This window comes from Ranitomeya imitator, chromosome 1 (genome assembly GCF_032444005.1).
Source record: "Ranitomeya imitator isolate aRanImi1 chromosome 1, aRanImi1.pri, whole genome shotgun sequence".
NCBI classification, from domain to species: domain Eukaryota; kingdom Metazoa; phylum Chordata; class Amphibia; order Anura; family Dendrobatidae; genus Ranitomeya; species Ranitomeya imitator.
In genome coordinates, this window is record NC_091282.1 from 586,477,800 (window position 1) to 586,621,978 (window position 144,179).

Sequence of the window (144,179 nt, forward strand, 5' to 3'; positions counted from 1 at the left end):
TACAGTCTATACCCTACACTCTACACTCTATACCCTACACTCTATACCCTACACTCTATACCCTACACTCTATACCCTACACTCTACACTCTATACCCTACACTCTATACCCTACACTCTATACCCTACACTCTACACTTTATACCATACACTCTATACCCTACACTCTACACTCTATACCCTACACTCTACACTCAATACCCTACACTCTATACCCTACACTCTATACCCTACACTGTATACCCTACACTCTAAACTCTATACCCTACACTCTATACCCTACACTCTACACTCTATACCCTACACTCTATACCCTACACTCTATACCCTAAAATCTATATCATATACTCTATACCATACACACTATACCATACACTCTACACTCTATACCCTACACTCTATACCCTACACTCTACACTCTATACCCTGCACTCTATACCCTACACTCTACACTCTATACTCTACACTCTACACTCTATACCCTACACTCTATACCCTACACTCTACACCCTACACTCTATACCCTACACTCTATACCCTACACTCTATACCCTACACTCTATACCCTACACTCTACACTCTATACCCTACACTCTATACCCTACACTCTACACCCTACACTCTACACTCTATACCCTACACTCTATACCCTACAATCTATACCATACACTCTATACCATACACTCTACACACTACACTCTATACCCTACACTCTATACCCTACACTCTATACCCTACACTCTATACCATACACTCTATACCCTACACTCTATACCTCACACTCTACACTCTATCCCCTGCACTCTATACCATACACTCTACACTCTATACCCTACACTCTACACTCTATACCCTACACTCTATACCCTACAATCTATACCATACACTCTATACCATACACTCTATACCCTACCCTCTATACCCTACACTCTACACTCTATACCCTACACTCTATACCCTACACTCTATACCCTACACTCTACACTCTATACCCTACAATCTACACTCTATACCCTACACTCTATTCCCTATAATCTATACCATACACTCTATACCATACACTCTATACCCTACACTCTATACCTCACACTCTACACTCTATCCCCTGCACTCTATACCATACACTCTACACTCTATACCCTACATTCTATACCCTACACTCTACACTCTATACCCTACACTCTACACTTTATACCCTACACTCTACACTCTATACCCTACACTCTATACCCTACAATCTATACCATACACTCCTTACCATACACTCTATACCCTACACTCTATACCTCACACTCTACACTCTATTCCCTACACTCTACACTCTATACCCTACACTCTATACCCTACAATCTATACCATACACTCTATACCATACACTCTATACCCTACCCTCTATACCCTACACTCTACACTCTATACCCTACACTCTATACCCTACACTCTATACCCTACACTCTATACCCTACACTCTACACTCTATACCCTACACTCTATACCCTACACTCTATACCCTACACTCTACACTTTATACCCTACACTCTATACCCTACACTCTACACTCTATACCCTACACTCTACACTCAATACCCTACACTCTATACCCTACACTCTATACCCTACACTGTATACCCTACACTCTAAACTCTATACCCTACACTCTATACCCTACACTCTACACTCTATACCCTACACTCTATACCCTACACTCTATACCCTACAATCTATATCATACACTCTATACCATACACACTATACCATACACTCTACACTCTATACCCTACACTCTATACCCTACACTCTACACCCTACACTCTATAACCTACACTCTACACTCTATACCCTACACTCTACACTCTGTACCCTACACTCTATACCCTACACTCTACACCCTACACTCTACACCCTACACTCTATACCCTACACTCTATACCCTACACTCTATACCCTACACTCTATACCCTACACTCTACACTCTATACCCTACACTCTATACCCTACACTCTACACCCTACACTCTACACTCTATACCCTACACTCTATACCCTACAATCTATACCATACACTCTATACCATACACTCTACACCCTACACTCTATACCCTACACTCTATACCCTACACTCTATACCATACACTCTATACCCTACACTCTATAACCTACACTCTATACCCTACACTCTATACCCTACACTCTATACCCTACACTCTATACCCTACAGTCTATACCCTACACTCTACACTCTATACCCTACACTCTATACCCTACACTCTATATCCTACACTCTATACCCTACACTCTACACTCTATACCCTACACTCTATACCCTACTCTCTATACCCTACACTCTACACTTTATACCCTACACTCTATACCCTACACTCTACACTCTATACCCTACACTCTACACTCAATACCCTACACTCTATACCCTACACTCTATACCCTACACTGTATACCCTACACTCTAAACTCTATACCCTACACTCTATACCCTACACTCTACACTCTATACCCTACACTCTATACCCTACACTCTATACCCTACAATCTATATCATACACTCTATACCATACACACTATACCATACACTCTACACTCTATACCCTACACTCTATACCCTACACTCTATACCCTACAATCTATACCATACACTCTATGCCATACACTCTACACACTACACTCTATACCCTACACTCTATACCCTACACTCTATACCCTACACTCTATACCATACACTCTATACCCTACACTCTATACCTCACACTCTACACTCTATCCCCTGCACTCTATACCATACACTCTACACTCTATACCCTACACTCTACACTCTATACCCTACACTCTATACCCTACAATCTATACCATACACTCTATACCATACACTCTATACCCTACCCTCTATACCCTACACTCTACACTCTATACCCTACACTCTATACCCTACACTCTATACCCTACACTCTACACTCTATACCCTACAATCTACACTCTATACCCTACACTCTATTCCCTATAATCTATACCATACACTCTATACCATACACTCTATACCCTACACTCTATACCTCACACTCTACACTCTATCCCCTGCACTCTATACCATACACTCTACACTCTATACCCTACATTCTATACCCTACACTCTACACTCTATACCCTACACTCTACACTTTATACCCTACACTCTACACTCTATACCCTACACTCTATACCCTACAATCTATACCATACACTCCTTACCATACACTCTATACCCTACACTCTATACCTCACACTCTACACTCTATTCCCTACACTCTACACTCTATACCCTACACTCTATACCCTACAATCTATACCATACACTCTATACCATACACTCTATACCCTACCCTTTATACCCTACACTCTACACTCTATACCCTACACTCTATACCCTACACTCTATACCCTACACTCTACACTCTATACCCTACACTCTATACCCTACACTCTATACCCTACACTCTACACTTTATACCCTACACTCTATACCCTACACTCTACACTCTATACCCTACACTCTACACTCAATACCCTACACTCTATACCTTACACTCTATACCCTACACTGTATACCCTACACTCTAAACTCTATACCCTACACTCTATACCCTACACTCTACACTCTATACCCTACACTCTATACCCTACACTCTATACCCTACAATCTATATCATACACTCTATACCATACACACTATACCATACACTCTACACTCTATACCCTACACTCTATACCCTACACTCTACAGTCTATACCCTACACTCTATACCCTACACTCTACACTCTATACCCTACACTCTACACTCTATACCCTACACTCTATACCCTACACTCTACACCCTACACTCTATACCCTACACTCTATACCCTACACTCTATACCCTACACTCTATACCCTACACTCTACACTCTATACCCTACACTCTATACCCTACACTCTACACCCTACACTCTACACTCTATACCCTACACTCTATACCCTACAATCTATACCATACACTCTATACCATACACTCTACACCCTACACTCTATACCCTACACTCTATACCCTACACTCTATACCATACACTCTATACCCTACACTCTATAACCTACACTCTATACCCTACACTCTATACCCTACACTCTATACCCTACACTCTATACCCTACAGTCTATACCCTACACTCTACACTCTATACCCTACACTCTATACCCTACACTCTATATCCTACACTCTATACCCTACACTCTACACTCTATACCCTACACTCTATACCCTACACTCTATACCCTACACTCTACACTTTATACCCTACACTCTATACCCTACACTCTACACTCTATACCCTACACTCTAAACTCAATACCCTACACTCTATACCCTACACTCTATACCCTACACTGTATACCCTACACTCTAAACTCTATACCCTACACTCTATACCCTACACTCTACACTCTATACCCTACACTCTATACCTTACACTCTATACCCTACAATCTATATCATACACTATATACCATACACACTATACCATACACTCTACACTCTATACCCTACACTCTATACCCTACACTCTACACTCTATACCCTACACTCTATACCCTACACTCTACACTCTATACCCTACACTCTACACTCTATACCCTACACTCTATACCCTACACTCTACACCCTACACTCTATACCCTACACTCTATACCCTACACTCTATACCCTACACTCTATACCCTACACTCTACACTCTATACCCTACACTCTATACCCTACACTCTACACCCTACACTCTACACTCTATACCCTACACTCTATACCCTACAATCTATACCATACACTCTATACCATACACTCTACACCCTACACTCTATACCCTACACTCTATACCCTACACTCTATACCATACACTCTATACCCTACACTCTATACCTCACACTCTACACTCTATCCCCTGCACTCTATACCATACACTCTACACTCTATACCCTACACTCTACACTCTATACCCTACACTCTATACCCTACAATCTATACCATACACTCTATACCATACACTCTATACCCTACCCTCTATACCCTACACTCTACACTCTATACCCTACACTCTATACCCTACACTCAGTACCCTACACTCTAAACTCTATACCCTACAATCTACACTCTATACCCTACACTCTATTCCCTATAATCTATACCATACACTCTATACCATACACTCTATACCCTACACTCTATACCTCACACTCTACACTCTATCCCCTGCACTCTATACCATACACTCTACACTCTATACCCTACATTCTATACCCTACACTCTACACTTTATACCCTACACTCTACACTCTATACCCTACACTCTATACCCTACAATCTATACCATACACTCCTTACCATACACTCTATACCCTACACTCGATACCTCACACTCTACACTCTATTCCCTACACTCTACACTCTATACCCTGCACTCTATACCCTACAATCTATACCATACACTCTATACCATACACTCTATACCCTACCCTCTATACCCTACACTCTACACTCTATACCCTACACTCTATAAACTACACTCTAAACCCTACACTCTACACTCTATACCCTACACTCTACAGTCTATACCCTACACTCTATACCCTACAATCTATACCATACACTCTACACCATACACTCTACACCCTACACTCTATACCCTACACTCTATACCCTACACTCTATACCATACACTCTATACCCTACACTCTATACCTCACACTCTACACTCTATCCCCTGCACTCTATACCATACACTCTACACTCTATACCCTACACTCTACACTCTATACCCTACACTCTATACCCTACAATCTATACCATACACTCTATACCATACACTCTATACCCTACCCTCTATACCCTACACTCTACACTCTATACCCTACACTCTATACCCTACACTCTATACCCTACACTCTAAACTCTATACCCTACAATCTACACTCTATACCCTACACTCTATTCCCTATAATCTATACCATACACTCTATACCATACACTCTATACCCTACACTCTATACCTCACAATCTACACTCTATCCCCTGCACTCTATACCATACACTCTACACTCTATACCCTACATTCTATACCCTACACTCTACACTTTATACCCTACACTCTACACTCTATACCCTACACTCTATACCCTACAATCTATACCATACACTCCTTACCATACACTCTATACCCTACACTCTATACCTCACACTCTACACTATATTCCCTACACTCTACACTCTATACCCTACACTCTATACCCTACAATCTATACCATACACTCTATACCATACACTCTATACCCTACCCTCTATACCCTACACTCTACACTCTATACCCTACACTCTATAAACTACACTCTAAACCCTACACTCTACACTCTATACCCTACACTCTACAGTCTATACCCTACACTCTATACCCTACAATCTATACCATACACTCTATACCATACACTCTATACCCTACACTCTATACCTCACACTCTACACTCTATCCCCTGCAATCTATACCATACACTCTACACTCTATACCCTACACTCAATACCCTACACTCTACACTCTATACCCTACACTCTACACTCTATACCCTACACTCTATACCCTACAATCTATACCATACACTCTATACCATACACTCTATACCCTACACTCTGCACTCTATACCCTACACTCTATACCCTACAATCTATACCATACACTCCATACCATACACTCTATACCCTACACTCTATACCTCACACTCTACACTCTATCCCCTGCACTCTATACCACACTCTCTACACTCTATACCCTACACTCTATACCCTACACTCTACACTCTATACCCTACACTCTATACCCTACACTCTACACTCTATACCCTACACTCTACACTCTATACCCTACACTCTATACCCTACAATCTATACCATACACTCTATACCATACACTCTACACCCTACACTCTATACCCTACACTCTACACTCTATACCCTACACTCTATAAACTACACTCTAAACCCTACACTCTACACTCTATACCCTACACTCTACAGTCTATACCCTACACTCTATACCCTACAATCTATACCATACACTCTATACCATACACTCTATACCCTACACTCTATACCTCACACTCTACACTCTATCCCCTGCACTCTATACCATACACTCTACACTCTATACCCTACACTCTATACCCTACACTCTACACTCTATACCCTACACTCTACACTCTATACCCTACACTCTATACCCTACAATCTATACCATACACTCTATACCATACACTCTATACCCTACACTCTGCACTCTATACCCTACACTCTATACCCTACAATCTATACCATACACTCCATACCATACACTCTATACCCTACACTCTATACCTCACACTCTACACTCTATCCCCTGCACTCTATACCACACTCTCTACACTCTATACCCTACACTCTATACCCTACACTCTACACTCTATACCCTACACTCTGTACCCTACACTCTACACTCTATACCCTACACTCTACACTCTATACCCTACACTCTATACCCTACAATCTATACCATACACTCTATACCCTACACTCTATACCCTACACTCTACACTCTATACCCTACACTCTATACCTCACACTATACACTATATCCCCTGCATTCTATACCATACACTCTACACTCTATTCCCTACACTCTATACCCTACACTCTACACTCTATACCCTACACTCTATACCCTACACTCTACACTCTATACCCTACACTCTACACTCTATACCCTACACTCTATACCCTACAATCTATACCATACACTCTATACCATACACTCTATACCCTACACTCTATACCCTACACTCTACACTCTATACCCTACACTCTATACCCTACACTCTATACCCTACACTCTACACCCTACACTCTACACTCTATACTCTACACTCTATACCCTACACTCTATACCCTACAATCTATACCATACACTCTATACCATACACTCTATACCCTACACTCTATACCTCACACTCTACACTCTATCCCCTGCACTTTATACCATACACTCTACACTCTATACCCTACACTCTATACCCTACACTCTACACTCTATACCCTACACTCTATACCCTACACTCTACACTCTATACCCTACACTCTATACCCTACAATCTATACCATACACTCTATACCATACACTCTATACCCTACACTCTATACCCTACACTCTATACCATACACTCTATACCCTACACTCTATATCATACACTCTATAGCCTACACTCTATTCCCTACACTCTATACCATACACTCTATACCCTACACTCTATACCCTACACTATACACTCTATACCCTACACTCTACACTCTATACCATACACTCTTTACCCTACACTCTATACCCTACACTCTATACCCTACACTCTACACTCTTTACCCTACACACTGTACCAAACACTCTATACCCTACACTCTATACCGTACACTCTATACCCTACACTCTACACTCTATACCCTACACTCTATAACATACACTTTATACCCTACACTCTATACCTTACACTCTATACCCTACACTCTACACCCTACAATCTACAATCTATACCCTACACTCTATAACCTACACTCTATGCCCTACACTCTACACCCTACTCTCTACACTTTATACCCTACACTCTACACTCTATACCCTACACTTTATACCATACACTCTATACTCTACACTCTATACCCAACTCTCTAAACACTACACTCTATACCCTACACTCTACACTCTATACCCTACACTCTATACCCTACACTCTACACTCTATACCCTACACTCTACACTCTATACCCTACTCTCTAAACCCTACACTCTATACCCTACACTCTACACTCTATACCCTACACTCTATACCCTACACTCTACACTCTATCCCCTGCACTCTATACCATACACTCTACACTCTATACTCTACACTCTATACCCTACACTCTACACTCTATACCCTACACTCTATACCCTACACTCTACACTCTATACCCTACACTCTACACTCTATACCCTACACTCTATACCCTACAATCTATACCATACACTCTATACCATACACTCTATACCCTACACTCTACACTCTATACCCTACACTCTACACTCTATACCCTACACTCTATACCCTACAATCTATACCATACACTCTATACCATACACTCTATACCCTACACTCTATACCTCACACTCTACACTCTATCCCCTGCACTCTATACCACACACTCTACACTCTATACCCTACACTCTATATCCTACACTCTACACTCTATACCCTACACTCTATACCCTACACTCTACACTCTATACCCTACACTCTATACCATACACTCTACACCCTACACTCTATACCCTACACTCTACACTCTATACACTACACTCTGTACCCTACACTCTATACCCTACACTTTATACCATACACTCTGTACCCTACACTCTATACCTCACACTCTACACTATATCCCCTGCACTCTATACCATACACTCTACACTCTATACCCTACACTCTATACCCTACACTCTACACTCTATACCCTACACTCTATACCCTACACTCTACACTCTATACCCTACACTCTACACTCTATACCCTACACTCTATACCATACAATCTATACCATACACTCTATACCATACACTCTATACCCTACACTCTATACCCTACACTCTACACTCTATACCCTACACTCTATACCCTACACTCTATACCCTACACTCTACACTCTATACCCTAGACTCTATACCATACACTCTATACCCTAGACTCTATACCATACACTCTATACCCTACACTCTATACCCTACACTCTAATCTCTATACCATACACTCTACACTCTATATCCTACACTCTATGCCCTACAATCTATACCATACACTCTATACCATACACTCTATACCCTACACTCTATACCTCACACTCTACACTCTATAACATACATTCTACACCCTACAATCTATACCATACACTCTATACCCTACACTCTACACTCTATACCATACACTCTATACCCTACACTCTACACTTTATACCCTACACTCTATACCCTACACTCTATAACCTACACTCTATATCCTACACTCTATACCCTACACTCTATACCCTACACTCTATACCCTACAGTCTATACCCTACACTCTACCATCTATACCCTACACTCTATACCCTACACTCTATACCCTACACTCTATACCCTACACTCTACACTCTATACCCTACACTCTATACCCTACACTCTATACCCTACACTCTTCACTTTATACCCTACACTCTATACCCTACACTCTACACTCTATACCCTACACTCTACACTCAATACCCTACACTCTATACCCTACACTCTATACCCTACACTGTATACCCTACACTCTAAACTCTATACCCTACACTCTATACCCTACACTCTACACTCTATACCCTACACTCTATACCCTACACTCTATACCCTACAATCTATATCATACACTCTATACCATACACACTATACCATACACTCTACACTCTATACCCTACACTCTATACCCTACACTCTACACTCTATACCCTACACTCTATACCCTACACTCTACACTCTATACCCTACACTCTACACTCTATACCCTACACTCTATACCCTACACTCTACACCCTACACTCTATACCCTACACTCTATACCCTACACTCTATACCCTACACTCTACACTCTATACCCTACACTCTATACCCTACACTCTACACCCTACACTCTACACTCTATACCCTACACTCTATATCCTACAATCTATACCATACACTCTATACCATACACTCTACACACTACACTCTATACCCCACACTCTATACCCTACACTCTATACCCTACACTCTATACCATACACTCTATACCCTACACTCTATACCTCACACTCTACACTCTATCCCCTGCACTCTATACCATACACTCTACACTCTATACCCTACACTCTACACTCTATACCCTACACTCTATACCCTACAATCTATACCATACACTCTATACCATACACTCTATACCCTACCCTCTATACCCTACACTCTACACTCTATACCCTACACTCTATACCCTACACTCTATACCCTACACTCTACACTCTATACCCTACAATCTACACTCTATACCCTACACTCTATTCCCTATAATCTATACCATACACTCTATACCATACACTCTATACCCTACACTCTATACCTCACACTCTACACTCTATCCCCTGCACTCTATACCATACACTCTACACTCTATACCCTACATTCTATACCCTACACTCTACACTCTATACCCTACACTCTACACTTTATACCCTACACTCTATACCCTACAATCTATACCATACACTCCTTACCATACACTCTATACCCTACACTCTATACCTCACACTCTACACTCTATTCCCTACACTCTACACTCTATACCCTACACTCTATACCCTACAATCTATACCATACACTCTATACCATACACTCTATACCCTACCCTCTATACCCTACACTCTACACTCTATACCCTACACTCTATAAACTACACTCTAAACCCTACACTCTACACTCTATACCCTACACTCTACAGTCTATACCCTACACTCTATACCCTACAATCTATACCATACACTCTATACCATACACTCTATACCCTACACTCTATACCTCACACTCTACACTCTATCCCCTGCACTCTATACCATACACTCTACACTCTATACCCTACACTCAATACCCTACACTCTACACTCTATACCCTACACTCTACACTCTATACCCTACACTCTATACCCTACAATCTATACCATACACTCTATACCATACACTCTATACCCTACACTCTGCACTCTATACCCTACACTCTATACCCTACAATCTATACCATACACTCCATACCATACACTCTATACCCTACACTCTATACCTCACACTCTACACTCTATCCCCTGCACTCTATACCACACTCTCTGCACTCTATTCCCTACACTCTATACCCTACACTCTACACTCTATACCCTACACTCTATACCCTACACTCTACACTCTATACCCTACACTCTACACTCTATACCCTACACTCTATACCCTACAATCTATACCATACACTCTATACCATACACTCTACACCCTACACTCTATACCCCTCACTCTACACTCTATACCCTACACTCTATAAACTACACTCTAAACCCTACACTCTACACTGTATACCCTACACTCTACAGTCTATACCCTACACTCTATACCCTACAATCTATACCATACACTCTATACCATACACTCTATACCCTACACTCTATACCTCACACTCTACACTCTATCCCCTGCACTCTATACAATACACTCTACACTCTATACCCTACACTCAATACCCTACACTCTACACTCTATACCCTACACTCTACACTCTATACCCTACACTCTATACCCTACAATCTATACCATACACTCTATACCATACACTCTATACCCTACACTCTGCACTCTATACCCTACACTCTATACCCTACAATCTATACCATACACTCCATACCATACACTCTATACCCTACACTCTATACCTCACACTCTACACTCTATCCCCTGCACTCTATACCACACTCTCTACACTCTATACCCTACACTCTATACCCTACACTCTACACTCTATACCCTACACTCTATACCCTACACTCTACACTCTATACCCTACACTCTATACCCTACAATCTATACCATACACTCTATACCATACACTCTACACCCTACACTCTATACCCTACACTCTACACTCTATACCCTACACTCTATAAACTACACTCTAAACCCTACACTCTACACTCTATACCCTACACTCTACAGTCTATACCCTACACTCTATACCCTACAATCTATACCATACACTCTATACCATACACTCTATACCCTACACTCTATACCTCACACTCTACACTCTATCCCCTGCACTCTATACCATACACTCTACACTCTATACCCTACACTCAATACCCTACACTCTACACTCTATACCCTACACTCTACTCTCTATACCCTACACTCTATACCCTACAATCTATACCATACACTCTATACCATACACTCTATACCCTACACTCTGCACTCTATACCCTACACTCTATACCCTACAATCTATACCATACACTCCATACCATACACTCTATACCCTACACTCTATTCCTCACACTCTACACTCTATCCCCTGCACTCTATACCACACTCTCTACACTCTATTCCCTACACTCTATACCCTACACTCTACACTCTATACCCTACACTCTATACCCTACACTTTACACTCTATACCCTACACTCTACACTCTATACCCTACACTCTATACCCTACAATCTATACCATACACTCTATACCATACACTCTACACCCTACACTCTATACCCTACACTCTACACTCTATACCCTACACTCTATAAACTACACTCTAAACCCTACACTCTACACTCTATACCCTACACTCTACAGTCTATACCCTACACTCTATACCATACAATCTATACCATACACTCTATACCATACACTCTATACCCTACACTCTATACCTCACACTCTACACTCTATCCCCTGCACTCTATACCATACACTCTACACTCTATACCCTACACTCAATACCCTACACTCTACACTCTATACCCTACACTCTACACTCTATACCCTACACTCTATACCCTACAATCTATACCATACACTCTATACCATACACTCTATACCCTACACTCTGCACTCTATATCCTACACTCTATACCCTACAATCTATACCATACACTCCATACCATACACTCTATACCCTACACTCTATACCTCACACTCTACACTCTATCCCCTGCACTCTATACCACACTCTCTACACTCTATACCCTACACTCTATACCCTACACTCTACACTCTATACCCTACACTCTATACCCTACACTCTACACTCTATACCCTACACTCTACACTCTATACCCTACACTCTATACCCTACAATCTATACCATACACTCTATACCATACACTCTACACCCTACACTCTATACCCTACACTCTACACTCTATACCCTACACTCTATAAACTACACTCTAAACCCTTCACTCTACACTCTATACCCTACACTCTACAGTCTATACCCTACACTCTATACCCTACAATCTATACCATACACTCTATACCATACACTCTATACCCTACACTCTATACCTCACACTCTACACTCTATCCCCTGCACTCTATACCATACACTCTACACTCTATACCCTACACTCTATGCCCTACACTCTACACTCTATACCCTACACTCTACACTCTATACCCTACACTCTATACCCTACAATCTATACCATACACTCTATACCATACACTCTATACCCTACACTCTGCACTCTATACCCTACACTCTATACCCTACAATCTATACCATACACTCCATACCATACACTCTATACCCTACACTCTATACCTCACACTCTACACTCTATCCCCTGCACTCTATACCACACTCTCTACACTCTATACCCTACACTCTATACCCTACACTCTACACTCTATACCCTACACTCTGTACCCTACACTCTACACTCTATACCCTACACTCTACACTCTATACCCTACACTCTATACCCTACAATCTATACCATACACTCTATACCATACACTCTACACCCTACACTCTATACCCTACACTCTACACTCTATACCCTAGACTCTATACCTCACACTATACACTATATCCCCTGCATTCTATACCATACACTCTACACTCTATTCCCTACACTCTATACCCTACACTCTACACTCTATACCCTACACTCTATACCCTACACTCTACACTCTATACCCTACACTCTACACTCTATACCCTACACTCTATACCCTACAATCTATACCATACACTCTATACCATACACTCTATACCCTACACTCTATACCCTACACTCTACACTCTATACCCTACACTCTATACCCTACACTCTATACCCTACACTCTACACTCTATACTCTACACTCTATACCCTACACTCTATACCCTACAATCTATACCATACACTCTATACCATACACTCTATACCCTACACTCTATACCTCACACTCTACACTCTATCCCCTGCACTTTATACCATACACTCTACACTCTATACCCTACACTCTATACCCTACACTCTACACTCTATACCCTACACTCTATACCCTACACTCTACACTCTATACCCTACACTCTATACCCTACAATCTATACCATACACTCTATACCATCCACTCTATACCCTACACTCTATACCCTACACTCTATACCATACACTCTATACCCTACACTCTATATCATACACTCTATAGCCTACACTCTATTCCCTACACTCTATACCATACACTCTATACCCTACACTCTATACCCTACACTATACACTCTATACCCTACACTCTACACTCTATACCATACACTCTTTACCCTACACTCTATACCCTACACTCTATACCCTACACTCTACACTCTTTACCCTACACACTGTACCAAACACTCTATACCCTACACTCTATACCGTACACTCTATACCCTACACTCTACACTCTATACCCTATACTCTATAACATACACTTTATACCCTACACTCTATACCTTACACTCTATACCCTACACTCTACACCCTACAATCTACAATCTATACCCTACACTCTATAACCTACACTCTATACCCTACACTCTACACCCTACTCTCTACACTTTATACCCTACACTCTACACTCTATACCCTACACTTTATACCATACACTCTATACTCTACACTCTATACCCAACTCTCTAAACACTACACTCTATACCCTACACTCTACACTCTATACCCTACACTCTATACCCTACACTCTACACTCTATACCCTACACTCTACACTCTATACCCTACTCTCTAAACCCTACACTCTATACCCTACACTCTACACTCTATACCCTACACTCTATACCCTACACTCTACACTCTATCCCCTGCACTCTATACCATACACTCTACACTCTATACTCTACACTCTATACCCTACACTCTACACTCTATACCCTACACTCTATACCCTACACTCTACACTCTATACCCTACACTCTACACTCTATACCCTACACTCTATACCCTACAATCTATACCATACACTCTATACCATACACTCTATACCCTACACTCTGCACTCTATACCCTACACTCTACACTCTATACCCTACACTCTATACCCTACAATCTATACCATACACTCTATACCATACACTCTATACCCTACACTCTATACCTCACACTCTACACTCTATCCCCTGCACTCTATACCACACACTCTACACTCTATACCCTACACTCTATATCCTACACTCTACACTCTATACCCTACACTCTATACCCTACACTCTACACTCTATACCCTACACTCTATACCATACACTCTACACCCTACACTCTATACCCTACACTCTACACTCTATACACTACACTCTGTACCCTACACTCTATACCCTACACTTTATACCATACACTCTGTACCCTACACTCTATACCTCACACTCTACACTATATCCCCTGCACTCTATACCATACACTCTACACTCTATACCCTACACTCTATACCCTACACTCTACACTCTATACCCTACACTCTATACCCTACACTCTACACTCTATACCCTACACTCTACACTCTATACCCTACACTCTATACCCTACACTCTACACCCTACACTCTATACCCTACACTCTATACCCTACACTCTATACCCTACACTCTACACTCTATACCCTACACTCTATACCCTACACTCTACACCCTACACTCTACACTCTATACCCTACACTCTATACCCTACAATCTATACCATACACTCTATACCATACACTCTACACACTACACTCTATACCCTACACTCTATACCCTACACTCTATACCCTACACTCTATACCATACACTCTATACCCTACACTCTATACCTCACACTCTACACTCTATCCCCTGCACTCTATACCATACACTCTACACTCTATACCCTACACTCTACACTCTATACCCTACACTCTATACCCTACAACCTATACCATACACTCTATACCATACACTCTATACCCTACCCTCTATACCCTACACTCTACACTCTATACCCTACACTCTATACCCTACACTCTATACCCTACACTCTACACTCTATACCCTACAATCTACACTCTATACCCTACACTCTATTCCCTATAATCTATACCATACACTCTATACCATACACTCTACACTCTATACCCTACATTCTATACCCTACACTCTACACTCTATACCCTACACTCTACACTTTATACCCTACACTCTACACTCTATACCCTACACTCTATACCCTACAATCTATACCATACACTCCTTACCATACACTCTATACCCTACACTCTATACCTCACACTCTACACTCTATTCCCTACACTCTATACCCTACAATCTATACCATACACTCTATACCATACACTCTATACCCTACCCTCTATACCCTACACTCTACACTCTATACCCTACACTCTATAAACTACACTATAAACCCTACACTCTACACTCTATACCCTACACTCTACAGTCTATACCCTACACTCTATACCCTACAATCTATACCATACACTCTATACCATACACTCTATACCCTACACTCTATACCTCACACTCTACACTCTATCCCCTGCACTCTATACCATACACTCTACACTCTATACCCTACACTCAATACCCTACACTCTATACCCTACACTCTACACTCTATACCCTACACTCTATACCCTACAATCTATACCATACACTCTATACCATACACTCTATACCCTACACTCTGCACTCTATACCCTACACTCTATACCCTACAATCTATACCATACACTCCATACCATACACTCTATACCCTACACTCTATACCTCACACTCTACACTCTATCCCCTGCACTCAATACCACACTCTCTACACTCTATTCCCTACACTCTATACCCTACACTCTACACTCTATACCCTACACTCTATACCCTACACTCTACACTCTATACCCTACACTCTACACTCTATACCCTACACTCTATACCCTACAATCTATACCATACACTCTATACCATACACTCTACACCCTACACTCTATACCCCTCACTCTACACTCTATACCCTACACTCTATAAACTACACTCTAAACCCTACACTCTACACTCTATACCCTACACTCTACAGTCTATACCCTACACTCTATACCCTACAATCTATACCATACACTCTATACCATACACTCTATACCCTACACTCTATACCTCACACTCTACACTCTATCCCCTGCACTCTATACCATACACTCTACACTCTATACCCTACACTCAATACCCTACACTCTACACTCTATACCCTACACTCTACACTCTATACCCTACACTCTATACCATACAATCTATACCATACACTCTATACCATACACTCTATACCCTACACTCTGCACTCTGTACCCTACACTCTATACCCTACAATCTATACCATACACTCCATACCATACACTCTATACCCTACACTCTATACCTCACACTCTACACTCTATCCCCTGCACTCTATACCACACTCTCTACACTCTATACCCTACACTCTATACCCTACACTCTACACTCTATACCCTACACTCTATACCCTACACTCTACACTCTATACCCTAAACTCTACACTCTATACCCTACACTCTATACCCTACAATCTATACCATACACTCTATACCATACACTCTACACCCTACACTCTATACCCTACACTCTACACTCTATACCCTACACTCTATAAACTACACTCTAAACCCTACACTCTACACTCTATACCCTACACTCTACAGTCTATACCCTACACTCTATACCCTACAATCTATACCATACACTCTATACCATACACTCTATACCCTACACTCTATACCTCACACTCTACACTCTATCCCCTGCACTCTATACCATACACTCTACACTCTATACCCTACACTCAATACCCTACACTCTACACTCTATACCCTACACTCTACACTCTATACCCTACACTCTATACCCTACAATCTATACCATACACTCTATACCATACACTCTATACCCTACACTCTGCAATCTATACCCTACACTCTATACCCTACAATCTATACCATACACTCCATACCATACACTCTATACCCTACACTCTATACCTCACACTCTACACTCTATCCCCTGCACTCTATACCACACTCTCTACACTCTATTCCCTACACTCTATACCCTACACTCTACACTCTATACCCTACACTCTATACCCTACACTTTACACTCTATACCCTACACTCTACACTCTATACCCTACACTCTATACCCTACAATCTATACCATACACTCTATACCATACACTCTACACCCTACACTCTATACCCTACACTCTACACTCTATACCCTACACTCTATAAACTACACTCTAAACCCTACACTCTACACTCTATACCCTACACTCTACAGTCTATACCCTACACTCTATACCCTACAATCTATACCATACACTCTATACCATACACTCTATACCCTACACTCTATACCATACACTCTATACCCTACACTCTATACCTCACACTCTACACTCTATCCCCTGCACTCTATACCATACACTCTACACTCTATACCCTACACTCAATACTCTACACTCTACACTCTATACCCTACACTCTACACTCTATACCCTACACTCTATACCCTACAATCTATACCATACACTCTATACCATACACTCTATACCCTACACTCTGCACTCTATACCCTACACTCTATACCCTACAATCTATACCATACACTCCATACCATACACTCTATACCCTACACTCTATACCTCACACTCTACACTCTATCCCCTGCACTCTATACCACACTCTCTACACTCTATACCCTACACTCTATACCCTACACTCTACACTCTATACCCTACACTCTATACCCTACACTCTACACTCTATACCCTACACTCTACACTCTATACCCTACACTCTATACCCTACAATCTATACCATACACTCTATACCATACACTCTACACCCTACACTCTATACCCTACACTCTACACTCTATACCCTACACTCTATACCCTACACTCTATACCCTACACTCTATACCCTACACTCTATACCTCACACTATACACTATATCCCCTGCATTCTATACCATACACTCTACACTCTATTCCCTACACTCTATACCCTACACTCTACACTCTATACCCTACACTCTATACCCTACACTCTACACTCTATACCCTACACTCTACACTCTATACCCTACACTTTATACCCTACAATCTATACCATACTCTCTATACCATACACTCTATACCCTACACTCTATACCCTACACTCTACACTCTATACCCTACACTCTATACCCTACACTCTATACCCTACACTCTACACTCTATACTCTACACTCTATACCCTACACTCTATACCCTACAATCTATACCATACACTCTATACCATACACTCTATACCCTACACTCTATACCTCACACTCTACACTCTATCCCCTGCACTTTATACCATACACTCTACACTCTATACCCTACACTCTATACCCTACACTCTACACTCTATACCCTACACTCTATACCCTACAATCTATACCATACACTCTATACCATACACTCTATACCCTACACTCTATACCCTACACTCTATACCATACACTCTATACCCTACACTCTATATCATACACTCTATAGCCTACACTCTATTCCCTACACTCTATACCATACACTCTATACCCTACACTCTATACCCTACACTATACACTCTATACCCTACACTATACACTCTATACCCTACACTCTACACTCTATACCATACACTCTTTACCCTACACTCTATACCCTACACTCTATAGCCTACACTCTACACTCTTTACCCTACACACTGTACCAAACACTCTATACGCTACACTCTATACCGTCCACTCTATACCCTACACTCTACACTCTATACCCTACACTCTAAAACATACACTTTATACCCTACACTCTATACCTTACACTCTATACCCTACACTCTACACCCTACAATCTACAATCTATACCCTACACTCTATAACCTACACTCTATACCCTACACTCTACACCCTACTCTCTACACTTTATACCCTACACTCTATACCCTACACTCTATACTCTACACTCAATACCCAACTCTCTAAACACTACACTCTATACCCTACACTCTACACTCTATACCCTACACTCTATACCCTACACTCTACACTCTATACCCTACTCTCTAAACCCTACACTCTATACCCTACACTCTATACCCTACACTCTACACTCTATCCCCTGCACTCTATACCATACACTCTACACTCTATACTCTACACTCTATACCCTACACTCTACACTCTATACCCTACACTCTATACCCTACACTCTACACCCTACACTCTACACTCTATACCCTACACTCTATACCCTACAATTTATACCATACACTCTATACCATACACTCTATACCCTACACTCTACACTCTATACCCTACACTCTACACTCTATACCCTACACTCTATACCCTACAATCTATACCATTCACTCTATACCATACACTCTATACCCTACACTCTATACCTCACACTCTACACTCTATCCCCTGCACTCTATACCACACACTCTACACTCTATACCCTACACTCTATATCCTACACTCTACACTCTATACCCTACACTCTATACCCTACACTCTACACTCTATACCCTACACTCTATACCATACACTCTACACCCTACACTCTATACCCTACACTCTACACTCTATACACTACACTCTGTACCCTACACTCTATACCCTACACTTTATTCCATACACTCTGTACCCTACACTCTATACCTCACACTCTACACTATATCCCCTGCACTCTATACCATACACTCTACACTCTATACCCTACACTCTATACCCTACACTCTACACTCTATACCCTACACTCTATACCCTACACTCTACACTCTATACCCTACACTCTATACCCTACAATCTATACCATACACTCTATACCATACACTCTATACCCTACACTCTATACCCTACACTCTACACTCTATACCCTACACTCTATACCCTACACTCTATACCCTACACTCTACACTCTATACCCAACACTCTATTCCATACACTCTATACCCTACACTCTATACTCTACACTCTACACTCTATACCCAACACTCTATTCCATACACTCTATACCCTACACTCTATACCCTACACTCTACACTCTATACCCTACACTCTATTCCATACACTCTATACACTACACTCTATACCCTACACCCTACGCTCTATACCCTACACTCTATACCCTACACTCTACACTCTATACCCTACACTCTACACTCTATACCCTTCACTCTATACCCTACATGCTATACCCTACACTCTATACCCTACACTCTATACCCTACACTCTATACCCTACACTCTACACCCTACACTCTATACCCTACACCCTATACCCTACACTCTATACCCTACACTCAACACCCTACACTCTATACCCTACACTCTATACCCTACACTCTATACCCTACACTCTACACTCGATATCCTACACTCTATACCCTACAATCTATACCATACACTCTATACCATACACTCTATACCATACACTCTATCCCCTACACTCTATACCATACACTCTACACTCTATACCCTACACTCTACACCCTACACTATATACCCTACACTCTACACTCTATACCCTACATTCTCTACCCTACACTCTATACCATACACTCTATACCATACACTCTATCCCCTACACTCTATACCATACACTTTACACTCTATACCCTACTTTCTATACCCTACGCTCTACACTCTATACCCTACACTCTATACCCTACACTCTACACTCTATACCCTACACTCTACACTCTATACCCTACACTCTACACCCTACACTCTATACCATACACTCTATACCCTACACTCTACACTCTATACCCTACACTCTATACCCTACACTCTATACCCTACACCTTACGCTCTATACCCTACACTCTATACCCTACACTCTACACTCTATACCCAACACTCTATTCCATACACTCTATACCCTACACTCTATACCCTACACTCTACACTCTATACCCTACACTCTACACTTTACACTCTATACCCTACACTCTATACTCTATACCCTACACTCTATACCGTACATTCTAAACTCTATACCCTACACTCTATACCCTACACTCTAATCCCTACACTCTACACTCTATACCCTACACTCTATACCCTACACTCTATACCCTACACTCTATACCCTACACTCTATACCCTACACTCTATACCCTACACTCTACACTCTATACCCTACACTCTATATCATACACTCTACACTCTATTCCCTACACTCTATACCATACACTCTATACCCTACACTCTATTCCCTACACTATACACTCTATACCCTACACTCTACACTCTATACCATACACTCTATACCCTACACTCTATACCCTACACTCTACACTCTATACCCTACAATCTATACCCTACACTGTATACCCTACACCCTACACTCTATACCCTAGAATCTACACTCTATACCCTACACTCTATACCATACACTCTATACCCTACACTCTATACCCTACACTCTATACCCTACACTCTACACTCTATACCCTACACTCTATAACATACACTTTATACCCTACACTCTATACCTTACACTCTATACCCTACACTCTACACCCTACACTCTACACTCTATACCCTACACTCTATAACCTACACTCTATACCCTACACTCTATACCCTACTCTCTACACTTTATACCCTACAATCTACGTTCTATAACCTACAATCTACACCCTACACTCCACACTCTATACCCTACACTCTATAACCTACACTCTATACCCTAAACTCTATACCCTACTCTCTACACTTTATACCCTACACTCTACACTCTATACCCTACACTCTATACCCTATACTCTACACCCTACACTCTACACTCTATACCCTACACTATATAACCTACACTCTATACCCTACTCTCTACACTTTATACCTTACACTCTACACTCTATAACCTACAATCTACACCCTACACTCCACACTCTATACCCTACACTCTATAACCTACACTCTATACCCTACACACTATACCCTATACTCTACACCCTACACTCTACACTCTATACCCTACACTATATAACCTACACTCTATACCCTACACTCTATACCCTACTCTCTACACTTTATACCCTACACTCTACACTCTATACCCTACACTCTATACCCTACACTCTACACTCTATACCCTACACTCTATACCCTACACTCTACACTCTATACCCTACACTCTACACTCTATACCCTACTCTTTAAACCCTACACTCTATACCCTACACTCTACACTCTATACCCTACACTCTATACCCTAAACTCTACACTATATACCCTACACTCTATACCCTACACTCTATACCCTACACTCTATACCCTACACTCTTCACCCTACACTTTATAGCTTACACTCTATACCCTACACTCTATACCATTCACTCTATACCCTACACTCTATACCCTACACTCTATACCCTACACTCTACACCATACACCATACACTCTATACCCTACCCTCTATACCTTACACTCTATACCCTACACTCTACACATTATACCCTACACTATATACCCTACACTCTACACTCTATACCCTACACTCTATACCATACACTCTATACCCTACACTCTATACCCTACACTCTACACTCTATACCCTACACTCTACACTCTACACCCTACACTCTACACTTTACACTCTATACTCTACACTCTATACCCTACACTCTATACCCTACACTCTACACTTTATCCCCTACACTCTATACCCTACACTCTATACCCTACACTATATACCCTACACGCTATACCCTACACTCTATACCCTACACTCTATACCCTACACTCTATACCCTACATTCTACACCGTACACTCCATACCCTACACCCTATACCCTACACTCTATACCCTACACTCTACACCCTACACTCTATACCCTACACTCTATACCCTATACTCTATACCCTACACTCTATACCCTACACTCTACACTCTATACCCTACTCTCTAAACCCTACACTCTATACCCTACACTCTACACTCTATACCCTACACTCTATACCCTACACTCTACACTCTATCCCCTGCACTCTATACCATACACTCTACACTCTATACTCTACACTCTATACCCTACACTCTACACTCTATACCCTACACTCTATACCCTACACTCTACACTCTATACCCTACACTCTACACTCTATACCCTACACTCTATACCCTACAATCTATACCATACACTCTATACCATACACTCTATACCCTACACTCTACACTCTATACCCTACACTTTACACTCTATACCCTACACTCTATACCCTACAATCTATACCATACACTCTATACCATACACTCTATACCCTACACTCTATACCTCACACTCTACACTCTATCCCCTGCACTCTATACCACACACTCTACACTCTATACCATACACTCTATATCCTACACTCTATACCCTACACTCTATACCCTACACTCTACACTCTATACCCTACACTCTATACCCTACACTCTACACTCTATACCCTACACTCTACACTCTATACCCTACACTCTATACCCTACAATCTATACCATACACTCTATACCATACCCTCTATACCCTACACTCTATACCCTACACTCTACACTCTATACCCTACACTCTATACCCTACACTCTATACCCTACACTCTACACTCTATACCCAACACTCTATTCCATACACTCTATACCCTACACTCTATAATCTACACTCTACACTCTATACCCAACACTCTATTCCATACACTCTATACCCTACACTCTACACGCTATACCCTACACTCTATAACATATACTTTATACCCTACACTCTATACCTTACACTCTATACCCTACACTCTACACCCTACAATCTACAATCTATACCCTACACTCTATAACCTACACTCTATACCCTACACTCTACACCCTACTCTCTACACTTTATACCCTACACTCTATACCCTACACTCTACACCCTACACTCTATACCCTACACTCTATACCCTACACTCTATACCCTACACTCTACACTCTATACCCTACACTCTATACCCTACACTCTACACCCTACACTCTACACTCTATACCCTACACTCTATACCCTACAATCTATACCATACACTCTATACCATACACTCTACACACTACACTCTATACCCTACACTCTATACCCTACACTCTATACCCTACACTCTATACCATACACTCTATACCCTACACTCTATACCCTACACTCTACACCCTACACTCTATACCCTACACTATATACCCTACACTCTACACTCTATACCCTACACTCTATACCATACACTCTATACCCTACCCTCTATACCCTACAATCTACACTCTATACCCTACAATCTATACCATACACTCTATACCATACACTCTATACCCTACCCTCTATACCCTACACTCTACACTCTATACCCTACACTCTACACTTTACACTCTATACCCTACACTCTATACTCTATACCCTACACTCTATACCGTACATTCTAAACTCTATACCCTACACTCTACACTCTATACCCTACACTCTATACCCTACACTCTATACTCTACACTCTATACCCTACACTCTACACTCTATACCCTACACTCTATACCCTACAATCTATACCATACACTCTATACCATACACTCTATACCCTACCCTCTATATCCTACACTCTACACTCTATACCCTACACTCTATACCCTACACTCTATACCCTACACTCTACACTCTATACCCTACAATCTACACTCTATACCCTACACTCTATTCCCTATAATCTATACCATACACTCTATACCATACACTCTACACTCTATACTCTACATTCTATACCCTACACTCTACACTCAATACCCTACACTCTACACTTTATACCCTACACTCTACACTCTATACCCTACACTCTATACCCTACAATCTATACCATACACTTCTTACCATACACTCTATACCCTACACTCTATACCTCACACTCTACACTCTATTCCCTACACTCTACACTCTATACCCTACACTCTATACCCTACAATCTATACCATACACTCTATACCATACACTCTATACCCTACCCTCTATACCCTACACTCTACACTCTATACCCTACACTCTATAAACTACACTCTAAACCCTACACTCTACACTCTATACCCTACACTCTACAGTCTATACCCTACACTCTATACCCTACAATCTATACCATACACTCTATACCATACACTCTATACCCTACACTCTATACCTCACACTCTACACTCTATCCCCTGCACTCTATACCATACACTCTACACTCTATACCCTACACTCAATACCCTACACTCTACACTCCATACCCTACACTCTACACTCTATACCCTACACTCTATACCCTACAATCTATACCATACAATCTATACCATACACTCTATACCCTACACTCTGCACTCTATACCCTACACTCTATACCCTACAATCTATACCATACACTCCATACCATACACTCTATACCCTACACTCTATACCTCACACTCTACACTCTATCCCCTGCACTCTATACCACACTCTCTACACTCTATACCCTACACTCTATACCCTACACTCTACACTCTATACCCTACACTCTATACCCTACACTCTACACTCTATACCCTACACTCTACACTCTATACCCTACACTCTATACCCTACAATCTATACCATACACTCTATACCATACACTCTACACCCTACACTCTATACCCTACACTCTACACTCTATACCCTACACTCTATAAACTACACTCTAAACCCTACACTCTACACTCTATACCCTACACTCTACAGTCTATACCCTACACTCTATACCCTACAATCTATACCATACACTCTATACCAAACACTCTATACCCTACACTCTATACCTCACACTCTACACTCTATCCCCTGCACTCTATACCATACACTCTACACTCTATACCCTACACTCAATACCCTACACTCTACACTCTATACCCTACACTCTACACTCTATACCCTACACTCTATACCCTACAATCTATACCATACACTCTATACCATACACTCTATACCCTACACTCTGCAATCTATACCCTACACTCTATACCCTACAATCTATACCATACACTCCATACCATACACTCTATACCCTACACTCTATACCTCACACTCTACACTCTATCCCCTGCACTCTATACCACACTCTCTACACTCTATTCCCTACACTCTATACCCTACACTCTACACTCTATACCCTACACTCTATACCCTACACTTTACACTCTATACCCTACACTCTACACTCTATACCCTACACTCTATACCCTACAATCTATACCATACACTCTATACCATACACTCTACACCCTACACTCTATACCCTACACTCTACACTCTATACCCTACACTCTATAAACTACACTCTAAACCCTACACTCTACACTCTATACCCTACACTCTACAGTCTATACCCTACACTCTATACCCTACAATCTATACCATACACTCTATACCATACACTCTATACCCTACACTCTATACCTCACACTCTACACTCTATCCCCTGCACTCTATACCATACACTCTACACTCTATACCCTACACTCAATACCCTACACTCTACACTCTATACCCTACACTCTACACTCTATACCCTACACTCTATACCCTACAATCTATACCATACACTCTATACCATACACTCTATACCCTACACTCTGCACTCTATACCCTACACTCTATACCCTACAATCTATACCATACACTCCATACCATACACTCTATACCCTACACTCTATACCTCACACTCTACACTCTATCCCCTGCACTCTATACCACACTCTCTACACTCTATACCCTACACTCTATACCCTACACTCTACACTCTATACCCTACACTCTATACCCTACACTCTACACTCTATACCCTACACTCTACACTCTATATCCTACACTCTATACCCTACAATCTATACCATACACTCTATACCATACACTCTACACCCTACACTCTATACCCTACACTCTACACTCTATACCCTACACTCTATAAACTACACTCTAAACCCTACACTCTACACTCTATACCCTACACTCTACAGTCTATACCCTACACTCTATACCCTACAATCTATACCATACACTCTATACCCTACACTCTGCACTCTATACCCTACACTCTATACCCTACAATCTATACCATACACTCCATACCATACACTCTATACCCTACACTCTATACCTCACACTCTACACTCTATCCCATGCACTCTATACCACACTCTCTACACTCTATACCCTACACTCTATACCCTACACTCTACACTCTATACCCTACACTCTATACCCTACACTCTACACTCTATACCCTACACTCTACACTCTATACCCTACACTCTATACCCTACAATCTATACCATACACTCTATACCATACACTCTACACCCTACACTCTATACCCTACACTCTACACTCTATACCCTACACTCTATACCCTACACTCTATACCCTACACTCTATACCCTACACTCCATACCTCACACTATACACTATATCCCCTGCATTCTATACCATACACTCTACACTCTATTCCCTACACTCTATACCCTACACTCTACACTCTATACCCTACACTCTATACCCTACACTCTACACTCTATACCCTACACTCTACACTCTATACCCTACACTTTATACCCTACAATCTATACCATACTCTCTATACCATACACTCTATACCCTACACTCTATACCCTACACTCTACACTCTATACCCTACACTCTATACCCTACACTCTATACCCTACACTCTACACTCTATACTCTACACTCTATACCCTACACTCTATACCCTACAATCTATACCATACACTCTATACCATACACTCTATACCCTACACTCTATACCTCACACTCTACACTCTATCCCCTGCACTTTATACCATACACTCTACACTCTATACCCTACACTCTATACCCTACACTCTACACTCTATACCCTACACTCTATACCCTACAATCTATACCATACACTCTATACCATACACTCTATACCCTACACTCTATACCCTACACTCTATACCATACACTCTATACCCTACACTCTATATCATACACTCTATAGCCTACACTCTATTCCCTACACTCTATACCATACACTCTATACCCTACACTCTATACCCTACACTATACACTCTATACCCTACACTATACACTCTATACCCTACACTCTACACTCTATACCATACACTCTTTACCCTACACTCTATACCCTACACTCTATAGCCTACACTCTACACTCTTTACCCTACACACTGTACCAAACACTCTATACGCTACACTCTATACCGTCCACTCTATACCCTACACTCTACACTCTATACCCTACACTCTAAAACATACACTTTATACCCTACACTCTATACCTTACACTCTATACCCTACACTCTACACCCTACAATCTACAATCTATACCCTACACTCTATAACCTACACTCTATACCCTACTCTCTACACCCTACTCTCTACACTTTATACCCTACACTCTATACCCTACACTCTATACTCTACACTCAATACCCAACTCTCTAAACACTACACTCTATACCCTACACTCTACACTCTATACCCTACACTCTATACCCTACACTCTACACTCTATACCCTACACTCTACACTCTATACCCTACTCTCTAAACCCTACACTCTATACCCTACACTCTACACTCTATCCCCTGCACTCTATACCATACACTCTACACTCTATACTCTACACTCTATACCCTACACTCTACACTCTATACCCTACACTCTATACCCTACACTCTACACTCTATACCCTACACTCTACACTCTATACCCTACACTCTATACCCTACAATTTATACCATACACTCTATACCATACACTCTATACCCTACACTCTACACTCTGTACCCTACACTCTACACTCTATACCCTACACTCTATACCCTACAATCTATACCATTCACTCTATACCATACACTCTATACCCTACACTCTATACCTCACACTCTACACTCTATCCCCTGCACTCTATACCACACACTCTACACTCTATACCCTACACTCTATATCCTACACTCTACACTCTATACCCTACACTCTATACCCTACACTCTACACTCTATACCCTACACTCTATACCATACACTCTACACCCTACACTCTATACCCTACACTCTACACTCTATACACTACACTCTGTACCCTACACTCTATACCCTACACTTTATTCCATACACTCTGTACCCTACACTCTATACCTCACACTCTACACTATATCCCCTGCACTCTATACCATACACTCTACACTCTATACCCTACACTCTATACCCTACACTCTACACTCTATACCCTACACTCTATACCCTACACTCTACACTCTATACCCTACACTCTACACTCTATACCCTACACTCTATACCCTACAATCTATACCATACACTCTATACCATACACTCTATACCCTACACTCTATACCCTACACTCTACACTCTATACCCTACACTCTATACCCTACACTCTATAACCTACACTCTACACTCTATACCCAACACTCTATTCCATACACTCTATACCCTACACTCTATACTCTACACTCTACACTCTATACCCAACACTCTATTCCATACACTCTATACCCTACACTCTATACCCTACACTCTACACTCTATACCCTACACTCTATTCCATACACTCTATACACTACACTCTATACCCTACACCCTACGCTCTATACCCTACACTCTATACCCTACACTCTACACTCTATACCCTACACTCTACACTCTATACCCTTCACTCTATACCCTACACGCTATACCCTACACTCTATACCCTACACTCTATACCCTACACTCTATACCCTACACTCTACACCCTACACTCTATACCCTACACCCTATACCCTACACTCTATACCCTACACTCAACACCCTACACTCTATACCCTACACTCTATACCCTACACTCTATACCCTACACTCTACACTCGATATCCTACACTCTATACCCTACAATCTATACCATACACTCTATACCATACACTCTATACCATACACTCTATCCCCTACAGTCTATACCATACACTCTACACTCTACACTATATACCCTACACTCTACACTCTATACCCTACATTCTCTACCCTACACTCTATACCATACACTCTACACCCTACACTATATACCCTACACTCTACACTCTATACCCTACATTCTCTACCCTACACTCTATACCATACACTCTATACCATACACTCTATCCCCTACACTCTATACCATACACTTTACACTCTATACCCTACTTTCTATACCCTACGCTCTACACTCTATACCCTACACTCTATACCCTACACTCTACACTCTATACCCTACACTCTACACTCTATACCCTACACTCTACACCCTACACTCTATACCATACACTCTATACCCTACACTCTACACTCTATACCCTACACTCTATACCCTACACTCTATACCCTACACCCTACGCTCTATACCCTACACTCTATACCCTACACTCTACACTCTATACCCAACACTCTATTCCATACACTCTATACCCTACACTCTATACCCTACACTCTACACTCTATACCCTACACTCTACACTTTACACTCTATACCCTACACTCTATACTCTATACCCTACACTCTATACCGTACATTCTAAACTCTATACCCTACACTCTATACCCTACACTCTAATCCCTACACTCTACACTCTATACCCTACACTCTATACCCTACACTCTATACCCTACACTCTACACTCTATACCCTACACTCTATACCCTACACTCTATACCCTACACTCTACACTCTATACCCTACACTCTATATCATACACTCTACACTCTATTCCCTACACTCTATACCATACACTCTATACCCTACACTCTATTCCCTACACTATACACTCTATACCCTACACTCTACACTCTATACCATACACTCTATACCCTACACTCTATACCCTACACTCTACACTCTATACCCTACAATCTATACCCTACACTGTATACCCTACACCCTACACTCTATACCCTACAATCTACACTCTATACCCTACACTCTATACCATACACTCTATACCCTACACTCTATACCCTACACTCTATACCCTACACTCTACACTCTATACCCTACACTCTATAACATACACTCTATACCCTACACTCTACACTCTATACCCTACACTCTATACCCTACACTCTATACCCTACACTCTACACTCTATACCCTACACTCTATATCATACACTCTACACTCTATTCCCTACACTCTATACCATACACTCTATACCCTACACTCTATTCCCTACACTATACACTCTATACCCTACACTCTACACTCTATACCATACACTCTATACCCTACACTCTATACCCTACACTCTACACTCTATACCCTACAATCTATACCCTACACTGTATTCCCTACACCCTACACTCTATACCCTACAATCTACACTCTATACCCTACACTCTATACCATACACTCTATACCCTACACTCTATACCCTACACTCAACACCCTACACTCTATACCCTACACTCTATACCCTACACTCTATACCCTACACTCTACACTCGATATCCTACACTCTATACCCTACAATCTATACCATACACTCTATACCATACACTCTATACCATACACTCTATCCCCTACACTCTATACCATACACTCTACACTCTACACTATATACCCTACACTCTACACTCTATACCCTACATTCTCTACCCTACACTCTATACCATACACTCTACACCCTACACTATATACCCTACACTCTACACTCTATACCCTACATTCTCTACCCTACACTCTATACCATACACTCTATACCATACACTCTATCCCCTACACTCTATACCATACACTTTACACTCTATACCCTACTTTCTATACCCTACGCTCTACACTCTATACCCTACACTCTATACCCTACACTCTACACTCTATACCCTACACTCTACACTCTATACCCTACACTCTACACCCTACACTCTATACCATACACTCTATACCCTACACTCTACACTCTATACCCTACACTCTATACCCTACACTCTATACCCTACACCCTACGCTCTATACCCTACACTCTATACCCTACACTCTACACTCTATACCCAACACTCTATTCCATACACTCTATACCCTACACTCTATACCCTACACTCTACACTCTATACCCTACACTCTACACTTTACACTCTATACCCTACACTCTATACTCTATACCCTACACTCTATACCGTACATTCTAAACTCTATACCCTACACTCTATACCCTACACTCTAATCCCTACACTCTACACTCTATACCCTACACTCTATACCCTACACTCTATACCCTACACTCTACACTCTATACCCTACACTCTATACCCTACACTCTATACCCTACACTCTACACTCTATACCCTACACTCTATATCATACACTCTACACTCTATTCCCTACACTCTATACCATACACTCTATACCCTACACTCTATTCCCTACACTATACACTCTATACCCTACACTCTACACTCTATACCATACACTCTATACCCTACACTCTATACCCTACACTCTACACTCTATACCCTACAATCTATACCCTACACTGTATACCCTACACCCTACACTCTATACCCTACAATCTACACTCTATACCCTACACTCTATACCATACACTCTATACCCTACACTCTATACCCTACACTCTATACCCTACACTCTACACTCTATACCCTACACTCTATAACATACACTTTATACCCTACACTCTATACCTTACACTCTATACCCTACACTCTACACCCTACACTCTACACTCTATACCCTACACTCTATAACCTACACTCTATACCCTACACTCTATACCCTACTCTCTACACTTTATACCCTACAATCTACGTTCTATAACCTACAATCTACACCCTACACGCCACACTCTATACCCTACACTCTATAACCTACACTCTATACCCTACACTCTATACCCTACTCTCTACACTTTATACCCTACACTCTACACTCTATACCCTACACTCTATACCCTATACTCTACACCCTACACTCTACACTCTATAACCTACACTATATAACCTACACTCTATACCCTACTCTCTACACTTTATACCTTACACTCTACTTTCTATAACCTACAATCTACACCCTACACTCCACACTCTATACCCTACACTCTATAACCTACACTCTATACCCTACACACTATACCCTATACTCTACACCCTACACTCTACACTCTATACCCTACACTATATAACCTACACTCTATACCCTCACTCTATACCCTACTCTCTACACTTTATACCCTACACTCTACACTCTATACCCTACACTCTATACCCTACACTCTACACTCTATACCCTACACTCTATACCCTACACTCTACACTCTATACCCTACACTCTACACTCTATACCCTACTCTTTAAACCCTACACTCTATACCCTACACTCTACACTCTATACCCTACACTCTATACCCTAAACTCTACACTATATACCCTACACTCTATACCCTACACTCTATACCCTACACTCTATACCCTACACTCTTCACCCTACACTTTATAGCTTACACTCTATACCCTACACTCTATACCATTCACTCTATACCCTACACTCTATACCCTACACTCTATACCCTACACTCTACACCATACACCATACACTCTATACCCTACCCTCTATACCTTACACTCTATACCCTACACTCTACACATTATACCCTACACTATATACCCTACACTCTACACTCTATACCCTACACTCTATACCATACACTCTATACCCTACACTCTATACCCTACACTCTACACTCTATACCCTACACTCTACACTCTACACCCTACACTCTACACTTTACACTCTATACTCTACACTCTATACCCTACACTCTATACCCTACACTCTACACTTTATCCCCTACACTCTATACCCTACACTCTATACCCTACACTATATACCCTACACGCTATACCCTACACTCTATACCCTACACTCTATACCCTACACTCTATACCCTACATTCTACACCGTACACTCCATACCCTACACCCTATACCCTACACTCTATACCCTACACTCTACACCCTACACTCTATACCCTACACTCTATACCCTATACTCTATACCCTACACTCTATACCCTACACTCTACACTCTATACCCTACTCTCTAAACCCTACACTCTATACCCTACACTCTACACTCTATACCCTACACTCTATACCCTACACTCTACACTCTATCCCCTGCACTCTATACCATACACTCTACACTCTATACTCTACACTCTATACCCTACACTCTACACTCTATACCCTACACTCTATACCCTACACTCTACACTCTATACCCTACACTCTACACTCTATACCCTACACTCTATACCCTACAATCTATACCATACACTCTATACCATACACTCTATACCCTACACTCTACACTCTATACCCTACACTTTACACTCTATACCCTACACTCTATACCCTACAATCTATACCATACACTCTATACCATACACTCTATACCCTACACTCTATACCTCACACTCTACACTCTATCCCCTGCACTCTATACCACACACTCTACACTCTATACCCTACACTCTATATCCTACACTCTATACCCTACACTCTATACCCTACACTCTACACTCAATACCCTACACTCTATACCCTACACTCTACACTCTATACCCTACACTCTACACTCTATACCCTACACTCTATACCCTACAATCTATACCATACACTCTATACCATACCCTCTATACCCTACACTCTATACCCTACACTCTACACTCTATACCCTACACTCTATACCCTACACTCTATACCCTACACTCTACACTCTATACCCAACACTCTATTCCATACACTCTATACCCTACACTCTATAATCTACACTCTACACTCTATACCCAACACTCTATTCCATACACTCTATACCCTACACTCTATACCCTACACTCTACACTCTATACCCTACACTCTATTCCATACACTCTATACCCTACACTCTATACCCTACACCCTACGCTCTATACCCTACACTCTATACCCTACACTCTACACTCTATACCCTACACTCTACACTCTATACCCTTCACTCTATACCATACACGCTATACCCTACACTCTATACCCTACACTCTATACCCTACACTCTATACCCTACACTCTACACCCTACACTTTATACCCTACACCCTATACCCTACACTCTATACCCTACACTCAACACCCTACACTCTATACCCTACACTCTATACCCTACACTCTATACCCTACACTATATACCCTACACTCTACACTCGATACCCTACACTCTATACCCTACAATCTATACCATACACTCTATACCATACACTCTTTACCATACACTCTATCCCCTACACTCTATACCATACACTCTACACTCTATACCCTACACTCTACACCCTACACTATATACCCTACACTCTACACTCTATACCCTACATTCTCTACCCTACACTCTATACCATACACTCTATACCATACACTCTATCCCCTACACTCTATACCATACACTTTACACTCTATACCCTACTTTCTATACCCTACACTCTACACTCTATACCCTACACTCTATACCCTACACTCTACACTCTATACCCTACACTCTACACTCTATACCCTACACTCTACACCCTACACTCTATACCATACACTCTATACCCTACACTCTACACTCTATACCCTACACTCTATACCCTACACTCTATACCCTACACCCTACGCTCTATACCCTACACTCTATACCCTACACTCTACACTCTATACCCAACACTCTATTCCATACACTCTATACCCTACACTCTATACCCTACACTCTACACTCTATACCCTACACTCTACACTTTACACTCTATACCCTACACTCTATACTCTATACCCTACACTCTATACCATACATTCTACACTCTATACCCTACACTTTATACCCTACACTCTAATCCCTACACTCTACACTCTATACCCTACACTCTATACCCTACATTCTATACCCTACATTCTACACTCTATACCCTACACTCTATACCCTACACTCTATACCCTACACTCTACACTCTATACCCTACACTCTATACCATACACTCTACACTCTATTCCCTACACTCTATACCATACACTCTATACCCTACACTCTATACCCTACACTATACACTCTATACCCTACACTCTACACTCTATACCATACACTCTATACCCTACACTCTATACCCTACACTCTACACTCTATACCCTACAATCTATACCCTACACTCTATACCCTACACCCTACACTCTATACCCTACAATCTACACTCTATACCCTACACTCTATACCATACACTCTATACCCTACACTCTATACCATACACTCTACACCATACACTCTATACCATACACTCTACACTCTATACCCTACACTCTACACCCTACACTATATACCCTACACTCTACACTCTATACCCTACTTTCTATACCCTACACTCTACACTCTATACCCTACACTCTATACCCTACACTCTACACTCTATACCCTACACTCTACACTCTATACCCTACACTCTACACCCTACACTCTATACCATACACTCTATACCCTACACTCTACACTCTATACCCTACACTCTATACCCTACACTCTATACCCTACACCCTACGCTCTATACCCTACACTCTATACCCTACACTCTACACTCTATACCCAACACTCTATTCCATACACTCTATACCCTACACTCTATACCCTACACTCTACACTCTATACCCTACACTCTACACTTTACACTCTATACCCTACACTCTATACTCTATACCCTACACTCTATACCATACATTCTACACTCTATACCCTACACTTTATACCCTACACTCTAATCCCTACACTCTACACTCTATACCCTACACTCTATACCCTACATTCTATACCCTACATTCTACACTCTATACCCTACACTCTATACCCTACACTCTATACCCTACACTCTACACTCTATACCCTACACTCTATACCATACACTCTACACTCTATTCCCTACACTCTATACCATACACTCTATGCCCTACACTCTATACCCTACACTATACACTCTATACCCTACACTCTACACTCTATACCATACACTCTATACCCTACACTCTATACCCTACACTCTACACTCTATACCCTACAATCTATACCCTACACTCTATACCCTACACCCTACACTCTATACCCTACAATCTACACTCTATACCCTACACTCTATACCATACACTCTATACCCTACACTCTATACCATACACTCTACACCATACACTCTATACCATACACTCTACACTCTATACCCTACACTCTACACCCTACACTATATACCCTACACTCTACACTCTATACCCTACATTCTCTACCCTACACTCTATACCATACACTCTATACCATACACTCTATCCCCTACACTCTATACCATACACTTTACACTCTATACCCTACTTTCTATACCCTACACTCTACACTCTATACCCTACACTCTATACCCTACACTCTACACTCTATACCCTACACTCTACACTCTATACCCTACACTCTACACCCTACACTCTATACCATACACTCTATACCCTACACTCTACACTCTATACCCTACACTCTATACCCTACACTCTATACCCTACACCCTACGCTCTATACCCTACACTCTATACCCTACACTCTACACTCTATACCCAACACTCTATTCCATACACTCTATACCCTACACTCTATACCCTACACTCTACACTCTATACCCTACACTCTACACTTTACACTCTATACCCTACACTCTATACTCTATACCCTACACTCTATACCGTACATTCTACACTCTATACCCTACACTTTATACCCTACACTCTAATCCCTACACTCTACACTCTATACCCTACACTCTATACCCTACACTCTATACCCTACACTCTACACTCTATACCCTACACTCTATACCCTACACTCTATACCCTACACTCTACACTCTATACCCTACACTCTATACCATACACTCTACACTCTATTCCCTACACTCTATACCATACACTCTATACCCTACACTCTATACCCTACACTATACACTCTATACCCTACTCTCTACACTCTATACCATACACTATATACCCTACACTCTATACCCTACACTCTACACTCTATACCCTACAATCTATACCCTACACTCTATACCCTACACCCTACACTCTATACCCTACAATCTACACTCTATACCCTACACTCTATACCATACACTCTATACCCTACACTCTATACCATACACTCTACACCATACACTCTATACCATACACTCTACACCCCACACTCTACACTCTATACCCTACACTCTATACCCTACACTCTATACTATACACTCTATACCCTACACTCTATACCCTACACTATACACTCTATACCCTACACTCTACACCATACACTCTATACCCTACACTCTATACTCTACACTATACATTCTATACCTTACAATCTATACCTTACACTCTTTACCCTACACTCTATACCCTACACTCTACACTCTATAACCTACACTCTATACCATACACTCTATATCCTAACCTCTATACCCTACACTCTATACCCTACACTCTACACTCTATACCCTACACTCTATACCATACACTCTATACCCTACACTCTATGCCCTACACTCTAATCTCCATACCATACACTCTATACCCTACACTCTATAACATACATTCTACACCCTACACTCTATACCATACACTCTATACCATACACTCTACACTCTATACCATACACTCTATACCCTACACTCTACACTTTATACCCTACACTCTATACCCTACAATCTATACCCTACACTCTATACCCTACACGCTATACCCTACACTCTATACCCTACACTCTATACCCTACACTCTACAATCTATACCCTACACTCTATACCATACACTCTATACCCTACACTCTACACTCTATACCCTACACTCTATACCATACACTCTATACCATACACTATATGCCCTACACTCTAATCTCCATACCATACACTCTATACCCTACACTCTATAACATACATTCTACACCCTACACTCTATACCATACACTCTATACCCTACACTCTACACTCTATACCATACACTCTATACCCTACACGCTACACTCTATACCCTAAACTCTACACCCTACACTCTATACCCTACACTCTATACCCTACACTCTATACCCTACACTCTATACCCTACACTCTACACTCTATACCCTACACTCTATACCCTACACTCTATACCATACACTCTATACCATACACTCTATCCCCTACACTCTATACCCTACACTCTACACTCTATACCCTACACTCTATACCCTACAATCTATACCATACACTCTATATCATACCCTCTATACCCTACACTCTATACCCTACACTCTACACTCTATACCCTACACTCTACACTCTATACCCTACACTCTATACATTACGATCTATACCATACACTCTATACCATACACTCTATACCCTACACACTATACCTCACACTCTACACTCTATCCCCTGCACTCTATACCATACACCCTACACTCTATACCATACACTCTGTACCCTACACTCTAAACTCTATACCCTACACTCTATACCCTACACCCTACGCTCTATACCCTACACTCTATACCCTACACTCAACACTCTATACCCTACACTCTATTCCATACACTCTATACCCTACACTCTATACCCTACACTCTACACTCTATACCATACACTCTACACTTTACACTCTATACCCTACACTCTATACCCTACACTCTATACTCTATACCCTACACTCTATACTCTATACCATACACTCTATACCGTACATTCTACACTCTATACCCTACACTCTATACCCTACACTCTAATCCCTACACTCTACACTCTATACCCTATACTCTATACCCTACACTCTATACCCTACACTCTAGACTCTATACCCTACAGTCTATACCATACACTCTATACCCTACACTCTACACTCTATTCCCTACACTCTATACCATACACTCTATACCCTACACTCTTTACCCTACACTATACACTCTATACCCTACACTCTACACTCTATACTATAGACTCTATGCCCTACAATCTACACTCTATACCCTACACTTTATACCCTACACTCTATACCCTACACTTTATACCCTACACTCTATACCCTACGCTCTACACTCTATAACCTACACTCTATAACATACACTTTACACCCTACACTCTATACCTTACACTCTATACCCTACACTCTACACCCTACACGCTACACTTTATACCCTACACTCTATAACCTACACTCTATACCCTACACTCTTTACCCTACTCTCTACACTTTATACCCTACACTCTACACTCTATACCCTACACTCTACACTCTATTCCCTACACTCTATACCATACTCTCTATACCCTACACTTTTTACCCTACAATATACACTCTATACCCTACACTCTACACTCTATACCATACACTCTATACCCTACACTCTATACCCTACACTCTACACTCTATACCCTACAATCTATACCCTACACTCCATACCCTACACTCTAAACCCTACACTCTATACCCTACACTCTACACTCTATACCCTACACTCTATACCATACACTCTATACCCTACACTCTATACCCTACACTCTATACCCTACACTCTACACTCTATACCCTACACTCTATAACATACACTTTATACCCTACACTCTATACCTTACACTCTATACCCTACACTCTACACCCTACACTCTACACTCTATACCCTACACTCTATAACCTACACTCTATACCCTACACTCTATACCCTACTCTCTACACTTCATACCCTACAATCTACACTCTATAACCTACAATCTACACCCTACACTCCACACTCTATACCCTACACTCTATAACCTACACTCTATACCCTACACTCTATACCCTACTCTCTACACTTTATACCCTACATTCTACACTCTATACCCTACACTCTATACCCTATACTCTACACCCTACACTCTACACTCTATACCCTACACTATATAACATACACTCTATACCCTACTCTCTACACTTTATACCCTACACTCTACACTCTATAACCTACAATCTACACCCTACACTCCACACTCTATACCCTACACTCTATAACCTACACTCTATACCCTACACTCTATACCCTACTCTCTACACTTTATACCCTACACTCTACACTCTATACCCTACACTCTATACCCTATACTCTACACCCTACACTCTACACTCTATACCCTACACTATATAACCTACACTCTATACCCTACACTCTATACCCTACTCTCTACACTTTATACCCTACACTCTACACTCTATACCCTACACTCTTTACCATACACTCTATACCGTACACTCTATACCCTACACTCTACACTCTATACCCTACACTCTATACCCTACACTCTATACCCTACAATCTATATCATACACTCTATACCATACACACTATACCATACACTCTACACTCTATACCCTACACTCTATACCCTACACTCTACACTCTATACCCTACACTCTATACCCTACACTCTACACTCTATACCCTACACTCTACACTCTATACCCTACACTCTATACCCTACACTCTACACCCTACACTCTATACCCTACACTCTATACCCTACACTCCATACCCTACACTCTACACTCTATACCCTACACTCTATACCCTACACTCTACACCCTACACTCTACACTCTATACCCTACACTCTATACCCTACAATCTATACCATACACTCTATACCATACACTCTACACACTACACTCTATACCCTACACTCTATACCCTACACTCTATACCCTACACTCTATACCATACACTCTATACCCTACACTCTATACCTCACACTCTACACTCTATCCCCTGCACTCTATACCATACACTCTACACTCTATACCCTACACTCTACACTCTATACCCTACACTCTATACCCTACAATCTATACCATACACTCTATACCATACACTCTATACCCTACCCTCTATACCCTACACTCTACACTCTATACCCTACACTCTATACCCTACACTCTATACCCTACACTCTACACTCTATACCCTACAATCTACACTCTATACCCTACACTCTATTCCCTATAATCTATACCATACACTCTATACCATACACTCTATACCCTACACTCTATACCTCACACTCTACACTCTATCCCCTGCACTCTATACCATACACTCTACACTCTATACCCTACATTCTATACCCTACACTCTACACTCTATACCCTACACTCTACACTTTATACCCTACACTCTACACTCTATACCCTACACTCTATACCCTACAATCTATACCATACACTCCTTACCATACACTCTATACCCTACACTCTATACCTCACACTCTACACTCTATTCCCTACACTCTACACTCTATACCCTACACTCTATACCCTACAATCTATACCATACACTCTATACCATACACTCTATACCCTACCCTCTATACCCTACACTCTACACTCTATACCCTACACTCTATAAACTACACTCTAAACCCTACACTCTACACTCTATACCCTACACTCTACAGTCTATACCCTACACTCTATACCCTACAATCTATACCATACACTCTATACCATACACTCTATACCCTACACTCTGCACTCTATACCCTACACTCTATACCCTACAATCTATACCATACACTCCATACCATACACTCTATACCCTACACTCTATACCTCACACTCTACACTCTATCCCCTGCACTCTATACCACACTCTCTACACTCTATACCCTACACTCTATACCCTACACTCTACACTCTATACCCTACACTATATACCCTACACTCTACACTCTATACCCTACACTCTACACTCTATACCCTACACTCTATACCCTACAATCTATACCATACACTCTATACCATACACTCTACACCCTACACTCTATACCCTACACTCTACACTCTATACCCTACACTCTATAAACTACACTCTAAACCCTACACTCTACACTCTATACGCTACACTCTACAGTCTATACCCTACACTCTATACCCTACAATCTATACCATACACTCTATACCATACACTCTATACCCTACACTCTATACCTCACACTCTACACTCTATCCCCTGCACTCTATACCATACACTCTACACTCTATACCCTACACTCAATACCCTACACTCTACACTCTATACCCTACACTCTACACTCTATACCCTACACTCTATACCCTACAATCTATACCATACACTCTATACCATACACTCTATACCCTACACTCTGCACTCTATACCCTACACTCTATACCCTACAATCTATACCATACACTCCATACCATACACTCTATACCCTACACTCTATACCTCACACTCTACACTCTATCCCCTGCACTCTATACCACACTCTCTACACTCTATACCCTACACTCTATACCCTACACTCTACACTCTATACCCTACACTCTATACCCTACACTCTACACTCTATACCCTACACTCTACACTCTATACCCTACACTCTATACCCTACAATCTATACCATACACTCTATACCATACACTCTACACCCTACACTCTATACCCTACACTCTACACTCTATACCCTACACTCTATAAACTACACTCTAAACCCTACACTCTACACTCTATACCCTACACTCTACAGTCTATACCCTACACTCTATACCCTACAATCTATACCATACACTCTTTACCATACACTCTATACCCTACACTCTGCACTCTATACCCTACACTCTATACCCTACAATCTATACCATACACTCCATACCATACACTCTATACCCTACACTCTGTACCTCACACTCTACACTCTATCCCATGCACTCTATACCACACTCTCTACACTCTATACCCTACACTCTATACCCTACACTCTACACTCTATACCCTACACTCTATACCCTACACTCTACACTCTATACCCTACACTCTACACTCTATACCCTACACTCTATACCCTACAATCTATACCATACACTCTATACCATACACTCTACACCCTACACTCTATACCCTACACTCTACACCCTACACTCTATACCCTACACTCTATACCCTACACTCTATACCCTACACTCTATACCTCACACTATACACTATATCCCCTGCATTCTATACCATACACTCTACACTCTATTCCCTACACTCTATACCCTACACTCTACACTCTATACCCTACACTCTATACCCTACACTCTACACTCTATACCCTACACTCTACACTCTATACCCTACACTTTATACCCTACAATCTATACCATACTCTCTATACCATACACTCTATACCCTACACTCTATACCCTACACTCTACACTCTATACCCTACACTCTATACCCTACACTCTATACCCTACACTCTACACTCTATACTCTACACTCTATACCCTACACTCTATACCCTACAATCTATACCATACACTCTATACCATACACTCTATACCCTACACTCTATACCTCACACTCTACACTCTATCCCCTGCACTTTATACCATACACTCTACACTCTATACCCTACACTCTATACCCTACACTCTGCACTCTATACCCTACACTCTATACCCTACAATCTATACCATACACTCTATACCATACACTCTATACCCTACACTCTATACCCTACACTCTATACCATACACTCTATACCCTACACTCTATATCATACACTCTATAGCCTACACTCTATTCCCTACACTATACACTCTATACCCTACACTATACACTCTATACCCTACACTCTACACTCTATACCATACACTCTTTACCCTACACTCTATACCCTACAATCTATACCATACACTCTATACCATACACTCTATACCCTACACTCTATACCATACACTCTATACCCTACACTCTATACCCTACACTATACACTCTATACCCTACACTATACACTCTATACCCTACACTCTACACTCTATACCATACACTCTTTACCCTACACTCTATACCCTACACTCTATAGCCTACACTCTACACTCTTTACCCTACACACTGTACCAAACACTCTATACGCTACACTCTATACCGTACACTTTATACCCTACACTCTACACTCTATACCCTACACTCTAAAACATACACTTTATACCCTACACTCTATACCTTACACTCTATACCCTACACTCTACACCCTACAATCTACAATCTATACCCTACACTCTATAACCTACACTCTATACCCTACACTCTACACCCTACTCTCTACACTTTATACCCTACACTCTGCACTCTATACCCTACACTCTATACCCTACACTCTATACTCTACACTCAATACCCAACTCTCTAAACACTACACTCTATACCCTACACTCTACACTCTATACCCTACACTCTATACCCTACACTCTACACTCTATACCCTACACTCTACACTCTATACCCTACTCTCTAAACCCTACACTCTATACCCTACACTCTACACTCTATACCCTACACTCTATACCCTACACTCTACACTCTATCCCCTGCACTCTATACCATACACTCTACACTCTATACTCTACACTCTATACCCTACACTCTACACTCTATACCCTACACTCTATACCCTACACTCTACACTCTATACCCTACACTCTACACTCTATACCCTACAATCTATACCATACACTCTATACCATACACTCTACACTTTACACTCTATACCCTACACTCTATACCCTACACTCTATACTCTATACCCTACACTCTATACTCTATACCATACACTCTATACCGTACATTCTACACTCTATACCCTACACTCTATACCCTACACTCTAATCCCTACACTCTACACTCTATACCCTATACTCTATACCCTACACTCTATACCCTACACTCTAGACTCTATACCCTACAGTCTATACCATACACTCTATACCCTACACTCTACACTCTATTCCCTACACTCTATACCATACACTCTATACCCTACACTCTTTACCCTACACTATACACTCTATACCCTACACTCTACACTCTATACTATAGACTCTATACCCTACAATCTACACTCTATACCCTACACTTTATACCCTACACTCTATACCCTACACTTTATACCCTACACTCTATACCCTACGCTCTACACTCTATAACCTACACTCTATAACATACACTTTACACCCTACACTCTATACCTTACACTCTATACCCTACACTCTACACCCTACACTCTACACTTTATACCCTACACTCTATAACCTACACTCTATACCCTACACTCTTTACCCTACTCTCTACACTTTATACCCTACACTCTACACTCTATACCCTACACTCTATACCCTACACTCTATACTCTACACTCAATACCCAACTCTCTAAACACTACACTCTATACCCTACACTCTACACTCTATACCCTACACTCTATACCCTACACTCTACACTCTATACCCTACACTCTACACTCTATACCCTACTCTCTAAACCCTACACTCTATACCCTACACTCTACACTCTATACCCTACACTCTATACCCTACACTCTACACTCTATCCCCTGCACTCTATACCATACACTCTACACTCTATACTCTACACTCTATACCCTACACTCTACACTCTATACCCTACACTCTATACCCTACACTCTACACTCTATACCCTACACTCTACACTCTATACCCTACAATCTATACCATACACTCTATACCATACACTCTACACTTTACACTCTATACCCTACACTCTATACCCTACACTCTATACTCTATACCCTACACTCTATACTCTATACCATACACTCTATACCGTACATTCTACACTCTATACCCTACACTCTATACCCTACACTCTAATCCCTACACTCTACACTCTATACCCTATACTCTATACCCTACACTCTATACCCTACACTCTAGACTCTATACCCTACAGTCTATACCATACACTCTATACCCTACACTCTACACTCTATTCCCTACACTCTATACCATACACTCTATACCCTACACTCTTTACCCTACACTATACACTCTATACCCTACACTCTACACTCTATACTATAGACTCTATACCCTACAATCTACACTCTATACCCTACACTTTATACCCTACACTCTATACCCTACACTTTATACCCTACACTCTATACCCTACGCTCTACACTCTATAACCTACACTCTATAACATACACTTTACACCCTACACTCTATACCTTACACTCTATACCCTACACTCTACACCCTACACTCTACACTTTATACCCTACACTCTATAACCTACACTCTATACCCTACACTCTTTACCCTACTCTCTACACTTTATACCCTACACTCTACACTCTATAACCTACACTCTATACCCTACACTCTACACTCTATACCCTACACTCTACACTCTATTCCCTACACTCTATACCATACTCTCTATACCCTACACTTTTTACCCTACAATATACACTCTATACCCTACACTCTACACTCTATACCATACACTCTATACCCTACACTCTATACCCTACACTCTACACTCTATACCCTACAATCTATACCCTACACTCCATACCCTACACTCTAAACCCTACACTCTATACCATACACTCTACACTCTATACCCTACACTCTATACCATACACTCTATAGCCTACACTCTATACCCTACACTCTATACCCTACACTCTACACTCTATACCCTACACTCTATAACATACACTTTATACCCTACACTCTATACCTTACACTCTATACCCTACACTCTACACCCTACACTCTACACTCTATACCCTACACTCTATAACCTACACTCTATACCCTACACTCTATACCCTACTCTCTACACTTCATACCCTACAATCTACACTCTATAACCTACAATCTACACCCTACACTCCACACTCTATACCCTACACTCTATAACCTACACTCTATACCCTACACTCTATACCCTACTCTCTACACTTTATACCCTACATTCTACACTCTATACCCTACATTCTATACCCTATACTCTACACCCTACACTCTACACTCTATACCCTACACTATATAACATACACTCTATACCCTACTCTCTACACTTTATACCCTACACTCTACACTCTATAACCTACAATCTACACCCTACACTCCACACTCTATACCCTACACTCTATAACCTACACTCTATACCCTACACTCTATACCCTACTCTCTACACTTTATACCCTACACTCTACACTCTATACCCTACACTCTATACCCATATACTCTACACCCTACACTCTACACTCTATACCCTACACTATATAACCTACACTCTATACCCTACACTCTACACCCTACTCTCTACACTTTATACCCTACACTCTACACTCTATACCCTACACTCTTTACCATACACTCTATACCGTACACTCTATACCCTACACTCTACACTCTATACCCTACACTCTATACCCTACACTCTATACCCTACACTCTATACCCTACTCTCTACACTTTATACCCTACATTCTACACTCTATACCCTACACTCTATACCCTATACTCTACACCCTACACTCTACACTCTATACCCTACACTATATAACATACACTCTATACCCTACTCTCTACACTTTATACCCTACACTCTACACTCTATAACCTACAATCTACACCCTACACTCCACACTCTATACCCTACACTCTATAACCTACACTCTATACCCTACACTCTATACCCTACTCTCTACACTTTATACCCTACACTCTACACTCTATACCCTACACTCTATACCCTATACTCTACACCCTACACTCTACACTCTATACCCTACACTATATAACCTACACTCTATACCCTACACTCTATACCCTACTCTCTACACTTTATACCCTACACTCTACACTCTATACCCTACACTCTTTACCATACACTCTATACCGTACACTCTATACCCTACACTCTACACTCTATACCCTACACTCTATACCCTACACTCTATACCCTACAATCTATATCATACACTCTATACCATACACACTATACCATACACTCTACACTCTATACCCTACACTCTATACCCTACACTCTACACTCTATACCCTACACTCTATACCCTACACTCTACACTCTATACCCTACACTCTACACTCTATACCCTACACTCTATACCCTACACTCTACACCCTACACTCTATACCCTACACTCTATACCCTACACTCCATACCCTACACTCTACACTCTATACCCTACACTCTATACCCTACACTCTACACCCTACACTCTACACTCTATACCCTACACTCTATACCCTACAATCTATACCATACACTCTATACCATACACTCTACACACTACACTCTATACCCTACACTCTATACCCTACACTCTATACCCTACACTCTATACCATACACTCTATACCCTACACTCTATACCTCACACTCTACACTCTATCCCCTGCACTCTATACCATACACTCTACACTCTATACCCTACACTCTACACTCTATACCCTACACTCTATACCCTACAATCTATACCATACACTCTATACCATACACTCTATACCCTACCCTCTATACCCTACACTCTACACTCTATACCCTACACTCTATACCCTACACTCTATACCCTACACTCTACACTCTATACCCTACAATCTACACTCTATACCCTACACTCTATTCCCTATAATCTATACCATACACTCTATACCATACACTCTATACCCTACACTCTATACCTCACACTCTACACTCTATCCCCTGCACTCTATACCATACACTCTACACTCTATACCCTACATTCTATACCCTACACTCTACACTCTATACCCTACACTCTACACTTTATACCCTACACTCTACACTCTATACCCTACACTCTATACCCTACAATCTATACCATACACTCCTTACCATACACTCTATACCCTACACTCTATACCTCACACTCTACACTCTATTCCCTACACTCTACACTCTATACCCTACACTCTATACCCCACAATCTATACCATACACTCTATACCATACACTCTATACCCTACCCTCTATACCCTACACTCTACACTCTATACCCTACACTCTATAAACTACACTCTAAACCCTACACTCTACACTCTATACCCTACACTCTACAGTCTATACCCTACACTCTATACCCTACAATCTATACCATACACTCTATACCATACACTCTATACCCTACACGCTATACCTCACACTCTACACTCTATCCCCTGCACTCTATACCATACACTCTACACTCTATACCCTACACTCAATACCCTACACTCTACACTCTATACCCTACATTCTACACTCTATACCCTACACTCTATACCCTACAATCTATACCATACACTCTATACCATACACTCTATACCCTACACTCTGCACTCTATACCCTACACTCTATACCCTACAATCTATACCATACACTCCATACCATACACTCTATACCCTACACTCTATACCTCACACTCTACACTCTATCCCCTGCACTCTATACCACACTCTCTACACTCTATACCCTACACTCTATACCCTACACTCTACACTCTATACCCTACACTCTATACCCTACACTCTACACTCTATACCCTACACTCTACACTCTATACCCTACACTCTATACCCTACAATCTATACCATACACTCTATACCATACACTCTACACCCTACACTCTATACCCTACACTCTACACTCTATACCCTACACTCTATAAACTACACTCTAAACCCTACACTCTACACTCTATACCCTACACTCTACAGTCTATACCCTACACTCTATACCCTACAATCTATACCATACACTCTATACCATACACTCTATACCCTACACTCTATACCTCACACTCTACACTCTATCCCCTGCACTCTATACCATACACTCTACACTCTATACCCTACACTCAATACCCTACACTCTACACTCTATACCCTACACTCTACACTCTATACCCTACACTCTATACCCTACAATCTATACCATACACTCTATACCATACACTCTATACCCTACACTCTGCACTCTATACCCTACACTCTATACCCTACAATCTATACCATACACTCCATACCATACACTCTATACCCTACACTCTATACCTCACACTCTACACTCTATCCCCTGCACTCTATACCACACTCTCTACACTCTATACCCTACACTCTATACCCTACACTCTACACTCTATACCCTACACTCTATACCCTACACTCTACACTCTATACCCTACACTCTACACTCTATACCCTACACTCTATACCCTACAATCTATACCATACACTCTATACCATACACTCTACACCCTACACTCTATACCCTACACTCTACACTCTATACCCTACACTCTATAAACTACACTCTAAACCCTACACTCTACACTCTATACCCTACACTCTACAGTCTATACCCTACACTCTATACCCTACAATCTATACCATACACTCTTTACCATACACTCTATACCCTACACTCTGCACTCTATACCCTACACTCTATACCCTACAATCTATACCATACACTCCATACCATACACTCTATACCCTACACTCTGTACCTCACACTCTACACTCTATCCCATGCACTCTATACCACACTCTCTACACTCTATACCCTACACTCTATACCCTACACTCTACACTCTATACCCTACACTCTATACCCTACACTCTACACTCTATACCCTACACTCTACACTCTATACCCTACACTCTATACCCTACAATCTATACCATACACTCTATACCATACACTCTACACCCTACACTCTATACCCTACACTCTATACCCTACACTCTATACCCTACACTCTATACCTCACACTATACACTATATCCCCTGCATTCTATACCATACACTCTACACTCTATTCCCTACACTCTATACCCTACACTCTACACTCTATACCCTACACTCTATACCCTACACTCTACACTCTATACCCTACACTCTACACTCTATACCCTACACTTTATACCCTACAATCTATACCATACTCTCTATACCATACACTCTATACCCTACACTCTATACCCTACACTCTACACTCTATACCCTACACTCTATACCCTACACTCTATACCCTACACTCTACACTCTATACTCTACACTCTATACCCTACACTCTATACCCTACAATCTATACCATACACTCTATACCATACACTCTATACCCTACACTCTATACCTCACACTCTACACTCTATCCCCTGCACTTTATACCATACACTCTACACTCTATACCCTACACTCTATACCCTACACTCTGCGCTCTATACCCTACACTCTATACCCTACAATCTATACCATACACTCTATACCATACACTCTATACCCTACACTCTATACCCTACACTCTATACCATACACTCTATACCCTACACTCTATATCATACACTCTATAGCCTACACTCTATTCCCTACACTATACACTCTATACCCTACACTATACACTCTATACCCTACACTCTACACTCTATACCATACACTCTTTACCCTACACTCTATACCCTACAATCTATACCATACACTCTATACCATACACTCTATACCCTACACTCTATACCATACACTCTATACCCTACACTCTATACCCTACACTATACACTCTATACCCTACACTATACACTCTATACCCTACACTCTACACTCTATACCATACACTCTTTACCCTACACTCTATACCCTACACTCTATAGCCTACACTCTACACTCTTTACCCTACACACTGTACCAAACACTCTATACGCTACACTCTATACCGTACACTTTATACCCTACACTCTACACTCTATACCCTACACTCTAAAACATACACTTTATACCCTACACTCTATACCTTACACTCTATACCCTACACTCTACACCCTACAATCTACAATCTATACCCTACACTCTATAACCTACACTCTATACCCTACACTCTACACCCTACTCTCTACACTTTATACCCTACACTCTGCACTCTATACCCTACACTCTATACCCTACACTCTATACTCTACACTCAATACCCAACTCTCTAAACACTACACTCTATACCCTACACTCTACACTCTATACCCTACACTCTATACCCTACACTCTACACTCTATACCCTACACTCTACACTCTATACCCTACTCTCTAAACCCTACACTCTATACCCTACACTCTACACTCTATACCCTACACTCTATACCCTACACTCTACACTCTATCCCCTGCACTCTATACCATACACTCTACACTCTATACTCTACACTCTATACCCTACACTCTACACTCTATACCCTACACTCTATACCCTACACTCTACACTCTATACCCTACACTCTACACTCTATACCCTACAATCAATACCATACACTCTATACCATACACTCTACACTTTACACTCTATACCCTACACTCTATACCCTACACTCTATACTCTATACCCTACACTCTATACTCTATACCATACACTCTATACCGTACATTCTACACTCTATACCCTACACTCTATACCCTACACTCTAATCCCTACACTCTACACTCTATACCCTATACTCTATACCCTACACTCTATACCCTACACTCTAGACTCTATACCCTACAGTCTATACCATACACTCTATACCCTACACTCTACACTCTATTCCCTACACTCTATACCATACACTCTATACCCTACACTCTTTACCCTACACTATACACTCTATACCCTACACTCTACACTCTATACTATAGACTCTATACCCTACAATCTACACTCTATACCCTACACTTTATACCCTACACTCTATACCCTACACTTTATACCCTACACTCTATACCCTACGCTCTACACTCTATAACCTACACTCTATAACATACACTTTACACCCTACACTCTATACCTTACACTCTATACCCTACACTCTACACCCTACACTCTACACTTTATACCCTACACTCTATAACCTACACTCTATACCCTACACTCTTTACCCTACTCTCTACACTTTATACCCTACACTCTACACTCTATACCCTACACTCTATACCCTACACTCTATACTCTACACTCAATACCCAACTCTCTAAACACTACACTCTATACCCTACACTCTACACTCTATACCCTACACTCTATACCCTACACTCTACACTCTATACCCTACACTCTACACTCTATACCCTACTCTCTAAACCCTACACTCTATACCCTACACTCTACACTCTATACCCTACACTCTATACCCTACACTCTACACTCTATCCCCTGCACTCTATACCATACACTCTACACTCTATACTCTACACTCTATACCCTACACTCTACACTCTATACCCTACACTCTATACCCTACACTCTACACTCTATACCCTACACTCTACACTCTATACCCTACAATCTATACCATACACTCTATACCATACACTCTACACTTTACACTCTATACCCTACACTCTATACCCTACACTCTATACTCTATACCCTACACTCTATACTCTATACCATACACTCTATACCGTACATTCTACACTCTATACCCTACACTCTATACCCTACACTCTAATCCCTACACTCTACACTCTATACCCTATACTCTATACCCTACACTCTATACCCTACACTCTAGACTCTATACCCTACAGTCTATACCATACACTCTATACCCTACACTCTACACTCTATTCCCTACACTCTATACCATACACTCTATACCCTACACTCTTTACCCTACACTATACACTCTATACCCTACACTCTACACTCTATACTATAGACTCTATACCCTACAATCTACACTCTATACCCTACACTTTATACCCTACACTCTATACCCTACACTTTATACCCTACACTCTATACCCTACGCTCTACACTCTATAACCTACACTCTATAACATACACTTTACACCCTACACTCTATACCTTACACTCTATACCCTACACTCTACACCCTACACTCTACACTTTATACCCTACACTCTATAACCTACACTCTATACCCTACACTCTTTACCCTACTCTCTACACTTTATACCCTACACTCTACACTCTATAACCTACACTCTATACCCTACACTCTACACTCTATACCCTACACTCTACACTCTATTCCCTACACTCTATACCATACTCTCTATACCCTACACTTTTTACCCTACAATATACACTCTATACCCTACACTCTACACTCTATACCATACACTCTATACCCTACACTCTATACCCTACACTCTACACTCTATACCCTACAATCTATACCCTACACTCCATACCCTACACTCTAAACCCTACACTCTATACCATACACTCTACACTCTATACCCTACACTCTATACCATACACTCTATAGCCTACACTCTATACCCTACACTCTATACCCTACACTCTACACTCTATACCCTACACTCTATAACATACACTTTATACCCTACACTCTATACCTTACACTCTATACCCTACACTCTACACCCTACACTCTACACTCTATACCCTACACTCTATAACCTACACTCTATACCCTACACTCTATACCCTACTCTCTACACTTCATACCCTACAATCTACACTCTATAACCTACAATCTACACCCTACACTCCACACTCTATACCCTACACTCTATAACCTACACTCTATACCCTACACTCTATACCCTACTCTCTACACTTTATACCCTACATTCTACACTCTATACCCTACATTCTATACCCTATACTCTACACCCTACACTCTACACTCTATACCCTACACTATATAACATACACTCTATACCCTACTCTCTACACTTTATACCCTACACTCTACACTCTATAACCTACAATCTACACCCTACACTCCACACTCTATACCCTACACTCTATAACCTACACTCTATACCCTACACTCTATACCCTACTCTCTACACTTTATACCCTACACTCTACACTCTATACCCTACACTCTATACCCATATACTCTACACCCTACACTCTACACTCTATACCCTACACTATATAACCTACACTCTATACCCTACACTCTATACCCTACTCTCTACACTTTATACCCTACACTCTACACTCTATACCCTACACTCTTTACCATACACTCTATACCGTACACTCTATACCCTACACTCTACACTCTATACCCTACACTCTATACCCTACACTCTATACCCTACAATCTATATCATACACTCTATACCATACACACTATACCATACAATCTACACTCTATACCCTACACTCTATACCCTACACTCTACACTCTATACCCTACACTCTATACCCTACACTCTACACTCTATACCCTACACTCTACACTCTATACCCTACACTCTATACCCTACACTCTACACCCTACACTCTATACCCTACACTCTATACCCTACACTCTATACCCTACACTCTACACTCTATACCCTACACTCTATACACTACACTCTACACCCTACACTCTACACTCTATACCCTACACTCTATACCCTACAATCTATACCATACACTCTATACCATACACTCTACACACTACACTCTATACCCTACACTCTATACCCTACACTCTATACCCTACACTCTATACCATACACTCTATACCCTACACTCTATACCTCACACTCTACACTCTATCCCCTGCACTCTATACCATACACTCTACACTCTATACCCTACACTCTACACTCTATACCCTACACTCTATACCCTACAATCTATACCATACACTCTATACCATACACTCTATACCCTACCCTCTATACCCTACACTCTACACTCTATACCCTACACTCTATACCCTACACTCTATACCCTACACTCTACACTCTATACCCTACAATCTACACTCTATACCCTACACTCTATTCCCTATAATCTATACCATACACTCTATACCTCACACTCTACACTCTATCCCCTGCACTCTATACCATACACTCTACACTATATACCCTACATTCTATACCCTACACTCTACACTCTATACCCTACACTCTACACTTTATACCCTACACTCTACACTCTATACCCTACACTCTATACCCTACAATCTATACCATACACTCCTTACCATACACTCTATACCCTACACTCTATACCTCACACTCTACACTCTATTCCCTACACTCTACACTCTATACCCTACACTCTATACCCTACAATCTATACCATACACTCTATACCATACACTCTATACCCTACCCTCTATACCCTACACTCTACACTCTATACCCTACACTCTATAAACTACACTCTAAACCCTACACTCGACACTCTATACCCTACACTCTACAGTCTATACCCTACACTCTATACCCTACAATCTATACCATACACTCTATACCATACACTCTATACCCTACACTCTATACCTCACACTCTACACTCTATCCCCTGCACTCTATACCATACACTCTACACTCTATACCCTACACTCAATACCCTACACTCTACACTCTATACCCTACATTCTACACTCTATACCCTACACTCTATACCCTACAATCTATACCATACACTCTATACCATACACTCTATACCCTACATTCTGCACTCTATACCCTACACTCTATACCCTACAATCTATACCATACACTCCATACCATACACTCTATACCCTACACTCTATACCTCACACTCTACACTCTATCCCCTGCACTCTATACCACACTCTCTACACTCTATACCCTACACTCTATACCCTACACTCTACACTCTATACCCTACACTCTATACCCTACACTCTACACTCTATACCCTACACTCTACACTCTATACCCTACACTCTATACCCTACAATCTATACCATACACTCTATACCATACACTCTACACCCTACATTCTATACCCTACACTCTACACTCTATACCCTACACTCTATAAACTACACTCTAAACCCTACACTCTACACTCTATACCCTACACTCTACAGTCTATACCCTACACTCTATACCCTACAATCTATACCATACACTCTATACCATACACTCTATACCCTACACTCTATACCTCACACTCTACACTCTATCCCCTGCACTCTATACCATACACTCTACACTCTATACCCCACACTCAATACCCTACACTCTACACTCTATACCCTACACTCTACATTCTATACCCTACACTCTATACCCTACAATCTATACCATACACTCTATACCATACACTCTATACCCTACACTCTGCACTCTATACCCTACACTCTATACCCTACAATCTATACCATACACTCCATACCATACACTCTATACCCTACACTCTATACCTCACACTCTACACTCTATCCCTTTCACTCTATACCACACTCTCTACACTCTATACCCTACACTCTATACCCTACACTCTACACTCTATACCCTACACTCTATACCCTACACTCTACACTCTATACCCTACACTCTACACTCTATACCCTACACTCTATACCCTACAATCTATACCATACACTCTATACCATACACTCTACACCCTACACTCTATACCCTACACTCTACACTCTATACCCTACACTCTATAAACTACACTCTAAACCCTACACTCTACACTCTATACCCTACACTCTACAGTCTATACCCTACACTCTATACCCTACAATCTATACCATACACTCTTTACCATACACTCTATACCCTACACTCTGCACTCTATACCCTACACTCTATACCCTACAATCTATACCATACACTCCATACAATACACTCTATACCCTACACTCTATACCTCACACTCTACACTCTATCCCATGCACTCTATACCACACTCTCTACACTCTATGCCCTACACTCTATACCCTACACTCTACACTCTATACCCTACACTCTATACCCTACACTCTACACTCTATACCCTACACTCTACACTCTATACCCTACACTCTATACCCTACAATCTATACCATACACTCTATACCATACACTCTACACCCTACACTCTATACCCTACACTCTACACCCTACACTCTATACCCTACACTCTATACCCTACACTCTATACCCTACACTCTATACCTCACACTATACACTATATCCCCTGCATTCTATACCATACACTCTACACTCTATTCCCTACACTCTATACCCTACACTCTACACTCTATACCCTACACTCTATACCCTACACTCTACACTCTACCCTACACTCTACACTCTATACCCTACACTTTATACCCTACAATCTATACCATACTCTCTATACCATACACTCTATACCCTACACTCTATACCCTACACTCTACACTCTATACCCTACACTCTATACCCTACACTCTATACCCTACACTCTACACTCTATACTCTACACTCTATACCCTACACTCTATACCCTACAATCTATACCATACACTCTATACCATACACTCTATACCCTACACTCTATACCTCACACTCTACACTCTATCCCCTGCACTTTATACCATACACTCTACACTCTATACCCTACACTCTATACCCTACACTCTGCACTCTATACCCTACACTCTATACCCTACAATCTATACCATACACTCTATACCATACACTCTATACCCTACACTCTATACCCTACACTCTATACCATACACTCTATACCCTACACTCTATATCATACACTCTATAGCCTACACTCTATTCCCTACACTCTATACCATACACTCTATACCCTACACTCTATACCCTACACTATACACTCTATACCCTACACTATACACTCTATACCCTACACTCTACACTCTATACCATACACTCTTTACCCTACACTCTATACCCTACACTCTATAGCCTACACTCTACACTCTTTACCCTACACACTGTACCAAACACTCTATACGCTACACTCTATACCGTACACTTTATACCCTACACTCTAAACTCTATACCCTACACTCTAAAACATACACTTTATACCCTACACTCTATACCTTACACTCTATACCCTACACTCTACACCCTACAATCTACAATCTATACCCTACACTCTATAACCTACACTCTATACCCTACACTCTACACCCTACTCTCTACACTTTATACCCTACACTCTACACTCTATACCCTACACTCTATACCCTACACTCTATACTCTACACTCAATACCCAACTCTCTAAACACTACACTCTATACCCTACACTCTACACTCTATACCCTACACTCTATACCCTACACTCTACACTCTATACCCTACACTCTACACTCTATACCCTACTCTCTAAACCCTACACTCTATACCCTACACTCTACACTCTATACCCTACACTCTATACCCTACACTCTACACTCTATCCCCTGCACTCTATACCATACACTCTACACTCTATACTCTACACTCTATACCCTACACTCTACACTCTATACCCTACACTCTATACCCTACACTCTACACTCTATACCCTACACTCTACACTCTATACCCTACAATCTATACCATACACTCTATACCATACACTCTATACCCTACACTCTACACTCTATACCCTACACTCTACACTCTATACCCTACACAATATACCCTACAATCTATACCATTCACTCTATACCATACACTCTATACCCTACACTCTATACCTCACACTCTACACTCTATCCCCTGCACTCTATACCACACACTCTACACTCTATACCCTACACTCTATATCCTACACTCTACACTCTATACCCTACACTCTACACTCTATACACTACACTCTGTACCCTACACTCTATACCCTACACTTTATTCCATACACTCTGTACCCTACACTCTATACCTCACACTCTACACTATATCCCCTGCACTCTATACCATACACTCTACACTCTATACCCTACACTCTATACCCTACACTCTACACTCTATACCCTACACTCTATACCCTACACTCTACACTCTATACCCTACACTCTACACTCTATACCCTACACTCTATACCCTACAATCTATACCATACACTCTATACCATACACTCTATACCCTACACTCTATACCCTACACTCTACACTCTATACCCTACACTCTATACCCTACACTCTATACCCTACACTCTACACTCTATACCCTACACTCTACAGTCTATACCCTACACTCTATACCCTACAATCTATACCATACACTCTATACCATACACTCTATACCCTACACTCTATACCTCACACTCTACACTCTATCCCCTGCACTCTATACCATACACTCTACACTCTATACCCTACACTCAATACCCTACACTCTACACTCTATACCCTACACTCTACACTCTATACCCTACACTCTATACCCTACAATCTATACCATACACTCTATACCATACACTCTATACCCTACACTCTGCAATCTATACCCTACACTCTATACCCTACAATCTATACCATACACTCCATACCATACACTCTATACCCTACACTCTATACCTCACACTCTACACTCTATCCCCTGCACTCTATACCACACTCTCTACACTCTATTCCCTACACTCTATACCCTACACTCTACACTCTATACCCTACACTCTATACCCTACACTTTACACTCTATACCCTACACTCTACACTCTATACCCTACACTCTATACCCTACAATCTATACCATACACTCTATACCATACAATCTACACCCTACACTCTATACCCTACACTCTACACTCTATACCCTACACTCTATAAACTACACTCTAAACCCTACACTCTACACTCTATACCCTACACTCTACAGTCTATACCCTACACTCTATACCCTACAATCTATACCATACACTCTATACCATACACTCTATACCCTACACTCTATACCTCACACTCTACACTCTATCCCCTGCACTCTATACCATACACTCTACACTCTATACCCTACACTCAATACCCTACACTCTACACTCTATACCCTACACTCTACACTCTATACCCTACACTCTATACCCTACAATCTATACCATACACTCTATACCATACACTCTATACCCTACACTCTACACTCTATACCCTACACTCTATACCCTACAATCTATACCATACACTCCATACCATACACTCTATACCCTACACTCTATACCTCACACTCTACACTCTATCCCCTGCACTCTATACCACACTCTCTACACTCTATACCCTACACTCTATACCCTACACTCTACACTCTATACCCTACACTCTATACCCTACACTCTACACTCTATACCCTACACTCTATACCCTACAATCTATACCATACACTCTATACCATACACTCTACACCCTACACTCTATACCCTACACTCTACACTCTATACCCTACACTCTATAAACTACACTCTAAACCCTACACTCTACACTCTATACCCTACACTCTACACTCTATACCCTACACTCTATACCCTACAATCTATACCATACACTCTATACCATACACTCTATACCCTACACTCTGCACTCTATACCCTACACTCTATACCCTACAATCTATACCATACACTCCATACCATACACTCTATACCCTACACTCTATACCTCACACTCTACACTCTATCCCATGCACTCTATACCACACTCTCTACACTCTATACCCTACACTCTATACCCTACACTCTACACTCTATACCCTACACTCTATACCCTACACTCTACACTCTATACCCTACACTCTACACTCTATACCCTACACTCTATACCCTACAATCTATACCATACACTCTATACCATACACTCTACACCCTACACTCTATACCCTACACTCTACACTCTATACCCTACACTCTATACCCTACACTCTATACCCTACACTCTATACCCTACACTCTATACCTCACACTATACACTATATCCCCTGCATTCTATACCATACACTCTACACTCTATTCCCTACACTCTATACCCTACACTCTACACTCTATACCCTACACTCTATACCCTACACTCTACACTCTATACCCTACACTCTACACTCTATACCCTACACTTTATACCCTACAATCTATACCATACTCTCTATACCATACACTCTATACCCTACACTCTATACCCTACACTCTACACTCTATACCCTACACTCTATACCCTACACTCTATACCCTACACTCTACACTCTATACTCTACACTCTATACCCTACACTCTATACCCTACAATCTATATCATACACTCTATACCATACACTCTATACCCTACACTCTATACCTCACACTCTACACTCTATCCCCTGCACTTTATACCATACAATCTACACTCTATACCCTACACTCTATACCCTACACTCTACACTCTATACCCTACACTCTATACCCTACAATCTATACCATACACTCTATACCATACACTCTATACCCTACACTCTATACCCTACACTCTATACCATACACTCTATACCCTACACTCTATATCATACACTCTATAGCCTACACTCTATTCCCTACACTCTATACCATACACTCTATACCCTACACTCTATACCCTACACTATACACTCTGTACCCTACACTATACACTCTATACCCTACACTCTACACTCTATACCATACACTCTTTACCCTACACTCTATACCCTACACTCTATAGCCTACACTCTACACTCTTTACCCTACACACTGTACCAAACACTCTATACGCTACACTCTATACCGTACACTCTATACCCTACACTCTACACTCTATACCCTACACTCTAAAACATACACTTTATACCCTACACTCTATACCTTACACTCTATACCCTACACTCTACACCCTACAATCTACAATCTATACCCTACACTCTATAACCTACACTCTATACCCTACACTCTACACCCTACTCTCTACACTTTATACCCTACACTCTACACTCTATACCCTACACTCTATACCCTACACTCTATACTCTACACTCAATACCCAACTCTCTAAACACTACACTCTATACCCTACACTCTACACTCTATACCCTACACTCTATACCCTACACTCTACACTCTATACCCTACACTCTACACTCTATACCCTACTCTCTAAACCCTACACTCTATACCCTACACTCTATACCCTACACTCTACACTCTATCCCCTGCACTCTATACCATACACTCTACACTCTATACTCTACACTCTATACCCTACACTCTACACTCTATACCCTACACTCTATACCCTACACTCTACACTCTATACCCTACACTCTACACTCTATACCCTACACTCTATACCCTACAATTTATACCATACACTCTATACCATACACTCTATACCCTACACTCTACACTCTATACCCTACACTCTACACTCTATACCCTACACTCTATACCCTACAATCTATACCATTCACTCTATACCATACACTCTATACCCTACACTCTATACCTCACACTCTACACTCTATCCCCTGCACTCTATACCACACACTCTACACTCTATACCCTACACTCTATATCCTACACTCTACACTCTATACCCTACACTCTATACCCTACACTCTACACTCTATACCCTACACTGTATACCATACACTCTACACCCTACACTCTATACCCTACACTCTACACTCTATACACTACACTCTGTACCCTACACTCTATACCCTACACTTTATTCCATACACTCTGTACCCTACACTCTATACCTCACACTCTACACTATATCCCCTGCACTCTATACCATACACTCTACACTCTATACCCTACACTCTATACCCTACACTCTACACTCTATACCCTACACTCTATACCCTACACTCTACACTCTATACCCTACACTCTACACTCTATACCCTACACTCTATACCCTACAATCTATACCATACACTCTATACCATACACTCTATACCCTACACTCTATACCCTACACTCTACACTCTATACCCTACACTCTATACCCTACACTCTATACCCTACACTCTACACTCTATACCCAACACTCTATTCCATACACTCTATACCCTACACTCTATACTCTACACTCTACACTCTATACCCAACACTCTATTCCATACCCTCTATACCCTACACTCTATACCCTACACTCTACACTCTATACCCTACACTCTATTCCATACACTCTATACACTACACTCTATACCCTACACCCTACGCTCTATACCCTACACTCTATACCCTACACTCTACACTCTATACCCTACACTCTACACTCTATACCCTTCACTCTATACCCTACACGCTATACCCTACACTCTATACCCTACACTCTATACCCTACACTCTATACCCTACACTCTACACCCTACACTCTATACCCTACACCCTATACCCTACACTCTATACCCTACACTCAACACCCTACACTCTATACCCTACACTCTATACCCTACACTCTATACCCTACACTCTACACTCGATATCCTACACTCTATACCCTACAATCTATACCATACACTCTATACCATACACTCTATACCCTACACTCTATACTCTACACTCTATACCCTACACTCTACACCCTACACTCTATACCCTACACCCTATACCCTACACTCTATACCCTACACTCAACACCCTACACTCTATACCCTACACTCTATACCCTACACTCTATACCCTACACTCTACACTCGATATCCTACACTCTATACCCTACAATCTATACCCTACACTCTACACCCTACACTATATACCCTACACTCTACACTCTATACCCTACATTCTCTACCCTACTCTCTATACCATACACTCTATACCATACACTCTATCCCCTACACTCTATACCATACACTTTACACTCTATACCCTACTTTCTATACCCTACGCTCTACACTCTATACCCTACACTCTATACCCTACACTCTACACTCTATACCCTACACTCTACACTCTATACCCTACACTCTACACCCTACACTCTATACCATACACTCTATACCCTACACTCTACACTCTATACCCTACACTCTATACCCTACACTCTATACCCTACACCCTACGCTCTATACCCTACACTCTATACCCTACACTCTACACTCTATACCCAACACTCTATTCCATACACTCTATACCCTACACTCTATACCCTACACTCTACACTCTATACCCTACACTCTACACTTTACACTCTATACCCTACACTCTATACTCTATACCCTACACTCTATACCGTACATTCTAAACTCTATACCCTACACTCTATACCCTACACTCTAATCCCTACACTCTACACTCTATACCCAACACTCTATACCCTACACTCTATACCCTACACTCTACACTCTATACCCTACACTCTATACCCTACACTCTATACCCTACACTCTACACTCTATACCATACACTCTATACCCTACACTCTATTCCCTACACTATACACTCTATACCCTACACTCTACACTCTATACCAAACACTCTATACCCTACACTCTACACTCTATACCCTACAATCTATACCCTACACTGTATACCCTACACCCTACACTCTATACCCTACAATCTACAATCTATACCCTACACTCTATACCATACACTCTATACCCTACACTCTATACCCTACACTCTATACCCTACACTCTACACTCTATACCCTACACTCTATAACATACACTTTATACCCTACACTCTATACCTTACACTCTATACCCTACAATCTACACCCTACACTCTACACTCTATACCCTACACTCTATAACCTACACTCTATACCCTACACTCTATACCCTACTCTCTACACTTTATACCCTACAATCTACGTTCTATAACCTACAATCTACACCCTACACTCCACACTCTATACCCTACACTCTATAACCTACACTCTATACCCTACACTCTATACCCTACTCTCTACACTTTATACCCTACACTCTACACTCTATACCCTACACTCTATACCCTATACTCTACACCCTACACTCTACACTCTATACCCTACACTATATAACCTACACTCTATACCCTACTCTCTACACTTTATACCTTACACTCTACACTCTATAACCTACAATCTACACCCTACACTCCACACTCTATACCCTACACTCTATAACCTACACTCTATACCCTACACACTATACCCTATACTCTACACCCTACACTCTACACTCTATACCCTACACTATATAACCTACACTCTATACCCTACACTCTATACCCTACTCTCTACACTTTATACCCTACACTCTACACTCTATACCCTTCACTCTATACCCTACACTCTACACTCTATACCCTACACTCTATACCCTACACTCTACACTCTATACCCTACACTCTACACTCTATACCCTACTCTTTAAACCCTACACTCTATACCCTACACTCTACACTCTATACCCTACACTCTATACCCTAAACTCTACACTATATACCCTACACTCTATACCCTACACTCTATACCCTACACTCTATACCCTACACTCTTCACCCTACACTTTATAGCTTACACTCTATACCCTACACTCTATACCATTCACTCTATACCCTACACTCTATACCCTACACTCTATACCCTACACTCTACACCATACACCATACACTCTATACCCTACCCTCTATACCTTACACTCTATACCCTACACTCTACACATTATACCCTACACTATATACCCTACACTCTACACTCTATACCCTACACTCTATACCATACACTCTATACCCTACACTCTATACCCTACACTCTACACTCTATACCCTACACTCTACACCCTACACTCTACACTTTACACTCTATACTCTACACTCTATACCCTACACTCTATACCCTACACTCTACACTTTATCCCCTACACTCTATACCCTACACTCTATACCCTACACTATATACCCTACACGCTATACCCTAAACTCTATACCCTACACTCTATACCCTACACTCTATACCCTACATTCTACACCCTACACTCCATACCCTACACCCTATACCCTACACTCTATACCCTACACTCTACACCCTACACTCTATACCCTACACTCTATACCCTATACTCTATACCCTACACTCTATACCCTACACTCTACACTCTATACCCTACTCTCTAAACCCTACACTCTATACCCTACACTCTACACTCTATACCCTACACTCTATACCCTACACTCTACACTCTATCCCCTGCACTCTATACCATACACTCTACACTCTATACTCTACACTCTATACCCTACACTCTACACTCTATACCCTACACTCTATACCCTACACTCTACACTCTATACCCTACACTCTACACTCTATACCCTACACTCTATAACCTACAATCTATACCATACACTCTATACCATACACTCTATACCCTACACTCTACACTCTATACCCTACACTTTACACTCTATACCCTACACTCTATACCCTACAATCTATACCATACACTCTATACCATACACTCTATACCCTACACTCTATACCTCACACTCTACACTCTATCCCCTGCACTCTATACCACACACTCTACACTCTATACCCTACACTCTATATCCTACACTCTATACCCTACACTCTATACCCTACACTCTACACTCTATACCCTACACTCTATACCCTACACTCTACACTCTATACCCTACACTCTACACTCTATACCCTACACTCTATACCCTACAATCTATACCATACACTCTATACCATACCCTCTATACCCTACACTCTATACCCTACACTCTACACTCTATACCCTACACTCTATACCCTACACTCTATACCCTACACTCTACACTCTATACCCAACACTCTATTCCATACACTCTATACCCTACACTCTATAATCTACACTCTACACTCTATACCCAACACTCTATTCCATACACTCTATACCCTACACTCTATACCCTACACTCTACACTCTATACCCTACACTCTATTCCATACACTCTATACCCTACACTCTATACCCTACACCCTACGCTCTATACCCTACACTCTATACCCTACACTCTACACTCTATACCCTACACTCTACACTCTATACCCTTCACTCTATACCATACACGCTATACCCTACACTCTATACCCTACACTCTATACCCTACACTCTATACCCTACACTCTACACCCTACACTTTATACCCTACACCCTATACCCTACACTCTATACCCTACACTCAACACCCTACACTCTATACCCTACACTCTATACCCTACACTCTATACCCTACACTCTATACCCTACACTCTACACTCGATACCCTACACTCTATACCCTACAATCTATACCATACACTCTATACCATACACTCTATACCATACACTCTATCCCCTACACTCTATACCATACACTCTACACTCTATACCCTACACTCTACACCCTACACTATATACCCTACACTCTACACTCTATACCCTACATTCTCTACCCTACACTCTATACCATACACTCTATACCATACACTCTATCCCCTACACTCTATACCATACACTTTACACTCTATACCCTACTTTCTATACCCTACACTCTACACTCTATACCCTACACTCTATACCCTACACTCTACACTCTATACCCTACACTCTACACTCTATACCCTACACTCTACACCCTACACTCTATACCATACACTCTATACCCTACACTCTACACTCTATACCCTACACTCTATACCCTACACTCTACACTCTATACCCAACACTCTATTCCATACACTCTATACCCTACACTCTATACCCTACACTCTACACTCTATACCCTACACTCTACACTTTACACTCTATACCCTACACTCTATACTCTATACCCTACACTCTATACCATACATTCTACACTCTATACCCTACACTTTATACCCTACACTCTAATCCCTACACTCTACACTCTATACCCTACACTCTATACCCTACACTCTATACCCTACATTCTACACTCTATACCCTACACTCTATACCCTACACTCTATACCCTACACTCTACACTCTATACCCTACACTCTATACCATACACTCTACACTCTATTCCCTACACTCTATACCATACACTCTATACCCTACACTCTATACCCTACACTATACACTCTATACCCTACACTCTACACTCTATACCATACACTCTATACCCTACACTCTATACCCTACACTCTACACTCTATACCCTACAATCTATACCCTACACTCTATACCCTACACCCTACACTCTATACCCTACAATCTACACTCTATACCCTACACTCTATACCATACACTCTATACCCTACACTCTATACCATACACTCTACACCATACACTCTATACCATACACTCTACACTCTATACCCTACACTCTACACCCTACACTATATACCCTACACTCTACACTCTATACCCTACATTCTCTACCCTACACTCTATACCATACACTCTATACCATACACTCTATCCCCTACACTCTATACCATACACTTTACACTCTATACCCTACTTTCTATACCCTACACTCTACACTCTATACCCTACACTCTATACCCTACACTCTACACTCTATACCCTACACTCTACACTCTATACCCTACACTCTACACCCTACACTCTATACCATACACTCTATACCCTACACTCTACACTCTATACCCTACACTCTATACCCTACACTCTATACCCTACACCCTACGCTCTATACCCTACACTCTATACCCTACACTCTACACTCTATACCCAACACTCTATTTCATACACTCTATACCCTACACTATATACCCTACACTCTACACTCTATACCCTACACTCTACACTTTACACTCTATACCCTACACTCTATACTCTATACCCTACACTCTATACCGTACATTCTACACTCTATACCCTACACTTTATACCCTACACTCTAATCCCTACACTCTACACTCTATACCCTACACTCTATACCCTACACTCTATACCCTACACTCTACACTCTATACCCTACACTCTATACCCTACACTCTATACCCTACACTCTACACTCTATACCCTACACTCTATACCATACACTCTACACTCTATTCCCTACACTCTATACCATACACTCTATACCCTACACTCTATACCCTACACTATACACTCTATACCCTACACTCTACACTCTATACCATACACTCTATACCCTACACTCTATACCCTACACTCTACACTCTATACCCTACAATCTATACCCTACACTCTATACCCTACACCCTACACTCTATACCCTACAATCTACACTCTATACCCTACACTCTATACCATACACTCTATACCCTACACTCTATACCATACACTCTACACCATACACTCTATACCATACACTCTACACCCCACACTCTACACTCTATACCCTACACTCTATACCCTACACTCTATACTATACACTCTATACCCTACACTCTATACCCTACACTATACACTCTATACCCTACACTCTACACCATACACACTATACCCTACACTCTATACTCTACGCTATACATTCTATACCTTACAATCTATACCTTACACTCTTTACCCTACACTCTATACCCTACACTCTACACTCTATAACCTACACTCTATACCATACACTCTATATCCTACACTCTATACCCTACACTCTATACCCTACACTCTACACTCTATACCCTACACTCTATACCATACACTCTATACCCTACACTCTATGCCCTACACTCTAATCTCCATACCATACACTCTATACCATACACTCTATACCCTACACTCTATACCTCACACTCTACACTCTATCCCCTGCACTCTATACCATACACTCTACACTCTATACCCTACACTCAATACCCTACACTCTACACTCTATACCCTACATTCTACACTCTATACCCTACACTCTATACCCTACAATCTATACCATACACTCTATACCATACACTCTATACCCTACACTCTGCACTCTATACCCTACACTCTATACCCTACAATCTATACCATACACTCCATACCATACACTCTATACCCTACACTCTATACCTCACACTCTACACTCTATCCCCTGCACTCTATACCACACTCTCTACACTCTATACCCTACACTCTATACCCTACACTCTACACTCTATACCCTACACTCTATACATAGTAACATAGTAACATAGTTAGTAAGGCCGAAAAAAGACATTTGTCCATCCAGTTCAGCCTATATTCCATCATAATAAATCCCGAGATCTACGTCCTTCTACAGAACCTAATAATTGTATGATACAATATTGTTCTGCTCCAGGAAGACATCCAGGCCTCTCTTGAACCCCTCGACTGAGTTCGCCATCACCACCTCCTCAGGCAAGCAATTCCAGATTCTCACTGCCCTAACAGTAAAGAATCCTCTTCTATGTTGGTGGAAAAACCTTCTCTCCTCCAGACGCAAAGAATGCCCCCTTGTGCCCGTCACCTTCCTTGGTATAAACAGATCCTCAGCAAGATATTTGTATTGTCCCCTTATATACTTATACATGGTTATTAGATCGCCCCTCAGTCGTCTTTTTTCTAGACTAAATAATCCTAATTTCGCTAATCTATCTGGGTATTGTAGTTCTCCCATCCCCTTTATTAATTTTGTTGCCCTCCTTTGTACTCTCTCTAGTTCCATTATATCCTTCCTGAGCACCGGTGCCCAAAACTGGACACAGTACTCCATGTGCGGTCTAACTAGGTATTTGTACAGAGGCAGTATAATGCTCTCATCATGTGTATCCAGACCTCTTTTAATGCACCCCATGATCCTGTTTGCCTTGGCAGCTGCTGCCTGGCACTGGCTGCTCCAGGTAAGTTTATCATTAACTAGGATCCCCAAGTCCTTCTCCCTGTCAGATTTACCCAGTGGTTTCCCATTCAGTGTGTAATGGTGATATTGATTCCTTCTTCCCATGTGTATAACCTTACATTTATCATTGTTAAACCTCATCTGCCACCTTTCAGCCCAAGTTTCCAACTTATCCAGATCCATCTGTAGCAGAATACTATCTTCTCTTGTATTAACTGCTTTAAATAGTTTTGTATCATCTGCAAATATTCATATTTTACTGTGTAAACCTTCTACCAGATCATTAATGAATATGTTGAAGAGAACAGGTCCCAATACTGACCCCTGCGGTACCCCACTGGTCACAGCGACCCAGTTAGAGACTATACCATTTATAACCACCCTCTGCTTTCTATCACTAAGCCAGTTACTAACCCATTTACACACATTTTCCCCCAGACCAAGCATTCTCATTTTGTGTACCAACCTCTTGTGCGGCACGGTATCAAACGCTTTGGAAAAATCGAGATATACCACGTCCAATGACTCACCGTGGTCCAGCTGATAGCTTACCTCTTCATAAAAACTGATTAGATTGGTTTGACAGGAGCGATTTCTCATAAACCCATGCTGATATGGAGTTAAACAGTTATTCTCATTGAGATAATCCAGAATAACATCCCTCAGAAACCCTTCAAATATTTTACCAACAATAGACATGACATGAGTCCAAATCTGCTGCAACCTGTCCACCACAGCATCCACACTCTACACTCTATACCCTACACTCTATACCCTACACTCTACACTCTATACCCTACACTCTACACTCTATACCCTACACTCTATACCCTACAATCTATACCATACACTCTATACCATACACTCTACACCCTACACTCTATACCCTACACTCTACACTCTATACCCTACACTCTATAAACTACACTCTAAACCCTACACTCTACACTCTATACCCTACACTCTACAGTCTATACCCTACACTCTATACCCTACAATCTATACCATACACTCTATACCATACACTCTATACCCTACACTCTATACCTCACACTCTACACTCTATCCCCTGCACTCTATACCATACACTCTACACTCTATACCCTACACTCAATACCCTACACTCTACACTCTATACCCTACACTCTACACTCTATACCCTACACTCTATACCCTACAATCTATACCATACACTCTATACCATACACTCTATACCCTACACTCTGCACTCTATACCCTACACTCTATACCCTACAATCTATACCATACACTCCATACCATACACTCTATACCCTACACTCTATACCTCACACTCTACACTCTATCCCCTGCACTCTATACCACACTCTCTACACTCTATACCCTACACTCTATACCCTACACTCTACACTCTATACCCTACACTCTATACCCTACACTCTACACTCTATACCCTACACTCTACACTCTATACCCTACACTCTATACCCTACACTCTACACTCTATACCCTACACTCTATACCCTACACTCTACACTCTATACCCTACACTCTACACTCTATACCCTACACTCTATAAACTACACTCTAAACCCTACACTCTACACTCTATACCCTACACTCTACAGTCTATACCCTACACTCTATACCCTACAATCTATACCATACACTCTTTACCATACACTCTATACCCTACACTCTGCACTCTATACCCTACACTCTATACCCTACAATCTATACCATACACTCCATACCATACACTCTATACCCTACACTCTGTACCTCACACTCTACACTCTATCCCATGCACTCTATACCACACTCTCTACACTCTATACCCTACACTCTATACCCTACACTCTACACTCTATACCCTACACTCTATACCCTACACTCTACACTCTATACCCTACACTCTACACTCTATACCCTACACTCTATACCCTACAATCTATACCATACACTCTATACCATACACTCTACACCCTACACTCTATACCCTACACTCTACACCCTACACTCTATACCCTACACTCTATACCCTACACTCTATACCCTACACTCTATACCTCACACTATACACTATATCCCCTGCATTCTATACCATACACTCTACACTCTATTCCCTACACTCTATACCCTACACTCTACACTCTATACCCTACACTCTGTACTCTATACCCTACACTTTATACCCTACAATCTATACCATACTCTCTATACCATACACTCTATACCCTACACTCTATACCCTACACTCTACACTCTATACCCTACACTCTATACCCTACACTCTATACCCTACACTCTACACTCTATACTCTACACTCTATACCCTACACTCTATACCCTACAATCTATACCATACACTCTATACCATACACTCTATACCCTACACTCTATACCTCACACTCTACACTCTATCCCCTGCACTTTATACCATACACTCTACACTCTATACCCTACACTCTATACCCTACACTCTGCACTCTATACCCTACACTCTATACCCTACAATCTATACCATACACTCTATACCATACACTCTATACCCTACACTCTATACCCTACACTCTATACCATACACTCTATACCCTACACTCTATATCATACACTCTATAGCCTACACTCTATTCCCTACACTATACACTCTATACCCTACACTATACACTCTATACCCTACACTCTACACTCTATACCATACACTCTTTACCCTACACTCTATACCCTACAATCTATACCATACACTCTATACCATACACTCTATACCCTACACTCTATACCATACACTCTATACCCTACACTCTATACCCTACACTATACACTCTATACCCTACACTATACACTCTATACCCTACACTCTACACTCTATACCATACACTCTTTACCCTACACTCTATACCCTACACTCTATAGCCTACACTCTACACTCTTTACCCTACACACTGTACCAAACACTCTATACGCTACACTCTATACCGTACACTTTATACCCTACACTCTACACTCTATACCCTACACTCTAAAACATACACTTTATACCCTACACTCTATACCTTACACTCTATACCCTACACTCTACACCCTACAATCTACAATCTATACCCTACACTCTATAACCTACACTCTATACCCTACACTCTACACCCTACTCTCTACACTTTATACCCTACACTCTACACTCTATACCCTACACTCTATACCCTACACTCTATACTCTACACTCAATACCCAACTCTCTAAACACTACACTCTATACCCTACACTCTACACTCTATACCCTACACTCTATACCCTACACTCTATACCCTACACTCTACACTCTATACCCTACTCTCTAAACCCTACACTCTATACCCTACACTCTACACTCTATACCCTACACTCTATACCCTACACTCTACACTCTATCCCCTGCACTCTATACCATACACTCTACACTCTATACTCTACACTCTATACCCTACACTCTACACTCTATACCCTACACTCTATACCCTACACTCTACACTCTATACCCTACACTCTACACTCTATACCCTACAATCTATACCATACACTCTATACCATACACTCTACACTTTACACTCTATACCCTACACTCTATACCCTACACTCTATACTCTATACCCTACACTCTATACTCTATACCATACACTCTATACCGTACATTCTACACTCTATACCCTACACTCTATACCCTACACTCTAATCCCTACACTCTACACTCTATACCCTACACTCTATACCCTACACTCTACACTCTATACCCTACACTCTATACCCTACACTCTACACTCTATACCCTACACTCTACACTCTATACCCTACACTTTATACCCTACAATCTATACCATACTCTCTATACCATACACTCTATACCCTACACTCTATACCCTACACTCTACACTCTATACCCTACACTCTATACCCTACACTCTATACCCTACACTCTACACTCTATACTCTACACTCTATACCCTACACTCTATACCCTACAATCTATACCATACACTCTATACCATACACTCTATACCCTACACTCTATACCTCACACTCTACACTCTATCCCCTGCACTTTATACCATACACTCTACACTCTATACCCTACACTCTATACCCTACACTCTGCACTCTATACCCTACACTCTATACCCTACAATCTATACCATACACTCTATACCATACACTCTATACCCTACACTCTATACCCTACACTCTATACCATACACTCTATACCCTACACTCTATATCATACACTCTATAGCCTACACTCTATTCCCTACACTATACACTCTATACCCTACACTATACACTCTATACCCTACACTCTACACTCTATACCATACACTCTTTACCCTACACTCTATACCCTACAATCTATACCATACACTCTATACCATACACTCTATACCCTACACTCTATACCATACACTCTATACCCTACACTCTATACCCTACACTATACACTCTATACCCTACACTATACACTCTATACCCTACACTCTACACTCTATACCATACACTCTTTACCCTACACTCTATACCCTACACTCTATAGCCTACACTCTACACTCTTTACCCTACACACTGTACCAAACACTCTATACGCTACACTCTATACCGTACACTTTATACCCTACACTCTACACTCTATACCCTACACTCTAAAACATACACTTTATACCCTACACTCTATACCTTACACTCTATACCCTACACTCTACACCCTACAATCTACAATCTATACCCTACACTCTATAACCTACACTCTATACCCTACACTCTACACCCTACTCTCTACACTTTATACCCTACACTCTACACTCTATACCCTACACTCTATACCCTACACTCTATACTCTACACTCAATACCCAACTCTCTAAACACTACACTCTATACCCTACACTCTACACTCTATACCCTACACTCTATACCTTACACTCTATACCCTACACTCTACACTCTATACCCTACTCTCTAAACCCTACACTCTATACCCTACACTCTACACTCTATACCCTACACTCTATACCCTACACTCTACACTCTATCCCCTGCACTCTATACCATACACTCTACACTCTATACTCTACACTCTATACCCTACACTCTACACTCTACACCCTACACTCTATACCCTACACTCTACACTCTATACCCTACACTCTACACTCTATACCCTACAATCTATACCATACACTCTATACCATACACTCTACACTTTACACTCTATACCCTACACTCTATACCCTACACTCTATACTCTATACCCTACACTCTATACTCTATACCATACACTCTATACCGTACATTCTACACTCTATACCCTACACTCTATACCCTACACTCTAATCCCTACACTCTACACTCTATACCCTATACTCTATACCCTACACTCTATACCCTACACTCTAGACTCTATACCCTACAGTCTATACCATACACTCTATACCCTACACTCTACACTCTATTCCCTACACTCTATACCATACACTCTATACCCTACACTCTTTACCCTACACTATACACTCTATACCCTACACTCTACACTCTATACTATAGACTCTATACCCTACAATCTACACTCTATACCCTACACTTTATACCCTACACTCTATACCCTACACTTTATACCCTACACTCTATACCCTACGCTCTACACTCTATAACCTACACTCTATAACATACACTTTACACCCTACACTCTATACCTTACACTCTATACCCTACACTCTACACCCTACACTCTACACTTTATACCCTACACTCTATAACCTACACTCTATACCCTACACTCTTTACCCTACTCTCTACACTTTATACCCTACACTCTACACTCTATACCCTACACTCTATACCCTACACTCTACACTCTATACCCTACACTCTACACTCTATTCCCTACACTCTATACCATACTCTCTATAGCCTACACTTTTTACCCTACAATATACACTCTATACCCTACACTCTACACTCTATACCATACACTCTATACCCTACACTCTATACCCTACACTCTACACTCTATACCCTACAATCTATACCCTACACTCCATACCCTACACTCTAAACCCTACACTCTATACCATACACTCTACACTCTATACCCTACACTCTATACCCTACACTCTATACCCTACACTCTATACCCTACACTCTACACTCTATACCCTACACTCTATAACATACACTTTATACCCTACACTCTATACCTTACACTCTATACCCTACACTCTACACCCTACACTCTACACTCTATACCCTACACTCTATAACCTACACTCTATACCCTACACTCTATACCCTACTCTCTACACTTCATACCCTACAATCTACACTCTATAACCTACAATCTACACCCTACACTCCACACTCTATACCCTACACTCTATAACCTACACTCTATACCCTACACTCTATACCCTACTCTCTACACTTTATACCCTACATTCTACACTCTATACCCTACACTCTATACCCTATACTCTACACCCTACACTCTACACTCTATACCCTACACTATATAACATACACTCTATACCCTACTCTCTAAACTTTATACCCTACACTCTACACTCTATAACCTACAATCTACACCCTACACTCCACACTCTATACCCTACACTCTATAACCTACACTCTATACCCTACACTCTATACCCTACTCTCTACACTTTATACCCTACACTCTACACTCTATACCCTACACTCTATACCCTATACTCTACACCCTACACTCTACACTCTATACCCTACACTATATAACCTACACTCTATACCCTACACTCTATACCCTACTCTCTACACTTTATACCCTACACTCTACACTCTATACCCTACACTCTTTACCATACACTCTATACCGTACACTCTATACCCTACACTCTACACTCTATATCCTACACTCTATACCCTACACTCTATACCCTACAATCTATATCATACACTCTATACCATACACACTATACCATACACTCTACACTCTATACCCTACACTCTATACCCTACACTCTACACTCTATACCCTACACTCTATACCCTACACTCTATACCCTACACTCTACACTCTATACCCTACACTCTACACTCTATACCCTACACTCTATACCCTACACTCTACACCCTACACTCTATACCCTACACTCTATACCCTACACTCTATACCCTACACTCTACACTCTATACCCTACACTCTATACCCTACACTCTACACCCTACACTCTACACTCTATACCCTACACTCTATACCCTACAATCTATACCATACACTCTATACCATACACTCTACACACTACACTCTATACCCTACACTCTATACCCTACACTCTATACCCTACACTCTATACCATACACTCTATACCCTACACTCTATACCTCACACTCTACACTCTATCCCCTGCACTCTATACCATACACTCTACATTCTATACCCTACACTCTACACTCTATACCCTACACTCTACACCCTACACTCTATACCCTACACTCTATACCCTACACTCTATACCCTACACTCTACACTCTATACCCTACACTCTATACCCTACACTCTACACCCTACACTCTACACTCTATACCCTACACTCTATACCCTACAATCTATACCATACACTCTATACCATACACTCTACACACTACACTCTATACCCTACACTCTATACCCTACACTCTATACCCTACACTCTATACCATACACTCTATACCCTACACTCTATACCTCACACTCTACACTCTATCCCCTGCACTCTATACCCTACACTCCACACTCTATACCCTACACTCTATAACCTACACTCTATACCCTACACTCTATACCCTACTCTCTACACTTTATACCCTACACTCTACACTCTATACCCTACACTCTATACCCTATACTCTACACCCTACACTCTACACTCTATACCCTACACTATATAACCTACACTCTATACCCTACACTCTATACCCTACTCTCTACACTTTATACCCTACACTCTACACTCTATACCCTACACTCTATACCATACACTCTATACCGTACACTCTATACCCTACACTCTACACTCTATACCCTACACTCTATACCCTACACTCTATACCCTACAATCTATATCATACACTCTATACCATACACACTATACCATACACTCTACACTCTATACCCTACACTCTATACCCTACACTCTACACTCTATACCCTACACTCTATACCCTACACTCTACACTCTATACCCTACACTCTACACTCTATACCCTACACTCTATACCCTACACTCTACACCCTACACTCTATACCCTACACTCTATACCCTACACTCTATACCCTACACTCTACACTCTATACCCTACACTCTATACCCTACACTCTACACCCTACACTCTACACTCTATACCCTACACTCTATACCCTACAATCTATACCATACACTCTATACCATACACTCTACACACTACACTCTATACCCTACACTCTATACCCTACACTCTATACCCTACACTCTATACCATACACTCTATACCCTACACTCTATACCTCACACTCTACACTCTATCCCCTGCACTTTATACCATACACTCTACACTCTATACCCTACACTCTATACCCTACACTCTGCACTCTATACCCTACACTCTATACCCTACAATCTATACCATACACTCTATACCATACACTCTATACCCTACACTCTATACCCTACACTCTATACCATACACTCTATACCCTACACTCTATATCATACACTCTATAGCCTACACTCTATTCCCTACACTCTATACCATACACTCTATACCCTACACTCTATACCCTACACTATACACTCTATACCCTACACTATACACTCTATACCCTACACTCTACACTCTATACCATACACTCTTTACCCTACACTCTATACCCTACACTCTATAGCCTACACTCTACACTCTTTACCCTACACACTGTACCAAACACTCTATACGCTACACTCTATACCGTACACTTTATACCCTACACTCTACACTCTATACCCTACACTCTAAAACATACACTTTATACCCTACACTCTATACCTTACACTCTATACCCTACACTCTACACCCTACAATCTACAATCTATACCCTACACTCTATAACCTACACTCTATACCCTACACTCTACACCCTACTCTCTACACTTTATACCCTACACTCTACACTCTATACCCTACACTCTATACCCTACACTCTATACTCTACACTCAATACCCAACTCTCTAAACACTACACTCTATACCCTACACTCTACACTCTATACCCTACACTCTATACCCTACACTCTACACTCTATACCCTACACTCTACACTCTATACCCTACTCTCTAAACCCTACACTCTATACCCTACACTCTACACTCTATACCCTACACTCTATACCCTACACTCTACACTCTATCCCCTGCACTCTATACCATACACTCTACACTCTATACTCTACACTCTATACCCTGCACTCTACACTCTATACCCTACACTCTATACCCTACACTCTACACTCTATACCCTACACTCTACACTCTATACCCTACAATCTATACCATACACTCTATACCATACACTCTATACCCTACACTCTACACTCTATACCCTACACTCTACACTCTATACCCTACACTCTATACCCTACAATCTATACCATTCACTCTATACCATACACTCTATACCCTACACTCTATACCTCACACTCTACACTCTATCCCCTGCACTCTATACCACACACTCTACACTCTATACCCTACACTCTATATCCTACACTCTACACTCTATACCCTACACTCTATACCCTACACTCTACACTCTATACCCTACACTCTATACCATACACTCTACACCCTACACTCTATACCCTACACTCTACACTCTATACACTACACTCTGTACCCTACACTCTATACCCTACACTTTATTCCATACACTCTGTACCCTACACTCTATACCTCACACTCTACACTATATCCCCTGCACTCTATACCATACACTCTACACTCTATACCCTACACTCTATACCCTACACTCTACACTCTATACCCTACACTCTATACCCTACACTCTACACTCTACACTCTATACCCTACACTCTATACCCTACAATCTATACCATACACTCTATACCATACACTCTATACCCTACACTCTATACCCTACACTCTACACTCTATACCCTACACTCTATACCCTACACTCTATACCCTACACTCTACACTCTATACCCAACACTCTATTCCATACACTCTATACCCTACACTCTATACCCTACACTCTACACTCTATACCCTACACTCTATTCCATACACTCTATACACTACACTCTATACCCTACACCCTACGCTCTATACCCTACACTCTATACCCTACACTCTACACTCTATACCCTACACTCTACACTCTATACCCTTCACTCTATACCCTACACGCTATACCCTACACTCTATACCCTACACTCTATACCCTACACTCTATACCCTACACTCTACACCCTACACTCTATACCCTACACCCTATACCCTACACTCTATACCCTACACTCAACACCCTACACTCTATACCCTACACTCTATACCCTACACTCTATACCCTACACTCTACACTCGATATCCTACACTCTATACCCTACAATCTATACCATACACTCTATACCATACACTCTATACCATACACTCTATCCCCTACACTCTATACCATACTCTCTACACTCTATACCCTACACTCTACACCCTACACTATATACCCTACACTCTACACTCTATACCCTACATTCTCTACCCTACACTCTATACCATACACTCTATACCATACACTCTATCCCCTACACTCTATACCATACACTTTACACTCTATACCCTACTTTCTATACCCTACGCTCTACACTCTATACCCTACACTCTATACCCTACACTCTACACTCTATACCCTACACTCTACACTCTATACCGTACACTCTACACCCTACACTCTATACCATACACTCTATACCCTACACTCTACACTCTATACCCTACACTCTATACCCTACACTCTATACCCTACACCCTACGCTCTATACCCTACACTCTATACCCTACACTCTACACTCTATACCCAACACTCTATTCCATACACTCTATACCCTACACTCTATACCCTACACTCTACACTCTATACCCTACACTCTACACTTTACACTCTATACCCTACACTCTATACTCTATACCCTACACTCTATACCGTACATTCTAAACTCTATACCCTACACTCTATACCCTACACTCTAATCCCTACACTCTACACTCTATACCCTACACTCTATACCCTACACTCTATACCCTACACTCTACACTCTATACCCTACACTCTATACCCTACACTCTATACCCTACACTCTACACTCTATACCCTACACTCTATACCATACACTCTACACTCTATTCCCTACACTCTATGCCATACTCTCTATACCCTACACTCTATTCCCTACACTATACACTCTATACCCTACACTCTACACTCTATACCATACACTCTATACCCTACACTCTATACCCTACACTCTACACTCTATACCCTACAATCTATACCCTACACTGTATACCCTACACCCTACACTCTATACCCTACAATCTACACTCTATACCCTACACTCTATACCATACACTCTATACCCTACACTCTATACCCTACACTCTACACTCTATACCCTACACTCTATAACATACACTTTATACCCTACACTCTATACCTTACACTCTATACCCTACACTCTACACCCTACACTCTACACTCTATACCCTACACTCTATAACCTACACTCTATGCCCTACACTCTATACCCTACTCTCTACACTTTATACCCTACAATCTACTCTCTATAACCTTCTATCTACACCCTACACTCCTCCACACTCTATACCCTACACTCTATAACCTACACTCTATACCCTACACTCTATACCCTACTCTCTACACTTTATACCCTACACTCTACACTCTATACCCTACACTCTATACCCTATACTCTACACCCTACACTCTACACTCTATACCCTACACTATATAACCTACACTCTATACCCTACTCTCTACACTTTATACCCTACACTCTACACTCTATAACCTACAATCTACACCCTACACTCCACACTCTATACCCTACACTCTATAACCTACACTCTATACCCTACACTCTATACCCTACTCTCTACACTTTATACCCTACACTCTACACTCTATACCCTACACTCTATACCCTATACTCTACACCCTACACTCTACACTCTATACCCTACACTATATAACCTACATTCTATACCCTACACTCTATATCCTACTCTCTACACTTTATACCCTACACTCTACACTCTATACCCTTTACTCTATACCCTACACTCTACACTCTATACCCTACACTCTATACCCTACACTCTACACTCTATACCCTACACTCTACACTCTATACCCTACTCTTTAAACCCTACACTCTATACCCTACACTCTACACTCTATACCCTACACTCTATACCCTAAACTCTACACTCTATACCCTACACTCTATACCCTACACTCTATACCCTACACTCTATACCCTACACTCTATACCCTACACTCTTCACCCTACACTTTATAGCTTACACTCTATACCCTACACTCTATACCATTCACTCTATACCCTACACTCTATACCCTACACTCTATACCCTACACTCTACACCATACACCATACACTCTATACCCTACGGTCTATACCTTACACTCTATACCCTACACTCTACACATTAAACCCTACACTATATACCCTACACTATACACTCTATACCCTACACTCTATACCATACACTCTATACCCTACACTCTATACCCTACACTCTACACTCTACACTCTACACTCTACACCCTACACTCTACACTTTACACTCTATACTCTACACTCTATACCCTACACTCTATACCCTACACTCTACACTTTATCCCCTACACTCTATACCCTACACTCTATACCCTACACTATATACCCTACACGCTATACCCTACACTCTATACCCTACACTCTATACCCTACACTCTATACCCTACATTCTACACCCTACACTCCATACCCTACACCCTATACCCTACACTCTATACCCTACACTCTACACCCTACACTCTATACCCTACACTCTATACCCTACACTCTATACCCTACACTCAATACCCTACACTCTACACTCTATACCCTACTCTCTAAACCCTACACTCTATACCCTACACTCTACACTCTATACCCTACACTCTATACCCTACACTCTACACTCTATCCCCTGCACTCTATACCATACACTCTACACTCTATACTCTACACTCTATACCCTACACTCTACACTCTATACCCTACACTCTATACCCTACACTCTACACTCTATACCCTACACTCTACACTCTATACCCTACACTCTATACCCTACAATCTATACCATACACTCTATACCATACACTCTATACCCTACACTCTACACTCTATACCCTACACTTTACACTCTATACCCTACACTCTATACCCTACAATCTATACCATACACTCTATACCATACACTCTATACCCTACACTCTATACCTCACACTCTACACTCTATCCCCTGCACTCTATACCACACACTCTACACTCTATACCCTACACTCTATATCCTACACTCTATACCCTACACTCTATACCCTACACTCTACACTCTATACCCTACACTCTATACCCTACACTCTACACTCTATACCCTACACTCTACACTCTATACCCTACACTCTATACCCTACAATCTATACCATACACTCTATACCATACCCTCTATACCCTACACTCTATACCCTACACTCTACACTCTATACCCTACACTCTATACCCTACACTCTATACCCTACACTCTACACTCTATACCCAACACTCTATTCCATACACTCTATACCCTACACTCTATAATCTACACTCTACACTCTATACCCAACACTCTATTCCATACACTCTATACCCTACACTCTATACCCTACACTCTACACTCTATACCCTACACTCTATTCCATACACTCTATACCCTACACTCTATACCCTACACCCTACGCTCTATACCCTACACTCTATACCCTACACTCTACACTCTATACCCTACACTCTACACTCTATACCCTTCACTCTATACCATACACGCTATACCCTACACTCTATACCCTACACTCTATACCCTACACTCTATACCCTACACTCTACACCCTACACTTTATACCCTACACCCTATACCCTACACTCTATACCCTACACTCAACACCCTACACTCTATACCCTACACTCTATACCCTACACTCTATACCCTACACTCTATACCCTACACTCTACACTCGATACCCTACACTCTATACCCTACAATCTATACCATACACTCTATACCATACACTCTATACCATACACTCTATCCCCTACACTCTATACCATACACTCTACACTCTATACCCTACACTCTACACCCTACACTATATACCCTACACTCTACACTCTATACCCTACATTCTCTACCCTACACTCTATACCATACACTCTATACCATACACTCTATCCCCTACACTCTATACCATACACTTTACACTCTATACCCTACTTTCTATACCCTACACTCTACACTCTATACCCTACACTCTATACCCTACACTCTACACTCTATACCCTACACTCTACACTCTATACCCTACACTCTACACCCTACACTCTATACCATACACTCTATACCCTACACTCTACACTCTATACCCTACACTCTATACCCTACACTCTATACCCTACACCCTACGCTCTATATCCTACACTCTATACCCTACACTCTACACTCTATACCCAACACTCTATTCCATACACTCTATACCCTACACTCTATACCCTACACTCTACACTCTATACCCTACACTCTACACTTTACACTCTATACCCTACACTCTATACTCTATACCCTACACTCTATACCGTACATTCTACACTCTATACCCTACACTTTATACCCTACACTCTAATCCCTACACTCTACACTCTATACCCTACACTCTATACCCTACACTCTACACTCTATACCCTACACTCTATACCCTACACTCTATACCCTACACTCTACACTCTATACCCTACACTCTATACCATACACTCTACACTCTATTCCCTACACTCTATACCATACACTCTATACCCTACACTCTATACCCTACACTATACACTCTATACCCTACACTCTACACTCTATACCATACACTCTATACCCAACACTCTATACCCTACACTCTACACTCTATACCCTACAATCTATACCCTACACTATATACCCTACACCCTACACTCTATACCCTACAATCTACACTCTATACCCTACACTCTATACCATACACTCTATACCCTACACTCTATACCATACACTCTACACCATACACTCTATACCATACACTCTACACTCTATACCCTACACTCTACACCCTACACTCTATACCCTACACTCTACACTCTATACCCTACATTCTCTACCCTACACTCTATACCATACACTCTATACCATACACTCTATCCCCTACACTCTATACCATACACTTTACACTCTATACCCTACTTTCTATACCCTACACTCTACACTCTATACCCTACACTCTATACCCTACACTCTACACTCTATACCCTACACTCTACACTCTATACCCTACACTCTACACCCTACACTCTATACCATACACTCTATACCCTACACTCTACACTCTATACCCTACACTCTATACCCTACACTCTATACCCTACACCCTACGCTCTATACCCTACACTCTATACCCTACACTCTACACTCTATACCCAACACTATATTCCATACACTCTATACCCTACACTCTATACCCTACACTCTACACTCTATACCCTACACTCTACACTTTACACTCTATACCCTACACTCTATACTCTATACCCTACACTCTATACCGTACATTCTACACTCTGTACCCTACACTTTATACCCTGCACTCTAATCCCTACACTCTACACTCTATACCCTACACTCTATACCCTACACTCTATACCCTACACTCTACACTCTATACCCTACACTCTATACCCTACACTCTATACCCTACACTCTACACTCTATACCCTACACTCTATACCATACACTCTACACTCTATTCCCTACACTCTATACCATGCACTCTATACCCTACACTCTATACCCTACACTATACACTCTATACCCTACACTCTACACTCTATACCATACACTCTATACCCTACACTCTATACCCTACACTCTACACTCTATACCCTACAATCTATACCCTACACTCTATACCCTACACCCTACACTCTATACCCTACAATCTACACTCCATACCCTACACTCTATACCATACACTCTATACCCTACACTCTATACCATACACTCTACACCATACACTCTATACCATACACTCTACACCCCACACTCTACACTCTATACCCTACACTCTATACCCTACACTCTATACTATACACTCTATACCATACACTCTATACCATACACTCTATCCCCTACACTCTATACCATACACTTTACACTCTATACCCTACTTTCTATACCCTACACTCTACACTCTATACCCTACACTCTATACCCTACACTCTACACTCTATACCCTACACTCTACACTCTATACCCTACACTCTACACCCTACACTCTATACCATACACTCTATACCCTACACTCTACACTCTATACCCTACACTCTATACCCTACACTCTATACCCTACACCCTACGCTCTATACCCTACACTCTATACCCTACACTCTACACTCTATACCCAACACTATATTCCATACACTCTATACCCTACACTCTATACCCTACACTCTACACTCTATACCCTACACTCTACACTTTACACTCTATACCCTACACTCTATACTCTATACCCTACACTCTATACCGTACATTCTACACTCTGTACCCTACACTTTATACCCTGCACTCTAATCCCTACACTCTACACTCTATACCCTACACTCTATACCCTACACTCTATACCCTACACTCTACACTCTATACCCTACACTCTATACCCTACACTCTATACCCTACACTCTACACTCTATACCCTACACTCTATACCATACACTCTACACTCTATTCCCTACACTCTATACCATGCACTCTATACCCTACACTCTATACCCTACACTATACACTCTATACCCTACACTCTACACTCTATACCATACACTCTATACCCTACACTCTATACCCTACACTCTACACTCTATACCCTACAATCTATACCCTACACTCTATACCCTACACCCTACACTCTATACCCTACAATCTACACTCCATACCCTACACTCTATACCATACATTCTATACCCTACACTCTATACCATACACTCTACACCATACACTCTATACCATACACTCTACACCCCACACTCTACACTCTATACCCTACACTCTATACCCTACACTCTATACTATACACTCTATACCCTACACTCTATACCCTACACTATACACTCTATACCCTACACTCTACACCATACACTCTATACCCTACACTCTATACTCTACGCTATACATTCTATACCTTACAATCTATACCTTACACTCTTTACCCTACACTCTATACCCTACACTCTACACTCTATAACCTACACTCTATACCATACACTCTATATCCTACACTCTATACCCTACACTCTATACCCTACACTCTACACTCTATACCCTACACTCTATACCATACACTCTATACCCTACACTCTATGCCCTACACTCTAATCTCCATACCATACACTCTATACCCTACACTCTATAACATACATTCTACACCCTACACTCTATACCATACACTCTATACCATACACTCTACACTCTATACCATACACTCTATACCCTACACTCTACACTTTATACCCTACACTCTATACCCTACAATCTATACCCTACACTCTATACCCTACACGCTATACCCTACACTCTATACCCTACACTCTATACCCTACACTCTACAATCTATACCCTACACTCTATACCATACACTCTATACCCTACACTCTACACTCTATACCCTACACTCTATACCATACACTCTATACCATACACTATATGCCCTACACTCTAATCTCCATACCATACACTCTATACCCTACACTCTATAACATACATTCTACACCCTACACTCTATACCATACACTCTATACCCTACACTCTACACTCTATACCATACACTCTATACCCTACACGCTACACTCTATACCCTAAACTCTACACCCTACACTCTATACCCTACACTCTATACCCTACACTCTATACCCTACACTCTATACCCTACACTCTACACTCTATACCCTACACTCTATACCCTACACTCTATACCATACACTCTATACCATACACTCTATCCCCTACACTCTATACCATACACTATACACTCTATACCCTACACTCTATACCCTACACTCTGCACTCTATACCCTACACTCTATACCCTACACTCTACACTCTATACCCTACACTCTACACTCTATACCCTACACTCTATACCCTACAATCTATACCATACACTCTATATCATACCCTCTATACCCTACACTCGATACCCTACACTCTACACTCTATACCCTACACTCTACACTCTATACCCTACACTCTATACATTACAATCTATACCATACACTCTATACCATACACTCTATACCCTACACTCTATACCTCACACTCTACACTCTATCCCCTGCACTCTATACCATACACCCTACACTCTATACCATACACTCTGTACCCTACACTCTAAACTCTATACCCTACACTCTATACCCTACACCCTACGCTCTATAGCCTACACTCTATACCCTACACTCAACACTCTATACCCTACACTCTATTCCATACACTCTATACCCTACACTCTATACCCTACACTCTACACTCTATACCATACACTCTACACTTTACACTCTATACCCTACACTCTATACCCTACACTCTATACTCTATACCCTACACTCTATACTCTATACCATACACTCTATACCGTACATTCTACACTCTATACCCTACACTCTATACCCTACACTCTAATCCCTACACTCTACACTCTATACCCTATACTCTATACCCTACACTCTATACCCTACACTCTAGACTCTATACCCTACAGTCTATACCATACACTCTATACCCTACACTCTACACTCTATTCCCTACACTCTATACCATACACTCTATACCCTACACTCTTTACCCTACACTATACACTCTATACCCTACACTCTACACTCTATACTATAGACTCTATACCCTACAATCTACACTCTATACCCTACAATCTATACCCTACACTCTATACCCTACACTTTATACCCTACACTCTATACCCTACGCTCTACACTCTATAACCTACACTCTATAACATACACTTTACACCCTACACTCTATACCTTACACTCTATACCCTACACTCTACACCCTACACTCTACACTTTATACCCTACACTCTATAACCTACACTCTATACCCTACACTCTTTACCCTACTCTCTACACTTTATACCCTACACTCTACACTCTATACCCTACACTCTATACCCTACACTCTACACTCTATACCCTACACTCTACACTCTATTCCCTACACTCTATACCATACTCTCTATACCCTACACTCTTTACCCTACAATATACACTCTATACCCTACACTCTACACTCTATACCATACACTCTATACCCTACACTCTATACCCTACACTCTACACTCTGTACCCTACAATCTATACCCTACACTCCATACCCTACACTCTAAACCCTACACTCTATACCCTACACTCTACACTCTATACCCTACACTCTATACCATACACTCTATACCCTACACTCTATACCCTACACTCTATACCCTACACTCTACACTCTATACCCTACACTCTATAACATACACTTTATACCCTACACTCTATACCTTACACTCTATACCCTACACTCTACACCCTACACTCTACACTCTATACCCTACACTCTATAACCTACACTCTATACCCTACACTCTATACCCTACTCTCTACACTTCATACCCTACAATCTACACTCTATAACCTACAATCTACACCCTACACTCCACACTCTATACCCTACACTCTATAACCTACACTCTATACCCTACACTCTATACCCTACTCTCTACACTTTATACCCTACACTCTACACTCTATACCCTACAATCTACACTCTATACCCTACACTCTATACCATACACTCTATACCCTACACTCTATACCATACACTCTACACCATACACTCTATACCATACACTCTACACTCTATACCCTACACTCTACACCCTACACTCTATACCCTACACTCTACACTCTATACCCTACATTCTCTACCCTACACTCTATACCATACACTCTATACCATACACTCTATCCCCTACACTCTATACCATACACTTTACACTCTATACCCTACTTTCTATACCCTACACTCTACACTCTATACCCTACACTCTATACCCTACACTCTACACTCTATACCCTACACTCTACACTCTATACCCTACACTCTACACCCTACACTCTATACCATACACTCTATACCCTACACTCTACACTCTATACCCTACACTCTATACCCTACACTCTATACCATACACCCTACGCTCTATACCCTACACTCTATACCCTACACTCTACACTCTATACCCAACACTATATTCCATACACTCTATACCCTACACTCTATACCCTACACTCTACACTCTATACCCTACACTCTACACTTTACACTCTATACCCTACACTCTATACTCTATACCCTACACTCTATACCGTACATTCTACACTCTGTACCCTACACTTTATACCCTGCACTCTAATCCCTACACTCTACACTCTATACCCTACACTCTATACCCTACACTCTATACCCTACACTCTACACTCTATACCCTACACTCTATACCCTACACTCTATACCCTACACTCTACACTCTATACCCTACACTCTATACCATACACTCTACACTCTATTCCCTACACTCTATACCATGCACTCTATACCCTACACTCTATACCCTACACTATACACTCTATACCCTACACTCTACACTCTATACCATACACTCTATACCCTACACTCTATACCCTACACTCTACACTCTATACCCTACAATCTATACCCTACACTCTATACCCTACACCCTACACTCTATACCCTACAATCTACACTCCATACCCTACACTCTATACCATACACTCTATACCCTACACTCTATACCATACACTCTACACCATACACTCTATACCATACACTCTACACCCCACACTCTACACTCTATACCCTACACTCTATACCCTACACTCTATACTATACACTCTATACCATACACTCTATACCATACACTCTATCCCCTACACTCTATACCATACACTTTACACTCTATACCCTACTTTCTATACCCTACACTCTACACTCTATACCCTACACTCTATACCCTACACTCTACACTCTATACCCTACACTCTACACTCTATACCCTACACTCTACACCCTACACTCTATACCATACACTCTATACCCTACACTCTACACTCTATACCCTACACTCTATACCCTACACTCTATACCCTACACCCTACGCTCTATACCCTACACTCTATACCCTACACTCTACACTCTATACCCAACACTATATTCCATACACTCTATACCCTACACTCTATACCCTACACTCTACACTCTATACCCTACACTCTACACTTTACACTCTATACCCTACACTCTATACTCTATACCCTACACTCTATACCGTACATTCTACACTCTGTACCCTACACTTTATACCCTGCACTCTAATCCCTACACTCTACACTCTATACCCTACACTCTATACCCTACACTCTATACCCTACACTCTACACTCTATACCCTACACTCTATACCCTACACTCTATACCCTACACTCTACACTCTATACCCTACACTCTATACCATACACTCTACACTCTATTCCCTACACTCTATACCATGCACTCTATACCCTACACTCTATACCCTACACTATACACTCTATACCCTACACTCTACACTCTATACCATACACTCTATACCCTACACTCTATACCCTACACTCTACACTCTATACCCTACAATCTATACCCTACACTCTATACCCTACACCCTACACTCTATACCCTACAATCTACACTCCATACCCTACACTCTATACCATACATTCTATACCCTACACTCTATACCATACACTCTACACCATACACTCTATACCATACACTCTACACCCCACACTCTACACTCTATACCCTACACTCTATACCCTACACTCTATACTATACACTCTATACCCTACACTCTATACCCTACACTATACACTCTATACCCTACACTCTACACCATACACTCTATACCCTACACTCTATACTCTACGCTATACATTCTATACCTTACAATCTATACCTTACACTCTTTACCCTACACTCTATACCCTACACTCTACACTCTATAACCTACACTCTATACCATACACTCTATATCCTACACTCTATACCCTACACTCTATACCCTACACTCTACACTCTATACCCTACACTCTATACCATACACTCTATACCCTACCCTCTATGCCCTACACTCTAATCTCCATACCATACACTCTATACCCTACACTCTATAACATACATTCTACACCCTACACTCTATACCATACACTCTATACCATACACTCTACACTCTATACCATACACTCTATACCCTACACTCTACACTTTATACCCTACACTCTATACCCTACAATCTATACCCTACACTCTATACCCTACACGCTATACCCTACACTCTATACCCTACACTCTATACCCTACACTCTACAATCTATACCCTACACTCTATACCATACACTCTATACCCTACACTCTACACTCTATACCCTACACTCTATACCATACACTCTATACCATACACTATATGCCCTACACTCTAATCTCCATACCATACACTCTATACCCTACACTCTATAACATACATTCTACACCCTACACTCTATACCATACACTCTATACCCTACACTCTACACTCTATACCATACACTCTATACCCTACACGCTACACTCTATACCCTAAACTCTACACCCTACACTCTATACCCTACACTCTATACCCTACACTCTATACCCTACACTCTTTACCCTACAATATACACTCTATACCCTACACTCTACACTCTATACCATACACTCTATACCCTACACTCTATACCCTACACTCTACACTCTATACCCTACAATCTATACCCTACACTCCATACCCTACACTCTAAACCCTACACTCTATACCCTACACTCTACACTCTATACCCTACACTCTATACCATACACTCTATACCCTACACTCTATACCCTACACTCTATACCCTACACTCTACACTCTATACCCTACACTCTATAACATACACTTTATACCCTACACTCTATACCTTACACTCTATACCCTACACTCTACACCCTACACTCTACACTCTATACCCTACACTCTATAACCTACACTCTATACCCTACACTCTATACCCTACTCTCTACACTTCATACCCTACAATCTACACTCTATAACCTACAATCTACACCCTACACTCCACACTCTATACCCTACACTCTATAACCTACACTCTATACCCTACACTCTATACCCTACTCTCTACACTTTATACCCTACACTCTACACTCTATACCCTACACTCTATACCCTATACTCTACACCCTACACTCTACACTCTATACCCTACACTATATAACATACACTCTATACCCTACTCTCTACACTTTATACCCTACACTCTACACTCTATAACCTACAATCTACACCCTACACTCCACACTCTATACCCTACACTCTATAACCTACACTCTATACCCTACACTCTATACCCTACTCTCTACACTTTATACCCTACACTCTACACTCTATACCCTACACTCTATACCCTATACTCTACACCCTACACTCTACACTCTATACCCTACACTATATAACCTACACTCTATACCCTACAATCTATACCCTACTCTCTACACTTTATACCCTACACTCTACACTCTATACCCTACACTCTATACCCTACACTCTACACTCTATACCCTACACTCTATACCCTACACTCTACACTCTATACCCTACACTCTACACTCTATACCCTACTCTTTAAACCCTACACTCTATACCCTACACTCTACACTCTATACCCTACACTCTATACCCTACTCTCTACACTTTATACCCTACACTCTACACTCTATACCCTACACTCTATACCCTACACTCTATACCCTACACTCTACAATCTATACCCTACACTCTATACCATACACTCTATACCCTACACTCTACACTCTATACCCTACACTCTATACCATACACTCTATACCATACACTATATGCCCTACACTCTAATCTCCATACCATTCCCTCTATACCCTACACTCTATAACATACATTCTACACCCTACACTCTATACCATACACTCTATACCCTACACTCTACACTCTATACCATACACTCTATACCCTACACGCTACACTCTATACCCTAAACTCTACACCCTACACTCTATACCCTACACTCTATACCCTACACTCTATACCCTACACTCTATACCCTACACTCTACACTCTATACCCTACACTCTATACCATACACTCTATACCATACACTCTATACCATACACTCTATCCCCTACACTCTATACCATACACTATACACTCTATACCCTACACTCTATACCCTACACTCTGCACTCTATACCCTACACTCTATACCCTACACTCTACACTCTATACCCTACACTCTACACTCTATACCCTACACTCTATACCCTACAATCTATACCATACACTCTATATCATACCCTCTATACCCTACACTCTATACCCTACACTCTACACTCTATACCCTACACTCTACACTCTATACCCTACACTCTATACATTACAATCTATACCATACACTCTATACCATACACTCTATACCCTACACTCTATACCTCACACTCTACACTCTATCCCCTGCACTCTATACCATACACCCTACACTCTATACCATACACTCTGTACCCTACACTCTAAACTCTATACCCTACACTCTATACCCTACACCCTACGCTCTATAGCCTACACTCTATACCCTACACTCAACACTCTATACCCTACACTCTATTCCATACACTCTATACCCTACATTCTATACCCTACACTCTACACTCTATACCATACACTCTACAATTTACACTCTATACCCTACACTCTATACCCTACACTCTATACTCTATACCCTACACTCTATACTCTATACCATACACTCTATACCGTACATTCTACACTCTATACCCTACACTCTATACCCTACACTCTAATCCCTACACTCTACACTCTATACCCTATACTCTATACCCTACACTCTATACCCTACACTCTAGACTCTATACCCCACAGTCTATACCATACACTCTATACCCTACACTCTACACTCTATTCCCTACACTCTATACCATACACTCTATACCCTACACTCTTTCCCCTACACTATACACTCTATACCCTACACTCTACACTCTATACTATAGACTCTATACCCTACAATCTACACTCTATACCCTACAATCTATACCCTACACTCTATACCCTACACTTTATACCCTACACTCTATACCCTACGCTCTACACTCTATAACCTACACTCTATAACATACACTTTACACCCTACACTCTATACCTTACACTCTATACCCTACACTCTACACCCTACACTCTACACTTTATACCCTACACTCTATAACCTACACTCTATACCCTACACTCTTTACCCTACTCTCTACACTTTATACCCTACACTCTACACTCTATACCCTACACTCTATACCCTACACTCTACACTCTATACCCTACACTCTACACTCTATTCCCTACACTCTATACCATACTCTCTATACCCTACACTCTTTACCCTACAATATACACTCTATACCCTACACTCTACACTCTATACCATACACTCTATACCCTACACTCTATACCCTACACTCTACACTCTCTACCCTACAATCTATACCCTACACTCCATACCCTACACTCTAAACCCTACACTCTATACCCTACACTCTACACTCTATACCCTACACTCTATACCATACACTCTATACCCTACACTCTATACCCTACACGCTATACCCTACACTCTACACTCTATACCCTACACTCTATAACATACACTTTATACCCTACACTCTATACCTTACACTCTATACCCTACACTCTACACCCTACACTCTACACTCTATACCCTACACTCTATAACCTACACTCTATACCCTACACTCTATACCCTACTCTCTACACTTCATACCCTACAATCTACACTCTATAACCTACAATCTACACCCTACACTCCACACTCTATACCCTACACTCTATAACCTACACTCTATACCCTACACTCTATACCCTACTCTCTACACTTTATACCCTACACTCTACACTCTATACCCTACACTCTATACCCTATACTCTACACCCTACACTCTACACTCTATACCCTACACTATATAACATACACTCTATACCCTACTCTCTACACTTTATACCCTACACTCTACACTCTATAACCTACAATCTACACCCTACACTCCACACTCTATACCCTACACTCTATAACCTACACTCTATACCCTACACTCTATACCCTACTCTCTACACTTTATACCCTACACTCTACACTCTATACCCTACACTCTATACCCTATACTCTACACTCTACACTCTATACCCTACACTATATAACCTACACTCTATACCCTACAATCTATACCCTACTCTCTACACTTTATACCCTACACTCTACACTCTATACCCTACACTCTATACCCTACACTCTACACTCTATACCCTACACTCTATACCCTACACTCTACACTCTATACCCTACACTCTACACTCTATACCCTACTCTTTAAACCCTACACTCTATACCCTACACTCTACACTCTATACCCTACACTCTATACCCTACTCTCTACACTTTATACCCTACACTCTACACTCTATACCCTACACTCTATACCCTATACTCTACACCCTACACTCTACACTCTATACCCTACACTATATAACCTACACTCTATACCCTACACTCTATACCCTACTCTCTACACTTTATACCCTACACTCTACACTCTATACCCTACACTCTATACCCTACACTCTACACTCTATACCCTACAATCTATACCCTACACTCTACACTCTATACTCTACACTCTATACCCTACTCTTTAAACCCTACACTCTATACCCTACAATCTACACTCTATACCCTACACTCTATACCCTAAACTCTACACTCTATACCCTACACTCTATATCCTACACTCTACACTCTATACCCTACAATCTATACCCTACACTCTATACCCTACACTCTATACCCTACAATCTACACTCTATACCCTACACTCTATACCATACACTCTATACCCTACACTCTATACCATACACTCTACACCATACACTCTATACCCTACACTCTATACCTCACACTCTACACTCTATCCCCTGCACTCTATACCACACACTCTACACTCTATACCCTACACTCTATATCCTACACTCTATACCCTACACTCTATACCCTACACTCTACACTCTATACCCTACACTCTATACCCTACACTCTACACTCTATACCCTACACTCTACACTCTATACCCTACACTCTATACCCTACAATCTATACCATACACTCTATACCATACACTCTGTACCCTACACTCTATACCCTACACTCTACACTCTATACCCTACACTCTATACCCTACACTCTATACCCTACACTCTACACTCTATACCCTACACTCTATACCCTACACTCTATACCCTACACTCTACACTCTATACCCTACAATCTATACCCTACACTGTATACCCTACACCCTACACTCTATACCCTACAATCTACACTCTATACCCTACACTCTATACCATACACTCTATACCCTACACTCTATACCCTACACTCTATACCCTACACTCTACACTCTATACCCTACACTCTATAACATACACTTTATACCCTACACTCTATACCTTACACTCTATACCCTACACTCTACACCCTACACTCTACACTCTATACCCTACACTCTATAACCTACACTCTATACCCTACACTCTATACCCTACTCTCTACACTTTATACCCTACAATCTACACTCTATAACCTACAATCTACACCCTACACTCCACACTCTATACCCTACACTCTATAACCTACACTCTATACCCTACACTCTATACCCTACTCTCTACACTTTATACCCTACACTCTACACTCTATACCCTACACTCTATACCCTATACTCTACACCCTACACTCTACACTCTATACCCTACACTATATAACCTACACTCTATACCCTACTCTCTACACTTTATACCCTACACTCTACACTCTATAACCTACAATCTACACCCTACACTCCACACTCTATACCCTACACTCTATAACCTACACTCTATACCCTACACTCTATACCCTACTCTCTACACTTTATACCCTACACTCTACACTCTATACCCTACACTCTATACCCTATACTCTACACCCTACACTCTACACTCTATACCCTACACTATATAACCTACACTCTATACCCTACACTCTATACCCTACTCTCTACACTTTATACCCTACACTCTACACTCTATACCCTACACTCTATACCCTACACTCTACACTCTATACCCTACACTCTATACCCTACACTCTACACTCTATACCCTACACTCTACACTCTATACCCTACTCTTTAAACCCTACACTCTATACCCTACACTCTACACTCTATACCCTACACTCTATACCCTACTCTCTACACTTTATACCCTACACTCTACACTCTATACCCTACACTCTATACCCTATACTCTACACCCTACACTCTACACTCTATACCCTACACTATATAACCTACACTCTATACCCTACACTCTATACCCTACTCTCTACACTTTATACCCTACACTCTACACTCTATACCCTACACTCTATACCCTACACTCTACACTCTATACCCTACATTCTATACCCTACACTCTACACTCTATACTCTACACTCTATACCCTACTCTTTAAACCCTACACTCTATACCCTACAATCTACACTCTATACCCTACACTCTATACCCTAAACTCTACACTCTATACCCTACACTCTATACCCTACACTCTACACTCTATACCCTACAATCTATACCCTACACTCTATACCCTACACTCTATACCCTACAATCTACACTCTATACCCTACACTCTATACCATACACTCTATACCCTACACTCTATACCATACACTCTACACCATACACTCTATACCCTACACTCTATACCTCACACTCTACACTCTATCCCCTGCACTCTATACCACACACTCTACACTCTATACCCTACACTCTATATCCTACACTCTATACCCTACACTCTATACCCTACACTCTACACTCTATACCCTACACTCTATACCCTACACTCTACACTCTATACCCTACACTCTACACTCTATACCCTACACTCTATACCCTACAATCTATACCATACACTCTATACCATACACTCTGTACCCTACACTCTATACCCTACACTCTACACTCTATACCCTACACTCTATACCCTACACTCTATACCCAACACTCTACACTCTATACCCTACACTCTATACCCTGCACTCTATACCCTACACTCTACACTCTATACCCTACAATCTATACCCTACACTGTATACCCTACACCCTACACTCTATACCCTACAATCTACACTCTATACCCTACACTCTATACCATACACTCTATACCCTACACTCTATACCCTACACTCTATACCCTACACTCTACACTCTATACCCTACACTCTATAACCTACACTCTATACCCTACACTCTATACCCTACTCTCTACACTTTATACCCTACACTCTACACTCTATACCCTACACTCTATACCCTATACTCTACACCCTACACTCTACACTCTATACCCTACACTATATAACCTACACTCTATACCCTACTCTCTACACTTTCTACCCTACACTCTACACTCTATAACCTACAATCTACACCCTACACTCCACACTCTATACCCTACACTCTATAACCTACACTCTATACCCTACACTCTATACCCTACTCTCTACACTTTATACCCTACACTCTACACTCTATACCCTACACTCTATACCCTATACTCTACACCCTACACTCTACACTCTATACCCTACACTATATAACCTACACTCTATACCCTACACTCTATACCCTACTCTCTACACTTTATACCCTACACTCTACACTCTATACCCTACACTCTATACCCTACACTCTACACTCTATACCCTACACTCTATACCCTACACTCTACACTCTATACCCTACACTCTACACTCTATACCCTACTCTTTAAACCCTACACTCTATACCCTACACTCTACACTCTATACCCTACACTCTATACCCTAAACTCTACACTCTATACCCTACACTCTATACCCTACACTCTATACCCTACACTCTATACCCTACACTCTATACCCTACACTCTTCACCCTACACTTTATAGCTTACACTCTATACCCTACACTCTATACCATTCACTCTATACCCTACACTCTATACCCTACACTCTATACCCTACACTCTACACCATACACCATACACTCTATACCCTACCCTCTATACCTTACACTCTATACCCTACACTCTACACATTAAACCCTACACTATATACCCTACACTCTACACTCTATACCCTACACTCTATACCATACACTCTATACCCTACACTCTATACCCTACACTCTACACTCTATACCCTACACTCTACACTCTACACCCTACACTCTACACTTTACACTCTATACTCTACACTCTATACCCTACACTCTATACCCTACACTCTACACTTTATCCCCTACACTCTATACCCTACACTCTATACCCTACACTATATACCCTACACGCTATACCCTACACTCTATACCCTACACTCTATACCCTACACTCTATACCCTACATTCTACACCCTACACTCCATACCCTACACCCTATACCCTACACTCTATACCCTACACTCTACACCCTACACTCTATACCCTACACTCTATACCCTACACTCTATACCCTACACTCTATACCCTGCACTCTACACTCTATACCCTACTCTCTAAACCCTACACTCTATACCCTACACTCTACACTCTATACCCTACACTCTATACCCTACACTCTATACCCTACACTCTACACTCTATACCCTACACTCTACACTCTATACACTACACTCTATACCCTACAATCTATACCATACACTCTATACCATACACTCTATACCCTACACTCTACACTCTATACCCTACACTTTACACTCTATACCCTACACTCTATACCCTACAATCTATACCATACACTCTTTACCATACACTCTATACCCTACACTCTATACCTCACAGTCTACACTCTATCCCCTGCACTCTATACCACACACTCTACACTCTATACCCTACACTCTATATCCTACACTCTATACCCTACACTCTATACCCTACACTCTACACTCTATACCCTACACTCTATACCCTACACTCTACACTCTATACCCTACACTCTACACTCTATACCCTACACTCTATACCCTACAATCTATACCATACACTCTATACCATACACTCTGTACCCTACACTCTATACCCTACACTCTACACTCTATACCCTACACTCTATACCCTACACTCTATACCCTACACTCTACACTCTATACCCTACACTCTATACCCTACACTCTATACCCTACACTCTACACTCTATACCCTACAATCTATACCCTACATTGTATACCCTACACCCTACACTCTATACCCTACAATCTACACTCTATACCCTACACTCTATACCATACACTCTATACCCTACACTCTATACCCTACACTCTATACCCTACACTCTACACTCTATACCCTACACTCTATAACATACACTTTATACCCTACACTCTATACCTTACACTCTATACCCTACACTCTACACCCTACACTCTACACTCTATACCCTACACTCTATAACCTACACTCTATACCCTACACTCTATACCCTACTCTCTAAACTTTATACCCTACAATCTACACTCTATAACCTACAATCTACACCCTACACTCCACACTCTATACCCTACACTCTATAACCTACACTCTATACCCTACACTCTATACCCTACTCTCTACACTTTATACCCTACACTCTACACTCTATACCCTACACTCTATACCCTATACTCTACACCCTACACTCTACACTCTATACCCTACACTATATAACCTACACTCTATACCCTACTCTCTACACTTTATACCCTACACTCTACACTCTATAACCTACAATCTACACCCTACACTCCACACTCTATACCCTACACTCTATAACCTACACTCTATACCCTACACTCTATACCCTACTCTCTACACTTTATACCCTACACTCTACACTCTATACCCTACACTCTATACCCTATACTCTACACCCTACACTCTACACTCTATACCCTACACTATATAACCTACACTCTATACCCTACACTCTATACCCTACTCTCTACACTTTATACCCTACACTCTACACTCTATACCCTACACTCTATACCCTACACTCTACACTCTATACCCTACACTCTATACCCTACACTCTACACTCTATACCCTACACTCTACACTCTATACCCTACTCTTTAAACCCTACACTCTATACCCTACACTCTACACTCTATACCCTACACTCTATACCCTAAACTCTACACTCTATACCCTACACTCTATACCCTACACTCTATACCCTACACTCTATACCCTACACTCTATACCCTACACTCTTCACCCTACACTTTATAGCTTACACTCTATACCCTACACTCTATACCATTCACTCTATACCCTACACTCTATACCCTACACTCTATACCCTACACTCTACACCATACACCATACACTCTATACCCTACCCTCTATACCTTACACTCTATACCCTACACTCTACACATTAAACCCTACACTATATACCCTACACTCTACACTCTATACCCTACACTCTATACCATACACTCTATACCCTACACTCTATACCCTACACTCTACACTCTATACCCTACACTCTACACTCTACACCCTACACTCTACACTTTACACTCTATACTCTACACTCTATACCCTACACTCTATACCCTACACTCTACACTTTATCCCCTACACTCTATACCCTACACTCTATACCCTACACTATATACCCTACACTCTATACCCTACACTCTATACCCTACACTCTATACCCTACATTCTACACCCTACACTCCATACCCTACACCCTATACCCTACACTCTATACCCTACACTCTACACCCTACACTCTATACCCTACACTCTATACCCTACACTCTATACCCTACACTCTATACCCTGCACTCTACACTCTATACCCTACTCTCTAAACCCTACACTCTATACCCTACACTCTACACTCTATACCCTACACTCTATACCCTACACTCTATACCCTACACTCTACACTCTATACCCTACACTCTACACTCTATACACTACACTCTATACCCTACAATCTATACCATACACTCTATACCATACACTCTATACCCTACACTCTACACTCTATACCCTACACTTTACACTCTATACCCTACACTCTATACCCTACAATCTATACCATACACTCTTTACCATACACTCTATACCCTACACTCTATACCTCATAGGGTATAGAGTGTAGAGTGTAGGGTATAGAGTGTAGGGTACAGAGTGTATGGTATAGAGTGTATGGTATAGATTGTAGGGTATAGAGTGTAGGGTATAGAGTGTAGAGTGTAGGGTATAGAGTGTAGAGTGTAGGGTATAGAGTGTAGGGTATAGAGTGTATGGTATAGAGTGTAGAGTGTAGGGTATAGAGTGTATAGTGTAGGGTATAGAGTGTAGGGTATAGAGTGTATGGTATAGAGTGTAGGGAATAGAGTGTAGAGTGTATGGTATAGAGTGTAGGGTATAGAGTGTAGAGTGTAGGGTATAGAGTGTAGGGTATAGAGTGTAGAGTGTAGGGTATAGAGTGTAGGGTATAGAGTGTAGGGTATAGAGTGTAGAGTGTAGGGATTAGAGTGTAGGGTATAAAGTGTAGGGTATAGAGTGTAGAATGTACGGTATAGAGTGTAGGGTATAGAGTATTGAGTGTAGGGTATAGAGTGTAAAGTGTAGAGTGTAGGGTATAGAGTGTAGAGTGTAGGGTATAGAGTGTAGGGTATAGAGTGTATGGAATATAGTGTTGGGTATAGAGTGTAGAGTGTAGGGTATAGAGTGTAGGGTATAGAGCGTAGGGTGTAGGGTATAGAGTGTAGGGTATAGAGTGTAGGGTATAGAGTGTAGAGTGTAGGGTATAGAGTGTATGGTATAGAGTGTAGGGTGTAGAGTGTAGGGTATAGAGTGTAGAGTGTAGGGTATAGAGTGTAGAGTGTAGGGTATAGAGTGTAGGGTATAGAGTGTAGAGTGTAGGGTATAGAAAGTAGGGTATAGAGTGTAAAGTGTATGGTATAGAGTGTAGGGGATAGAGTGTATGGTATAGAGTGTATGGTATAGAGTGTAGGGTAGAGAATGTAGGGTATAGAGTGTAGAGTGTAGGGTATATAGTGTAGGGTGTAGAGTGTAGGGTATAGAGTGTAGAGTGTATGGTATAGAGTGTATGGTGTAGAGTGTATGGTATAGAGTGTAGGGTATAGAGTGTATGGTATAGAGTGTAGGGTATAGAGTGTAGATTGTAGGGTATAGAGTGTAGGGTGTAGGGTATAGAGTGTAGGGTATAGATTGTAGGGTATAGAGTGTAGAGTGTAGGGTATAGAGTGTTGGGTATAGAGTGTATGGTATAGAGTGTAGAGTGTAGGGTATAGAGTGTATAGTGTAGGGTATAGAGTGTAGGGTATAGAGTGTATGGTATAGAGTGTAGGGAATAGAGTGTAGAGTGTATGGTATAGAGTGTAGGGTATAGAGTGTAGAGTGTAGGGTATAGAGTGTAGGGTATAGAGTGTAGGGTATAGAGTGTAGAGTGTAGGGTATAGAGTGTAGGGTATAGAGTGTAGGGTATAGAGTGTAGAGTGTAGGGATTAGAGTGTAGGGTATAAAGTGTAGGGTATAGAGTGTAGAATGTACGGTATAGAGTGTAGGGTATAGAGTATAGAGTGTAGGGTATAGAGTGTAAAGTGTAGAGTGTAGGGTATAGAGTGTATGGAATAGAGTGTTGGGTATAGAGTGTAGAGTGTAGGGTATAGAGCGTAGGGTGTAGGGTATAGAGTGTAGGGTATAGAGTGTAGGGTATAGAGTGTAGAGTGTAGGGTATAGAGTGTATGGTATAGAGTGTAGGGTGTAGAGTGTAGGGTATAGAGTGTAGAGTGTAGGGTATAGAGTGTAGGGTATAGAGTGTAGAGTGTAGGGTATAGAAAGTAGGGTATAGAGTGTAAAGTGTATGGTATAGAGTGTAGGGGATAGAGTTTATGGTATAGAGTGTATGGTATAGAGTGTAGGGTAGAGAATGTAGGGTATAGAGTGTAGAGTGTAGGGTATATAGTGTAGGGTGTAGAGTGTAGGGTATAGAGTGTAGAGTGTATGGTATAGAGTGTAGGGGATAGAGTGTATGGTATAGAGTGTATGGTATAGAGTGTATGGTATAGATTGTAGGGTATAGAGTGTAGGGTATCGAGTGTAGAGTGTAGGGTATAGAGTGTAGGGTATAGAGTGTAGGGTATAGAGTGTAGGGTATAGAGTGTAGGGTGTTGAGTGTAGGGTATAGAGTGTAGGGTATAGGGTGTAGGGTATAAAGTGTAGGGTGTAGAGTGTAGGGTGTAGAGTGTAGGGTATAGAGTGTAGGGTATAGAGTGTAGGGTATAGCGTGTATGGTATAGAGTGAAGGGTATAGAGTGTAGAGTGTAGGGTATAGAGTGTAGAGTGTAGGGTATAGAGTGTAGGGTATAGAGCGTAGGGTGTAGGGTATAGAGTGTAGGGTATAGAGTGTATGGAATAGAGTGTAGGGTATAGAGTGTAGAGTGTAGGGTATAGAGTGTAGGGTATAGAGTGTATGGATTAGAGTGTTGGGTATAGAGTGTAGAGTGTAGATTATAGAGTGTAGGGTATAGAGTGTATGGAATAGAGTGTTGGGTATAGAGTGTAGAGTGTAGGGTATAGAGTGTAGGGTATAGAGTGTAGGGTATAGAGTGTAGAGTGTAGGGTATAGAGTGTAGGGTATAGAGGGTATGGTATCAAGTGTATGTTATAGATTGTAGGGTATAGAGTGTAGGGTATAGAGTGTAGAGTGTAGGGTATAGAGTGTAGAGTGTAGGGTATAGAGTGTAGGGTATAGAGTGTAGAGTGTAGGGTATAGAGTGTAGGGTATAGAGTGTAGGATATAGAGTGTAGGGTATAGAGTGTAGAGTGTGTGGTATAGAGTGCAGGGGATAGAGTGTAGAGTGTGAGGTATAGAGTGTAGGGTATAGAGTGTATGGTAAAGAGTGTATGGTATAGATTGTAGGGTATAGAGTGTAGGGTATAGAGTGTAAAGTGTAGGGTATAGAGTGTAGAGTGTAGGGTATAGAGTGTATGGTATAGAGTGTATGGTATAGATTGTAGGGTATAGAGTGTAGTGTATAGAGTGTAGAGTGTAGGGTATAGAGTGTAGAGTGTAGGGTATAGAGTGTAGGGTATAGAGTGTAGGGTATAGAGTGTAGAGTGTAGGGTATAGAGTGTAGGGTTTAGAGAGTAGGGTATAGAGTGTAGAGTGCAGGGTATAGAGTGTAGGGTATAGAGTGTAGGGTATAGAGTGTAGGGTATAGAGTGTAGGGTGTAGAGTGTAGGGTATAGAGTGTAGGGTATAGGGTGTAGGGTATGGAGTGTAGGGTGTAGAATGTAGGGTATAGAGTGTAGGGTATAGAGTGTAGGGTATAGAGTGTAGGGTATAGCGTGTAGGGTATATAGTGTAGGGTATAGAGTGTAGGGTATAGAGTGTAGGGGATAAAGTGTAGAGTGTAGGGTATAGAGTGTAGGGTATAGAGTGTAGAGTATAGAGTGTAAAGTGTAGAGTGTAGGGTGTAGAGTGTAGAGTGTAGGGTATAGAGTGTAGAGTGTAGGGTATAGAGTGTAGGGTATAGAGTGTATGGTATAGAGTGTAGGGTATAGAGTGTAGAGTGTAGGGTATATAGTGTAGGGTTTAATGTGTAGAGTGTAGGGTATAGAGTGTAAGGTATAGAGGGTAGGGTATAGAGTGTATGGTGTATGGTGTAGAGTGTAGGGTATAGAGTGTAGGGTATAGAGTGTAGGGTATAGAGTGAATGGTATAGAGTGTAGGGTATAGAGTGTAAGCTATAAAGTGTAGGGTGAAGAGTGTAGGGTATAGAGTGTAGGGTATAGAGTGTAGGGTATAGAGTGTAGGGTATAGAGTGTAGGGTATAGAGTGTAGAGTTTAGGGTATAGAGTGTAGGGTATAGAGTGTAGAGTGTAGGGTATAGAGTGTAGGGTTTAAAGAGTAGGGTATAGAGTGTAGAGTGTAGGGTATAGAGTGTAGAGTGTAGGGTATAGAGTGTAGGGTATAGAGTGTAGAGTGTAGGGTATAGAGTGTAGGGTATAGAGTGTAGAGTGTAGGGTATAAAGTGTAGAGAGTAGGGTATAGAGTGTAGGGTATAGAGTGTAGGTTATATAGTGTAGGGTATAGAGTGTAGAGTGTAGGGTGTAGAGTATAGGGTATAGAGTGTAGGGTATAGAGTGTAGAGTGTAGGGTATAAAGTGTAGAGAGTAGGGTATAGAGTGTAGGGTATAGAGTGTAGGTTATAGAGTGTAGGGTATAGAGTGTGGAGTGTAGGGTGTAGATTGTAGGTTATAGAGTGTAGAGTGTAGGGTATAAAGTGTAGAGAGTAGGGTATAGAGTGTAGGTTATATAGTGTAGGGTATAGAGTGTAGAGTGTAGGGTGTAGAGTATAGGGTATAGAGTGTAGGGTATAGAGTGTAGAGTGTAGGGTATAAAGTGTAGAGAGTAGGGTATAGAGTGTAGGGTATAGAGTGTAGGTTATAGAGTGTAGGGTATAGAGTGTGGAGTGTAGGGTGTAGATTGTAGGTTATAGAGTGTAGATTGTAGGGTATAAAGTGTAGAGAGTAGGGTATAGAGTGTAGGGTATAGAGTGTAGGTTATAGAGTGTAGGGTATAGAGTGTAGAGTGTAGGGTGTAGAGTGTAGGGTATAGAGTGTAAGGTATAGAGTGTAGGGTATAAAGTGTATGTTATAGAGTGTAGGGTATAGAGTGTAGAGTGTAGGGTATAGAGTGTAGGGTATAGAGTGTAGGGTATAGAGTGTATGGTATAGAGTGTAGGGTATAGAGTGTAGATTGTAGGGTATAGAGTGTAGGGTGTAGGGTATACAGTGTAGGGTATAGATTGTAGGGTATAGAGTGTAGAGTGTAGGGTATAGAGTGTAGGGTATAGAGTGTAGGGTATAGAGTGTAGAGTGTAGGGTATAGAGTGTAGGGTATAGAGTGTAGGGTATAGAGTGTAGGGTATAGAGTGTAGGGTATAGAGTGTAGAGTGTAGGGTATAGAGTGTAGGGTACAGAGTGTATGGTATAGAGTGTATGGTATAGATTGTAGGGTATAGAGTGTAGGGTATAGAGTGTAGAGTGTAGGGTATAGAGTGTAGAGTGTAGGGTATAGAGTGTAGGGTATAGAGTGTAGAGTGTAGGGTATAGAGTGTAGGGTATAGAGTGTAGGATATAGAGTGTAGGGTATAGAGTGTAGAGTGTGTGGTATAGAGTGCAGGGGATAGAGTGTAGAGTGTGAGGTATAGAGTGTAGGGTATAGAGTGTATGGTAAAGAGTGTATGGTATAGATTGTAGGGTATAGAGTGTAGGGTATAGAGTGTAAAGTGTAGGGTATAGAGTGTAGAGTGTAGGGTATAGAGTGTATGGTATAGAGTGTATGGTATAGATTGTAGGGTATAGAGTGTAGTGTATAGAGTGTAGAGTGTAGGGTATAGAGTGTAGAGTGTAGGGTATAGAGTGTAGGGTATAGAGTGTAGGGTATAGAGTGTAGAGTGTAGGGTATAGAGTGTAGGGTTTAGAGAGTAGGGTATAGAGTGTAGAGTGCAGGGTATAGAGTGTAGGGTATAGAGTGTAGGGTATAGAGTGTAGGGTATAGAGTGTAGGGTGTAGAGTGTAGGGTATAGAGTGTAGGGTATAGGGTGTAGGGTACGGAGTGTAGGGTGTAGAATGTAGGGTATAGAGTGTAGGGTATAGAGTGTAGGGTATAGAGTGTAGGGTATAGAGTGTAGGGTATATAGTGTAGGGTATAGAGTGTAGGGTATAGAGTGTAGGGGATAAAGTGTAGAGTGTAGGGTATAGAGTGTAGGGTATAGAGTGTAGAGTATAGAGTGTAAAGTGTAGAGTGTAGGGTGTAGAGTGTAGAGTGTAGGGTATAGAGTGTAGAGTGTAGGGTATAGAGTGTAGGGTATAGAGTGTATGGTATAGAGTGTAGGGTATAGAGTGTAGAGTGTAGGGTATATAGTGTAGGGTTTAATGTGTAGAGTGTAGGGTATAGAGTGTAAGGTATAGAGGGTAGGGTATAGAGTGTATGGTGTATGGTGTAGAGTGTAGGGTATAGAGTGTAGGGTATAGAGTGTAGGGTATAGAGTGAATGGTATAGAGTGTAGGGTATAGAGTGTAAGCTATAAAGTGTAGGGTGAAGAGTGTAGGGTATAGAGTGTAGGGTATAGAGTGTAGGGTATAGAGTGTAGGGTATAGAGTGTAGGGTATAGAGTGTAGAGTTTAGGGTATAGAGTGTAGGGTATAGAGTGTAGAGTGTAGGGTATAGAGTGTAGGGTTTAAAGAGTAGGGTATAGAGTGTAGAGTGTAGGGTATAGAGTGTAGAGTGTAGGGTATAGAGTGTAGGGTATAGAGTGTAGAGTGTAGGGTATAAAGTGTAGGGTATAGAGTGTAGAGTGTAGGGTATAAAGTGTAGAGAGTAGGGTATAGAGTGTAGGGTATAGAGTGTAGGTTATATAGTGTAGGGTATAGAGTGTAGAGTGTAGGGTGTAGAGTATAGGGTATAGAGTGTAGGGTATAGAGTGTAGAGTGTAGGGTATAAAGTGTAGAGAGTAGGGTATAGAGTGTAGGGTATAGAGTGTAGGTTATAGAGTGTAGGGTATAGAGTGTGGAGTGTAGGGTGTAGATTGTAGGTTATAGAGTGTAGAGTGTAGGGTATAAAGTGTAGAGAGTAGGGTATAGAGTGTAGGTTAGATAGTGTAGGGTATAGAGTGTAGAGTGTAGGGTGTAGAGTATAGGGTATAGAGTGTAGGGTATAGAGTGTAGAGTGTAGGGTATAAAGTGTAGAGAGTAGGGTATAGAGTGTAGGGTATAGAGTGTAGGTTATAGAGTGTAGGGTATAGAGTGTGGAGTGTAGGGTGTAGATTGTAGGTTATAGAGTGTAGATTGTAGGGTATAAAGTTTAGAGAGTAGGGTATAGAGTGTAGGGTATAGAGTGTAGGTTATAGAGTGTAGGGTATAGAGTGTAGAGTGTAGGGTGTAGAGTGTAGGGTATAGAGTGTAAGGTATAGAGTGTAGGGTATAAAGTGTATGTTATAGAGTGTAGGGTATAGAGTGTAGAGTGTAGGGTATAGAGTGTAGGGTATAGAGTGTAGGGTATAGAGTGTAGGGTATAGAGTGTATGGTATAGAGTGTAGGGTATAGAGTGTAGATTGTAGGGTATAGAGTGTAGGGTGTAGGGTATACAGTGTAGGGTATAGATTGTAGGGTATAGAGTGTAGAGTGTAGGGTATAGAGTGTAGGGTATAGAGTGTAGGGTATAGAGTGTAGAGTGTAGGGTATAGAGTGTAGGGTATAGAGTGTAGGGTATAGAGTGTAGAGTGTAGGGTATAGAGTGTAGGGTACAGAGTGTATGGTATAGAGTGTATGGTATAGATTGTAGGGTATAGAGTGTAGGGTATAGAGTGTAGAGTGTAGGGTATAGAGTGTAGAGTGTAGGGTATAGAGTGTAGGGTATAGAGTGTAGAGTGTAGGGTATAGAGTGTAGGGTATAGAGTGTAGGATATAGAGTGTAGGGTATAGAGTGTAGAGTGTGTGGTATAGAGTGCAGGGGATAGAGTGTAGAGTGTGAGGTATAGAGTGTAGGGTATAGAGTGTATGGTAAAGAGTGTATGGTATAGATTGTAGGGTATAGAGTGTAGGGTATAGAGTGTAAAGTGTAGGGTATAGAGTGTAGAGTGTAGGGTATAGAGTGTATGGTATAGAGTGTATGGTATAGATTGTAGGGTATAGAGTGTAGTGTATAGAGTGTAGAGTGTAGGGTATAGAGTGTAGAGTGTAGGGTATAGAGTGTAGGGTATAGAGTGTAGGGTATAGAGTGTAGAGTGTAGGGTATAGAGTGTAGGGTTTAGAGAGTAGGGTATAGAGTGTAGAGTGCAGGGTATAGAGTGTAGGGTATAGAGTGTAGGGTATAGAGTGTAGGGTATAGAGTGTAGGGTGTAGAGTGTAGGGTATAGAGTGTAGGGTATAGGGTGTAGGGTATGGAGTGTAGGGTGTAGAATGTAGGGTATAGAGTGTAGGGTATAGAGTGTAGGGTATAGAGTGTAGGGTATAGCGTGTAGGGTATATAGTGTAGGGTATAGAGTGTAGGGTATAGAGTGTAGGGGATAAAGTGTAGAGTGTAGGGTATAGAGTGTAGGGTATAGAGTGTAGAGTATAGAGTGTAAAGTGTAGAGTGTAGGGTGTAGAGTGTAGAGTGTAGGGTATAGAGTGTAGAGTGTAGGGTATAGAGTGTAGGGTATAGAGTGTATGGTATAGAGTGTAGGGTATAGAGTGTAGAGTGTAGGGTATATAGTGTAGGGTTTAATGTGTAGAGTGTAGGGTATAGAGTGTAAGGTATAGAGGGTAGGGTATAGAGTGTATGGTGTATGGTGTAGAGTGTAGGGTATAGAGTGTAGGGTATAGAGTGTAGGGTATAGAGTGAATGGTATAGAGTGTAGGGTATAGAGTGTAAGCTATAAAGTGTAGGGTGAAGAGTGTAGGGTATAGAGTGTAGGGTATAGAGTGTAGGGTATAGAGTGTAGGGTATAGAGTGTAGGGTATAGAGTGTAGAGTTTAGGGTATAGAGTGTAGGGTATAGAGTGTAGAGTGTAGGGTATAGAGTGTAGGGTTTAAAGAGTAGGGTATAGAGTGTAGAGTGTAGGGTATAGAGTGTAGAGTGTAGGGTATAGAGTGTAGGGTATAGAGTGTAGAGTGTAGGGTATAGAGTGTAGGGTATAGAGTGTAGAGTGTAGGGTATAAAGTGTAGAGAGTAGGGTATAGAGTGTAGGGTATAGAGTGTAGGTTATATAGTGTAGGGTATAGAGTGTAGAGTGTAGGGTGTAGAGTATAGGGTATAGAGTGTAGGGTATAGAGTGTAGAGTGTAGGGTATAAAGTGTAGAGAGTAGGGTATAGAGTGTAGGGTATAGAGTGTAGGTTATAGAGTGTAGGGTATAGAGTGTGGAGTGTAGGGTGTAGATTGTAGGTTATAGAGTGTAGAGTGTAGGGTATAAAGTGTAGAGAGTAGGGTATAGAGTGTAGGTTATATAGTGTAGGGTATAGAGTGTAGAGTGTAGGGTGTAGAGTATAGGGTATAGAGTGTAGGGTATAGAGTGTAGAGTGTAGGGTATAAAGTGTAGAGAGTAGGGTATAGAGTGTAGGGTATAGAGTGTAGGTTATAGAGTGTAGGGTATAGAGTGTGGAGTGTAGGGTGTAGATTGTAGGTTATAGAGTGTAGATTGTAGGGTATAAAGTGTAGAGAGTAGGGTATAGAGTGTAGGGTATAGAGTGTAGGTTATAGAGTGTAGGGTATAGAGTGTAGAGTGTAGGGTGTAGAGTGTAGGGTATAGAGTGTAAGGTATAGAGTGTAGGGTATAAAGTGTATGTTATAGAGTGTAGGGTATAGAGTGTAGAGTGTAGGGTATAGAGTGTAGGGTATAGAGTGTAGGGTATAGAGTGTATGGTATAGAGTGTAGGGTATAGAGTGTAGATTGTAGGGTATAGAGTGTAGGGTGTAGGGTATACAGTGTAGGGTATAGATTGTAGGGTATAGAGTGTAGAGTGTAGGGTATAGAGTGTAGGGTATAGAGTGTAGGGTATAGAGTGTAGAGTGTAGGGTATAGAGTGTAGGGTATAGAGTGTAGGGTATAGAGTGTAGAGTGTAGGGTATAGAGTGTAGGGTACAGAGTGTATGGTATAGAGTGTATGGTATAGATTGTAGGGTATAGAGTGTAGGGTATAGAGTGTAGAGTGTAGGGTATAGAGTGTAGAGTGTAGGGTATAGAGTGTAGGGTATAGAGTGTAGAGTGTAGGGTATAGAGTGTAGGGTATAGAGTGTAGGATATAGAGTGTAGGGTATAGAGTGTAGAGTGTGTGGTATAGAGTGCAGGGGATAGAGTGTAGAGTGTGAGGTATAGAGTGTAGGGTATAGAGTGTATGGTGTAGAGTGTATGGTATAGAGTGTAGGGTATAGAGTGTATGGTATAGAGTGTAGGGTATAGAGTGTAGATTGTAGGGTATAGAGTGTAGGGTATAGAGTGTAGGGTATAGATTGTAGGGTATAGAGTGTAGAGTGTAGGGTATAGAGTGTAGGGTATAGAGTGTAGAGTTTAGGGTATAGAGTGTAGGGTATAGAGTGTAGATTGTAGGGTATAGAGTGTAGGGTTTAAAGAGTAGGGTATAGAGTGTAGAGTATAGAGTGTAGAGTGTAGGGTATAGATTGTAGGGTATAGAGTGTAGAGTGTAGGGTATAGAGTGTAGGGTATAGAGTGTAGAGTGTAGGGTATAAAGTGTAGAGAGTAGGGTATAGAGTGTAGGGTATAGAGTGTAGGTTATATAGTGTAGGGTATAGAGTGTAGAGTGTAGGGTGTAGAGTATAGGGTATAGAGTGTAGGGTATAGAGTGTAGAGTGTAGGGTATAAAGTGTAGAGAGTAGGGTATAGAGTGTAGGGTATAGAGTGTAGAGTGTAGGGTATAGAGTGTAGGGTTTAAAGAGTAGGGTATAGAGTGTAGAGTGTAGGGTATAGAGTGTAGAGTGTAGGGTATAGAGTGTAGGGTATAGAGTGTAGAGTGTAGGGTATAGAGTGTAGGGTATAGAGTGTAGAGTGTAGGGTATAAAGTGTAGAGAGTAGGGTATAGATTGTAGGGTATAGAGTGTAGGTTATATAGTGTAGGGTATAGAGTGTAGAGTGTAGAGTATAGGGTATAGAGTGTAGGGTATAGAGTGTAGAGTGTAGGGTATAAAGTGTAGAGAGTAGGGTATAGAGTGTAGGGTATAGAGTGTAGGTTATAGAGTGTAGGGTATAGAGTGTGGAGTGTAGGGTGTAGATTGTAGGTTATAGAGTGTAGAGTGTAGGGTATAAAGTGTAGAGAGTAGGGTATAGAGTGTATGTTATATAGTGTAGGGTATAGAGTGTAGAGTGTAGGGTGTAGAGTATAGGGTATAGAGTGTAGGGTATAGAGTGTAGAGTGTAGGGTATAAAGTGTAGAGAGTAGGGTATAGAGTGTAGGGTATAGAGTGTAGGTTATAGAGTGTAGGGTATAGAGTGTGGAGTGTAGGGTGTAGATTGTAGGTTATAGAGTGTACATTGTAGGGTATGAAGTGTAGAGAGTAGGTTATAGAGTGTAGGGTATAGAGTGTAGGTTATAGAGTGTAGGGTATAGAGTGTAGAGTGTAGGGTGTAGAGTGTAGGGTATAGAGTGTAAGGTATAGAGTGTAGGGTATAAAGTGTATGTTATAGAGTGTAGGGTATAGAGTGTAGAGTGTAGGGTATAGCGTGTAGGGTATAGAGTGTAGGGTATAGAGTGTATGGTATAGAGTGTAGGGTATAGAGTGTAGAGTGTAGGGTATAGAGTGTAGGGTTTAGAGTGTAGGGTATGGAGTGTAGGGTATAGATTGTAGGGTAGAGAGTGTAGAGTGTAGGGTATAGAGTGTAGGGTATAGAGTGTATGGTATAGAGTGTAGAGTGTAGGGTATAGAGTGTATATTGTAGGGTAAAGAGTGTAGGGTATAGAGAGTATGGTATAGAGTGTAGGGAATAGAGTGTAGAGTGTAGGGTATAGAGTGTAGAGTGTAGGGTATAGAGTGTAGGGTATAGAGTGTAGAGTGTAGGGTATAAAGTGTAGAGAGTAGGGTAAAGAGTGTAGGGTATAGAGTGTAGGTTATAGAGTGTAGGGTATAAAGTGTAGAGTGTAGGGTGTAGAGTGTAGGGTATAGAGTGTAAGGTATAGAGTGTAGGGTGTAAAGTGTATGTTATAGAGTGTAGGTTATAGAGTGTAGAGCGTAGGGTATAGAGTGTAGGGTATAAAGTGTAGGGTATAGAGTGTAGGGTATAGATTGTAGGGTATAGAGTGTAGATTGTAGGGTATAGAGTCTATAGTATAGAGTGTAGAGTGTAGGGTATAGAGTGTATAGTGTAGGGGAAAGAGTGTAGGGTATAGAGTGTATGGTATAGAGTGTAGGGAATAGAGTGTAGAGTGTAGGGTATAGAGTGTATGGTATAGACTGTAGGGTATAGAGTCTAGAGTGTAGGGTATAGAGTGTAGGGTATAGAGTATAGGGTATAGAGTGTAGAGTGTAGGGATTAGAGTGTAGGGTATAGAGTGTAGGGTATAGAGTGTAGAATGTACGGTATAGAGTGTATGGTATAGAGTATAGAGTGTAGGGTATAGAGTATAGAGTGTAGGGTATAGAGTGTAGGGTATAGAGTGTAAATTGTAGAGTGTATGGTATAGAGTGTAGAGTGTAGGGTATAGAATGTAGGGTATAGAGTGTATGGAATAGAGTGTAGGGTATAGAGTGTTGAGTGTAGGGTATAGAGTGTAGGCTATAGAGCGTAGGGTGTAGGGTATAGAGTGTAGGGTATAGAGTTTAGAGTGTAGGGTACAGAGTGTATGGTATAGAGTGTAGGGTGTATGGTATAGAGTGCAGGGGATAGAGTGTAGAGTGTGAGGTATAGAGTGTAGGGTATAGAGTGTATGGTATAGAGTGTATGGTATAGATTGTAATGTATAGAGTGTAGGGTATAGAGTGTAGAGTGTAGGGTATAGAGTGTAGAGTGTAGGGTATAGAGTGTAGGGTATAGAGGGTATGATATAGAGTGTATGGTATAGATTGTAGGGTATAGAGTGTAGGGTATAGAGTGTAGAGTGTAGGGTATAGAGTGTAGAGTGTAGGGTATAGAGTGTAGGGTATAGAGTGCAGAGTGTAGGGTATAGAGTGTAGGGTATAGAGTGTATAGTGTATGGTATAGAGTGTAGGGGATAGAGTGTATGGTATAGAGTGTATGGTATAGAGTGTATGGTATAGAGTGTAGGGTATAGAGTGTAGAGTGTAGGGTATAGAGTGTAGGGTATAGAGTGTAGGGTATAGAGTGTAGGGTATAGAGTGTAGGGTGTAGAGTTTAGGGTATAGAGTGTAGCGTGTAGGGTATAGAGTGTATGGTATAGAGTGTAGAGTGTAGGGTATAGAGTGTATGGTATAGAGTGTAGGGTGTAGAATGTATGTTATAGAGTGTAGGGTATAGAGTGTATGGTATGGAGATTAGAGTGTAGGGCATATAGTGTATGGTATAGAGTGTATGGTATAGAGTGTAGGGTATAGAGTGTAGAGTGTAGGGTATAGAGTGTATGGTATAGAGTGTAGGGTATAGATTGTAGAGTGTAGGGTATAGAGTGTAGGGTATAGAGTGTAGGGTATAGAGTGTAGAGTGTAGGGTATAAAGTGTAGAGAGTAGGGTATAGAGTGTAGGGTATAGAGTGTAGAGTGTAGGGTATAGAGTGTAGGGTTTAAAGAGTAGGGTATAGAGTGTAGAGTGTAGGGTATAGAGTGTAGAGTGTAGGGTATAGAGTGTAGGGTATAGAGTGTAGAGTGTAGGGTATAGAGTGTAGGGTATAGAGTGTAGAGTGTAGGGTATAAAGTGTAGAGAGTAGGGTATAGATTGTAGGGTATAGAGTGTAGGTTATATAGTGTAGGGTATAGAGTGTAGAGTGTAGGGTGTAGAGTATAGGGTATAGAGTGTAGGGTATAGAGTGTAGAGTGTAGGGTATAAAGTGTAGAGAGTAGGGTATAGAGTGTAGGGTATAGAGTGTAGGTTATAGAGTGTAGGGTATAGAGTGTGGAGTGTAGGGTGTAGATTGTAGGTTATAGAGTGTAGAGTGTAGGGTATAAAGTGTAGAGAGTAGGGTATAGAGTGTATGTTATATAGTGTAGGGTATAGAGTGTAGAGTGTTGGGTGTAGAGTATAGGGTATAGAGTGTAGGGTATAGAGTGTAGAGTGTAGGGTATAAAGTGTAGAGAGTAGGGTATAGAGTGTAGGGTATAGAGTGTAGGTTATAGAGTGTAGGGTATAGAGTGTGGAGTGTAGGGTGTAGATTGTAGGTTATAGAGTGTAGATTGTAGGGTATGAAGTGTAGAGAGTAGGGTATAGAGTGTAGGGTATAGAGTGTAGGTTATAGAGTGTAGGGTATAGAGTGTAGAGTGTAGGGTGTAGAGTGTAGGGTATAGAGTGTAAGGTATAGAGTGTAGGGTATAAAGTGTATGTTATAGAGTGTAGGGTATAGAGTGTAGAGTGTAGGGTATAGAGTGTAGGGTATAGAGTGTAGGGTATAGAGTGTATGGTATAGAGTGTAGGGTATAGAGTGTAGAGTGTAGGGTATAGAGTGTAGGGTTTAGAGTGTAGGGTATGGAGTGTAGGGTATAGATTGTAGGGTATAGAGTGTAGAGTGTAGGGTATAGAGTGTATGGTATAGAGTGTATGGTATAGAGTGTAGAGTGTAGGGTATAGAGTGTATATTGTAGGGTAAAGAGTGTAGGGTATAGAGTGTAGGGTATAGAGTGTAGGGTATAGAGTGTAGGGTGTAGAGTTTAGGGTATAGAGTGTAGCGTGTAGGGTATAGAGTGTATGGTATAGAGTGTAGAGTGTAGGGTATAGAGTGTATGGTATAGAGTGTAGGGTGTAGAATGTATGTTATAGAGTGTAGGGTATAGAGTGTATGGTATGGAGATTAGAGTGTAGGGCATATAGTGTATGGTATAGAGTGTATGGTATAGAGTGTAGGGTATAGAGTGTAGAGTGTAGGGTATAGAGTGTATGGTATAGAGTGTAGGGTATAGATTGTAGAGTGTAGGGTATAGAGTGTAGGGTATAGAGTGTAGGGTATAGCGTGTAGGGTATAGAGTGTAGGGTATAGATTGTAGGGTATAGAGTGTAGGGTATAAAGTGTAGAGTGTAGGGTATAGAGTGTATGGTATAGAGTGTAGAGTGTATGGTATAGAGTGTATGGTATAGAGTGTAGGGTGTAGAATGTATGTTATAGAGTGTAGGGTATAGAGTGTATGGTATGGAGATTAGAGTGTAGGGCATAGAGGGTAGGGTATAGAGTGTATGGTATAGAGTGTAGGGTATAGAGTGTAGAGTGTAGGGTATAGAGTGTAGGGTATAGAGTGTAGGATATAGAGTGTATGGTATAGAGTGTAGGTTATAGAGTGTAGAGTGTAGGGTATAGAGTGTAGGGTAAAGAGTGTAAGGTATAGATTGTAAGGTATAGAATGTATAGCGTAGAGTATAGAGTGTAGGGTATAGAGTGTATGGTGTAGAGTGTAGGGTATAGAGTGTATAGTGTAGGGTATAGAGTGTAGGGTATAGAGTGTATAGTATAGAGTGTAGGGTATAGAGTGTAGGGTATAGAGTGTAGAGTGTGGGGTGTAGAGTGTATGGTATAGAGTGTATGGTGTAGAGTGTATGGTATAGAGTGTAGGGTATAGAATGTATGGTATAGAGTGTAGGGTATGGAGTGTAGATTGTAGGGTATAGAGTGTAGGGTGTAGGGTATAGAGTGTAGGGTATAGATTGTAGGGTATAGAGTGTAGAGTGTAGGGTATAGAGTGTAGGGTATAGAGTGTATGGTATAGAGTGTAGAGTGTAGGGTATAGAGTGTATAGTGTAGGGTATAGAGTGTAGGGTATAGAGTGCATGGTATAGAGTGTAGGGAATAGAGTGTAGAGTGTATGGTATAGAGTGTAGGGTATAGAGTGTAGAGTGTAGGGTATAGAGTGTAGGGTATAGAGTGTAGGGTATAGAGTGTAGAGTGTAGGGTATAGAGTGTAGGGTATAGAGTGTAGGGTATAGAGTGTAGAGTGTAGGGATTAGAGTGCAGGGTATAAAGTGTAGGGTACAGAGTGTAGAATGTACGGTATAGAGTGTAGGGTATAGAGTATAGAGTGTAGGGTATAGAGTGTAAAGTGTAGAGTGTAGGGTATAGAGTGTAGAGTGTAGGGTATAGAGTGTAGGGTATAGAGTGTATGGAATATAGTGTTGGGTATAGAGTGTAGAGTGTAGGGTATAGAGTGTAGGGTATAGAGCGTAGGGTGTAGGGTATAGAGTGTAGGGTATAGAGTGTAGGGTATAGAGTGTAGAGTGTAGGGTATAGAGTGTATGGTATAGAGTGTAGGGTGTAGAGTGTAGGGTATAGAGTGTAGAGTGTAGGGTATAGAGTGTAGAGTGTAGGGTATAGAGTGTAGGGTATAGAGTGTAGAGTGTAGGGTATAGAAAGTAGGGTATAGAGTGTAAAGTGTATGGTATAGAGTGTAGGGGATAGAGTGTATGGTATAGAGTGTATGGTATAGAGTGTATAGTATAGAGTGTAGGGTATAGAGTGTAGGGTATAGAGTGTAGAGTGTGGGGTGTAGAGTGTATGGTATAGAGTGTATGGTGTAGAGTGTATGGTATAGAGTGTAGGGTATAGAGTGTATGGTATAGAGTGTAGGGTATGGAGTGTAGATTGTAGGGTATAGAGTGTAGGGTGTAGGGTATAGAGTGTAGGGTATAGATTGTAGGGTATAGAGTGTAGAGTGTAGGGTATAGAGTGTAGGGTATAGAGTGTATGGTATAGAGTGTAGAGTGTAGGGTATAGAGTGTATAGTGTAGGGTATAGAGTGTAGGGTATAGAGTGCATGGTATAGAGTGTAGGGAATAGAGTGTAGAGTGTATGGTATAGAGTGTAGGGTATAGAGTGTAGAGTGTAGGGTATAGAGTGTAGGGTATAGAGTGTAGGGTATAGAGTGTAGAGTGTAGGGTATAGAGTGTAGGGTATAGAGTGTAGGGTATAGAGTGTAGAGTGTAGGGATTAGAGTGCCGGGTATAAAGTGTAGGGTACAGAGTGTAGAATGTACGGTATAGAGTGTAGGGTATAGAGTATAGAGTGTAGGGTATAGAGTGTAAAGTGTAGAGTGTAGGGTATAGAGTGTAGAGTGTAGGGTATAGAGTGTAGGGTATAGAGTGTATGGAATATAGTGTTGGGTATAGAGTGTAGAGTGTAGGGTATAGAGTGTAGGGTATAGAGCGTAGGGTGTAGGGTATAGAGTGTAGGGTATAGAGTGTAGGGTATAGAGTGTAGAGTGTAGGGTATAGAGTGTATGGTATAGAGTGTAGGGTGTAGAGTGTAGGGTATAGAGTGTAGAGTGTAGGGTATAGAGTGTAGAGTGTAGGGTATAGAGTGTAGGGTATAGAGTGTAGAGTGTAGGGTATAGAAAGTAGGGTATAGAGTGTAAAGTGTATGGTATAGAGTGTAGGGGATAGAGTGTATGGTATAGAGTGTATGGTATAGAGTGTAGGGTAGAGAATGTAGGGTATAGAGTGTAGAGTGTAGGGTATAGAGTGTAGGGTGTAGAGTGTAGGGTATAGAGTGTAGAGTGTATGGTATAGAGTGTATGGTGTAGAGTGTATGGTATAGAGTGTAGGGTATAGAGTGTATGGTATAGAGTGTAGGGTATAGAGTGTAGATTGTAGGGTATAGAGTGTAGAGTGTAGGGTATAAAGTGTAGAGAGTAGGGTATAGAGTGTAGGGTATAGAGTGTAGGTTATAGAGTGTAGGGTATAGAGTGTGGAGTGTAGGGTGTAGATTGTAGGTTATAGAGTGTAGATTGTAGGGTATGAAGTGTAGAGAGTAGGGTATAGAGTGTAGGGTATAGAGTGTAGGTTATAGAGTGTAGGGTATAGAGTGTAGAGTGTAGGGTGTAGAGTGTAGGGTATAGAGTGTAAGGTATAGAGTGTAGGGTATAAAGTGTATGTTATAGAGTGTAGGGTATAGAGTGTAGAGTGTAGGGTATAGAGTGTAGGGTATAGAGTGTAGGGTATAGAGTGTATGGTATAGAGTGTAGGGTATAGAGTGTAGAGTGTAGGGTATAGAGTGTAGGGTTTAGAGTGTAGGGTATGGAGTGTAGGGTATAGATTGTAGGGTACAGAGTGTAGAGTGTAGGGTATAGAGTGTAGGGTATAGAGTGTATGGTATAGAGTGTAGAGTGTAGGGTATAGAGTGTATATTGTAGGGTAAAGAGTGTAGGGTATAGAGAGTATGGTATAGAGTGTAGGGAATAGAGTGTAGAGTGTAGGGTATAGAGTGTAGAGTGTAGGGTATAGAGTGTAGGGTATAGAGTGTAGAGTGTAGGGTATAAAGTGTAGAGAGTAGGGTAAAGAGTGTAGGGTATAGAGTGTAGGTTATAGAGTGTAGGGTATAAAGTGTAGAGTGTAGGGTGTAGAGTGTAGGGTATAGAGTGTAAGGTATAGAGTGTAGGGTGTAAAGTGTATGTTATAGAGTGTAGGTTATAGAGTGTAGAGCGTAGGGTATAGAGTGTAGGGTATAAAGTGTAGGGTATAGAGTGTAGGGTATAGATTGTAGGGTATAGAGTGTAGATTGTAGGGTATAGAGTCTATAGTATAGAGTGTAGAGTGTAGGGTATAGAGTGTATAGTGTAGGGTAAAGAGTGTAGGGTATAGAGTGTATGGTATAGAGTGTAGGGAATAGAGTGTAGAGTGTAGGGTATAGAGTGTATGGTATAGACTGTAGGGTATAGAGTCTAGAGTGTAGGGTATAGAGTGTAGGGTATAGAGTATAGGGTATAGAGTGTAGAGTGTAGGGATTAGAGTGTAGGGTATAGAGTGTAGGGTATAGAGTGTAGAATGTACGGTATAGAGTGTATGGTATAGAGTATAGAGTGTAGGGTATAGAGTATAGAGTGTAGGGTATAGAGTGTAGGGTATAGAGTGTAAAGTGTAGAGTGTATGGTATAGAGTGTAGAGTGTAGGGTATAGAGTGTAGGGTATAGAGTGTATGGAATAGAGTGTAGGGTATAGAGTGTTGAGTGTAGGGTATAGAGTGTAGGCTATAGAGCGTAGGGTGTAGGGTATAGAGTGTAGGGTATAGAGTTTAGAGTGTAGGGTACAGAGTGTATGGTATAGAGTGTAGGGTGTATGGTATAGAGTGCAGGGGATAGAGTGTAGAGTGTGAGGTATAGAGTGTAGGGTATAGAGTGTATGGTATAGAGTGTATGGTATAGATTGTAATGTATAGAGTGTAGGGTATAGAGTGTAGAGTGTAGGGTATAGAGTGTAGAGTGTAGGGTATCGAGTGTAGGGTATAGAGGGTATGATATAGAGTGTATGGTATAGATTGTAGGGTATAGAGTGTAGGGTATAGAGTGTAGAGTGTAGGGTATAGAGTGTAGAGTGTAGGGTATAGAGTGTAGGGTATAGAGTGCAGAGTGTAGGGTATAGAGTGTAGGGTATAGAGTGTATAGTGTATGGTATAGAGTGTAGGGGATAGAGTGTATGGTATAGAGTGTATGGTATAGAGTGTAGGGTATAGAGTGTAGGGTATAGAGTGTAGAGTGTAGGGTATAGAGTGTAGGGTATAGAGTGTAGGGTATAGAGTGTAGGGTATAGAGTGTAGGGTGTAGAGTTTAGGGTATAGAGTGTAGCGTGTAGGGTATAGAGTGTATGGTATAGAGTGTAGAGTGTAGGGTATAGAGTGTATGGTATAGAGTGTAGGGTGTAGAATGTATGTTATAGAGTGTAGGGTATAGAGTGTATGGTATGGAGATTAGAGTGTAGGGCATATAGTGTATGGTATAGAGTGTATGGTATAGAGTGTAGGGTATAGAGTGTAGAGTGTAGGGTATAGAGTGTATGGTATAGAGTGTAGGGTATAGATTGTAGAGTGTAGGGTATAGAGTGTAGGGTATAGAGTGTAGGGTATAGCGTGTAGGGTATAGAGTGTAGGGTATAGATTGTAGGGTATAGAGTGTAGGGTATAAAGTGTAGAGTGTAGGGTATAGAGTGTATGGTATAGAGTGTAGAGTGTATGGTATAGAGTGTATGGTATAGAGTGTAGGGTGTAGAATGTATGTTATAGAGTGTAGGGTATAGAGTGTATGGTATGGAGATTAGAGTGTAGGGCATAGAGTGTAGGGTATAGAGTGTATGGTATAGAGTGTAGGGTATAGAGTGTAGAGTGTAGGGTATAGAGTGTAGGGTATAGAGTGTAGGATATAGAGTGTATGGTATAGAGTGTAGGTTATAGAGTGTAGAGTGTAGGGTATAGAGTGTAGGGTAAAGAGTGTAAGGTATAGATTGTAAGGTATAGAATGTATAGCGTAGAGTATAGAGTGTAGGGTATAGAGTGTATGGTGTAGAGTGTAGGGTATAGAGTGTATAGTGTAGGGTATAGAGTGTAGGGTATAGAGTGTATAGTATAGAGTGTAGGGTATAGAGTGTAGGGTATAGAGTGTAGAGTGTGGGGTGTAGAGTGTATGGTATAGAGTGTATGGTGTAGAGTGTATGGTATAGAGTGTAGGGTATAGAATGTATGGTATAGAGTGTAGGGTATGGAGTGTAGATTGTAGGGTATAGAGTGTAGGGTGTAGGGTATAGAGTGTAGGGTATAGATTGTAGGGTATAGAGTGTAGAGTGTAGGGTATAGAGTGTAGGGTATAGAGTGTATGGTATAGAGTGTAGAGTGTAGGGTATAGAGTGTATAGTGTAGGGTATAGAGTGTAGGGTATAGAGTGCATGGTATAGAGTGTAGGGAATAGAGTGTAGAGTGTATGGTATAGAGTGTAGGGTATAGAGTGTAGAGTGTAGGGTATAGAGTGTAGGGTATAGAGTGTAGGGTATAGAGTGTAGAGTGTAGGGTATAGAGTGTAGGGTATAGAGTGTAGGGTATAGAGTGTAGAGTGTAGGGATTAGAGTGCAGGGTATAAAGTGTAGGGTACAGAGTGTAGAATGTACGGTATAGAGTGTAGGGTATAGAGTATAGAGTGTAGGGTATAGAGTGTAAAGTGTAGAGTGTAGGGTATAGAGTGTAGAGTGTAGGGTATAGAGTGTAGGGTATAGAGTGTATGGAATATAGTGTTGGGTATAGAGTGTAGAGTGTAGGGTATAGAGTGTAGGGTATAGAGCGTAGGGTGTAGGGTATAGAGTGTAGGGTATAGAGTGTAGGGTATAGAGTGTAGAGTGTAGGGTATAGAGTGTATGGTATAGAGTGTAGGGTGTAGAGTGTAGGGTATAGAGTGTAGAGTGTAGGGTATAGAGTGTAGAGTGTAGGGTATAGAGTGTAGGGTATAGAGTGTAGAGTGTAGGGTATAGAAAGTAGGGTATAGAGTGTAAAGTGTATGGTATAGAGTGTAGGGGATAGAGTGTATGGTATAGAGTGTATGGTATAGAGTGTATAGTATAGAGTGTAGGGTATAGAGTGTAGGGTATAGAGTGTAGAGTGTGGGGTGTAGAGTGTATGGTATAGAGTGTATGGTGTAGAGTGTATGGTATAGAGTGTAGGGTATAGAGTGTATGGTATAGAGTGTAGGGTATGGAGTGTAGATTGTAGGGTATAGAGTGTAGGGTGTAGGGTATAGAGTGTAGGGTATAGATTGTAGGGTATGGAGTGTAGAGTGTAGGGTATAGAGTGTAGGGTATAGAGTGTATGGTATAGAGTGTAGAGTGTAGGGTATAGAGTGTATAGTGTAGGGTATAGAGTGTAGGGTATAGAGTGCATGGTATAGAGTGTAGGGAATAGAGTGTAGAGTGTATGGTATAGAGTGTAGGGTATAGAGTGTAGAGTGTAGGGTATAGAGTGTAGGGTATAGAGTGTAGGGTATAGAGTGTAGAGTGTAGGGTATAGAGTGTAGGGTATAGAGTGTAGGGTATAGAGTGTAGAGTGTAGGGATTAGAGTGCAGGGTATAAAGTGTAGGGTACAGAGTGTAGAATGTACGGTATAGAGTGTAGGGTATAGAGTATAGAGTGTAGGGTATAGAGTGTAAAGTGTAGAGTGTAGGGTATAGAGTGTAGAGTGTAGGGTATAGAGTGTAGGGTATAGAGTGTATGGAATATAGTGTTGGGTATAGAGTGTAGAGTGTAGGGTATAGAGTGTAGGGTATAGAGCGTAGGGTGTAGGGTATAGAGTGTAGGGTATAGAGTGTAGGGTATAGAGTGTAGAGTGTAGGGTATAGAGTGTATGGTATAGAGTGTAGGGTGTAGAGTGTAGGGTATAGAGTGTAGAGTGTAGGGTATAGAGTGTAGAGTGTAGGGTATAGAGTGTAGGGTATAGAGTGTAGAGTGTAGGGTATAGAAAGTAGGGTATAGAGTGTAAAGTGTATGGTATAGAGTGTAGGGGATAGAGTGTATGGTATAGAGTGTATGGTATAGAGTGTAGGGTAGAGAATGTAGGGTATAGAGTGTAGAGTGTAGGGTATAGAGTGTAGGGTGTAGAGTGTAGGGTATAGAGTGTAGAGTGTATGGTATAGAGTGTATGGTGTAGAGTGTATGGTATAGAGTGTAGGGTATAGAGTGTATGGTATAGAGTGTAGGGTATAGAGTGTAGATTGTAGGGTATAGAGTGTAGGGTGTAGGGTATAGAGTGTAGGGTATAGATTGTAGGGTATAGAGTGTAGAGTGTAGGGTATAGAGTGTTGGGTATAGAGTGTATGGTATAGAGTGTAGAGTGTAGGGTATAGAGTGTATAGTGTAGGGTATAGAGTGTAGGGTATAGAGTGTATGGTATAGAGTGTAGGGAATAGAGTGTAGAGTGTATGGTATAGAGTGTAGGGTATAGAGTGTAGAGTGTAGGGTATAGAGTGTAGGGTATAGAGTGTAGGGTATAGAGTGTAGAGTGTAGGGTATAGAGTGTAGGGTATAGAGTGTAGAGTGTAGGGATTAGAGTGTAGGGTATAAAGTGTAGGGTATAGAGTGTAGAATGTACGGTATAGAGTGTAGGGTATAGAGTATAGAGTGTAGGGTATAGAGTGTAAAGTGTAGAGTGTAGGGTATAGAGTGTAGAGTGTAGGGTATAGAGTGTAGGGTATAGAGTGTATGGAATAGAGTGTTGGGTATAGAGTGTAGAGTGTAGGGTATAGAGTGTAGGATATAGAGCGTAGGGTGTAGGGTATAGAGTGTAGGGTATAGAGTGTAGGGTATAGAGTGTAGAGTGTAGGGTATAGAGTGTATGGTATAGAGTGTAGGGTGTAGAGTGTAGGGTATAGAGTGTAGAGTGTAGGGTATAGAGTGTAGAGTGTAGGGTATAGAGTGTAGGGTATAGAGTGTAGAGTGTAGGGTATAGAAAGTAGGGTATAGAGTGTAAAGTGTATGGTATAGAGTGTAGGGGATAGAGTGTATGGTATAGAGTGTATGGTATAGAGTGTAGGGTAGAGAATGTAGGGTATAGAGTGTAGAGTGTAGGGTATATAGTGTAGGGTGTAGAGTGTAGGGTATAGAGTGTAGAGTGTATGGTATAGAGTGTAGGGGATAGAGTGTATGGTATAGAGTGTATGGTATAGAGTGTATGGTATAGATTGTAGGGTATAGAGTGTAGGGTATCGAGTGTAGAGTGTAGGGTATAGAGTGTAGGGTATAGAGTGTAGGGTATAGAGTGTAGGGTATAGAGTGTAGGGTGTTGAGTGTAGGGTATAGAGTGTAGGGTATAGGGTGTAGGGTATAAAGTGTAGGGTGTAGAGTGTAGGGTATAGAGTGTAGGGTATAGAGTGTAGGGTATAGAGTGTAGGGTATAGCGTGTATGGTATAGAGTGAAGGGTATAGAGTGTAGAGTGTAGGGTATAGAGTGTAGAGTGTAGGGTATAGAGTGTAGGGTATAGAGCGTAGGGTGTAGGGTATAGAGTGTAGGGTATAGAGTGTATGGAATAGAGTGTAGGGTATAGAGTGTAGAGTGTAGGGTATAGAGTGTAGGGTATAGAGTGTATGGAATAGAGTGTTGGGTATAGAGTGTAGAGTGTAGATTATAGAGTGTAGGGTATAGAGTGTATGGAATAGAGTGTTGGGTATAGAGTGTAGAGTGTAGGGTATAGAGTGTAGGGTATAGAGTGTAGGGTATAGAGTGTAGAGTGTAGGGTATAGAGTGTAGGGTATAGAGGGTATGGTATAGAGTGTATGGTATAGATTGTAGGGTATAGAGTGTAGGGTATAGAGTGTAGAGTGTAGGGTATAGAGTGTAGAGTGTAGGGTATAGAGTGTAGGGTATAGAGTGTAGAGTGTAGGGTATAGAGTGTAGGGTATAGAGTGTAGGATATAGAGTGTAGGGTATAGAGTGTAGAGTGTGTGGTATAGAGTGCAGGGGATAGAGTGTAGAGTGTGAGGTATAGAGTGTAGGGTATAGAGTGTATGGTATAGAGTGTATGGTATAGATTGTAGGGTATAGAGTGTAGGGTATAGAGTGTAAAGTGTAGGGTATAGAGTGTAGAGTGTAGGGTATAGAGTGTATGGTATAGAGTGTATGGTATAGATTGTAGGGTATAGAGTGTAGGGTATAGAGTGTAGAGTGTAGGGTATAGAGTGTAGAGTGTAGGGTATAGAGTGTAGGGTATAGAGTGTAGAGTGTAGGGTATAGAGTGTAGAGTATAGAGTGTAGAGTGTATGGTATAGAGTGCAGGGGATAGAGTGTAGAGTGTAGGGTATAGAGTGTAGGGTATAGAGTGTAGAGTGTAGGGTATAGAGTGTAGGGTTTAGAGAGTAGGGTATAGAGTGTAGAGTGTAGGGTATTGAGTGTAGGGTATAGAGTGTAGGGTATAGAGTGTAGGGTATAGAGTGTAGGGTGTAGAGTGTAGGGTATAGAGTGTAGGGTATAGGGTGTAGGGTATGGAGTGTAGGGTGTAGAATGTAGGGTATAGAGTGTAGGGTATAGAGTGTAGGGTATAGAGTGTAGGGTATAGCGTGTAGGGTATATAGTGTAGGGTATAGAGTGTAGGGTATAGAGTGTAGGGGATAAAGTGTAGAGTGTAGGGTATAGAGTGTAGGGTATAGAGTGTAGAGTATAGAGTGTAAAGTGTAGAGTGTAGGGTGTAGAGTGTAGAGTGTAGAGTGTAGAGTGTAGAGTGTAGGGTATAGAGTGTAGGGTATAGAGTGTATGGTATAGAGTGTAGGGTATAGAGTGTATAGTGTAGGGTATATAGTGTAGGGTTTAATGTGTAGAGTGTAGGGTATAGAGTGTAAGGTATAGACCGTAGGGTATAGAGTGTATGGTGTATGGTGTAGAGTGTAGGGTATAGAGTGTAGGGTATAGAGTGTAGGGTATAGAGTGAATGGTATAGAGTGTAGGGTATAGAGTGTAAGCTATAAAGTGTAGGGTGAAGAGTGTAGGGTATAGAGTGTAGGGTATAGAGTGTAGGGTATAGAGTGTAGGGTATAGAGTGTAGGGTATAGAGTGTAGAGTTTAGGGTATAGAGTGTAGGGTATAGAGTGTAGAGTTTAGGGTATAGAGTGTAGGGTTTAAAGAGTAGGGTATAGAGTGTAGAGTGTAGGGTATAGAGTGTAGAGTGTAGGGTATAGAGTGTAGGGTATAGAGTGTAGAGTGTAGGGTATAGAGTAAAGGGTATAGAGTGTAGAGTGTAGGGTATAAAGTGTAGAGAGTAGGATATAGAGTGTAGGGTATAGAGTGTAGGTTATATAGTGTAGGGTATAGAGTGTAGAGTGTAGGGTGTAGAGTATAGGGTATAGAGTGTAGGGTATAGAGTGTAGAGTGTAGGGTATAAAGTGTAGAGAGTAGGGTATAGAGTGTAGGGTATAGAGTGTAGGTTATAGAGTGTAGGGTATAGAGTGTGGAGTGTAGGGTGTAGATTGTAGGTTATAGAGTGTAGAGTGTAGGGTATAAAGTGTAGAGAGTAGGGTATAGAGTGTAGGTTATATAGTGTAGGGTATAGAGTGTAGAGTGTAGGGTGTAGAGTATAGGGTATAGAGTGTAGGGTATAGAGTGTAGAGTGTAGGGTATAAAGTGTAGAGAGTAGGGTATAGAGTGTAGGGTATAGAGTGTAGGTTATAGAGTGTAGGGTATAGAGTGTGGAGGAGTGTAGGGTGTAGATAGAAGGTTATAGAGAGTAGATTGTAGGGTATAAAGTGTAGAGAGTAGGGTATAGAGTGTAGGGCATAGAGTGTAGGTTATAGAGTGTAGGGTATAGAGTGTAGAGTGTAGGGTGTAGAGTGTAGGGTATAGAGTGTAGGGTATAGAGTGTAGAGTGTAGGGTATAGAGTGTAGAGTGTAGGGTATAGAGTGTAGGGTATAGAGTGTAGAGTGTAGGGTATAGAGTGTAGAGTATAGAGTGTAGAGTGTATGGTATAGAGTGCAGGGGATAGAGTGTAGAGTGTAGGGTATAGAGTGTAGGGTATAGAGTGTAGAGTGTAGGGTATAGAGTGTAGGGTTTAGAGAGTAGGGTATAGAGTGTAGAGTGTAGGGTATTGAGTGTAGGGTATAGAGTGTAGGGTATAGAGTGTAGGGTATAGAGTGTAGGGTGTAGAGTGTAGGGTATAGAGTGTAGGGTATAGGGTGTAGGGTATGGAGTGTAGGGTGTAGAATGTAGGGTATAGAGTGTAGGGTATAGAGTGTAGGGTATAGAGTGTAGGGTATAGCGTGTAGGGTATATAGTGTAGGGTATAGAGTGTAGGGTATAGAGTGTAGGGGATAAAGTGTAGAGTGTAGGGTATAGAGTGTAGGGTATAGAGTGTAGAGTATAGAGTGTAAAGTGTAGAGTGTAGGGTGTAGAGTGTAGAGTGTAGAGTGTAGAGTGTAGGGTATAGAGTGTAGGGTATAGAGTGTATGGTATAGAGTGTAGGGTATAGAGTGTATAGTGTAGGGTATATAGTGTAGGGTTTAATGTGTAGAGTGTAGGGTATAGAGTGTAAGGTATAGACCGTAGGGTATAGAGTGTATGGTGTATGGTGTAGAGTGTAGGGTATAGAGTGTAGGGTATAGAGTGTAGGGTATAGAGTGAATGGTATAGAGTGTAGGGTATAGAGTGTAAGCTATAAAGTGTAGGGTGAAGAGTGTAGGGTATAGAGTGTAGGGTATAGAGTGTAGGGTATAGAGTGTAGGGTATAGAGTGTAGGGTATAGAGTGTAGAGTTTAGGGTATAGAGTGTAGGGTATAGAGTGTAGAGTGTAGGGTATAGAGTGTAGGGTTTAAAGAGTAGGGTATAGAGTGTAGAGTGTAGGGTATAGAGTGTAGAGTGTAGGGTATAGAGTGTAGGGTATAGAGTGTAGAGTGTAGGGTATAGAGTAAAGGGTATAGAGTGTAGAGTGTAGGGTATAAAGTGTAGAGAGTAGGATATAGAGTGTAGGGTATAGAGTGTAGGTTATATAGTGTAGGGTATAGAGTGTAGAGTGTAGGGTGTAGAGTATAGGGTATAGAGTGTAGGGTATAGAGTGTAGAGTGTAGGGTATAAAGTGTAGAGAGTAGGGTATAGAGTGTAGGGTATAGAGTGTAGGTTATAGAGTGTAGGGTATAGAGTGTGGAGTGTAGGGTGTAGATTGTAGGTTATAGAGTGTAGAGTGTAGGGTATAAAGTGTAGAGAGTAGGGTATAGAGTGTAGGTTATATAGTGCAGGGTATAGAGTGTAGAGTGTAGGGTGTAGAGTATAGGGTATAGAGTGTAGGGTATAGAGTGTAGAGTGTAGGGTATAAAGTGTAGAGAGTAGGGTATAGAGTGTAGGGTATAGAGTGTAGGTTATAGAGTGTAGGGTATAGAGTGTGGAGGAGTGTAGGGTGTAGATAGAAGGTTATAGAGAGTAGATTGTAGGGTATAAAGTGTAGAGAGTAGGGTATAGAGTGTAGGGCATAGAGTGTAGGTTATAGAGTGTAGGGTATAGAGTGTAGAGTGTAGGGTGTAGAGTGTAGGGTATAGAGTGTAAGGTATAGAGTGTAGGGTATAAAGTGTATGTTATAGAGTGTAGGGTATAGAGTGTAGAGTGTAGGGTATAGAGTGTAGGGTATAGAGTGTATGGTATAGAGTGTAGGGTATAGAGTGTAGATTGTAGGGTATAGAGTGTAGGGTGTAGGGTATACAGTGTAGGGTATAGATTGTAGGGTATAGAGTGTAGAGTGTAGGGTATAGAGTGTAGGGTATAGAGTGTATGGTATAGAGTGTAGAGTGTAGGGTATAGAGTGTATAGTGTAGGGAATAGAGTGTAGGGTATAGAGAGTATGGCATAGAGTGTAGGGAATAGAGTGTAGAGTGTATGGTATAGAGTGTAGGGTATAGAGTGTAGAGTGTAGGGTATAGAGTGTAGGGTATAGAGTGTAGGGTATAGAGTGTAGAGTGTAGGGTATAGAGTGTAGGGTATAGAGTGTAGGGTATAGAGTGTAGAGTGTAGGGATTAGAGTGTAGGGTATAGAGTGTAGGGTATAGAGTTTAGAATGTACGGTATAGAGTGTAGGGTATAGAGTATAGAGTGTAGGGTATAGAGTGTAAAGTGTAGAGTGTAGGGTATAGAGTGTAGAGTGTAGGGTATAGAGTGTAGGGTATAGAGTGTATGGAATAGAGTGTTGGGTATAGAGTGTAGAGTGTAGGGTATAGAGTGTAGGGTATAGAGCGTAGGGTGTAGGGTATAGAGTGTAGGGTATAGAGTGTAGGGTATAGAGTGTAGAGTGTAGGGTATAGAGTGTATGGTATAGAGTGTAGGGTGTAGAGTGTACGGTATAGAGTGTAGAGTGTAGGGTATAGAGTGTAGAGTGTAGGGTATAGAGTGTAGGGTATAGAGTGTAGAGCGTAGGGTATAGAAAGTAGGGTATAGAGTGTAAAGTGTATGGTATAGAGTGTAGGGGATAGAGTGTATGGTATAGAGTGTATGGTATAGAGTGTAGGGTAGAGAATGTAGGGTATAGAGTGTAGAGTGTAGGGTATATAGTGTAGGGTGTAGAGTGTAGGGTATAGAGTGTAGAGAGTATGGTATAGAGTGTAGGGGATAGAGTGTATGGTATAGAGTGTATGGTATAGAGTGTATGGTATAGATTGTAGGGTATAGAGTGTAGGATATCGAGTGTAGAGTGTAGGGTATAGAGTGTAGGGTATAGAGTGTAGGGTATAGAGTGTAGGGTGTTGAGTGTAGGGTATAGAGTGTAGGGTATAGGGTGTAGGGTATAGAGTGTAGGGTGTAGAGTGTAGGGTATAGAGTGTAGGGTATAGAGTGTAGGGTATAGAGTGTAGGGTATAGCGTGTAGGGTATAGAGTGAAGGGTATAGAGTGTAGAGTGTAGGGTATAGAGTGTAGAGTGTAGGGTATAGAGTGTAGGGTATAGAGCGTAGGGTGTAGGGTATAGAGTGTAGTGTATAGAGTGTATGGAATAGAGTGTAGGGTATAGAGTGTAGAGTGTAGGGTATAGAGTGTAGGGTATAGAGTGTATGGAATAGAGTGTTGGGTATAGAGTGTAGAGTGTAGGGTATAGAGTGTAGGGTATAGAGTGTAGGGTATAGAGTGTAGAGTGTAGGGTATAGAGTGTAGGGTATAGAGTGTATGGTATAGAGTGTATGGTATAGATTGTAGGGTATAGAGTGTAGGGTATAGAGTGTAGAGTGTAGAGTGTAGGGTATAGAGTGTAGGGTATAGAGTGTAGAGTGTAGGGTATAGAGTGTAGGGTATAGAGTGTAGAGTGTATGGTATAGAGTGCAGGGGATATAGTGTAGAGTGTGAGGTATAGAGTGTAGGGTACAGAGTGTATGGAATAAAGTGTAGGGTATAGAGTGTAGGGTACAGAGTGTAGTGTATAGAGTGTAGAGTGTAGGGTATAGAGTGTAGGGTGTAGAGTGTATGGTATAGAGTGTAGGGTATAGAGTGTAGAGTGTAGGGTATAGAGTGTAGGGTATAGAGTGTAGAGTGTAGGATATAGAGTGTAGGGTATAGAGTGTAGAGTGTGTGGTATAGAGTGCAGGGGATAGAGTGTAGAGTGTGAGGTATAGAGTGTAGGGTATAGAGTGTATGGTATAGAGTGAATGGTATAGATTGTAGGGTATAGAGTGTAGGGTATAGAGTGTAGAGTGTAGGGTATAGAGTGTAGAGTGTAGGGCATAGAGTGTATGGTATAGAGTGTATGGTATAGATTGTAGGGTATAGAGTGTAGAGTGTAGGGTATAGAGTGTAGAGTGTAGGGTATAGAGTGTAGGGTATAGAGTGTAGAGTGCAGGGTATAGAGTGTAGAGTATAGAGTGTAGAGTGTATGGTATAGAGTGCAGGGGATAGAGTGTAGAGTGTAGGGTATAGAGTGTAGGGTATAGAGTGTAGAGTGTAGGGTATAGAGTGTAGGGTTTAGAGAGTAGGGTATAGAGTGTAGAGTGTAGGGTATAGAGTGTAGAGTGTAGGGTATAGAGTGTAGGGTATAGAGTGTAGAGTGTAGGGTATAGAGTGTAGTGTTTAGAGAGTTGGGTATTGAGTGTAGAGTATAGAGTGTAGGGTATAGAGTGTAGGGTATAGAGTGTAGAGTGTAGGGTATAAAGTGTAGAGAGTAGGGTGTAGAGTGTAGGGTATAGAGAGTAGGTTATAGAGTGTAGGGTATAGATTGTAGATTGTAGGGTGTAGAGTGTAGGGTATAGAGTGTAAGGTATAGAGTGTAGGGTATAAAGTGTATGTTTTAGAGTGTAGGGTATAGAGTGTAGAGTGTAGGGTATAAAGTGTACGGTATAGAGTGTAGCGTATAGAGTGTTTGGTACAGTGTGTAGGGTAAAGAGTGTAGAGTGTAGGCTATAGAGTGTAGGGTATAGAGTGTAGGGTAAAGAGTGTATGGTATAGAGTGTAGAGTGTAGGGTATAGAGTGTATAGTGTAGGGTATAGAGTGTATAGTGTAGGGTATAGAGTGTAGGGTATAGAGTGTATGGTATAGAGTGTAGGGAATAGAGTGTAGGCTATAGAGTGTATGATATAGAGTGTAGGGTATAGAGTGTATGGTATAGAGTGTAGGGTATAGAGTGTAGGGTATAGAGTGTATGGTATAGAGTGTATGGTATAGATTGTAGGGTATAGAGTGTAGGGTATAGAGTGCAGAGTGTAGGGTATAGAGTGTAGGGTATAGAGTGTAGAGTGTATGGTATAAAGTGCAGGGGATAGAGTGTAGAGTGTGAGGTATAGAGTGTAGGGTATAGAGTGTATGGTATAGAGTGTAGGGTATAGAGTGTAGGGTATAGAGTGTAGGGTATAGAGTGTAGTGTGTAGAGTGTATGGTATAGAGTGTATGGTATAGATTGTAGGGTATAGAGTGTAGGGTATAGAGTGTAGAGTGTAGGGTGTCAAGAGTGTAGGGTATAGAGTGTAGGGTATAGAGTGTAGAGTGTAGGGTATAGAGTGTAGGGTATAGAGTGTAGGGTATAGAGTGTAGGGTGTAGAGTGTAGGGTATAGAGTGTAGGGTATAGAGTGTAGAGTGTAGGGTATAGAGTGTAGAGTGTAGGGTATAGAGTGTAGGGTATAGAGTGTAGAGTGTAGGGTATAGAGTGTAGGGTATAGAGTGTAGAGTGTATGGTATAGTGTGTATGGTATAGAGTGTATGATATAGATTGTAGGGTATAGAGTGTAGGGTATAGAGTGTAGGGTATAGAGTGTAGAGTGTAGGGTATAGAGTGTACGGTATAGAGTGTATGGTATAGAGTGTAGGGTATAGAGTGTAGAGTGTAGGGTATAAAGTGTAGAGAGTAGGGTATAGAGTGTAGGGTATAGAGTGTAGGTTATATAGTGTAGGGTATAGAGTGTAGAGTGTAGGGTGTAGAGTATAGGGTATAGAGTGTAGGGTATAGAGTGTAGAGTGTAGGGTATAAAGTGTAGAGAGTAGGGTATAGAGTGTAGGGTATAGAGTGTAGGTTATAGAGTGTAGGGTATAGAGTGTGGAGTGTAGGGTATAGAGTGCAGGGGATAGAGTGTAGAGTGTGAGGTATAGAGTGTAGGGTATAGAGTGTATGGTATAGAGTGTAGGGTATAGAGTGTAGGGTATAGAGTGTAGGGTATAGAGTGTAGTGTGTAGAGTGTATGGTATAGAGTGTATGGTATAGATTGTAGGGTATAGAGTGTAGGGTATAGAGTGTAGAGTGTAGGGTGTAGAGTGTAGGGTATAGAGTGTAGGGTATAGAGTGTAGAGTGTAGGGTATAGAGTGTAGGGTATAGAGTGTAGGGTATAGAGTGTAGGGTGTAGAGTGTAGGGTATAGAGTGTAGAGTGTAGGGTATAGAATGTAGAGTGTATGGTATAGAGTGCAGGGGATAGAGTGTAGAGTGTGAGGTATAGAGTGTAGGGTATAGAGTGTATGGTATAGAGTGTAGGGTATAGAGTGTAGGGTATAGAGTGTAGGGTATAGAGTGTAGTGTGTAGAGTGTATGGTATAGAGTGTATGGTATAGATTGTAGGGTATAGAGTGTAGGGTATAGAGTGTAGAGTGTAGGGTGTAGAGTGTAGGGTATAGAGTGTAGGGTATAGAGTGTAGAGTGTAGGGTATAGAGTGTAGGGTATAGAGTGTAGGGTATAGAGTGTAGGGTGTAGAGTGTAGGGTATAGAGTGTAGGGTATAGAGTGTAGAGTGTAGGGTATAGAGTGTAGAGTGTAGGGTATAGAGTGTAGGGTATAGAGTGTAGGGTATAGAGTGTAGAGTGTAGGGTATAGAGTGTAGGGTATAGAGTGTAGAGTGTATGGTATAGTGTGTATGGTATAGAGTGTATGATATAGATTGTAGGGTATAGAGTGTAGGGTATAGAGTGTAGGATATAGAGTGTAGAGTGTAGGGTATAGAGTGTACGGTATAGAGTGTATGGTAAAGAGTGTAGGGTATAGAGTGTAGAGTGTAGGGTATAAAGTGTAGAGAGTAGGGTATAGAGTGTAGGGTATAGAGTGTAGGTTATATAGTGTAGGGTATAGAGTGTAGAGTGTAGGGTGTAGAGTATAGGGTATAGAGTGTAGGGTATAGAGTGTAGAGTGTAGGGTATAAAGTGTAGAGAGTAGGGTATAGAGTGTAGGGTATAGAGTGTAGGTTATAGAGTGTAGGGTATAGAGTGTGGAGTGTAGGGTGTAGATTGTAGGTTATAGAGTGTAGAGTGTAGGGTATAAAGTTTAGAGAGTAGGGTATAGAGTGTATGTTATATAGTGTAGGGTATAGAGTGTAGAGTGTAGGGTGTAGAGTATAGGGTATAGAGTGTAGGGTATAGAGTGTAGAATGTAGGGTATAAAGTGTAGAGAGTAGGGTATAGAGTGTAGGGTATAGAGTGTAGGTTATAGAGTGTAGGGTATAGAGTGTGGAGTGTAGGGTGTAGATTGTAGGTTATAGAGTGTAGATTGTAGGGTATGAAGTGTAGAGAGTAGGGTATAGAGTGTAGGGTATAGAGTGTAGGTTATAGAGTGTAGGGTATAGAGTGTAGAGTGTAGGGTGTAGAGTGTAGGGTATAGAGTGTAAGGTATAGAGTGTAGGGTATAAAGTGTATGTTATAGAGTGTAGGGTATAGAGTGTAGAGTGTAGGGTATAGAGTGTAGGGTATAGAGTGTAGGGTATAGAGTGTAGGGTATAGAGTGTAGAGTGTATGGTATAGAGTGTAGGGTTTAGAGTGTAGGGTATGGAGTGTAGGGTATAGATTGTAGGGTATAGAGTGTAGAGTGTAGGGTATAGAGTGTAGGGTATAGAGTGTATGGTATAGAGTGTAGAGTGTAGGGTATAGAGTGTATATTGTAGGGTAAAAAGTGTAGGCTATAGAGAGTATGGTATAGAGTGTAGGGAATAGAGTGTAGAGTGTAGGGTATAGAGTGTAGAGTGTAGGGTATAGAGTGTAGGGTATAGAGTGTAGGTTATAGAGTGTAGGGTATAAAGTGTAGAGTGTAGGGTGTAGAGTGTAGGGTATAGAGTGTAAGGTATAGAGTGTAGGGTGTAAAGTGTATGTTATAGAGTGTAGGTTATAGAGTGTAGAGCGTAGGGTATAGAGTGTAGGGTATAAAGTGTAGGGTATAGAGTGTAGGGTATAAAGTGTAGGGTATAGAGTGTAGATTGTAGGGTATAGAGTCTATAGTATAGAGTGTAGAGTGTAGGGTATAGAGTGTATAGTGTAGGGTAAAGAGTGTAGGGTATAGAGTGTATGGTATAGAGTGTAGGGAATAGAGTGTAGAGTGTAGGGTATAGAGTGTATGGTATAGACTGTAGGGTATAGAGTCTAGAGTGTAGGGTATAGAGTGTAGGGTATAGAGTATAGGGTATAGAGTGTAGAGTGTAGGGATTAGAGTGTAGGGTATAGAGTGTAGGGTATAGAGTGTAGAATGTACGGTATAGAGTGTATGGTATAGAGTATAGAGTGTAGGGTATAGAGTATAGAGTGTAGGGTATAGAGTGTAGGGTATAGAGTGTAAAGTGTAGAGTGTATGGTATAGAGTGTATGGTATAGATTGTAGGGTATAGAGTGTAGAGTGTAGGGTATAGAGTGTAGAGTGTAGGGTATAGAGTGTAGGGTATAGAGTGTAGAGTGTAGGGTATAGAGTGTAGAGTATAGAGTGTAGAGTGTATGGTATAGAGTGCAGGGGATAGAGTGTAGAGTGTAGGGTATAGAGTGTAGGGTATAGAGTGTAGAGTGTAGGGTATAGAGTGTAGGGTTTAGAGAGTAGGGTATAGAGTGTAGAGTGTAGGGTATAGAGTGTAGGGTATAGAGTGTAGGGTATAGAGTGTAGAGTGTAGGGTATAGAGTGTAGTGTTTAGAGAGTTGGGTATTGAGTGTAGAGTATAGAGTGTAGGGTATAGAGTGTAGGGTATAGAGTGTAGAGTGTAGGGTATAAAGTGTAGAGAGTAGGGTGTAGAGTGTAGGGTATAGAGTGTAGGTTATAGAGTGTAGGGTATAGATTGTAGATTGTAGGGTGTAGAGTGTAGGGTATAGAGTGTAAGGTATAGAGTGTAGGGTATAAAGTGTATGTTTTAGAGTGTAGGGTATAGAGTGTAGAGTGTAGGGTATAAAGTGTACGGTATAGAGTGTAGCGTATAGAGTGTTTGGTACAGTGTGTAGGGTAAAGAGTGTAGAGTGTAGGCTATAGAGTGTAGGGTATAGAGTGTAGGGTAAAGAGTGTATGGTATAGAGTGTAGAGTGTAGGGTATAGAGTGTATAGTGTAGGGTATAGAGTGTATAGTGTAGGGTATAGAGTGTAGGGTATAGAGTGTATGGTATAGAGTGTAGGGTATAGAGTGTATGGTATAGAGTGTATGGTATAGATTGTAGGGTATAGAGTGTAGGGTAAAGAGTGTATGGTATAGAGTGTAGAGTGTAGGGTATAGAGTGTATAGTGTAGGGTATAGAGTGTATAGTGTAGGGAATAGAGTGTAGGCTATAGAGTGTATGATATAGAGTGTAGGGTATAGAGTGTATGGTATAGAGTGTAGGGTATAGAGTGTAGGGTATAGAGTGTATGGTATAGAGTGCAGAGTGTAGGGTATAGAGTGTAGGGTATAGAGTGTAGAGTGTATGGTATAAAGTGCAGGGGATAGAGTGTAGAGTGTGAGGTATAGAGTGTAGGGTATAGAGTGTATGGTATAGAGTGTATGGTATAGATTGTAGGGTATAGAGTGTAGGGTATAGAGTGTAGAGTATAGAGTGTAGAGTGTAGGGTATAGAGTGTAGGGTATAGAGTGTAGGGTATAGAGTGTAGAGTGTAGGGTATAGAGTGTAGGGTATAGAGTGTATGGTATAGAGAGTATGGTATAGATTGTAGGGTATAAAGTGTAGGGTATAGAGTGTAGAGTGTAGGGTATAGAGTGTAGAGTGTAGGGTATAGAGTGTAGGGTATAGAGTGTAGAGTGTAGGGTATAGAGTGTAGGGAATAGAGTGTAGAGTGTATGGTATAGAATGCAAGGGATATAGTGTATAGTGTGAGGTATAGAGTGTAGGGTATAGAGTGTAGGGTATAGAGTGTAGGGTATAGAGTGTAGGGTGTAGAGTGTAGGGTATAGAGTGTAGGGTGTAGAGTGTATGGTATAGAGTGTATGGTATAGATTGTAGGGTATAGAGTGTAGGGTATAGAGTGTAGAGTGTAGGGTATAGAGTGTAGAGTGTAGGGTATAGAGTGTAGGGTATAGAGTGTAGAGTGTAGGGTATAGAGTGTAGGGTATAGAGTGTAGAGAGTGTGGTATAGAGTGCATGGGATAGAGTGTAGAGTGTGAGGTACAGAGTGTAGGGTATAGAGTGTATGGTATGGAGTGTATGGTATAGATTGTAGGGTATAGAGTGTAGGGTATAGAGTGCAGAGTGTAGGGTATAGAGTGTATGGTAAAGAGTGTATGGTATAGATTGTAGGGTATAGAGTGTAGGGTATAGACTGTAGAGTGTAGGGTATAGAGTGTAGAGTGTAGGGTTTAGAGTGTAGTTTATAGAGTGTAGGGTATAGAGTGTAGAGTGTAGGGT